The following is a 144,179-nucleotide window of genomic DNA, read 5'->3' on the forward strand; positions in this document are numbered from 1 at the left end:
CAAGGGTTAGGGATAGGGTTAGGGTTATGGTAAGTGCTAGAATTAGAACCAGTGATAGGCTAGTGTGAGAATTATTGTTAGGCTTAGGGCTAAGGTTAGGGTTAGGGTTAGAGATAGGGCTAAAATAGGGCTAGGGATTAGGTCTATGGTTATTTTTCAGCTTAAGCAAAGAATTAGAGTTAGATTTAGGATTTATTTTAGGGTAAGGGATGGTGTTATAGCTAGTTTTAGAGGTAGGGTGATGTTTAGAATAAGGGTTAGGTTTAGGGTTATGATTAAGGCTAGGTTTAGGCCTAGGATGAGGGCTAGGATTTGTTTTAGGGTTAGGGCTAGGATTAGAAGTATGGCTAATTTCAAGTCTAGAATTATGTTTAAAGATAATGTTAGGGTTAGGATTATGGGTACGTCTAATTTAAGGTTTAGGTTTAGGGTTAGGGTCAGGTTTAGGGCTAGGGGTATTATAAAGTTGAAGGTCTAGGTTAGGATTTGGAATAGGTTAAGACTTAAAGTTAGGGATTGAATTAGAATTAGGGTAAGGGTTTGGGTAATGATAGACTTAGAATTAGGATTCATGTTATGTTTAGGGAAAAGGATAGGGATAGGATTAGAGATTGGGTTAGGTTTTAGGCCTAAGGTTAGCTTTAGGGTTAGGGTCATTGTTGTGATATGTATAGGATTAGCTCTAGGGTTATGGTTATGATTAGGGCTAGGGCTAGGGTTAGGGTTAGGGTTAGGGTTAGGGTTAAAGCTTGTGTTAAGGCTCAAATTAGGGCTAGGATTTGGATGAAGTTAGTGCTAGGGTTAGGATTATGGCTAATATAAGTACAACAGTTATGATTAGGGCTAATTTTAGGATAAGATCAGGGCTAGGTTTAGTGTTAGGGTTAGTATAAGGATTAGGGTGATGTTTAGAGCTAGGATTAGTGTTAGTGTCAGAGTCAAGGTCAGGGTTAATTTTAGGGTTCTTCTTAAAACTCAAATTAGGGCTAGGTTTAGGGGTAGGTGTATGGTTAGGGTTTGGTTTAGTTCAAGGGTTAGCGATAGAGCTTATGGCTCGATTTTTGTTTTAGGGCTAGGGCTAAGGCTAGGATTAGGGCTAGTTTTAGGATTAGTGTTAGGGTTAGGGCTAGTGTTAGCTTTAGGCTTAGTCTTCGTGTTAGGGTTAGATTTAAAGATAGATTATGATCTAAAGTTAGCGCTTGGGCTATGGATATGGCAATGATTAGGACTAAGTTTAGGGCTAGGGTTAGGGTTATGGTAAGGGATAGGTTTAGAACTAGTGATAGGGCTAGTGTGAGAGTTAGATTTATTCTTAGGTCTAGAGTTATGGTTAGTTTAGGGATAGGGTGAAATTAGGGCTAAGATTAGGGCTAGGTTTAGTATCTGGGTTAGAGCTAGGATTAGGCTTAGGGTTGGGATTAATCTAGGTTTAGGGCTAGGATAAGGGCTCGGGTTTTTGTTAGGGTTAAGGCTAAGATTAGGGCTAGTTCTAATGTCAGTTGTGGGGTTATGTTGAGTAGAGGACAGTTTTAGAATTAGGTTTATGGCTAGGTCTAGTGTAAGGGTTAGGTTTAGGGTTAAGTGTCAGGTTTAGCGCTAGGGGAATTATTAGGGTCAGGGTCAGATTAGAGTTTGGTTGAGGTTAGGGTTTAGGGTTAGGGCTCAAATAAGCATTAGGTCAGGGTTAGGGTAATGATAGGCTTTTGTTTTGGGTTCAGGTTAGGTTTATGGTAATTGATATGTTTAGGTTTAGTGATAGGGTTAGTGCTAGGCCTAGGGTTAGCATTAGGGTAAGGGTAATTGTTAGGATAATGGATAGAGTTAGAGCTAAGTTTAGGGCTAGGGTTATGGTCAGGAATAGGCTTGAGTTAGGGTTGGGGTTAGGGTTAGAACTAGGGTTAGTGTTAAGTTTATGTTTAGCATAAAGTTGAGGTTTTGAGCTAGGGTTAGGGCTAGGGAGAGGGTTAGGTTTAGAGTTAGGTCTAGGGATAAGACTAGAGTATGGTTAGGGTTAGGGTTGGATTAGTTCTAGCATTATTATTAAGGGAAGTGGTAGGGTTAGAGTAATGGATATGTTTAGATGTAGGCATAGGGTTATTGTTAGTGTTAGACTGAGGTTTAAGTTTAATGTTAGGGCTATGGTTATGCTTAGGTTTGTGGTAAGGGTTAGGGTTTGAGCTAGAGTTAGGTCTAAGGTGAGTGTGAGGTTTAGGGTTAGGTCTAGTGTTAGGATTAGAGCTAGAATGAGGTCTAGGTTTTGGACTAGTAATTGGGTTATTTTTTGATTTAGGCTAAGGATTACGATTAGGACTATGGTTAGCTTTATGGATAGGGTTTGGCTTAAGATAAGGGATAAGGTTAGAGCTAGGCTTAGAGCTAGCATTAGGGTTAGGTTTAGGGCTAGGGCTATGGTTAGGGTTAGGGTTAAATCTAGTTTTAGAGCTCAGATTAGGCCTATTTTTGTTTTGGGGTTAGGGCTAGGGTTAGAACTATGGCTAATGTAATAACTAGGGTTATTATTAGGGTTAGAGTTTGGGCTAGGAATGGTGTTAGTATTTGCTTTATGGTTTGGGTGATATATAGAGCTAGAGTTAGTGTTTGAATATGAGTCAGGGTAAGGGTTAGTTTTAGTCCTAGGACTCGAATTTGAGCTAGGGTTATGGCTAGTTGTAGGGTTAGGTTTGGTTTAGGGTTAGGGTAATGGCTCAGGTTTTGTTTTTGTTTTTGTTTTTGTTTTTTTGGGGGTGGGGGCTAAGGCTAGTGTTAGGTCTAGTTTTATAATTAGCAATAGTGTTCAGCTAGTGTTAGGGTGAGGTTTAGGCTGAAGGTTAAGGTTAGATTTAGAGTTATGATTAGATCTAGGGTTAGGGCTAAGGTTAGGGCTAGTGTTAGGGTTATGGAAATGGACAGGTTCAGAAATAGAAATAGGGCTAGGGTGAGAGTTAGAGTTATTCTTAGGCTAGAGTTAGGGGTTTGCTTAGGGTTAGGGCTAAATTAAGGCTAGAGTAGCGCTAGGTTTATTGTTAGGGTTAGGCCCATGGTTAGGGCGAGAATTAGGGTTACTGTAGTGTTAGGGTTATGGTTAATTTTAGGGGAAGGGATGAGGTTATGGCTAGGTTCAGGGCTAGGTCGAGGGTTAAAATTAGGTATTGGAATAGGGTGAGTGTTCGGGTTAGGATTAAGGCTAGGTTTAGGGATAGGATGAGGGCTAGGTTTTCTGTTAGGGTTACAGCTAGGATTACTGCTAGGGCTAATATCAGGTCTATGGTTATGATTAGGAATAGTGTTAACTTTAGGTTTATGGCTAGGTCTAGTGGAAAGTTAGGTTTAGGATAAAGGTCAGGTTTAGATCTAGGTGTATTATTATGGTCAGAGTCCGGTTTAGGGTTTGGTTTATGATAAGGTTTAGGCTTAGGGCTCAAATTAGCATTAGGGTTAGGGTTAACGTAATGGATAGTGTTAGGTTTAGGGTTCAGGTTAGGTTTAGAATAATAGATAGTGTTAGTGATAGGATTAAGGTTAGGCCTAGGATTAGCATTTGGGTTAGGCTTATGTTTAGGGTTATGGATAGGGTTAGTGCTAATGTTAGGGCTTGTGTTAACATTAAGATTTTGGTTTGGTTTAAAGATAGGCCTAGAGTTAATGTTAGTGTTCGTTTTAGCAGAAGTGTTAGGGTTTGAGCTAGGGTTAGACCTAGGGTGAGGGTTATGGTCTATGGTTAGGATTAGGGTTAGGGTTATGGCTTGGGTTAGCATTAGGATTAGGGTTATGTTTAAGGTAATGGATAGAGTCTGTGCTAGGATTTATGCTATGGTTACAGTTAGGATTAGGGTTAGGTTGAGGGTTAGGTTAAGGGTTAGGGCTACTGTTATGTTTAGGGTAAGGATTACAGTTTGAGTATGGTTTGGGCCAGGGCCAAGTGTTAGGGTTAAGGTTAGTGCTAGGGATAGGGTTAGGGTTATGCTTAGGTCTAGGTTTAGGGCTAGGATTAGGGCTAGGTTGTGTGTGAGGTTTAGGGCTAGTATTAGGTGTATGGGAAATGTAAGAACTAGAAGTATGGTTATGGGTAGGTTTAGGGTTTTTCTAGTGATAGGGTTAGTTTTTTCGATTAGGATAAGGTTTAGAGCTAGGGTTTGTGTTAGGGTAAGTGTCTATGGTTAAGTCTAGGGTTATGGTAAGGGATAGATTTAGGTTTATGTTTGTGGTTAGGTCTAGTGTAAGGGTTATATTTAGGGTAAGAGTAAAGTTTAGAGCTGGATGTATTATTAAGGTCAGGATATGGCTTACTGTTTAGTTTAGGTTAAGGTTTAGGTTTAGGGCTTTAATAAGCGTTAGGGTTAGTGTTAGGGTTAGGGTAATGAATAGGCTTAGGATTAGGGTACAGGTTAGTTTTAGGGTAATGGATAGGTTTAGGGATTGTGATAGGGTTAGAGTTAAACCTAGGGTTAGCATTAGGGTTAGGATTATGGTTAGGGTAATGGATAGGATTAGAGCTAGGTTTAGGGCTAGGGTTATGGTTAGGATTAGGGATAGGGTTAGGGTAGTGTATAGAATTAGAGCTTGGTTAGGGCAATAATTAAGTTTAGGTTTAGGGCTAGTGTTAGGTTAGGGTTTGGGATAGGGCTAGGGTTATGTTTAGGGTAAATGTTAGGCTTTGAGCTAAGTTAGGTCTAAGGGGAGGGTTAGCGTTAGGGTTAGGGTTCGGGTTAATTTAGGGTTACACTTAGGGCTAGGTTTAAGCCTAGATTTAGGGCTAGGTTTTGTGTTAATTTAGGCCTAGGGTTAGGGACATGGATAGTTAATAGCTAGGGTTATGATTACGGCTAGTTTTAGTCTTAGGGTTATGGCTAGGTGTAGTGTTAGGATTAGGTTTTGAATTAGGGTGAGCTTTGGAGCTTGGCTTATGTTAGGGTAAGTGTCAGTGTTCAGATTAGAGGGAGTATTGGGGTTAGTGCAAGAATTATGACTAGGGTTTAGAAATAGGGTTGGTGTTTGTGTTATGTTAAGGGTGATTGTTAGGGCTAGGGCAAGGTTGTTGTTCAGGTCTAGGACTAGAGTTATGGCTAGATTTAGGATTAGGTTTAGGTCTAGGACTAGTGTTAGGTTTAGGTTTAGGTATAGGATTAACTGTAGGGCTAATATTACGGTTCAGATTCGGGTTAGGGTCAGGTTTAGACCTACAGTTAGTGTTAGGGTCAGTATAAGTTTCAGGGTTAGGATTAGGGTTTGGGTTATGGTTAGAGCTAGAATGAGGGCTAGGCTTAGGACTAGTAATAGGGTTAGAGTTTGGGTTAGGCTATGAATAAGGGTTATGACTATTGTTAGCATTAGGTTTAGGGTTTGCCTTAAGGTAACAAATAGGATAAGAACTAGGGTGAGGGCCAGGTTTAAGGATTGTCTTATGGCTAAGGTTAGTGTTAGGGTTAAAGCTAGGGTTAAAGCTAGGGTTAGCGCTCGGATTAGGGCCAGGTTTTGGGTTATGATAGGGCTAGTGTTAGGGCTACAGCTAATGTACAAACTAGGGTTATGATTAGGGCCAGTTTTTTGGTTAGTGTTATGGCTAGGTCAAGTGTTAGGGTTAGGGTTAGTGATAGCATTATGTTTAGAGATAGAATTAGGGTTAGGGTCAGGGTCAGTGTTGAGGTTAGATTTAGCTTTATGGTTAAAGCCAGAATTATCACTGGAGTTATGTCTAGGGTTAGGGTTAGTGTTTGGGTTAGGTTAAGGTTTATTATTAGGGCAAGAGCTAGGTTTTTGTTTAGGTCTAGCGCTAGAGATATGGCTAGATTTAGGATTAAGTTTAAGTTTAAAGCTAGTGTTAGTGTTAGGTTTAGGAATTAGTTTATTTCTAGTGCTAGTGTTAGGGTTCAGTATAGGGTTAGAGTCCGGTTTAGACCTATGGTTACCATCAGGGTCAGAATAAATGTCAGGTTTGAGTTATGGTCAGAGCTAGAATGAGGGCTAGGGTTAGGACTAGTAATAGGATTAGGGTTAGGCCTAGGGTTAGCTTTAGTGTTAGAGTTGGCTTAGAGTAAGGGATAGGGTTAGACCCAGGGTTAGGGATACATTTATTTTAGGGTTAGGGCTAGTGTTAGGATTAGGTTTAGGGTTAAAGCTTTGGTTAGTTTCAGATTAGGGCTAGGTTTTGGTTAGAGTTAGGGCTAGGTTAAGAGTCACGGGCAATGTTTGCAGTACAGTTACAATTTGGGATAGTTATGAGATCGGGATTAGGACTAGGTCTAGTGTTAGGGTTAGGTTTAACATTAGGGGGATGTTTAGAGCTAGGGATAGTATTAAGGTCAAAATTAAGGTCAGGGGTAGATTTAGGGTTAGGGTTGGGACTCGAATTAGGTCTAGGGTTAGGGCTAGGTGTAGGTTTAGGTTTTCTTTAGGTTACGCTTTAAAGTTAGGGCTGTGGCTCAGTTTTGTTGTAGGACTAGGGCTATGGTTAGAGCTAGTTTTAAGATTAGCATTAGGTTTAGGACTAGTGTTAGGGTTAGGTGTAGTCTTAGGTTTAGAGTTAGATTTAGAGTTAGGATTATATTTAGGGTTTGGTCTAGGGCTAAGGATATGGCTAGCATTAGTTCGGTTTATAGCTAGGATTAGGGTTATGATAAAATAGGGTTAGAACTAGGGATAGGGCTAGGGCGAGAGTGAGAGTTAGTCTTAGGGCTAGGCTGAGAGTTTTGTTAGGTATAAGGCTTAATTAGGCTAGGAATAAGGGTAGCTTTATGTTTATGTTTAGGCCTAGGTTTAGTTTTGGGCTTAGGGTTAGGTTTAGTGTAAATGATGGGGTTAGAGCTAGGTTTTGGGATAGGACAAAGGTTAGAACTGGGGTTAGGGCTAGGGTTTAGTTAGAGTTATGATTAAGACGAGGTTAAGGGCTAGGGTTTGTGTTTTGGTTAGGGCTAGGATTAGTGTTAGGGCAAATGTCAGTTCTAGGTTTATGGTTAGGGATAGTTTTAGGGTTAGGTTTCTGGTTATGTTTAGTGTAAGTGTTAGATTTAGGGTAAGGGTCAAATTTAGATCTAGGGGTATTATTAGTGTCAGGGTCATGTTTAGGGTTTTGTTTAGGTTAGGGATTAGGGTTAGGGCTCAAATTAGCACTAGGGTTTGGGTTAGGGTAATGATAGGGTTAGGTTCAGTGTTCAGGTTAGGTTTAGCCTAATGGATAGATTTATGGTTAGGCAATGGTTTAGAAATAGACCTAGGGTTAGCATTAGAATTAGGGCTATGTTTAGGGTAATTGATAGGGTTAGAGATAAGTTTAGGGCTAGGTTTATGGCTAGGTCTAGTATAAGGGTTAGGTTTAGGGGTAGGGTCAGGGTTAGAGCTAGGTATATTATTATGGAAAGTGACAGAGTTAGGGTTTGCCTTAGGTTAAGTTTAGGGTTAGGGCTAAAATTGGCATTAGGGTTAGGGTTAGGTTAATGATAGGATTAGATTTAGGGTCCAGGTTACGTTTTGGTTAACAAATAAGGTTATGGTTAGTGTTAAGGTTAAGATTAGGCCTAGGGTTACCATTAGGGCTATGGTTATGGTTAGGGTAGAGCTAGTGATAAGGCTAGGGTTATGGTTAGGATTCTGGATAGGGTTAGGGTAAGGTTTAGGGCAGGTTTTGGGTAAGGTTTAGGTTTAAAACTAGGGTTAAGTCTCAAATAAGGGCTAGGTTTTGGGTTTGGTTAGGGCTATGGTTAGGGCTATGGCTAATGTATGAACTAGTGTTACAATTAGTGCCAGTTTTAGGGACAGGGTTAGGGTGATGTTTAGAGCAAGGTTTATATTTAGGGTCAGTGTCAGGGTCAGGGTTAGTTTTAGTGTTAGTTTTTGGACTCAAATTAGGGCTAAAGTTAGTGCTAGGTGTAGGATTAGGTTTTGGTTTATGTTAAGGGTTATGATTAGGGCTATGGCTCAGTTTTGTTTTAGGGCTAGGGCTAGAGCTAGGGTTAATTCTACATTTTGGATTAGCATCAGCGTTATGACTAGTGTTAGCGTGAAGTTTAGGCTTAGGGTTAGGGTTAGATTTACAGTTAGGGTTGATCTAGGTTTAGGGCTCATGCTAGGGTTAGGGCTAGGGTTAGGGTTATGGTAAGGCATATGTTTAGAGTTAGGGATACGTCTATGGTGAGAATTAGAGTTATTGTTAGGAGTAGGAGTGTTAGGGTTAGGGCTAAAGTAGGCCTAGGATTAGGACTAGGGTTAGTGTTAGGGTTAAGCCTAGGGGTTGGGCTAGAGTTATGGTTAGCACTGGGGTTAGGGTTAAGTTTAGGGGAATGGGTGGGGTTATAGCTAATTTTAGGGCTAGGGTGAGGGTTAGAATTAGGATTAGGCCTAGGGTTATGATTTACTTTAGGATTAAGGCTAGGATAAGGGCTAGGATGAGGGGTAGGTTTTCTGACAGGGTTAGGGCTAGGATTCGGGCTAGGGATAATATCAAGTCTAGGGTTATTGGTAGGTATGTTTTTAGGGTTATGTTATGGCTAGATCTATTGTAAGGGTTAGCTTTAGGTTAAAGGTCAGCTTTAGAGCTATAGTTATTTATAGTGTCATGGTCAGGGTCAGGCTTAGAGTTTGGTTGACATTAAGGTTAAGGGGTAATGGCTCGAATTAGCGTTAGGGTTAGGTTTACATTTAAGGTAATGGAAGGGTTTACTTTAGGTTTTAGTTAAGGTTTAAGGTAATGGATGGGTTAGGTTTCAGTGATCAGGTTAGGGTTAGCACAAGGGTTAGGGTTATGTTTAGTGTAATGGATAGTTTTAGAGCTAGGGTTAGGGCTAGGTTATGGTTTGGATTAAGTCTAAGATTAGGTTAGGTTTAGGGATAGGGCTGGGTTTGATTTAGAGTAAGTGTTAGGGTTAGGGTAAGTTTTAGCTTAGGGTTAAGGTTATGGTTATGTTAGGATAAGGGTTAGTGTTTGAGCTAGGGTTAGGGCTAGTGTGAGAGTTAGGTTTAGGTTTAGTTCTAAGTTCAAGATTATGGTTAGAGATAGATTTAGTGTTAGGGATAGGGTTTCAATTAGAGTTAGGGTTAAGGTTAGGGTAATGGATAGGGTTAGAGCTAAAGTTTGGGCTAGGATTAAGGTTAGGAATAGGGCTAGGTTTAGGATTAGGATTTAGGATAGGGCTAGGGCTATGTTTAGTGTAAGGGTTAGGCTTTGAGATAGGCTTAGGTCTAAGGAGAGGGTTAGGATTAGAGTTAGAGTTTGGGTTAGGGCTAGGCTTAGGTTTATGCTTAGAGCTAAGTTTAGGCCTAGGATTAGCTCCAGGTTTTGTGTTAGGTTTAGGGCTAGAGTTAGGATTATTGGTAATGTAAAAGTTAGGGTTATGTTTAGGGCTAGTTTTAGGCTTAGGGTTATGGCAAGTTCTAGTGTTAGGTCTAGGTTTTGGGTTAGGGTTAGTGTCAGGTTTAAAGCTAGTTTAAGTGTTAGGATCAGGGTCAGTGTTAGGGATAGGGTTAGGTTTAGGGTTAGAGCCAGAATAATTAGGACTAGGGTTAGGTCTAGAGATAGGGTAAGTGTTTGGTTACAATTAAGTGTTATTGTTAGGGCTAGTGCTAGTATTTTATTTAGGTCTAGGGCTAGAGTTATAGCTATATTTAGGATTATCTTTGGGTCTAGGTATAGTGTTAGGCTTAGGTATAAGTACAGGTTTACCAGTAGATCTAGGCTTAGGTTTTGGTTTAGGTTTAGGGTCAGGTTTAGAACTAGGGTTACTTTTAGGGTCAGAAGAGGGTCAGGGTTAGGTAAGAGGTAGAATGAGGGCTAGGGTTAAGACTAGTAATATGGTTAGAGTTGAAGTTAGGCTAAGGATCAGGGTTAGGACTAGGGTTAGCATTTGGGTTAGAGTTTGGCTTAGGGTAAGGGATAGGGTTAAAGCTAGGGTTAGGGGTAGGGTTAGGGTTAGGTTAGGGCTAGTGTTAGGGTTAAGATTAGGGTTAAAGCTAGGTTTAGGTCTTGGATACAGTTTAGTATTTGTGTCAGGGTTAATGCTAGGGTCAGGAAAATGACTTATGTACAAACTAGGGTTATGATTAAGGCTAGTTTTAGTGTTACAGTTAAGGCTACGTCTAGTTTTAGGGTTAATTTAAGTTAGGGTGATGATTAGAGCTAGGATTAGTGTTAGGGTCAGTGTCAGGGTCAGAGTAATTTTTAGAGTTAGGGTTAGGTATAAGGTTTGGGTTTAGTATAGGTTAAGGTTTAGGGTTAGGGATATCCTTGGTTTTGTTTTATGGCTAGGGCCAGGGCTAGGGCAAGTTTTAGGATTAGCATTATGGTTAGGGGTAGTGTTAGGGTTAGGTTTGGCTTATGATTGAAGTTAAATTTAGAGTGAGGTTTAGATTTAGAGTTAGGTTTATCTCTAGAGTTAGGACTAGGGCTAAGGATAGAACTAGGGCTAGGGCTAGGGCAAGAGTTATAACTAGGGTTAGGGTTAGGATATGATTAAATTAGGGCTAGGATTAGCACTAGGCTTAGTATTAGTATTAGGCCTAGGGTTAGGGTGGGGGTTATGTTTAGGGTTATGGTTAGGTTTAGGTAAGGGATGGTGTTATAGGTAGGTTTATTGCTAGGGTGAGGGTTAGAATTAGTGTTAGGATTTCGGGTTATGATTCGGGATAGGATTAAGGCCAGGTTTAGGGCTAGGATGGAGGTTAGGGCTAATTTCAGGTCTAGGGTAGGGGTTAATGATAGTTTAAGGTTAGGTTTATGGCTACGCTTTGTGTAAGCATTAGGTTTAGGATTAGGGTCAAGTTTAGAGATAAGGGTATTATTAGAGTGATGGTCACGATTAGTGTTTTGGATAGGTTAAGGTTTAAAGTTAGGACTCAAATTAGCATTAAGGTTATGATCAGTGTAATGATAGGGTTAGGTTTAGGTTAGATTTCAGGTTAGATTTAGGGTAATGGATGGGGTGAAGATTAGGGATAGGGTTAGGTTTAGGCCTAGAGTTAGCATTAGGGTTAGGGTTATGGTTAGGGTAATGGATAGGGTTAGAGCTAGGGTTACAGCTAGGGTTATGGTTACAATTAGTGATAGGGTTAGAGTTAGGTTTAGGGTTAAAGCTCTGGTTAGGGCTCGGAATAGTTCTAGGATTTGGGTTACGTTAGGGCTAGGGTTAGGATTACGGCTAATGTAAGTACTAGGATTATGATTAGGGCTAATTTTAGTGTTAGGGGTTAGGACTAGGTCTAGTGTTAGGTTTAAGGTTAGGGTTAGGGTGATATTTAGACCTAGAGTTAGTGTTAAGGTCAGAGTCAGGGTGAGGGTTAGTTTTAGGTTTTGGCTTAAGAATCGAATTATTGCTAGGGTTAGAGCTAGGTGTAGGATTAGGGCTTGGTTTATGTTAAGGATTAGGGTTAAGTCTACAGCTCGGTTTTGTTTTAGAGCTAGGGATAGGGTTAGGGCTAGTTTTAGGATTAGCCTTAGGATTAGCGCTAGGGTTAGGTTTAGGTTTAGGCTTATTTCTAGGGTTATATTTAGAGTTAAGATTAGATCTAGGGTTATGGCCAGGGATATGAATAGGGCTAGGGTTAGACCTACCGTTTGAGTTAGGATTAGTCTTCCAGTAAAGTATAGGGTTAGAACTAGATATAGGGCTAGGGTGAGAGTTAGAGATAGTCTTTGGGTTAGAGTTAGGTTTAGGGTTAATGGGGGCTAATTTAGGGCTAAGATAAAGGCTAGGGTTAGTTTTAGTGTTAGGCCTAGGGTTAGGGTTAGGGTTATAATTAAGGTTATGTTCAGGGATAGAATAAGGACTAGGGTTTCTGCTAGGGTTATGGCTAGGATTATGGCTAGGGCTAAAGTCAGGTCTAAGGTTATGGTAAGGGATAGTTTTAGGGTTAGGTTTAAGTCTATGTCTAGTGTAAGGGTTAGGTATAGGGTAATAGTCAGGTTTAGAGCTAAGGGAATTATTAATGTCAGGGTCAGTGTTGGGCTTTGGTTTAGGTTTTAGTTTAGTGTTAGGGCTCGAATTAGCATTAGGGTTAGCATTCGGGTAATGATAATGTTAGGTTTAGGGTTCAGGTTAGGTTTAGGGTAATTGACATTTTGGGGGATAGTGATAGGGTTATGTTTAGGCCTAGGGTTAGCATTAGGGTAAGGGTAATGTTTAGGGTAATGGATACAGTTAGAGTTAAGTTTAGGGCTAGGGTTTTGAGTTAAGGTTAGGGTGAGGGTTAGAACTAGGGTTAGGTTTAGGGTTATGTTTAGCATAAGGGTTAGGTTCTGAGCTATGGTTAGGGCTAGGCTGGGAGTTAGTTTCAAGGTTAGGTCTAGGAATAGGATTACCATAGGTTTTGGGTGAGAGTTAGTGTTAGAATTAGACCTAGGATTAGTGGCAGGATCTGTATAAGGGTCAGGGTAAGGGTTAGAATTTGGGATACAGTTAGAGCTAGAATGAGAGCTAGGGTTAGGGGTATTAATAGATTGAGGGTTTTGGTTAGTCTAAGGATTAGGGATAGGTCTAGGGTTACCCTTAGGTTTAGGGCTTTCCTTAGGGTAAGTGATTGGTTTAGAGCTAGGTTTAGGGCTATGGTTAGGGTTTGAGTTAGGGTTAAATCTAGGATTAGGGCTCGGATTAAAGCTAGTTTTTGTGTTAGAGTTAGGGATAGGATTAGGGCCACAGCTAATGTAAGAACTAGGGTTAAAATTAGGTTAGTTTTAGTGTTATGGTTAGGTTTAGTGTTAGGGTTAGGTTTAAGTTTAGGCTGATATTTATAGCTAGGGTTTGTGTTAGGATAAGAGTCAGGTCAGGGTTCATTTTAGGGTTAGGAATAGGACTCAAATTATTGTGAAGGTTATTCTTAGCATTCAGTTTAAGGTGATAGTGGTGTTTAGAGCAAGGTTGAGTGTTAGCATATGAGTCAGGGTCAGTTTTAGTTTTAAAGTTAGTGTTAGAACTCGAATTAGGGCTAGGGATAGGTCTAGGTTTAGTGTTAGTGTTTGGTTTATGTTAATGTTTAGGGTTAGGGCTATTGCTTGGTTTTGGTTTAGTCCTAGGTTTAGGTTTAGGGATAGTGTAAGTGTTATGCTTAGGCTTAGGGTTAGGGTTAGATTTGGAGTTAGGGTTAGATCTAGTGTTAGGGCTGGGACTAAGGATAGGGCAAGAGTTAGGGCTAGGGATAGGGTTACAGTAAGGGATAGGGTTAGAACTAGGGATAGGTATAAGGCAAGAGTTAGAGTGAGTCTCAGGACTAGGGTTAGAGTTAGGGTTAGAGATAGGACTGAATTAGAGCTAGGATTAGGGCTAGGTTTATTGTTTGGCTTAAGCCTAGAGTTAGGGTTAGAGTTAAGTTTAGGGTAAAGATGGCATTATAGCTAGGTATAGAGGTAGGGTGAGGGTTAGAATTAGGGTTAGGGGTAGAGTAAGTGTTAGGGTTATGATTAAAACTAGATTTAGGGCTAGGATTGGCTCTAGGGCTAATTTCAGGTCCAGAATTATAGTTAAAGATATTTTTAGGGTTAGGATTATGGCTACATCTAGGGTAAGGGCTAGGTGTAGGGTTATGTTCAAGTTTAGAGCTAGGGGTTTTGTTAGGGTCAAGGTCAGGGTTAGGGTTTGGGATAGGTTATGGTTTAAAGTTAGGGCTCGAATTAGTGTTAGTGTTAGGGTTAGGGTAATGAGAGGGTTAGGTTTAGGTTCAGGTTATGTTCAGGGTAATAGATTGGGTTAAGATTAGGGATAGGTTTAGGTTCATGCCTAGGGTTAGCATTAGGCTTATGTTTATGGTTATGGTAATGGGTAGATTTAGAGATCAGTTTAGGGCTAGGTTTATGGTTATGAATAGGGCTAGGGTTAAAGCAAGGATTAGGGCTAGGTTTGGGGTTAAGTTAAGGATAGGGTTAGGGTTACAGCTAATGTAAGTACTAGGGTAATGTTTAGGGCTAGTGTTAGGTTTTTAGGGCTAGAGTTAGTGTTAGGTTTAGGGTTAGGGTTAGGGTGATGTATAGAACTAGTAGTGTTATGGTCAGATTCAGGTTCAGGGTTAGTTTAAGGGTTCAGCTTACAACTCATATTAGGGCTAGGGTTAGAGTTAGGTTTAAGGTTAGGGTTTGGTTTAGGTTAAGGGTTATTTTTCAGCTATACCTAGGTTTTGTTTTAGGGCTAGAACTATGATTAGGGCTATTTTTAGGATTAGAGTTATGGTTTGGGCTAGTGTTAGGGTTTGGCTTAGTCTTCACTTTAGGGTTCAATTTAGAGTTAGGTTTTATCTAAAGTTATTGCTAGGGTAAAGGATAGGGCAAGGGTTAGACTAGGGTTAGGGGTAGTATTAGGGTTATGGTAAGTGATAGAGTTAAAATGGGTGAAAGGTATAATATGAGAGTTAGAGTTAGTCTTAGAACTAGCGATAGGGATAGGGCTAAATTAAGGCTAAGATTAGGGCTACGTTTTGTGTCAGGGTTAGGCCTAGAGTTTGGGCTACGGTTATAATTAAGGCAATGTTTAGGGCTAGGATAAGGGCTAGGGTTTGTGTTAGGGTTAGGGCTAGAATTATGGCTAGGGCTAATGTCAGGTCTAGGGTTACAGTTAGGGATAGTTTTAGGGAAAGGTTTATGGCTAGGTCTATTGTAAGTGTTATGTATAGGGTAAGAGTCAGGTTTAGAGCTAGGAGAATTCTTAGGGCCAGGGTCAGTGTTAGGACTTGGTTTATGTTTGAGTTTAGGTTTATGGTTCGAATTAGAGTTAGGGTTAAGTTTAGGGTAAAGATGGGGTTAGGTTTAGGGTTCAGGTTAGGTTTAGGGTAATTGATAGTTTTGGGGATAGTGATAGGGTTAGAGATAGTCCTAGGGTTAGCATTATATAAGGGTTATGTTTTTGGTAATGAATACATTTAGAGTTAAGGTTAGAGCTAGGGTAATGGTTAGGATTAGGTCTTGGGTTAGGGTTAGGGTGAGGGTTAGGATTAAGGCTAGGTTTACCACTCAGATGAAGGTTTGTGTTAGGGCTAGGGCTAGAATTAACACTAGGGCTAATGTCAGGTCTAACATTATGGTTAAGTGTAGTTGTAGGATTTGGTTATGAATAGGTCTACTGTAAGGGTTAGATTTAGAGTAAAGGTCAGGTTTAGAGCTAGGTGGTCAGGATTAGGGATTGGTTTGGGTTAAGGTTTAGGGTTAAGTCTCAAATTAGCATTAGGGTTAGGGTAATGGATATGGTTAGGTTTAGGGTTCAGGTTAGGTTTAGGGTTTTGAATAGCTTTAGGGATAGTTATACAGTTAGCTTTAGTCCTATTGTTAACATTTGTGATAGGCTTACGTTTAGGTAAAAGAATTACAGCTAGGGTTAGAGCTACGTTTATGGTTAAGATTAGGGCTAGTGTTAAGGTTAGGGTTAGGGTTATGATTAGGCTTAGGGTTAGGGTTAGGTTTAGGGTAAGTTGCATGGTTGGAGCTAGATTTAGGGCTAGGGTGAGGGTTAGGGTTAGAGCAGGTCTAGGGTAAATGTTAGGGTTAGGGCTATGTTTAGCATTATGGTTAGGGTTAGAGTTTTTGGAATGGATAGAGTTAGAGCTAGGAATTGGGCAATGGTTACAGTTAAAATTAGGGTTAAAGTTAGGATTAAGGATAGGGTTAGGTTAATGCTTAGGGTTAGGCTTAGGGCTCAGTTTAGATGTACTGTTAGGGTTAGAGTTACTTTATTCAAATTTCTTTGATGCAATTCAGGATTCATATTTAACTAACCTTACTCTGTTTCTCAGGTTTAGGCCTTTTGGTTCAACTATTTGGTGTCAGGAACAGTTAGTATTTTCATTTTATCTCATTTTGACGTTTACAAGTAAATGTAAATGGACCTGCAAACCAAACAGGGTTTATGCTAGCTGCTTGAAGCTGCACACACACACCCTCAATTCTTTTGGGGGACACTGTGGTATGTTCCTTGTAAAGTAGGCCTAAGCTGAAGCATGAAAAGACAACTTTATCCAAGAGTCTTTTAGGAGAAAACAGGGAATATGAATGCACTGAAATTCCTCCTATAATTATTTTGTTAGATTTGTTAGATACTGAGTAGGATTCATTACTTAGCGTGCTCCACAAGGCTCTCCAAGTGTGGGACTTCTAGGATCAATGGTTCTCTAATCAGGTTAAGGTTAGTGTTAGCTTTAGGGTTAGGGCTAGGGTTAGATGTAGTGTTATGGTGAGAGTAAGCTTTGTACAAATTTCTTTGATACTTGGAAGGAGTCATCTTTTACCTAGCCTTAATATGCTCCTCAGGTTTGGGACTTCTCATTTCAATGGTTTGCTAACAGGGACACTCTGTATTTTAAGGTTTCACTTTATATTGACCCATATAGGTAAATGAAAATGGAGGTTGAAATCAAACCAGGTTGGTGCTAGATGCTTGAAACTTCAAACACTGAATCAGTTCTCTGTGGGACCTCTCTGGTTTGTTCCTTGTGAAAGTAGCCCTAAGATGAAGATGGCAAAACCAACTTTATACGAGAGCCCTTTAGCAGAAAACAGAGAAATATGCATGAACTGAAACACCACCTCAATTATTTGATTATATTTCCTTGATACTGCATAGGATTCATCTGATAGATTATCTCACTAGGCCCCCAAAGTTTGGGACTTCTAGGATTAACAGTTTTTCAAACAGGTTAGGGTTTGTGTTAAGGTTAGTGTTGGGGCTAGTGTTAGAGCTAGTATTAGGGTTAGAGTTAGTTTTGTTCAAATTTCTTTGATACTGGACAGGTTTCATTTTTCTCCTATCCTTACTATAATCCACATGTTTGGGCCTCCTAGGTTTCATGGTTCACTGTAAGGAACAGTTTGTCTTTTAAAGTTTCAGTTTATTTTCTCCTATACAGGTAAATGGAAATGGAGCTTCAAATCAAACAGCTTTGGAAATCAAACTCGCTGCTTGAAACTTCACACTCCATCAATTCTCTGCGAGCAATCTCTTGTTTGTTCTTGTGACAGTTCGTCTAAGTTGAAGCATGTAAAAACAACTTTATCCAATATTCCTTTAGGAGATAACAGGGAAATATGCATGTACTGATATACTCCATCAACTTTTGGGTCAGATTTCTTTGATATGGCACAGCATTCATCCCTTAGCTTGCCCCACTAGGCTGCCCAAGTTTGGAAATTCTATGGTCAAATGTTTCACAAATATGTTAGGGTTAGGGGAAGGGCTAGGGTTAGAGCTAGTGGTAGGTTTAGAGTTAGTTTTATTCAAAATTCTTTGATACTTGGCAGGATTTATCTTTTAGCTAGATTTACTCTGTTCCCCAGGTTTAGGCCTTCTCTGTTCACAGGTTTGCTGTCAGGAACAGTTTGTATTTTAAGATTCCACTTCATTTTGACCAATATGGGAAAGTTAATGGAGTTGAAAATCAAACAAGTTTGTGCTAGCTGCTTGAAACTTCACACACTCCATCAGTTTTCTCTAGGGACTCTGGTATGTTCCTTGTAAAAGTAGGCCTATGCTTTAGCATGCAAAAACAACTTAATCTATGATTCTTTTAGGAGAAAAAAGGAAAATATGCATGTACTGAAATACCTCCCATTATTATTTGGTCAGATTTGTTTGATGCTGTGTAGGATTCATCACTTAGCTTGCCCCACAAGGCTCCCCTAGTGTGGGAATTCTAGGATCAATGGTTATATATTCAGGTTAGAGTTAATGTTAGGTTTAGGGTTATGGATAGGGCTAGGGTTAGAGGTAATATTAGGGTGAGAGTTAGTTTTGTTCAAATTTCTTTGATATCGGCAGGAGTCATCTTTTATCTAGCCTTAGTATGCCCCCAAGTTATGTTCTTCTTAATTTAATGGTTCACTATCAAGAACACTCTGTATTTTAAGGTTTCACTTCATTTTGACACCTATGGGTAAGTGGAAATCAAACAGGCATACCTTCCCCTAAACCTAACCCTAAATCTAACAATAAAAATAGCCCTAATCCTAGGCCTAAGCCTAACACTACCCTAGACCTATTCCTAGCCCTAATTTAGCCCTAACCCTAACCCTAACTCTAGCCCTAAGACTAACTCTAACTCTTGCCATAGCCCTATTCCTAGTTCTACCACTATCCTTTACCATAACCCAAACACTAGCCCTAATCTTAGCTCTACCAGTTGTCATAGCCTTAACCCTAGAATTAACTATAACTGTAAATGTACTCCTAATCCTAAACTCACCCTATCAGTAACAATAACACTAACCCTAATCATAAAATACCCTTAACTTTAGCCTTAGCCCTAAAACAAAACTAAGCCATAGGACTAACCCTAACCCTTAACCTAAACCAAATACTAACCCTACATATAGCCCTAAGCCTAACCCAAACTCAAATCCTATCCCTAACCCTAAAATGAACCATGACCCTGACTCTGACACTAACACTAACCCAAGTTCAAAACATCACCCTAAGCCTAAACCTAATCCTAAAACTAGACTTAGTCCTAAATGTAACCCTAAAACTAGCCCTAATCATAACCTTAATTCTTACATTAGCCATATCCCTAAGAAGATCCCAAACATAACCCAAAACCTAGCCCTAATACAAGAACAATCCCTAGCTTTAACCCTAAATCGAACCCTAAACCTAGCCCTAACCTTACCCTAAACCTAACCCTAATTTTACTCCTTGCACTAAACCTAAACCTAACCCTAACCCGAGCCCTAACTCTAAGCATAACCCTAGACCTAAGCCTAGCTCTAACCCTATCCATTGTCCTAACCCTAACCCTAACCCTAATGCTAATCCTCAGCTTGACCCTAGCCCTATCCCTAACCCAAACTATCTATTACCCTAAACCTAACCTGAACCCTAACCCTAACCATATCATTACCCTAACTCTAAACTTAACCCTAATGCTAACTTGAGCCCTAATCCTAAACCTTAAACTAAACCAAACCCTAACTCTGACATGACCATAATAATACCCCTACCTCTAAACATGACTCTAACCCTCATCCTAACCCTTATATTATACCTAGCCAAAAAACTATCCCCAAAACTATCCATAACCATAACCCTATACCTGACATTAAACTATTACTAATGCTAATCTAACTCTAACACAATCACTAGTCCTAAACCTTGGCCTAAAACTAGCTTTAATCCTAACCTTACACTTAACCCTATCTCTAAACCTTAACCCTCACCCTAGCCCTAAACCTAGTTGTAAAATCATATCTTACCCTTACCCTAACCCTACCCCTAACACTAGCTCTAACCCTATCCCTAACTATGAGCAAAACCCTAACTCTAATGGTAATCCTAGACCTATCCCTAATCCTTAGGCTAATCAAAACCCTAACCCTATAAATAGTCCTAAGGCTAGCCCTCACTCTAGCTCTAAACCTAACCCAAACCCTACCCTAACCTGACCCTCATGCTGACCATAACATTAACTGTAGGTCTAAACCTGACCCTAATCCAAGACCAACCTCTAACACTATCCCTACCAGTAACCTTATACCTAAACCTGACCCTACCACTAGCCCTAGACCTAAACCTAATCCTAAATCTAGCCTTAACTCTAGACCTAGACATAAACAAAAACCTAGCCCTAGCCCTAACAATAACCCTTAACTTAACACAAAGACTAACGCTACCCTTAGACATAAACCTAGTCCTAATTCTGGCTTTAACCTTAACTCTAACTCTAGCCTGAACACTGACCCTGCATTTAACACTAAGCTATCTCTAAACCTGACCATAACTGAAAACTTAAATATAATACTAGACCTAGCCATAACCCTAACCCTAAAACTAGCCCTAATCATAATCCTAGCTCTTACATTACCCATAGCCCTAACTCTACGCCTTAACCTAACAAAACCCTAGAGCGAATCCTAGGCCTAAACCTAGCCCTAAGCATAACCCTAACCCTAAATTTACCCCTTGCCCTAGGCCAAAACCTCATTATAACATCATACTATACCCTAACCCTAATCCTAACTCTAGCCCTAAACCAAGGCCTAACCCTAATACTAACCCTAACTCTAATCCTGGCCCTAATTTAGCACTAACCCTAAACTTAATCATATCCCTAGCCCTAAGACTAACTCTAACTCTCGCCCTAGCCCTATCCCTAGTTCTAACCTTATCCCTTAACATAACCCAAAGCCTAGCCCTAACCACAGCCCAAACCTAGTCTAAAACTTAGCCCTAGCCCTACATCTAAATCTAACACTAAATCTAACCCTAAACCTAAACCTAAACCTCACCCTAAAACTAGCCCTAACCCTAATGCTAATTTGAAAACTAGCCCTAACCCTAGCCACAGCCCTCAAACCAAACTAAGCTGTAGTCCTAATCCTAACCCTTAACCTAAACCAAATCCTAACGCTACCCCTAGTCCTAACCCTATCCCTACAACTAATACTGACCCTGACTCTTACCCTAAAACTAACCCTAGCTCTACATATCACCTTAACACTAATGTAACCCAAACACTAGACCTAGCCCTAAACATAACCATAAATCTAGCCCAAATTGTAAAGCCAGTTCTTACATTAGCCATAGCCATAACACTAACCCTAATCTGAGCCCTAACCCTAGCTTTAACCCAAACCCTAAATATAACCCTAGCCCTAACCCTAACCAAAACCCTAACCCTAGCTCTAACCCTATCCCTTAGCTTAAGCCAAACCCTCACCCTAATGCTACCAGAGTTCTAACCCTAATCCTTAGCCTACCCCAAACCCTAACCCTATTACTAGTCCTAACCCTAGCCCTTATTCTATCTCTAACCATATCCCAAAGCCTAAGCCTATCCCTGACCCTTATTCTGAACCTAACACTAACCCTTGGACTAAGTTTGACCCTAACTCTAAACCAAACCCTAACACTAGCCCTACCGGTAAACCTATACCTAACCTATCCATAATACTAGCACTAGACCTAAACCTAATCCTAAATATAACCATAACTCTAGCCCTAGCCCTAACAATAACCATTAACCTAATGCAAAGACTAACCCTACACCTAGACCTAACCCTAGTTCTAATTCTGGCTCTAACCCTTACCCCAACGCTATCCTGAACACTGAACCTTATCCTAACACAAACCCTAGCTCTAAATCTTATCCTAACCACAAACCTAACCTTAACTATAGACCTATCCATAACCCTAACCCTAAAACTAGCCATAATCATGAACCAGGGTCTTTCATTACCCATAGCCCTAACGCTAGCCATAAATCTCACACAAAACCTAGCCCTAACCCTAGACATCAGCATAAAACTATCCTAAACCCTTGCCCAAACCCTAACCCTAACGCTTGTCCAGCCCTAATCCTAGCTCAAACTCTAACACTTACCCTAAACATAACTCTAGCCCTAACCCTAACATTAAACCTAGCCTTAATCTTAACTGTAACCATAGCCCAAATCTTAGATCTAACTTTTATCAACTACCTTAAACAGAACCCTGAACGTAATGTTAATCCTAGCCATAACCATAGTCCTAACCTTAAACCTCTCCTTAACCCTAACCCTAGCTCAACCCCTAACACTTACCCTAAACTAACCTTAACTCTAACACTAACCCTACGCCTAACCATAACTCTAGCCCTAATCCTAAGCTTAACCCAAGGTCTAACACTAGCACTAACCCTATCCATTATCCTAAACATAAGCCTAACCCAAATGCTCACCTTAGGCCAAACCCTAACAAATCCCTAACACTAACCCTATAAATTATTCTAAACCTAACCTGAATCTTAAACCTAACCATATCCCTTACTCTAACCCTAAAACTCACCCTAACTCTAACCATAAAACTAACCCTAATTGTAAAGCCAGTTCTTAACCCTAACGCTAATTTGAGTCCTACCCATAAACCTTAACCCAAACCAAATCCTAACCCAACTCTGAACCTAATAATACACCTAGTTCTAAACCTGAACCCTACACTAAACCTAACAATTACACTAGACCTAGCCATAAACCTAACCCTCACTCTACCCCTAACCATAACCCTAGACCTGACCTTAGCTCTAGCCCTAATCCTAGCCCTAACCCTAACACACCCTTGCACTCATCCTAGCCCTAAACCTAGCCTTAATTTATCCAAAATTTTCACCCTAGACTTATCCTAAATTTTAAAGCACATCTTAGCCATGAACCTAGCTATAACCCCATCAATTTCCCTAAAAGTAACTCCAAACCTAACAATAATACTAATCCTAACCCTAGTCCTAACCATAGACCTAACCCTAACACTGACCCAAACGCTAATCCTAGCCCTAATTTAGCCCTAATCCTAACCCTACACCTAACTCTAGCCCTAAGACAAATATCACCCTAGCCCTATTTCTATTTCTAACCCTATTCGTTACTGTAACCCTCAAACTAGCCCTAACCTTAGCCCTAACCCTAGCCATAGCCCTAACACTAGATATAAACATACTTCTAAATATACCCTAACCTTAAGCATAAACCTCACCATACCACTAGCCCTAAAACTATTGCTAATCCTAAAACTAGCCCTAACCATAGCCCTAGCCCTAAAACAAAACCAAGCCATTGCTCTAAACCTAAACCTTACCCTATAGCAAACCCTACCCCTATAACTAGCCATAACCCTAGCTATAATTCGAGTCCTAGGACTAAAACTAATCCTGATCCTGACTCTTATCCAAACACTAACCCTAGCTCTAAATATTACCCTAACCCTAAAGCTAATGCTAGCACCACTCCTAGCCCAACCCCTAACCCTAAAACTAATCCTAATCGTAAACCTAGTTCTTACATTGGCCATAGGCCTAACCCTAATACAAAAAAGCACTAATCCAAGCCCTAACACTAGATTTAGCCCAAACCCTAACCCTAATCCTAGCCCTAAACCTAATCCTAAACATAGACCTAACCGTAGCTCTAACCCTATCCCTTACCCTAAGCCAAACCCTATCCATAATGATAACCTTAGTCCTAATCATAATCCTTAGAAAAAACCAAACACTAACCCTATTACTAGTCCTAACCCTAGCTCTCATTGTACCTCTAACCCTAACCCAAAATCAAACTCTAAACTTCACCCATATTTTGACCCTAACATTAATTGTAGGTCGAAACCTGACCCTAACCTAAACTGAACCCTGAAACTAGCCCTACAAGTAAACTTATACCTAAACCTAACACTAACAATAGCCCTAAACCTAAACCTAATCTTAAATTTAGTGATAACTCCAGCCCTATACCTAAACAAAACTTAGTCCTATCCCTAACAGTAACCCTTAACCTAATCAAAACACTAACCCTACCCCTATAACTAACCTTGTCCTAATTCTGGCTTTCACCCAAATCCTAACTCTAACCTGAACCTGACCCTGACACTAACACTAAACCAAGCTCTAAACCTGAAAATAAACCAAAATCTAAACTTAACACTAGACCTAGCCATAACCCTTACCCTACAACTAGCTGTAATTAGAACCCTAAATCTTACATTACCCATAGTAATAACCCTAGGCCTAAACCTAACACAAAACCTAGCCCTAATCCAAGACCTAAACCTACCTTAAGAATAACCCTCACCCTAACCGTAGCTCTAAACTTAACCCTAATTCTCACCTTAGTCCTAACCCTAGCTCACAGCCTAACCCTTAGCCTAAACATAACCCTAGCCGTAGCCCTACCCATAACCCGAAACCTAGCCCTAATCCTAACCTTAACACTAGCTTTAATCCTAGCTCTAACTCTAGCCATTACCCTATCTCTAATGCTAAATGTAATGATAATCCTGGCCCTAACCCTAACCAAAACCCTAACACAAAACATAAACCTAACCCTAGACCTAACGCTAAACCTAACCATTGCTTTACCCTGACCCTAACTCAAAACCTAACCCTTACCATAGACCCAATAGTAAAACCAGCTTTAAAACTACAGTTAACCCTAAACCTAAGTTTAACCCAAAAGCTAATCTTACATCTAACCCAATCTATTATTCTAAACCTAACCCTAAACCTAATGAAAACCCTAGACCTAACCCTAAACCTAACCCTGACCATAACCATAACACTAACCCTAGACCCAACACTAAACCTAACCCTCACCCTAGGACTAACCAAGCTCAAAACTGAACTTTACCCTAAACCTAAACTTAAACTACCCTAAGCTAGGTTTACTAGCCCTAACCCAAACCCTATCCCTAACTCTAGCCCTAATCTTAACCATAAACTTAGCCCTAAACCTAGATCTAACCCTATACATTATCCTTAGGATAATCCTAATCCTAATGCTAACCTTAGGCCTAAGCCTAACCCTAATGCTATCCCGAAAACTTTCCATTACACTAAACGTACCCTGAATCCTAAACCTAACCCTATGCATTACCCTAACCCTAACCCTAATGCTCATTTGAGCCCTATCCCTAAACCTTAACCTAAAACAAACCTTAAACCTGATCCTAACCCTAAAAATACACCTAGGTCTAAACCTGACCCTTACACTAAGCCTAACATTTACACTAGAGCTAGACACAAACCTAACCCTAAATCTACCCCTAACTGTAACACTAGACCTGAAATTAGCCCTAGCCCTAATTCTAGACCTAACCCTTCAACAAGCACTAGCCCTCATCCTAGCCCCAAACCAAGCCTTAGTCATAACCTTAACCCTAAACCTATTCCTAACTCTAATTCTAACCCTCACCCTACTTCTAAACCTAGCTATAACAACATCCCTTACCTAAACAGAACCATAACCCTAGTCCCAATGCTAGGCCTAAGCTGAACACTAACCTTAGCTCTAATCCTAGCCCTATTTTAGCACTATCCCTAAAACTAACCATAACCCTAGCCCTAAGAATAAATCTAACCCTCACCCAAGACCTATCCCTATTTCTAAATGTATCCATTACTGTAACCCTAACCCTAGCCCTAACCCTTGCCTTATCCTTAGACCTAGCCCTAACCCTAGATCTAATGCTAACCCCAAATCTAAACCTAACTCTCTAAGCCTAAGCCTAACATTAACACTAGCATTAACCCTTATACAAATCATATAACTAGCACTAACCCTAAACCTAAGACTAAAACAAAACTGAGCAATACCCTAACACTAAACTTTAACTTAAACTAAACCCTATCAGTACACCTAGACCTAATCTAGCCCTAATTTGAGTCCTAACTCTAACCTTAAAACATACCCTGACCCTGAATCATATTTTAACACTCACCTGAGCTCTAAACACCATCCTAAAATTAAACAAAACTGAGCTGTAACCCTAGCCCTTATTTGAGTCTTAACCCTAACCCTGAAACTAACCCTGACCCTGACTCTGACCATTACCTAACCTTAAAACGAATTTAACCCAAAATCTAGCCCTAATCTGAGTCATTACCTGAGTTTAAACCTAATCCTAACCCTAACCCCATCCCTAATCATAACCATAACCCTAGCCCTAACCATAGCTCTAATCCTATCCATTGCCATAACCATAACCCTAGCCCTAACCATAGCTCTAATCCTATCCATTGCCATAACCATAACCATAACCCTAATGACGAACCTAGGCCGAAACCTAACCCTATCCCTAATCCTAAACTTATCCATTACCGTAAACCAAACTTAACTTAAACCCTAAGCCTTGCTCTATCATTACCCTAAAACTAACCCTAATGCTAATTCGAGCCACAATTTTAAACCTTAACCTATCCCAAACCCTAAACCAGACCCTGACCCTAAATAAATACCCCTAGATCGAAGCCTGACCCTAACCCTAAATCTAACCCTTACACTACAGGTAGCCAAATACCTAACACTAAAGGTATCTTTAACCAAAACCGTAGATCTGATATTAGCCCTAGCCTTAATCCTAGCCTTAACCCTAAAAAATCCCTAGCCCACCTTCTAACCTAAACCAAGACTTAATCATAACGTTAACCCTAACCATAAACCTATCCCTAATTCTAACCCTCACCCTATCTATAAACCTAGCTATAACGTGATCCTTTAGCCTAAACTTAACCCTAACCCTAACCCTAATGCTAGGCCTAAGCTGAACACTACACCTAGACCTAATTTTAGCCCTAATTTAAACCTATCCCTAATCCTAACCCTAACCTTAGCCCTAAGACTAACTCTAACACTCACACTAGCCCTATCCCTAGTTCTAACCCTCTACTTTACTGTACCGTAACCCTAGCTGTAAACCTAGACATAACCCTTGCCTAATCTTTATCCCTATTCCTAATCCTAGATCTAACCCTAACTCTAAATCTAACACTAACCCTAAGCCTAAGCCTAACATTAACACTAGCCCTAATCCTAACACTAATCATAAAACTAGCTCTAACCCTAACCTTAGCAGTAAAACAAAACCGAGCAATAGCCCTAACACTAAGCCTTAACTTAAACCAAACACTAGCACTACACCTCGACCTAACCCTAACCCTAATTCAAGTCCTAACCTTAATCTTAATACTAACCCTGACTCTGACTCATATCCTAACACTCACCCTAGCTGTAAACACCACCCTAACTTTAAACCAAACCCTTACAGCCTTATTTCGAGTCTTAACCCTAACCCTAAAACTAACCCTGACCCTATTAACCTAATATTAACACTCGCTCTAAATATCACCTTAACCTTAAACCTAATCCTAACATTAGAGGTTTAACCCCTAACCATAAACCAAAAATTAACCCTAATTGTAACCCTAGTTCTTACATTAGCTGTTGCTCTAACCCTAGCCCAAACCTAACACAAAACTAGCCACAATCCGAGCCCTAAACCTAGCTTTAACCCTAAACCTTGCCATAATCCAAGCCTTAACCCTAGCTCTAATCCTATCCCTTACCTTAAGCCAAACCCTAACCCTCATGTTAACCCCTAATCCTTAACCTAACACAAACCCTAACCCTATTACTAGTCCTAACCCTAGCCCTCATTCTAGCTCTAACCATAACCCAAACCCAAACCCTAACCCTGACCCTTATGCTGACCCTAACAATAATCGTAGGTCTAAACTTGAACCTAACCCTATTCTGAACCCTAACACTAGCCCTACTGGTAACCTTATACCTAAACCTAACCATAAAAATAAAACTAGCCCTAGACCTAAACCTAATCCTAAATCTAGCCATAACTTGAAAGCTAGACCTAAAGAAAAACCTAGACCTAGCCCTAACAATACCCTTAGCCTAAGCCAAACACTAACCCATCCACTAGACCTAACACTAGACCTAATTCTGGCTTTAACCCTAACCATAACCCTAACCTGAACACTGACTCTGACACTAACACTAACACTAGCATAAACATCACCCTAACCTTAAACCAGCCCTAAAACTATACCTAGCCCTAATATTAACCCTAAATCTAGCTTGAGTCAGTTCTGACTAAGTAGCTTTAGGGCCTTAACCTATCACAAAACCTAGCCCTAAACCTAGTCCTACCCTAGCTTTAACCGTAAAGCTAATCCTAACCCTAACCATAGTCTTAGCCCTAATTCTAAGCCTAACCCTAGACATAATTCTTAGCATAACCCTAGCCCTAACCCTAGCTCTAACCTATCCATTACCCTAATGATAACACTAAACCTTATGCTAACCCTAGGCCAAACCCTAATCCTATCCCTAACTCTAACCCTATCCATTACCCCCACCCTTAACCTGAACCCTAAACCTAAAACTATCGTCACCCTATCCTTAAAAATAATGGTAATTTGAGCCCTAAACCTAAACCTTACCCTAAACCTAATAATACCCCTATCTTTCAGTCTGACCCTAATCATAAACTTAAGCCTTACAAGAGACCTAGCTATAAACCTAATCCTAAAACGATCCCTAACTGTAACCCTAGGCCTGACATTAGGCCTAACTCTAATCCTAGACCTAACACTAACACAAACCTTAGCCCACATCCTAGCCATAAACCTCGCCTTAATCATAAAACTAACCCTAACCCTAACCCTAATTCTTTCCCTCACCTTAGCCCTAAAACTAGCTATAATCCCATCCCTTACCCTAAACCTGAACTTAACCCTAAACCTAACACTAACCCTAGCCCTAAACTTAAAACTAACCCTAACACTAATCCTTTTGCCCTAATCCCAGGCCTAATTTAGCCCTATCCCTAACCCTAACCATAACCCTTGCCCTAAGACTAACTCTAACTCTTGCCCTAGCCCTATGCCAAGTTTTAACCCTATCCCTTACAATCACCATAAACCTAGCCCTAAACTTAGCTCTAACCCAACCCATATTCTTAGCCCTAGCTCAAACCCTAGATCTAAACCTAACTCTAAATCTAACCTTATACCTAAGCCTAAACCTCACCCTACCCTAGCCCTAAAACAAAACCAAGTCATAGCCCTAACCCTAATTCTTAACTTAAACCACCCTAACCTTACACCTGGTCCTAACCCTATCTCTAATTCTAGACCTAACCCTAACCAGAAAACTAATCCAGACCCTAACTCTGACCCTAACACTAACCCTAGCTCTAAACATCATCGTAACCATAATCCTAATCCTAACATTAGACCTAGCACTTACCCTAACCCTATAACCAGCGCTAATAATAACCCTACTTCATACATTACCCATAGCCTTGACCCCAGCCCTACCCAAACCCAAAACCTAGCAGAATCCTAAACCTAGATTTAACCCTAAACTTAATTGTAACCCTAACCCAAACAAAAGTCCTAATCCTATTCATAAACCTAGCCCTAATCTTAGGTCTAACCCTATCCATTACCCTAATGATAACCCTAACCCTTATGCTAACCCTATGCCTAAACCTAACCCTATCTATTACACTGAACCACATCTAAACCCTAAACCTAACCCTGTCATTACCCTAGCCCTAAACCTAATGCTAATTCGAGCCCTAAACCTAAACCCTAACGTAACTCAAATCCTAACCTTGAACCTGACCCTAATAATAACCCTAGCTGTAAACCTGACCTTCCCCTAAACCTAACCCTTACACTGGAACAAGCCATAAACCTAACACTAAATCTATCCCTAACTGTAACCCTAGACCTGACATTAGCCCTACCCCTAAATCTAGCCCTAACCCTAACACAAACACTAGCCCTAAACCTAGCCTTAATCATAACCCTAACCCTAACCTAACCCTAACCCTAATACTAACCCTTGCCCTAGCCCTCAACCTAGATATAACCCATTCCCTTAACCTACACATAACCTTAACTCTAACTCTAACCCGAGGCCAAACCTAACACTAACCCTAGCCCTAATTTAGCCCTATCCCTAACCATAACCCTAACCCTAGCCCTAAGACTAACTCTAAATCTCACACTAGCCCTATCACAAGTTCTAACCCTATCCGTTACCATAACCCTAAACCTAGCCCTAACCCTAGTCGTAACCCTTGCCCCCTCCTTAGCCCTAGCCCTAAGCATAGATCAAAACCTAACTCTAAATCTAAACCTAACCCATGACCTAAGCCTAACTATTATAAATACATTTATATTTAGACTCTATGTCTACAGATGTTGGCTTCAATTATTATATAGAATATATTCATTGGTTTCATAAAAGGTATGCCATTTCTGGTGGTATATAGAGAACAGATGGTCAGGGGTTGGATGCTACATTAAGGGGAAAAGGAGTGAGGGTATGAGATTAATCTATCTTAGCAAATTGGAGGAGAACTGTAATGAATAGACAGGGGTAATTTATGGAAGAATGTATAAATTCAAATTCCTTTTATGTGTTCATAGTAAAAATTAAGAGGTTGAAAGTGGGATAGAGGGAGGGAGAAAAAGAAAGAGAAAAATAACAAGGAAAGAAAGAAAGAGGGAGAAAGAATATAAGAGAAAATAAAGGGAGGTAAGGTGGGGCCTATGCAATTCCTCTATATTTAACTATTCTGGTGATTCAGTTCTTTCTGTTTTGAGAGAGAGAGAGAGAGAGAGAGAATTTTTTAAAATATTTATTGTTTAGTTTCCAGAAGACACAATATCTTTATTTGTATGTGGTGCTGAGGATCGAACCCAGCACCAGATTCAGTTCTTAAAGTCCAATTTCATGCAAAGTTCTTGGTTTCACATATGTTGTGGTTGTGAGGACAAGAGAAGGAAGGGTAGAGGAGAATGGATGAGAAGAGTGAGAAAAGAAAAGTAAGAAAGAAAAAAAAGTATCTCAGAACTCTTTTCTTTTCTTGCAGTAGTTTGAGTTTTCTATTCCTAGCTAGAGTCTCTGTGCTCTGGGTGATGGAGGTAGCCAGTGTGAGAGGGTTTGAGCATCTACCGGTAGCCTCCCTATTCTTAGTCTCTGAGTTGGAAACCAGGTGCCTGTACAGTTGTTGTTCCACATTGATAGCTACACCCCACAAAAAGCTTGTGAGAAAAATCTTGAGTTATCATAGCGGGAGGTAGGGGAGCTAGAAACCAGGTACCTGAGCAGCCACAGAACTGAGCTGCTAGCCATGCCCAGTGATAGATGTTGAGTAAGGTTTTGAAAGATGTATTCCATCTGTTAACTGTGTAGGGTGTTTGGTGAATTAGGTGGTTCTGGGGTGACCTTGTGCCAAGTCCAGAGCTTGGTCTGGTGACCCCCAAGCAAAGCCTCTGTGTTCTGTGCTGCCTACTCTCTACACCGAGAGTGCCCTCCCAGCTGAGACTTCCCTCTGAGCCCAGAGCCCACTTGAGGCCGAGACTTCCTTCTGAGCCTTGAGCAAATGCACAGCAGAGACATCTCTCTGCACCAAGAGCAACCACATGTGCGAGCTTTCTGTCTGTGCTGAGAGCGCCCATGTGGCCCTAGTTTTCTTCAAATTTTTTATGATACTGGGAAGGATTCAACTTTTACTTAGCTTTACTATGTCACACAGGTTGGGCCTTGTTGGTTCAATGGTTCGCTGTCAGGAACAGTTTGTATTTTAAGGTTTCCCTTCATTATGGCTTATTGATGTGAATGAAAATTGAGCTGGAAATCAAACAGGGTTGATAGGAGGTGCTTGAAACTTCACACAATCAATTCTCAGTGGGCACTGTCTGGTTTCTTTCTTTTGAAGGTAGGCCAAAGATGAAGCATGCAAAAGCAACTGTATCTGAGAGCTTAAGGAGAAAATAGAGAAATATGTATGTACTGAAATAAGTCTCCCAAAGATTTGATCAGATTTCTTTGATACTGCACAGTATTCATCTTTTAGCTTTTCCCACTAGACTCCCCAAGTTTGGAACTTCTAGGATCATTGGTTCTCTATACAGGTAAGAGTTAGGGTTACAGTTAGGGTTAGGGTTAGGTTTAGAGCTGGTTTTAGAGTTAGAGTTATTTTTGTTCAAATTTCTTTGATACTGGGCTGGATTCATCTTTTCCCTAACCTTACTATGCTCGCCAGGTTTGGGCCTTCTGGATTCAGTGGTTCACTGTCAGGAACAGTTTTTTTTTAAGGTTTCATTTTATCTTGACTTATTTGGATAATTGGAAATGGAGCTGGATAACAAACAGAGTTGGTGTTAGCTGCTTGAAACTTCACACATTCAATCAGTTCTCTGTGGGCACTCTCTGCTTTGTTCCTTGTGAATGTAGCCCTATGCTGAAGCATGCAAAGCATAGGTTTAGGGGTAGGGTGATGTTTAGAGCTAGGTTTAGTGTTAGGGTCAGAGTCAGGGTCAGGGATAGTTTTAGGGTTAGGGTTAGGACTCGAATTAGGGCTTATGTTAGGGCTAGATGTAGGGTTAGGGTTTGGTTTAAGCTAAGGGTTAGGGTTAGGGCTATGGCTCGGTTTTGTTTTAGGGATAGGGCTAGTGTTAGGGCTGAATTTTGGATTAGTTTTAGGTTTAGGGCTAGTGTTAGGGTGAGGTTTAGGCTTAGGGTTATGTAAGATTTAGAGTTAGGGTTAGATCTAGGGCTAGGGTTAGGGCTAGGGCTAGGTTTATGATAAGGGATAGGGTTAGAATTAGCGATATGGCTAGGACGAGACTTAGAGTTAGACTTTAGGACTAGGCTTAGTGTTAGTGTTAGGGTTACAGCTAAATTAGGGTTAGGATTAGGGCTAGGATTAGTTTTATTTTTAGGCCTAGGGGTAGGGCTAGGGTTAGGTTTAGCATTGGGGTTAGGGTTAATTTTAGGGGAATGGGTGGGGATAGCTAGCTTTAGGGCTAGTGTTGGGGTTAGAATTAATATTAGGGCTAGGGTTAGTGTTTGGGTTAGGATTAAGGCAAGGTTTAGGGCTAAGGTTTCTGTTAGGGTTAAGGCTAGGGCTAGGGCTAGGGCTAATGTCAGGTCTAGGTTTATGGTTAGGGATAGTTTTAGGGTTAGGTTATGGTAGGTCTAGTGTAGGGCTAGGTGAGGGTCATGTTTAGAGCTGGGGTATTATTAGGATTAGGGTCAGGGATAGTTTTAGAGTTAGGATTAGGGCTATGTGTAGGGTTAAGGTTTGGTTTAGGTTATGAGTTAGTGTCAGGGATATGGCTTGGTTTTCTTTTATGGCTAGGGCTAGGGGTAGGTCAAGTTTTAGGATTAGCATTAATGTTAGGGCTAGTGTTAGGGTTTGGTTTAGGATTATGGCTATGGTTAAATTTAGAGTTAGGTTTAGATCTAGGGTTAGGGCTAGGGCTAAGGATAGAACTAGGGATAGGGATAGGGAAAGAGTTAGATTTAGTCTTAGGGCCATGGTTAGGGTTACAATAAGATTAAATTAGGGCTAGGATTAGCGTTAGGCTTAGTGATAGTGTTGGCCTAGGGTTAGGGCTAAAGTTAGGTTTAAGTTTAGGGTTAGACTTAGGTTTAGAGTTATGGTTGAGTTTAGGGTTATTGTTAAGTTTAGGGTAAGAGATGGGGTTTTAGTTAGGTTTAGGTCTAGGGTGAGGATTAACATTACGGTTAAAGCTCAGACTATGGTTTGGGTTAGGATTAAGGCGAGGTTTAGGGCTAGGATTAGGTCTAGGGCTAATTTCAAGTCCAAGATTACAGTTAAAATAGTTATGGGTTAGGTTTATGGCTATGTCTAGTGTAAGGGTTAGGTTTAGGGTTAGATTGAGTTTTAGAGCTAAGGGTATTATTAGGATCAGGGTTGCGATTAGTGATTGGGATAGGTTCAGTTTTAAATTGAGGGCTCGAATTAGCATAAGTTTAGGATTAGGGTAATGATAGAGTTAGGTTTAGGTTTCAGGTTAGATTTAGGGTAATGGATAGGGTTAGAATTAAGGTTAAGTTTAGGCCTAGGCTTAGCATTAGGGTAGGGTTATGGTTAGGGTAATGGATAGGGTCAGATCTAGGGTTAGGACTAGGGTTATGGTTATTATTAGTGTTAGGGTTAGGTTTAAGGTTAGGTTTAGGGTTAAAACTTGGGTTAAGGCTAGGTTTTGGGTTAATTTAGGGCTCGGGTTAGGGTTATTTCTAATGTAAGTACTAGGGTTACAATTAGGGCTAGTTTTAGGGTTAACGTTAGGGCTAGGTCTAGTGTTAGGTTTATGTTTAGGGTTAGGGTGATGTTTATAGCTAGGGTTAGTTTTAGGGTCAGAGTCAGTGTCAGAATTCATATTAGGTTTCGGCTTAAATCTCGAATTAGGGCTAGGGTTATGGCTAGGTGTAGGGTTAGGGTTTGGTTTAGGTTAAGGTTTAGGGTTGGGGCTATGGCTCGGTTTTGTATTAGGGCTAGGGCTAGAGTTAGGGCTAGGTTTAGGAGTAGCATTAGGGTTAGAGTAAGGGCTAGTGTAAGGTTTAGGTTTAGGCTTAGCTTAGGGTTAGATTTAGAGTTAGGGTTAGATCTAGGTTTAGGGCTAGGGCTAAGGAAAGGGCTAGGGTTAGTCCTAGGTTTAGTTCTGGTAAGGGATAGAGTTAAAATTAGTTTTATGCCTAGGGTGAGAATTAGACTTAGTCTTAGGGCTAGGACTAGGGTTAGGGTTAGGGATAGGGCTAAGTTAGGTCTGAGATTAGGGCTAGGGTTAGGGTTATGACTAAGGCTATGTTTAGGGCTAGGATAAGGGCTAGGGTTTGTGTTATGGTTAGGGGTAGGATTTTGTCTAGGGCTAATGTCAGGTCTAGGGTTATGGTTGGAGATACTTTTAGGGTTAGGTTGTTGGCTAGGTCTATTGTAAGAGTGAGGTTTAGGGTAGGGTCAGGTTTAGAGTTAGGGGAGTTATTAGGGTCAGAGTCAGATTTAGGGTTTGGTTTAGGTTTGAATTTAGGGTTAGAGATTGAATTAGCATAAAGGTTAGGTTTACAGTAATGATAGGGTTAGTTTTAGGGTTCAGGGTAGGTTTAGGGTAATTGATGGGTTTGGCTGTTAGTGATAGGGTTAGGGTTAGGCCTAGGGTTAGCATTAGGGTAAGGTTTAAGTTTAGAGTAATGGATACAGTTAGATTTAAGTTTAATGCTAGGGTTATGGCTAGGATTAGGTCTTGAGTTAGGTTTAGGCCTAGGGTTAGCATTAGGGTAAGGGTTATTGTTAGGGTAATGGATACAGTTAGAGATAAAATTAGAGATAGTGTTATGGTTAGGATTAGGTCTTGAGTTAGGGTTAAGGTGAGGTTTAGAACTAGGGTTATGGTTGGGATTATGTTTAGTGTAAGGGTTAGGTTCTGAGCTGTGATTAGGGCTAGAGCAAGGGTTAAGTTCAGTGTTAGGTCCAGGGATAGAATTACAGTAGGTTTAGAGTTAGGGTTAGGGTTAGGGCTAGGGTTATAGTTTTGGTTAGCATTAGGGTTAGGGTAATGTATACAGTGAGATATAGGTTTAGGGTTAGGGATAGAGTTATACTTAAGTTTAGGGTTAGGGTTAGGGCTGTGGTTATGTTTAGGTTTATGGTAAGGTTTAGGGTTTGAGCTATGGTTAGATTATAGTGAGTGTTAGGTTTAGGGTAAGTTTTGGGGTTATTTTTCTGTTTAGGTTAAGGCTTATGGTTAGTGTTAAGGATAGGGTTATCATTAGTTTTAGGTTTAGGGTTAGAGTAATGGGTATGTTTAGAGCTAGGGTTAGGGATAGGGTTAAGTTTAGGATTAGGGCTAGGGTTAGGGTTAGAGTTAGGAATAGTTTAAGGTTTATATTTATGGTAAGGGTTAGGCTTTGAGCTAGGGTTTGAACTAAGGTGAGGGTTAAATTTTGGTTAGGGCTAGGGTTAGGGATAAGGCTACACTTAGGGCTAGGTTAAGGCCTAGGATTAGCTCTATATTTTGTGTTAGGTTTAGGCCTAGGGTTAGGGCTGTGGGTAATGTAAGAGCTAGTGTTATGATTAGGGCTATTTTTAGGGTTAGGGTTATGGCTAGATCTAGTGTTAGTTTTAGATTTTTGGTTAGGTTCAGGTTTAGAGGTAGGTTTACCCTTAAAGTCAGGGTCAGTTTTCAGATTAGACTTAGAGTTAGGGTTACAACCAGAATCAGGACTAGGATTAGGTCCTGCAGTAAGTTTAGTGTTTGGTTTGGTGTAAGGATTATTGTTAGGGCTAGCACTAGGTTTTTGTTTAGATCTAGGGGTAGAGTTAAAGCTAGATTTAGAATTAGGTTTAGATCTAGAACTAATTTTAGGGTTAGGTTTAGGTATAAGATTACCAGTAGGGCCCGTGATAGGATTTGGTCTAGGGTGAGGGGTTGTTTTAGACCTAGGGTTAGTGTTAGGGTCATAATAAGGGTCAGATTTAGCGTTAGGGTTTGGGTTATAATTAGAGCTAGAATGAGGGCTAGGGTCAGGACTATTAATGGGATTAGGATTTTGTTTAGCCTAAGGATTAGGGATAGGTCTAGGGTTACCATTAGGGTTAGGGTTTCATTTAGGGTAAGGGATAGGGTTAGAGCTATGTTTAGGGCTAGAGTTAGTGTTAGGGTTAGGGTTAAAGTTAGGTTTAGAGCTCGAATTAGGGCTAGTTTTTGTGTTAGGGCTTGGGCTAGAGTGAGGTCAATGGCTAATGTAAGAAGTAGGGTTACAATTAGGCTCACTTTTAGGGTAAGAGTTAGGGTCTAGCGTTAGTGTTAGGTATAACGTTAGGGTAATATTTAGAGAGAGGTTAGTGTTAGGATATGAGTCAGGGTCAGGTATAGGATTAGGACTCAAATTAGGGTTAATGTTAGGTTTCGGTTTAAGCTTAGGAGGGTGTTTAGAGCTAGGGTACTAGGATATGAGTCAGGGTCAGAGTTAGTTGTAAGGTTAGGGTTAGAACTTGAATTAAGGCTATGGTTGGGTCTTGGTGTAGTGTTAGGGTTTGGTTTACATTAACTTTTAGAGTTAGGGCTATTTCTCAGTTTTGTTTTACTGCAAGGATTAGGGTTAGGGCTAGTTTTATGATTAGTGTTAGGGTTAGGGTTAGTGTTAGTGTTAGGCTTAGGCTTAGGTTTAGGGTTAGATTTAGAGTTAGGTTTAGATCTAGGATTAGGGCTAGGAATTGGGATAGGGCAAGGGTTAGGGCTAGGGTTAGGGTTATGGTAAGATACAGGGTTAGAACTAGGGATAGGACTAGTGTGAGAGAGTTAGTCTTAGGGCTAGGTTTGGGGTTAGGTTTAGGGATAGGGTTAAGCTTAGGATTAGGGCTAGGGTTAGGGTTAGATTTAGTTTTATGTTTATGGTAAGAGTTAGGCTTTGAATTAGGGTTAAGACTATGTCGAGGGTTAAGTTTGGGTTAGGGCTAGGGTTAGGGTTAGTGTTACACTTAGGGCTAGGGTAAGGCCTAGGATTAGCTCTAGGTTTTGTGTTAGGTTTAAGCCTAGTTTTAGGGCTGTGGGTAATGTAAGAGCTAGGGTTATGATTAGGACTAGTTTTAGGGTTAGGGTTATATCTAGGTCTAGTTTTAGGTTTATATTTTCATTTAGGGTCAGGTTTAGAGGTAGGTTTACCCTTAAAGTCAGGGTCAATGTTCGGATTAGAGTTAGAGTTAGTGTTACAGTCAGAATTAGGACTAGGATTAGGTCCTGGGGTAGGGTTAGTGTTTGGGTTATGGTAAGGATTATTGTTAGGGCTAGAACTATGCTTTTTTTTTTTTTTTTTTAGTCTAGGGCTAGAGTTTAGGCTAGATTTAGGATTAGGTTTAGGTGTAGAACTAGGTTTAGGGTTAGGTTTAGGTATAAGTTTACCAGTAGGACCAGTGTTAATGTTTATTCTAGGGTTTGGGTCAGGTTTAGACCTAGGATTATTGTTAGGGTCAGAATAAGGGTCAGGTTATCATTAGGGTTTGGGATAAATTTAGAGCTAGAATGAGGGCTAGGGTCAGGACTATTAATGGGGTTAGGATTTTGATTAGCCTAAGAATTAGGGATAGGTTTATGTTTACCATTAGGGTTAGGGTTTCACTTAGGTTAAGGAATAGGGTTAAAGCTAGGTTTAGGGCTAGAGTTATTGTTAGTGTTAGGGTTAAAGGTAGGTTTAGAGCTCTGATTAGGGCTCCTTTTGGTGTTAGAGTGAGGGCTATGGTTAGGACAATGGCTAATATAAGATCCTGGATTACATCTAGGGTTAGTTTTAGGGTTAGGTTAGGGGTATGTCTAGTGTTAGTGTTAGGTTTAAGGTTAGAGTGATATTTAGAGCTAGGTTTAGTTTTACAATATGAGTCAAGGTCAGGTATATGATTAGGACTTAAATTAGGGATAAGGTTACTGTTAGGTTTTGGTTTAAGTTTAGGAGGGTATTTAGAGCTAGTGTGAGTGTTAGGATATGAGTCAGGGTCAGAGTTAGTTTTAAGGTTAGGATTAGGATTCGAATTAAGGCTATGGTTATGTCTAGGTGTAGTGTTAGGGTTTGGTCTAAGTTAAGGTTTAGGGTTGGGGCTATTGCTCAGTTTAATTTTACTGCCAGGGTTAGGGTTAGGACTAGTTTTAAGATTAACATTAGGATTAGGGCTAATGTTAGTGTTAGTCTTAGTCTTAGGTTTAGGGTTAGATTTAGAGTTAGGGTTATGTCTAGGGTTAGGGCTAGGACTAAGGATAGGGCAAGGGTTAGGGCTAGGGTTAGGGTTATGGTAAGTATAGGGTTAGAACTAAGGATAAGGCTAGTGTGAGAATTAGAGTTAGTCTTAGGTCTAGGGTTAGGGTTAGGTTTAGGTATAAGGTTATCTGTAGGACCAGTGATAGGGTTTACTCTAGGGTTACAGTCAGGTTTAGACCTAGGGTTTATGTTAGAGTCAGAATAAGGGTCAGGATTAGTACTAGGGTTTGGGATAGGATTAAAGCTAGAATGACGTCTATGGTCAGGACTATTAATATGGCTAGGATTTCGGTTAGCCTAAGGATTAGGGATAGGTCTATGGTTACCATTAAGGTTAGGGTTTCACTTAGGTAAAGGATAGGTTTACATCTAGGGTTAGGGCTAGGTTTAGGGTTAGGGTTAAAGCTGGGTTTAGGGCTCAGATTAAAGCTAGTTTTGGTGTTAGAGTTAGGGAGGGTTAGGGCAATTGCAAAAATAAGTACCAGGGTTACAATTAGGGTTAGTTTTATGTTAGGGTTAGGGTAGGTCTAGTTTTAGGGTAAGGTTTGAGGTTAGGATTATAATTAGAGCTAGGGTTAGTGTTAGGTTATGAGTCAGGTTCAGGGTTAGGGTTAGCACTCAAATAAAGTCTAGGGGTACTGTTAGGTTTTGGTTTAAGGTTAGGATGGTGTTTAGAGCTAGGGTGAGTTTAAGATATTAGTCAGGGTCAGGGTTAGTTTTAAGGTTACTGTTAGGACTTGAATTAAGGCTAGGGTTTGGTCTAGGTGTAGTGTTAGTGTTTGGTTTAAGTTAAGGTTTAGGGTTAGGGCTATTGTTTGGTGTTGTTTTACTGATAGGGTTAGGGTTATGGCTTTTTTTTATAATTAGCATTAGGGTTAGGGTTAGGGTTAGTGTTAGTGTTAGGCTTAGGCTTAGGGTTAAGTTTAGATTTAGAGTTAGGGTTAGATCTAGGTTTAGGAATAGGACTAAGGATAGGGCTAGGGTTAGGTCTAGGGTTAGGGTTATGGTAAGAGGTAGGGCTTGAATTAGCAATAGGGCTAGTGTGAGAATTAGAGTTAGTCTTCGGGCTAAACTTAGGGTTAGGGTTAGTGATAGGGCTAGAATTAGGGCTAGGTTTATGGTTAGGTTTAGTGTTCAGCTTAAGCATAGAGTTAGGGTTAGATGTAGGATTAAGTTTAGGGTAAGGGATGGTGTTATAGCTAGGTTGAGAGGTAGGGTGATATTTAGAATTAAGGTTAGGGCTATAGTTGTGGTTAGGGTATTGATTAAGGTTAGGTTTAGGGCAATATAAGGGCTAGTGTTTGTTTTAAGGTTAGGCCTAAGATTAGAAGTATGGCTAATTTCAGGTCTAAAATTATGTTTAAAGATAGTTTTAGATTTGGATTATGGCTATATCTAGTGTAAGGTTTAGGTTAGTGTCAGGTTTAGGGATAGGCATTTTATTGAGGTCAAGGTCTGGGTTAGGGTTTGGGATAGGTTACGGCTTAAAGTTAGGGATATAATCAGCTATAGGGTTAGGGTTAGGGTAATGTTAGGCTTAATATTAGTATTCATGTTAGGTTTAGGGAAATTGATAGGGATAGGTTTAGAAATAGGGTTAGGTTTAGTCCTAGGGTTAGCATTAGGGTTAGGGTTAGGGTTATTATAATGGATAGAGTTAAAGCTAGGTTTAGGGCTAGGCTTATGATTATGATTAGGGCTAGGGTTAGAGTTAGGGTTAAGGTAAGGTTTAAAGCTTGGGTTAGTGCTCAGATTAGGGCTAGGTTTTGTGTTAAGTTAGTGTTAGGGTTAGGTTTATGGCTAATGTAAGTACCAGGGTTACATTTAGGGCTAATTTTAGGGTTGAGATTAGGGCTAGTTTTAGTGTAAGGGTTAGGTTTAGGGTTAGGGTGATGTTTAGAGCTAGGGTTAGTGTTAGTGTCAGAGTCAGAGTCAGGGTTAGTTTTAGGGTTTGGCTTAAAACTCAAATTAGGGCTAGTGTTAGGGGTAAGTGTAGGGTTAGGGTATGGTTTAATTTAAGGGTTAGTGTTAGAGCTATGGCTTGGTTTTGTTTTAGGGCTAGGGTTAGGGTTAGGGCTAGTTTTAGGATTAGTGTTAGGCTTAGGGCTAGTGTTAGGGTTAGGCTTAGGCTTCTGGTTAGGGTTAGATTTAGTTAGATTTTGATCTAAGGTTAGTGCTAGGGGTATGTATAAAGCAAGGTTTAGGACTAGGTTTAAGGCTAGGTTCAGGGTAATGGTAAGGTATTGGTTTAGAACTAGTGATAGGATAGTGTGAGAGTTAGAGTTAGTCTTCGGTCTAGGGTTAGGGTTAGGGATAGGGCAGAATTAGGGCTAAGATTAGGGCTAGGGTTAGTATTAGGGTTAGGGCTGGGGTGAGAGTTAGGGTTAGGATTAAGGCTAGGTTTAGGGCTAGGATAAGGACTGGGGGGTTTGTAAGGGTTAGCACTAGGATTAGGGCTAAGGCTAATGTCAGGTCTAGGGTTACGATTGAGGATAGTTTTAGGGTTATGTTTGTGGCTAGGTCTAATGTAACGGTTAAGTTAGTGTAAGGTTCCAGTTTAGAGCTATGGGAATTATTAGGGTCAGAGTCAGGGTTAGAGTTTGGTTGAGTTCAGGGTTTAGGGTTTAGTGTTAGGGCTTGAATTAGCATTAGGGTCAGGGTTAGGGTAATGATAGGATTATGTTTAGGGTTCAGGTTAGGTTTAGGGTAATTGATTTGGTTAAGGTTAGTGATAGGGTTAGTGTTAGGACTAAGGTTAGCATTAGGGTAGGGGTAATGATTAAGATAATGGATAGGGTTAGAGCTAAGGTTATGGCTAGGGTTATGGTTAGGAATAGGTCTTAATTTAGGGTTAGGGTTAGAACTAGGGTTAGTGTTAGTGTTATGTTTATCATAAGGGTTAGGTTTTGATCTGGGGTTATGCCTAGGGCGAGGGTTAGGTCTAGAATTAGGTCTAGGAATAAGATTACAGTACAGTTAGGGTTAGAGTTGGGATTATGGCTAGTGTCATCATTAGGGGTAGGGTTAGGGTTAGTGTAATGGATATGCCTAGATGTAGGTACAGGGTTATGGTTAGTGTTAGAGTGAGGTTTAGGTTTAGGGTTAGGGCTATGGTTATATTTAGGTTTATGGAAAGGGTTAGGGTTTGAGCTAGAGTTAGGTCTATTGTGAATGTGAGGTTTAGGGTTAGGTCTAGGGTTAGTTTTCTGGTTAGGTTTAGAGTTATGGCTAGGCCTAGGGTTATCAATAGGTTTAGGGTTAGGTGTAGGGTAATGGGTAGGTTTAGAGCTAGGTTTAGGGCTAGGGTTAAGTTTAGGATTAGGGCTAGTGTTATGGGTATATTTAGGGATAGGTGTAGGATTATGTTTAGTGTAAGTGTTAGGTTTTGAGCTAGGGTTAGGAATAATCGAGTGTTAGTTTAGGGTTAGGGTTAGGGTTACACTTAGGGCTAGGTTTAGACCTAGGATTAGCTCTAGGTTTTGTTCAGTTTAGGCCTAGGTTTAGGGCTGTGGGTAATGTAAGAGCTAGGGTAATGATTATGGCTAGTTTTAGGGTTAGGGTTATGGCTAGGTCTAGTGTTAGGTTTAGATGTTTGGTTAGGGTCAGGTTTAGAGGTAGGTTTACTGTTAAAGGCAGGGTCAGTGCTTGGGTTAGAGTTAGAGTTAGGGTTACAGCCAGAATTAGGACTAGGTTTAGGTCTAGGGGTATGGTTAGTGTTTGTGTTAGGTTAAGGTTTATTGTAAGGGCTTCGAGTAGGTTTATGTTCAGGTCTAGGGCTAGAGCTAAGGCTAGATTTAGGATTAGGTTTAGGTCTATGGCTAGTGTTAGGGTTTTGTCTAGGGTTAGTGTCAGGTTTAGACCTAGGATTATTGTTAGGGTCAGAATAAGGGTCCGGGTTAGAATTAGGGTTTGGGATAGGGTTAGAGCTAGAGTGATGGCTAGGTTTAGGACTATTAATAGGGTTAGTGTTTGGTTGGTCTAAAGATTAAGGATATGTCTAGGGTTACCATTAGGGTTAGGGTTTTGCTTACAATATGGGATAGGCTTAGAGCTAGGGTTAGGGCTAGAGTTATTATTAAGGTTAGGGTTAAATCTAGGTTTATGTCTCGGATTAGGGTTAGTTTTTGTGTTAGGGTTAGGTCTAGGGTTAGGGCAATGGCTAATGCAAGAACTGGGGTTACAATTAGAGTTAGGGTTAGGGGTAGGTCTAGTGTTATGGTTAGGTTTAATGTTAAGGTGGTATTTATAGCTAGGGATAGTGTTAAGATATGAGTCAGGGACAATGTTAGTTTTAGGGTTAGGGTTAGAACTCAAATAATGGCTAGGATTACTGTTAGAGTTCAGTTTAAGTTGAGGGCAGTGTTTAGAGCTAGGGTGATTATTAGGATATGGATTGGGTCAAGGTTAGTTTTAAAGTTAGGGTTAGGACTCAAACTAAGGCTACTGTAATTGTTAGGGTTCTGTTTAAGTTTAGGGTGGTGTTTAGAGCTAGAGTGAGTGTTAGGATATGAGTCAGGGTCAGAGATAGTTTAAGGTTAGGGTTATGAATCCAATTAGGGCTAGGGTTAGGTCTAGTTTTGTGTTAGGATTTAGATTAAGTTAAGGTTTAAGGTTAGGGCTATTGCTCAATATTTTTTTGTCTTTGGCTTAGGGTTAGGGCTAGGTATAAAATTAGTATTAGGGTTAGGTGTAATGTTAGTGTTAGGCTTATGCTTAGGCTTAGGTTAAGATTTCGAGTAAGGGTTAGATCTAAGGTTAAAGTTAGGTTTAGGGTAAAGGATAGGGTTAGGTTTAGGGTTAGGTTTAGGGTTCAGTGTAGTTTTAGGGTAATGGAGAGATTTAGGGTTTGTGATAGGGTTAGGGTTAGGCCTAGGGTTAGCATTAGGAATAGGGTTATCATACGGGTAATGTATAGGGTTAGAGCTAGGGTTATGGTTAGGATTAGAGCTAGAGCTAAGGTTAGGGTTTGGATGAGGGCTAGTAATCCTATCTTAGAGTAGGGTTATAATTAGGTTTAGGGTAAAAGTAAGGTTTGAACTAGGGTTAGTTCTAGGGTGAGGGTTAGGTTTAGTGTTAGGTCTAGGGTTAGGATTATAGTAATGGTTAGTTTTAGGTTTAGGGTTAGGACTAGGTTTTTCTTTAGAGTTAGGTTTAGGTTTAGGGTAATAGATTGGATTAGATGTAAGGTTAGCTTTAGGGTTTAGCTTTAGGTCTAGGTTTACTATTGGGTTTAGGGTAAGGGTTAGGTTTTGAGTTAGGGTGAGGGTTATGGCAATGATTAGGTTTAGGGTTAGGTCTATGGTTAGGTTTATGGTTTGGGTTAGAGTTTTGGTTAGGGTTAGGACTAGGTTTATCATTAGGTTTAGGGTTAGAGTTAGGGTAATTGTTAGGGTTAGGGCTGGGGTTAAGGTTAGGATTATGATTAGGGTTAGGGTTATTGTTAGTGATAGGGCTAGGGTTTTGTTTATGCTAAGGTTTAGGCTTTGAGCTAGGGTTAGGTCTAAGGTGAGGGTTAGGGTTAGGGTAGGTCTAGGGTTAGGGTTAGGGTTATGCTTAGGGTAGGTTTAGGCCTCTGATTAGGACTAGGTTTTGTGTTACGTTTAGGCCTAAGGTTAGTGCAATGGGTAATGTAAGATCTAGGGTTCTGGGCTGGGGATGTGGCTCAATCGGTAGCATGCTCGCCTGGCATGTGTGCGGCCCATGTTTAATCCTCAGCACCACATACAAACAAATATGTTGTGTCCGCCAAAAACTAAAAAATAAATATTAAATATCTCTCTCTCTCTCTCTCTCTCTTTAAAAAAAATCTAGGGTTCTAATTGCGGTAGTTTTAGGAATAGGGCTATGGCTAGGTCTAGTGTTAGGTTTATATTTTGGTTTAGGGTCGGTTTAGAGGTAGGTTTACCATTAAAGGCAGGGTCAGTGTTCAGATTAGAGTTAGAGTTAGGGTTACAACCAGAATTAGGACTAGGATTAGGTCCTGGGGTAGGGTAGTGTTTGTGTTAGTGTTAGGATTATTGTTAGGGCTAAGACTAGGTTTTTGCTTATGTCTAGGGGTACAGTTAAAGCTAGATTTAGGATTAGGTTTAGGTCTAGAGCTAATTTTAGGGTTAGGTTTAGGTTTAGGAATAGGTTTACCAGTAAGGCCAGTGTTAGGATTTGGTCTAGGGTGAGGATCAGGTTTAGACCTATAATTAGAGTTAGGTTCAGAATAAGGGTGAAAGTTAGGGTTAGGTTTTGGGTTAGGATTAAAGCTAGAAAGAGGACTAGGATTAGGACTGGTAATAGGGTTAGTGTTTGGTTTAGGCTAAGGATTATGATTAGGACTAGGATTAGCATTATGGATAGAGTTTGGCTTGGGAAAGGGATAGGGCTAGAGCTAGGGTTAGGGCTAGTGTTAGGTTAGGTTTAGGGCTAGGTTTAGGGTTACGTTTATATTTAAATCTAGTGTTAGGGGTTTGATTAGGGCTATTTTTTGTGTTAGGGTTAGAGCTAGGGTTAGGGCTATGACTAATGTAAGAACCAGGGTTATGATTAGGGTTAGTTTTAGGGTTAGGGTTTGGGAGAGGTCTAGTGTTAGCATTAGCTTTAGGGTTAGAATGATATTTAGAGCCAGGGTTAGTGTTTGGATATGAGTCTGGGTCATGGTTAGTTTTGGTCCTAGGACTCAAATTTGAGCTAGTGTTATGGCTAGTTGTAGGGTAAGGGTTTGATTTAGGTTAAGGTTTAGGGTTAGAGCAATGGCTCAGTTTTGTTTTATGACTAGGGCTAAGGTTAGAATTAGTTGTAGGATTAGCAATAGTGTTCAGCTAGTGGTGTGGTGAAGTTTAGGCTTAAGGTCAGGGTTAGATTTAGAGTTATAGTTGGATCTAGGGTTAGGGCTATGCCTGGAGTTAGGGCTAAGTTTAGGGCAAATGTTAGGGTTACGGTAATGGATAGGGTCAGAAATAGAAATAGGGATAGGTTGAGAGTTAGAGTCAATCTTAGGGCTAGGGTTAGGAGTTCACTTAGGGTTAGCACTAAATTATGGCTAGGATTAGTACTAGGTTTAGTGTTAGGGTTAGGCCTATGGTTAGGGCTATGCTTAGGGTTAATATTAGTTTTAGGTTTAGGGTTAGTTTTAGGAGAAAGGATGGGGTTATAGCTAGGTTCAGGGCTAGAGAGAGAGTTACAATTAGGGGTAGGGCTATGTTGAGGGCTTTGGTTAGGATTAAGGCAAGGTTTAGGGTTAGGATGAGGGCTAGGATTTGTGTTAAGGTTAGGCCTATATTAACTCTAGGGCTAATATGAGGTCTAGGGTTATTATGGTTAGGGATAGTTTCATGTTTAGGTTTACAGCTAGGTAGAGTGTAAGGATTAGTTTGAGGGATAGGGTCACTTTTAGAACTAGGGTATCGTTAGGGTCAGGATCAGGGTTAGGGTTTGTTTAGGTTAAGGTTTAGTGTTAGGGCTTAAATTAGTGCTAGGGTTAGGTTTAGGGTTAGGGTAATGAATATGGTTAGGTTTAGGGTTCAGATTAGGTTTAGGATAATGGATAGGGTTAGGGTCATAGATAGGGTTAGGGTTTGCATTAGGGTTAAGGTAATCGATAGGATTAGATGTAGGTTTATGGCTATGATTATGTTTAGGATTAAGGCTAGGTTTAGGATTAGGTTTAGGTTTAGGTTTAGGGTTAAAGATAATGTTAGGGCTCAGATTAGGGCTAATATTTAGATTAGGTTAGGGCTAGGGTTAGGGCTATGGCTAATGTAAGATCTAGCATTATGATTTGGGTTAAATTTAGGGTTAGTCTTTGGTCTAGGTCTAATATTGGCATTATCTTTAGAGTTAGTGTGATATTTATAGCTAGGGTTAGTGTTAGGATATAAATCAGGGTCAGGGTTAGTTTTATGCCTAGTACTCAAATTAGAGTAAGGAGGTTATGGCTAGGTGTAGGTTTATGGTTTAGGTTAAGGTGTAGGGTTAGGGCAATGGCTCAGTTTGGTTTTAAGGCTAAGGCTAGGGTTAGGGCTAGTTTTAGGATTAGTGATAGTGTTAGGTCTAGTGGTAGGGTGAGGTTCAGGCTTAGGGTTAGATTTAGAGTTATGGTTAGGTCTATGGATTGGTCTAGGGTTAGGATTAGGGCTAAGGTTAGGGCTTGTGTTAGGGTTATGGTAACTGATAATGTTAAAACTAGAAATAGGGCTAAGGCGAGTGTTAGAGTTAGTTTTAGGCCTAGGGTTAGGGGTAAGGTTAGGGCTAAATTAGGGATAGGATTAGCACTAGGGTTAGTGTTAGGATTAGGCCTATGGTTAGGGCTAGAGTTAGGGTTAGTTTAGGGTAAGGGTTAGGATTAGAGTTAAGTAAAAGGATGGGGTTATAGCTAGATTCAGAGCTAATGCAGGGTTAAAATCAGGGGTAGGGCTAATGTTAGGGTTCATGTTAGGATTAAGGCTGGGATGAGGGCAAGGATTTGTATTTGGGTTAGGGCTAGTTTTAAGGCTAGGTCTAATGTCAGGTCTAGGTATATAGTTAGGGTTAGTTTTGGGGTTAGGTTGTGGCTATGTCTAGTGTAAGGGTTAGGTTTAGGATAAAAGTCAGGTTTAGAGCTAGGTATATTATTAAGGTCAGAGTCTGGGTAGAGTTCGGTTTAGGTTAAGGTTTCGGGTTAAGGCTTGATTTAGTGTTAGGGTTAGGCTAATGGATAGGGTTAGGTTTAGGGTTCAAGTTAGGTTAGAGTAATGAAAAAGGTTAGTGTTATGGATAGGATTAACGTTAAGCCTAGGGTTAGCATTCAAGTTAGGCTTATCTTTAGAGTAATGGATAGGGTTAGAGCTAAGTTTAGGGCTAGGGTTAAGGTTAGGATTAGGGCTAGTATAGGGTTAGGCCTAGGGTTAATGTTAGGGTTAGATTTAGGGTAAGTGTCAGCATTAGAGCTAGGGTTAGGGATAGGGTAAGGTTTAGGGTTAGGGTTAGGTCTAGGGTTAAGTTAAGGTTACAATTAGGGTTAAATTTAGGGCTAGGATAATGACTAGGTATTGTGGGAGGTTTATGTCTAGCATTAGGGCTATGGGTAATGTAAGAGCTAGGATTATGTTTATGATTAGTTTTAGGGTTATGGTTATGGATAAGTCTAGTGTTAGGGTTAGGTTTTAGGTTAAGATAAGCTTTAGAGCTAGGGTTTGGGTTATGGTAAGGATCACTGTTTGGGTTAGAGTTAGGTTTAGGGTTAGGGCCAGAATTAGGACTAGCATTGGGTCTATGGATAGAGTTAGTCTTTGCATTAGTTTAAGGGTTATTGCTAGGGCTAGTGCTAGGTTTTTGTTTAGGGCTAGGGCTAGATTTATGACTCTATTAAGGATTAGATTTGGTCCACTGCTAGTGTTATAGTTAGGTTTAGGTATAGTTTTACCAGTAGGGGTACAGTTAGGGTTCCATTTAGGGTTGGCATCAGGTTTAGAACTAGGGTTAGTGTTAGGGTCAAAATAAGGGTCAAGGTAAGGGTTTGGGTTTGGGTTAGGGTTGGAGCTAGAATGAGGGCTAGGGTTAGGACTAGTAATAGAGTTAGGTTTTGGGGTAGGCTAAGGATTAGGGTTACACTAGGGAAGCATTAAGTTGAGGATTTGGCTTAGGGTAAGGGGTAGTTTTAGAGGTAGGGTTAGGGTTTGTGTTAGGGTTAGGTTTAGGGCTACGGTTAGGGTTAGGGTTTAAACTAGGGTTAAGGCTCAGATTAGGGCTCGGATTTGTGTTAGCATTAGGGCTATGGCTAACATAAGAACAAGGTTTGCAATTAGAGCTAGTTTAGGGTTAGCATTAGGACAATGTTTAGAGCTAGGGTTAGTGTTAGGGTCCAAGTCAGAGACAGAGTTATTTCTATGGTTAGGGTTAGGGCTCAAATTAAAGTCAGGTTTAGGTCTAGGTGTAGGGTTAGGGTTTGGTTTAGGTTAAGGGTTAGGGATCAGGTTATGGCTCGGTTTGTTTTAGGGCTAGGGTAGGGTTTGGGCTTTTTTCCAATTAGCATTTGGGTTAGAGCTAGTGTTAGGGTGAGGTTTACACTTAATGTTAGGGTTAGATCCATGTTTAGGGTTAAGGTGAAGGTTAGGACTAGGGTTGGGACTAGGGATAGAGCTAAGTTTGGGTTTATGGTAAGAAATAGGTTTAGAACAACGACTAGAGCTAGGACGAGAATGAGACTTAGTCTTAGGGCTAGGATTAGGTTTAGGGTTAGGCTAAATTAGGGCTAGGATTAGTGCTACGATTATTGTTAGGTTTAGGGCTAGTGTTAGGGCTAGCGATTTGTTTGTTCCTTGGGAAAGTAACCTTAAGATAAAGATGGCAAAAACAACTTTACCCGAGAGCAGAAAACAGAAATATGCATGAACTGAAATACCACCCCAATTATTTGGTCATATTTATTTGATACCGCATAGAATTAATCTCATAACTTACCCCACTAGGCTACCATGTTTGGGACTTCTAGAATCACCATTTTTAAAACAGATTAGAGTTTGTGTTAAGGTTAGCATTAGGGCTACTGTTAGAGCTAGTATTAGGGTTAGAGTTACTTTTTTTCAAATTTCTTTGATACTGGGCAGGATTCATTTTGCTCCCCTCCTTACTATACTCCACATGTTTGAACCTTCTAGGTTCAATGGTTCTCTGTAAGGAACAGTTTGTATTTTAAAGTTTCAGTTAATTTTGTCCTATACAGGTAAAAGGAAATGGAGCTGGAAATCAAACAGCTTTGGTGATAGCTGCTTGAAACTTCACATTCCATCAATTCTCTGTGAGCAATCTCTGGTTTGTTCTTGTGAAAGTAGGTGTAAGCTGAAGCATGTAAAAACAACTTTATCCAAGAATACTTTAGGAGATAACAGGGACATATGCATGTACTGGTATACTCCATCAATTATTTGGTGAGATTTCTTTGATACTGTACAGCATTCATCCCTTAGCTTGCCCTACTAGGCTGCCCAGGTTTGCAAATTCTACAGTCAAAGGTTTCAAAAAAAGTTAGAGTTAGGGGAATGGTTAGGGTTACAGCTAGTGTTAGGGTTAGAGTTAGTTTCATCAAAATTCTTTGATAATTGGCAGGATTTATATTTTATCTAAATTTACTCTGTTCCCCAGGTTTAGGCCTTCTCCGTTCACAGGTTTGCAGTAAGGAACAATTTGTATTTTAAGATTTCACTTCATTTTGACCTATATGGGAAAGTTAATAAAGCTGAAAAACAAACAATGTTTGTGCTGCTTGAAACTTCACACACTCCATCAGTTCTCTGTAGGAACTCTGGTATGTTCCTTGTGAAAGGAGGCCTAAGCTTAAGCATGCAAAAACAACTATATCCAAGGGCCCTTTAGGAAAAAAAAAAAACAGGGAAATATGCATGTACTGAAATACCTCCCATAATTATTTCATCAGATTTGTTTGATGCAGCGTAGGATTCATTACTTAGCTTGCTCCTCAAGGCTCACACATGCCTGACTTCTAGGATCAATGGTTCTCTAATCAGGTTAGGGTTAGGGTTAGGTTTAGGGTTAGGGCTAGGGCTAGGGTTAGAGGTAATGTTAGGGTGAGAGTTAGTTTTGTTCAAATTTCTTTGATACTGGGCAGGATTTATCTTTTAATCTAGCCTTAGTTTGCTCCCAAGTTTTGGACCTTCTCAAATCAATGGTTCGTTATCATGAACACTTTGTATTTTAAGGTCTCACTTCATTTTGAGCTATATGGGTAAATGGAAATGGAGGTGGATATCAAACAGGCATCCCTTCCCCTAAACTAACCCTAACCCTAGCCCTAAGACTAACTCTAACTCTCACCCTAGCCCTATTCCTAATTCTAACCCTATGCCTGACATAACCCAAACACTAGTCCTAAACTTATCCCTAACCCTACCCATAGCCCTAACCCTAGAATTAACCATAACTCTAAATCTACCCTTAAGCCTTAACTTACACTATCACTAGCAATAACACTGATGCTAATTGTAAAACTTCCCTTTACATTAGCCTTAGCCCTAAAACAAAACCGAGCCATACCACTAACCGTAAAGTTTAACCTAAACCAAATCCTTACTTGACATCTAGCCCTAAGCCTACCCCTAATTCGAGTCCTATCCCTAACCCTAAAAAGAACCCTGATCCTTACTCTGACCCTAACACTAACCGTAGTTCAAAACATCACCCTAAACCTAAACCTAATCCTAAAACTAGACTTAGTCCTAATGGTAACTCTAAAACTAGCCCTATTTGTAAACCTAGTTCTTACATTAGTTGTATCCCTAACACTAACCCTAACATAACCGAAAACCTAGCCCTAATCCTAGACCCAACCATACATTTAACCCTAACACTAACCCTAAATCTAGCCCTAAACTTTACCCAAAACCTAATCCTAACTTTAATCCTTGCATTAACTTTAAACCTAATCCTAAACCTAGCCCTAACCTTAACCATAATCCTAGCCCTAACCCTAGCTCTAACCCTATCCATTACCTTAACCCTAACCCTAATGCTAACCTCTGGCCCAACTCTAACACTATCCCTAACCCTAACCAATCTATTTCCATAAAAATAACCTGAACCCTAAACCTAACCGTATCCATTACCCTAACTATAACCTTAACCCTCATGCTAATTTGAGCCCTAAGCCTCAACCTTAACCTAAACCAAACCCTAACCACGACCCTGACCCTAATAATATCCCTACCTCTAAAGCTGACCCTAACCTTCATCCTAACCCTTACACTATACCTAGCCATAAACCTATCCCTAAAACTTTCCCTAACCATAACCCTAGACCTGATATTAAACCTAGTTCTAATGATAGCCCTAACACTAACACAAACTGTAGCCCTAATCCTAGGCCTAACACTAGCTTTAATCCTAACCCTAAACTTAACCCTAGCCATAACCCTAATTTTAACCCTCACCTTAGCCCTAAACCTAGCTGTAACATCACAACTTACCCTACCCTAATCCTAATGCTAATCCTAGACCTAAACCTAGGCCTAACCTTAACACTAACCCTAGCCCTAACCCAGCCCTAATTTAGCCCTAACCTTAGCTGTAACCCTAACTCTAGCCCTAAGACTAATTTTAACTTTCACCCTAGTTCTATTAATAGTTCTAAACCTATCACTTATCATAACCCAAAACCTAGCCCTAACCCTAGCCCAAACCCAAGACCTAACCTTCACACTAGCCCTAACCCTAGATCTAAACCTAACTCTAAATCTAACCCTAACCCTAAGCCTAAACCTCACCCTAACACTGGCCATAGCCCTAACGCTAATCCTAAAACTAGCCCTTACCTACCCTTAACACTAACCCTAGGCCAAACACTAACCCTATCGCAATCCCTAAACCTATCCATTACCCTAACTCTAACCCTAACCTTAATCTAACCATAGCTCAAACCCTAACCATTACCTTAAAAACTAATCCTAATCCTAACCCTAACCTAAACTGACATTTAACTTTATCCAATACCCTGAACCTAATGATAACCCTAGCCCTAACACTAACAGTAATCCAGACCCTAACTGTAACTCTAACATAGGCATAATCCTAAACCTAACCCTCGCCATAGTGCGAACTAACCCTAGCTGAAACCCTAAACCATACCCTAACCCTAATCCTAACCCAAACCCTATCCCTAAACCTAACCATAACCCTAACTCTAGGCCTAATAGTAACCATAACCCTAGGCCTAACCCTAGCTCTAACCCTATCCATTACTCTAATCATAATCCTTTCCCTAATGCTAACCCTAGGCCTAACCCTGACCCTATTGCTAACTCTAACTGTATCAATTACCCTAAACCTAACCTAAACCCTAAACCTAACAGTCTCATTACCTTAATCCTAACCTAATGCTAATCCAAGCCCTAACCCTAAATTCTAACCTAAACTAAACCCTAAACATGATCCGAACCCTAATAATACACCTATCCCTAAACCTGACCCTTACTCTAAACCTAACCCTTACACTAGACCTAGAAATAAACCTAACCCTAAATCTTTACCTAACCATAACCCTAGACCAGAAACTATCCCTAGTCCCAATTCTTGCCATAACCCTAAAAAAAACCTAGCCCTCAATCTAGCCCTAAACCTAGACTTATTAATAGCCAAAACCATAACCCTAGCCCTAACCATGATTCTAATTTTCTACCTAGCCCTAAACCTAGCAATAATCCCATCTTTTCCCCTAAACCTAACACTATCCCTAAACCTAAACCTAAGCCTAACACTAGGCCTAACCCTAACACAGACCCTAGACCTAATCCTAGTCCTAATTTAAAAAAAAATGGGCACTAATCAGAGACTTAACACTACTTTTAACCCTAACCATAACCCTAACCCTAGACATAACCCTTACCCTAAACCTAAGCCTAACCTCAAAACTTGCCTTAAATCAAAACATTACCCTAGCCCTAATCCTAACTCTAACCCTAGCCCTAACCCTAGTTGTAACACTGTCCATTACCCTAACCTTAACCATAACCTAATGCTAACTCTAGGATAACCCTAAACCTATTCCTAACCCTAAAAATATCTATTAACCTAAACCTAACCTGAACCCTAAACCTCACCATATCCATAAGCCTAACCCTAAACCTAAAGCAAATTTGAGCCCTAAACTTAATCATTAACCTAACCCAAACCAAAGCCCTGAATCTGACCCTAATAATATCCCTAGCTCTAAACCATACCCTAAACCGTAACCTAACACTTACACTATACCTAGCCATAAACATAACCTTAAATCTATCCCTAAATCTAACCCTAGACCTGACATCAGCCCAAGCCCTAATGCTAGCCCTGACCCTAACACAAACCCTAGCCCTAATACTAGCCATAAACAAAGCCCTAATCCTAACCCTAACCCTAACCTTAGCCCTAACGCTAATCCTAGCCCTGGTCCTAGCCCTAGCTCTACTCTTCTCCCTTACACTAAGTCAAACCTTCATTCTGTTTCTACCCTAGTCCTAACCCTAATCTTTAGTCTACCCCAAACCCTAACTCTATTACTAGTCCTAAGCCTAGCCCTCATTCTAGCTCTAAACTTAACCCAACTCTAACCCTAACCATGACCCTTATTCTGACTCTAACACTAAACCTTGATTTAAACCTGACCCTACTGTTAAACCGAAACCTAACACTAGCCCTACTGTTAAACCTATATCTACACTAACACTAGCCCTAGACCTAAATGTAATCTTAAATATAGCCATAAATCTAGCCCTCGACCTAACAATAACCCTTAACCTAACCCAAACACTAACTCACCCTAGACTTAACCCTAGTCCTAATTATGGCCATAACCCTAAAACTAACTCGAACACTGACCCTTAACCTAACACAAACCCTAACTCTAAATCTTATCCTAACCCCAAAACTACCCCTAACACTAGACTAACCATAAAACTAGCCATTACCATAACCATAGCTCTCAGATTACTCATAAACCTAACACTAGCCCTAAACTTCACACAAAACCTAGCCCTAATTGTAGCCCTAAACCTAACCCTAAGCATAACCCTAAACTTAAACCTAGCCCTAATCCTAACCCTAACATTCACCCTAGCCCTAACCCAAGCTCAAACCCTAAACCTTCCCCTAAACATAACCCTAGCCCAAACCCTAAATGTCACCCTAACCCTAGCTCTAACTCTATCCATCAACCTAACCATAAACCTAATCCTAATACTAACCCTAGCCCTAGCCCTAACCTTAACCCTACCCTAGCCCTGAATTTGACCTAACACTCACACTAGCCATAACCCTACCTTGATCCCTAACCCTTACCCTTAATGTAACCATAACACTAATCCAAGGCCTAACTCTAACCATAACCCTAGCCCTAATCCTAAACTTAACCCTAGCCCTAACACTAGATCGAACCCTTCCCATTACCCTAACCCTAAATCTAACCCTCATGATAAACCTACACCTAAACCTAAACCTACCCTAACCCTAAACATAAACCTAACCCTAAAACTAACCAGAAACCTAACCCTAAACCTAACCCTAACCCTATCTCAAATCCTAACACTTATCCTAAACCTAACCCTAAAACTAACCCTAACTCTAACCTGACACTTAACCCTATCAATTACCCTAACACTAATGTATACCTTAGCCGTAACTCTAACACTAACCATAACCATACCCCTAAACCTAACCCTAGCCCTAGAACTAATTCTAGCTCAAACCTTAAACTATACCTTATTCTAATCCTGACCCTAGCCCTAGCCCTAAACTTGACCCTAACCCTATGTCTAGCCCTAGTCCTAATCATAACCCTACCCCTAACCCTAGCTCTAACTCTATAAATTACCCTTAATGATAACCTTAACCCTAATGCTAACCTTCGGCCTAACCCTAAACCTATTGCAAAACCTAACCATATCCATTACCCTAAAGCTAACCTGAACCCTAATCCTAACCCCTATCCATTACCCTAACCCTAACTATAACCTTAATGTTAATTTGAGCCCTAAACCTAAACCTTAAACTAACGCAAACCTCAAACCTTAAACTGACCCTAATAATACAACTAGCTATAATATAATATTATAATAAAATAATATAATAATATTATTATAATTATTATATAATAGCTCTAAACCTGACCCTTTCTCTAAACCTAACCCTAAAACTATCCCTAAATGTAACCCCAGACTGTATATTTGCCCTAGCCCTAATTCTTGCCCTAAAACTAACACAAAACCTAGACCTAATTCTAACCTTAAACCTAGCCTTAATCCTAACCCAAACCATAGCCCTAGACCTAACCCTAATGCTAATAATAAAACTAGTCCTAACCCTAACCCTAGCACTAAAACAAAACCAAGCAAGAGGCCAAAACCTAAAACTTAACTTAAACAAAATTCGAACACTACACCTAGACCAAACCCTAGCCCTAATTCGAGTCCTAACTCTAACCTTAAAAATAACCCTGACTCTGACTCATATCCTAACACTCACCCTATCTCTACACAACCCTAAATTTAAACCAAACCCTAAGAGTAACCCTATCCCTAATTTGAGTCCTAAACCTAACCCTAAAACTAACCTTGACCATGACTCATATCCTAACACTAACCATAGCTATAAATAACACCCTGAATTTAACACTAGAATTACCCCTACCCCTAATCCTAAAACTAACCATAATTGTAACCCTTGTTCTTACATTAGCCATTTCCCTAAACTTAGCCTTAGCCCTAACACAAATCTAGCCCTAATCTGAGACCTAAACCTAGCTAAACCTAAACCTAACCCTAAACCTAACCCTAACAATAAAGCCTAAACTTAACCTCAAAGCCTAACCCTTACCCTAAACATAGACATAGCCCTAGCCCTAATTCTAACCTTAACCTTAGCCCTAACCCTATACTTAACCCTATCCCTAACCCTAGCACTAAACCTACCCATTACCCTAACCCTAACACTAAACTTATCGATAATCCTAGCCAGAACCCTAATGCTAACCCTAACCCCAACCAGAAAAATATCACTAGACATAAACCTAAATGTAACACTTGCCATAGCCCTAACCCTATTTCAAACCATAATCCTTACCATAAACCTAATCATAACCATAGCAAAACCCTAATCTTAAACCGAAATATAGCCCTAATCCTAATTCTATATCTAGAACCTAACATAATAACAACCTAATGTAATAATAACCTAACATAATAATAACCCTAACTCTAACCCTAACCCTACCATAATCCTATCCCTAACCTAACCCTAAACTTAACCCTTACACTAGCCGTAACCCTAGCTCAATACCTAACCCTTATGCTAAACATAACCCTAAAACTAACCCCAGTTCTAACACTAATCCTAACCCTAACTCAAGACTTATTCCTAACCATAACCTTTGCTCTAAACTTAGCTCTAACCCTATCTTTAAACCTAAACATAACTCTTATCCAAATGATAACCCTAGGCCTAACCCTAACCCTATCGCTAACCCAAACTCTATGAATTACCCTAAACCTAATCTGAACCCTAAACCAAATCTTATCATTACCCTAACCATAACCCTAATGCTAGTTTGAGCCCACAACCTAAATGCAAACCTAAACCAAACCCTAACCCTGACCCTAACCCAAATAATTCTCCTAGTTCTAAACTTGGCCTTACTCTAAACCTAACACTTAGACTAGACGTAGCCATAAAACTAACCCTAAATCTATCTTTAACCATAACGCTAGACCTGATGTTAGCCATAGCATTAATCCTAGCCCTAACACTAAAACAAACACTAGCCCTCATCCTAACCCTAATTCTATTCTTAATCATAAACTTAACACTAACCCTACCCCTAACCCTAACTCTAACCCCCATCCTACCTATAAAACTAGCTACAATGCCATCTCTTATCCTAAACTTAACTCTAACCCTAACCCTATCCTTAATGATAGGCCTAAGCTGAACACTAACCCTAGCCCCAATCCTACCCCTAATTTAACTAAAATCCTAACCCTAACCCTAGCCCTAGCCCTAAGACTAACTCTAATTTTCACACTAACCCTATCCCTAGATCTAAACAAATCCATTACTGTAACCCTAACCCTAGCCCTAACCTTGCCCTATCCTTAGTCCTAGACCTAACCCTAGATCTAATCCTAACTCTAAATATAACCCTAACACTAAGCCTAAGCCTAACACTAACACTAGCCCTAACCCTAATGCTAATCGTAAAAGTAGCCCTAACCCTAACAATAACCCTTAGCCTAACCGAAACACTAAACCTACTCCTAGACCTAAACCTAGTCCTAATTCTGGCTCTAAACCTAATTCTAACTCTAACCGGAACACTGACCCTGACTTTAACAGTAAATCTACCTCTAAACCTGACCCTAACCAAAAATATAAACCTAACAGTAGACTTAGCCATAACCCTAACCCTACAACTACCCCTATCATAACCCTAGCTCTTACATTATCCATAGCCCTATCCTTTTGCCTTACCTAACACAAAACCTAGAACAAATACTAGGCCTAAACCTAACCCTAAGGCTACCCCTAACCCTAACTCTAGCCCTAACCCTAATCCTAACCCTAGCCTTAGTCCCAAACCTAGCTTGAAGCCTAACCCTTACCCTAAATATAAACTTAGACTTATCCCTAACTCTAAAACTAACCCTACCCTTAATCCTAACCTTAATTCTAGCCTAAGCCTAGCTCTAAACCACCCATTACCCTAATGCTAATCCTAACCCTAGTGATAACCATAGCTGTAATCCTAACGCTACTCTTAACAAAAAAAAAAAAAAAAAAAAAAAAAAAAAAACTAATCCTGGTCCTAACCCTAAACCTAACACTCACCATAGCCCTAACACTAGCTCAAACCCTAACCCATACCATAATCCTAAACATAATCATAGCCTTAACCCTAAACCTAAAACTAATTCTAACCCTAACCCTACACCTAAACCTATATATAACCATATTCATTACCCTAACCCTAATCCTAATCCTAATGATAACCGTAAACATAACCCTAACCCTAACCCTAAGCCTACCATAATCCAATCCCTAGACCTAACACTGAACCTAACCCTTGACCTAGCCCTAGCCTTAACTAGCTCAAACCCTCACCCTTATCCTAAACATAACCCTAGCCCAAATACTAACCCTAACCCAAATCCTATCCCTAATTCTAACCGTACCATAGCCCAAACCCTAGCTCTAACTCTATTCATTACCCTAACCGTAACCCTAAACCTAATGCTAATCCTAGCCCTAACTCTTACCCAAACTCTATCCCTAGCCCTGATTCTAATCCAAAACCTCAACTTAGACCTAACCATTACTCAATCCCTAACCCTTACCCTCAACTTAACCATAAGACTTAACTTAAGCCTAAGCCTAACCCTAACCCTATCCCTAATACTAAACTGAACCCTAGCCTTAACCCTAGCTATAATCTCACTCATTACCCTAACACTAACCATAAACCTCATGATAACCATAGCCCTAACCCAAAACCTATTCTAATCCTAACCATTAACCTAACCCTAGACCTAACTTTAAACATAATCCTTGATGGCAAGAATTAAGTCCAAACCTTAGCTCAAAACCTAACTATACCCTAAATCTAACCCTAACCCTAGTCCTAAACCTAACACTAACCCTAACCCCACATCTAAACTTGTCCATTACCCTAAACCTAGGGATAACCCTAGACCTAACCCTAATACTAAACCTAACCCTAACCATAACCCTAACCATAGTCCTAAACCTAAACCTAACTCTAGACTTGCCACTAACCCTAGCTCAAACCCTAAAGTGTACCCTAAACCTAACCCTAATCCTAGCCTTAACCCTAACGCTAACCCTTAATCTAGCTGTAATCCTAACCATAACTCTGTCTCTAACACTTGATCTATCCCTATCAATTACCCTAACGATAACCATAACCCTAATGATAACCCTAGGCCTAACCCTAACCCTATCCATTATGCTAAACCTAATCTGAATTCTAAACTTAACCTGAAGCATAAACCTAACCCTATCCATTACCCTAATCCTAACTCTAACCATAACGCTAATTTGAGTACTAACCCTAAACCTTAACCTACACAAACCCCAAACCTGACCCTGACCATTTTAACACCCTTAGCTCGAAACCTGAAACTTACCCTAAACCTAACTCTGACACTGGACCTAGCCATAAACCTTACCCTAAAACTATCCCTAACCGTAAACCTAGACATGATATTAGCCATAGCCCTAATACTTGTCATAACCCTAACACAAACGCTAGCCCTTATCCTAGCCCTAAACCTAGCCTTGATCCTAACCTGTACCCTAAATTAGCCCTATCCCTAATTTTATCCCTTGCCCTATTTCTAAACCAAGCTATAACCCCATCCCTTCCCCTAAACCTAACCCTAACCCTAGTCCTAGAACTAAACCTACAACTAACCCTAGACCTGATCCTAGCCCTAATTTAGCCCTAACCCTAACCCTAACACTAGCACTAAGACTAACTCCAACTCTCACCCTAGCCCTATTCCTAGTCTAACCCCATCCCTTACCATAACCCCAACACTTGACCTAAGCTTAGCCCTAACCCGAGCCCTAGTCCTAACCTTAGATCTAAACATAACTCTAAATCTAACCCTAAACCTAACAGTAAGCCACAAACTAACATAAGCCCTAACACTAATGCTAATTCTAAAACTAGCCCTAACCTAGTTCTTGCCCTAAAACAAAAACAAGCCATAGCCCTAACCCTAAACTTTAACCTAAACCAAAACTTGACCCAACACCTGGCCCTAACCCTAGCCCTAATTCTAGAACTCTCCTAACCCTAAAACTAACCTTGACCCTGACTCTGACCCAGTAACTAACCCTACCTCTAACATCACCCTAAAAATAAACCTAAACCTAAAAATAGACATAGCCCTGAACCTAACACTAAAAGTAGCCCTAAACATAACCCTAGTTCTTACATTAGCTGTAGCCCTAAACCTAGCCCTAACCTAACCTAAAACATAGCCCTAATCCAAGCCCTACACCTCGTTTAACTCTAACCCTAATCCTGGCCCTAGTGCTAAACATTACCCTAAACCTAACCCTAACCCTAAACCTAACCCTAGCCTTAATCCTAACCATAAACCTAGACCTAACCCTAGCTCTAACCCTATCCATTAACCTAATCCTAAACCTAACCCTAATGCTAACTCTAGGATAACCCTAACCCTATCTCTAACCCTAAATGTATCCATTACCCTAAACCTAGCCTGAACCCTAAACCTAACCATATCCATTACACTAACCTTAGCCCTAAACCTAACGCTAATTAGAGCCCTAACCCTTAACCTTAACCTTAACCTGACCCAAACCATAACTGTTACTGAGAACATAATCATAACCCTATCTCTAAAACTGACTCTAACCCTCAACCTAATATTTACACTAGAACTAGTCATAAGCCTCACCCTAAAACTAACCTTAACCATAAACCTAGACCTGACATTAGCCCTAGCCCTAATCCTAGCCCTAACCCTAACAGAAAACCTAGCCCTAATCCTAGCACTTAACCTAGCCTAGTCCTAACACTAACCCTAACCCTAGCCCTAAAACTAGCCCTAGCCCTAGCACTAATCCTAGCTAATCCTAGTACTAATTTTGACCTAACCCTAACCCTAGCCCTAAGACTAACTCTAACTCTCACTGAAGTCATATCCCTAGTTTTAACCTGTCCTTTAAAATAACCCAAACCCTAGCCCTAAGCCTAGACCCAACCATAGCCCTACCCCTGACCCATATTCTGACCCTAACTCTAACCCTAGGTTTAAATCTGACCCTAACCCTAAACTGAAACCTAACATTAGCCCTACGGGTAACACATCCTAAACCTAACCCTAACAGCAGACCTAGAAATAAGCCTAATCCTAAATCTAGTCATAACTCTAGAACTAGCCCTAAACAAAAACCTAGCCCTAGGCCTAACAATAACCCTTAACCTAACTCAAACACTAACCCTACCCTAGACGTGAACCTAGCCCTAATTCTGGCCCTAACCTTAAACCTAACCCTACCCTGAACAATGACCCCTACCCTAACACAAACCTAGCTCTAAACTGTATGCTAACCCAAAATCTAGCCATAACCCTAACACTAGACCTAGCCATAATCCTAACCCTAGCTCTTTCACTACCCATAGACCTAATGAGACCCCTAAACCTCCACAAAACCTAGCCCTAATCCTAGCCCTAAGCCTAACCCTAAACTTAACCCTAGTCCTAACCCAAACCCTAACCCTCACTCTAGCCCTAACCCTAGGTCAAACACTAACCCTTAACATAAACATAACCCTAGCCCTAACACTAACCCTAATGCTAATCCTAGCCCTAATCCTTACCATAAACAAGACCAAACCCTAGCTCTAAATCTATCCATGACCCTAAATATAAACCTAACCCTAATGCTAATCCTAGTGCTAAACTTAACCCTAATCCTAAAGCTAGACCTGACACTAATCCTAACCCTCGCCCTGGCCCTAAACATAGGTCAAACTTTAACACTTACCCTAAACATAACCCTAACACTAACCCTAAGCCTAACCCTAACCCTAACCATAACCTTAACCCTAGACCTAATCCTAACCATAATCCTAGTCCTAAACCAATCCATTACCCTAAACATAAGCTTAACCCAAATGCTAACCCTAGGCCTAAACTTAAAACTATCACTAACACTAACTTTATCATAACCTAAACCTAACTAGAACATAAAACCTAACCCTATCAATTACTCTAAACCTAACCCTAACACTAACACTAGTGCTAATTCGAGCACTAAAACTAAACCATAACCCAAACAAAACTCTGAACAAGACACTGACTCTAATAATACACCTAGCTCTAAACCTGACCCTTACCCTAAACCTAACCCTTACACTAGACCTAAATATAAAACTAAGCATAACACTATCCCTAACCAAACCATAGACCTGACATTAGTACACTACCTAATTCTTGCCCTAAACTTAACACAAACCCTAGACATCATCCTAGCCCTAAACCTAGCCTTAATCCTAATCCGAACCCTAACCCATGACCAATCCCTAATTTCAACCCTCGCCTTAGTTCTGAACCTAGGTATAACCGCATCCCTTCCCCTAACCCTAACCCTAACCTAAACTATCACTAACTCTAACCCAACCCCTAACACTAGGCTTAACCATAACAGTAACCCTAGCTCTAATCCTAGCCCTAATTTATCACTAAATGTAACCCTTACTCTAACCCTAGCCCTAAAATTAACCCTAACTCTCGAGCTAGACCTATTTCTAGTACTAACCTTATCTGTTACCATAACCCTAATACTAGCCCTAACCTTAACCCTAACCCTAACCCTAACCCTAGATTTAACCATAATTCTAAATCTAACCCTTACCCTAAGCCTAAATCTCACCCTACCACTAGCCCTAACACTATCACTAATCCAAAAACTAGCCCTAACACAAGCACTAGACCTAAAACAAAACTGAGCCATAGCCCTAATGCTAATCCTAACCTAAATGCAGCTGTATACCTGACATTAACCCTAGCTCTAATTCTCGTTCTAACCTTAATGCAAAACCTAACCCTACATATACACTTAACCCTAGCTCTAATTCGAATGTTATCCCTAAACCTAAAACTGACACTGACTCTGGCTCTGACCCTATCACTTACCCTATCTCAAATCATCACCCTAAAATTAAACCTAATCATAACACTAGATCTAACCCTAACCCTAACCCTAAATCTAGACCTAATCGTAATTCTAGTTCTTACATTAGCCATAGCCCTACCTTAGCCATAACCTAATCTAAAACCTAGCCCTAATCTGAGCCCTAATCCTAGATCTAACCCTAACCCTAGTCCTAATCATAAAACCAGTTCTTACATTAGCCATAGCCCTAACCCTAACACAAAACCTAGCCCTAGTGTGACCCCTAACTCTAGCTTTAACCCTAGCACTAACCATAACCCTAACCCTAACCCTTACACTAAACCTAATCCTAACCCTAGCATTAATGCTAAACATAACCCTAGCCCTAACCCTAGCTGTAATCCTATCCATTACCTTAACCATAAACCTATCCCAAATGGTAACCCTAGGATAACCCTAACCCTATCCAAAACTCTAAAGCTATTACCTAAACCTAACCTGAACCCTAAACCTAACCATATCCATTACCCTAAAAAACCTATCCCTAATGCTAATTTGAGCCTTAAACCTAAACCTTAATCTAAAAAACCCTAACCCTTTTCCTGACCCTAATAATACCACTATCTAAAACTGAACATAGCTCTTAACCTAACCCTTACACTATACCTAACCATAAATTTAACCCTAAAACTATTCCTAACCATAACACTAGACCTGACTTTAGCCCTAGTCCTAATGCTAGACCTAACCCTAACAAAAACCATAGCCCTAATCCTGGCCATAAACTTAGCCATAATCATAAACCTAACCTGAACACTAGCCCTAACCCTAAATTGAACCTTCACCCTAGGCCTAAACCTAGCTATAACATCATACCATACCCTAACCCTAATCCTAAACCTAACCCTAAGCCATGGCCTAGCCCTAATACTAACCCTAGCTCTAATCCTATCCTTAATTTAGCCTTAATCCTAAACCTAATCATATCCCTAGCCCCATGACTAACTCTAACTCTCACCCTAGCCCTAGCCCTAGTTCTAAATTTATCCCTTTCTAAGCCAAAGCCTAGCCCTAACCCTAGCCCAAACCTAGCCCTAAATTTAGGCCTAGACATAAACCTAGATCTAACCCTGACTCTAAATCTAACCCTAAACCTACACCTAAACCTCACCCTGACACCAGCCCTAACCCTAATGCTAATTTGAAAACTTGCCCTAAGCCTAGCCATAGCCCTCAAACAAAACTGAGCCATAGCCCTAATCCTAACCCTTAACCTAAACCAAATCCTAATGCTATACCTAGCCCTAACCCTAACCCTACAACTAATATTGACCCTGACTCTGAACCTAAAACTAACCCTACCTCTAAATATCACCTTAACCTTAAACCTAACACAAACACTAGACCTAGCCCTAACCCTAACCCTAGTCCTAATCATAAAACCAGTTCTTACATTAGCCATAGCCCTAACCCTAACACAAAGCCTAGCCCTAGTCTGAGCCTTAACTCTAGCTTTAACCCTAGCCCTAACCATAACCCTAACCCTAGCTCTAAACTTATCCCTTATCTTAAGTCAAACCCTCACCCTAATGCTACCCTAGTTCTAAACCTAATCGTTAGCCTACCCCAAACCTTAACTCTATTACTAGTCCTAACCCTAGGTCTCATTCTATCTCTAACCCTAACCCAAAGCCTAAGCCTAACCCTGACCCTTATTCTGACCCTAACACTAACCCTAGGAATAAGCCTGACCCTAATACTAAACCTAACCCTAACACTAGCCCTACTGGAAAACCTATACCTAAACTAACTGGAACACTAGCACTAGACCTAAACTTAATCCTAAATATAGCCATAACTCTATCCCTAGCCCTAACAATAACCATTAACCTAACACAAAGACTAACCCTACACCTAGACCTAAACCTAGTTCTAATTCTGGCCCTAACACTAAATCCAATAATAACCTGAACACTGACACTTACCCTAACATAATCCCTAGCTCTAAATCTTATCCTAATACAAAACCTAACCCTAACACAGGATTTATGCATAACCCTAACGCTCAAACTAGCCATAACCATAAACCTTGCTCTTTCATTACCCATAGACCTAATGCTAGCCATAAACCTCACATAAAACATAGCCCTAAACCTAGCCCTAAGCATAACCCTAACATTAACCTAACCAAACCCTACCCTAACGCTTGCCATAGCCCTTACCCTAGCTCAAACTCTAACCCTTACCCTAAGCATAACCCTAGCCCTAAACCTAACCCTAATCCTAGCCCGAATCCTAACTGTAACCATAGCCCAAGTCCTAGATCTAACTTTATCCATTACTTTCAACATAACCCTGACCCTAATGTTAACCCTAACCCTAAGCATAACCATAGCCATGACTCTAACCCTAAATCTCATGCTAGCCCTAACCCTAGCTCAAACCCTAACACCCTAAACCTAACTGTAACACTAACCCTAAGCCTAACCCTAATCCTATCCCTAACCTAACCTTAACCCAATTTCTAACACTAGCACTAACCCTATCTATTACCCTAAACATAAGCCGAACCCAAATGTTAATATTAGGCCTAACTCTAATCCTATTGCTAACACTAATCCTATACATTACTCTAAAGCTAAACTGAACCCTAAACCTAACCCTATCCATTACTCTAACCTGAATCCTAACCCTAATGCTAATTCAAGCCCTAACTGTAAACCTTAACCCAAAACAACTCTAACCCAGACTCTGACCCTAATAATACACCTAGCTCTAAACCTGACCCCTACTCTAAACCTAACCCTTACATTAGACCTAAACCAAACCCTGAAACTATCCCTAATTGTAACCCTAGACCTGATATTAGACCTAGCCCTAATCTTAGCCCTAACCTTAACACTAAACATAGCCCTCATCCTATCCCTAAACCTAGCCTTAATCCTAACCAGAACCCTCACCCTAGCCCTATTCCTTATTTTAACCCTTTCCCTAGCCCTGAACCAAGCTATATAACCCCACCCTTTCCCTAAAACTAATCCTAACCCTAGCCCTAACCATAGGCCTAACCCTAACAATAATCCTAGCGCTAATCCTAGCCCTAATTTAGCCCTAAACTTAACCCTACCTCTAACCCCAGCCCTAAGACTAACTCTAACTCTCAACCCTACCCCTATTTCTATTTCTAACCCTATTCGTTACTGTAACCCTCACACTAGACCTAACCTTAGCCCTAACCCTAGCCATAGCCCTAACCATAGATCTAACCATTATGCGAAAATCTAACCCTAATCTTAAGCCTAAACCTCACCCTAACACTATCCCTAACACTATTGCTAATCCTAAACTAGCCATAACACGAGCCCTAGCCCTAAAAGAAAACCGAGCCTTTGCTCTAACCCTAAAAATACCATATACTAAACCCTACCACTATAACTAGCAATAACCCTAGCTCTAATTCGAGTCCTAGGCCTAAAATTAACCCTGACACAACTCTTATACAAACACTAACCCAAGCTCTATATATCACCCTAACTTTAAAGCTAACACTAACACAAGACCGAGCCAAAACCATAACCCTAAAACTAACCCTAATCGTAACACTAGTTCTTACATTGGAAATAGCCCTAACCCTAACACAAAAATAGCTCTAATCCGAGCCCTAACTAGATTTAACCCTAATCCTAACCCTAACCCTAGCCCTAATCCTAACCCTAAACATAGCCCTAACCCTAGCTCTAACCCTATCACTTGTGCTAAGCCAAAATGTACCCATAATGCTAAACCTAGTCCTAATCCTAATACTTAGCCTAAACCAAACACTAACCCTATTACTAGTCCTAACCCTATCGCTCGTTCTAGCTCTAACCCTAACCCAAAACCTAACTCTAAACTTCACCCTTATTCTGACCATAACACTAATTATAGGTCTAAATCTGATGCTAACCTTAAACCGAAACCTGAAACTAGCCCTGCAAGTAACTTATACCTAAACCTATCCGTAACACTAGTCCTAGACCTAAACCTCATCCTAAATCTAGTGATAACTCTAGCCCTAGACCTAAACAAAAACTTAGTCCTAGCCCTAAAAATAACCATAAACCCAAAACAAACACTAACCCTACCCCTAGACCTAACCCTAGTCCTAATTCTGTCTTTCACCCTAACCCTAACACTTACTTGAACACTGACCCTGACACTAACACTAAACCTAGCTCTAAAACTGACCCTAAACCAAAATCTAAATTTAACACTAGACCTAGCCATAGCCCTAACCCTAAAATGGGCCCTAATTAGAACCCTAGATCTTACATTAACAATAGCATTAACCCTTGGCCTAAACCTAACAAAAAACCTAGCCCTAATCCGAGGCCTAAACCTACCCTAAGCATAATCCTCACCCTAACCCTATCCCTAACCATAACCCTAACCCTTACCTTAGTCCTAACCCTAGCTCAAAGCCTAACCCTTAGCCTAAACATAACTTTAAAACTATCCCTAACCTTAAGCGTAACCCTAGCCCTAATCCTAACGTTAATTCTAGCCCTAAACCTAGCTCTAACCCTAGTCATTACCTTAACTCTAACACTAAACCTAATGATAACCCTAGCCCTAACCCTAACCAAAATCATAATAAAAATCATAAACCTAACCCTAGACCTAACCCTAAACCTAACCTTTGCTGCAGCCTTAACCCTAACTCAAACCCTAACCCTTACCCTAAACCCAACAGTAAACCTACCCTTAAAACTAAACTTAACCCTAAATCTAACCTTAACACTAAAGCTAACCTTACATCTAACCCAATATATTACCCTAAACCTAACCCGAACTCTAATGAAAACCCTAATCCTAAACCTAACCCTGACTATAACCATAACCCTAACCCTATACCTAACACTAAACCTAACCCTCACTCTAGGACTAAACCTAGCACAAAACCTAACCTAACCTTAACCCTACCCTAAGCTAGTGTTACTAGCCCTAACCCAAAACCTATGCTTAACTCTAGACCTAATCTTAACAATAATCTTAGACCTAACACTAGCTCTAACCCTATACATTATCCTTATGATAACACTAATCCTAATGCTAACCCTAGGCCTAACCCTAACCGTTTTGTTAACCTGAAACTTCTCCATTCCCCTATACCTACCCTGAACCCTAAACCTAACCCTATCCATTACTCTAACCCTAACCCTAATGCTCATTGAGCCCTATCTTTAAACATTAAGCTAAAACAAACCCTAACCCTGATCCTGACTCTACCCTAGCTCTAATCCTGACCCTTACCCTAAGCCTAACACTTACATTAGACCTAGACACAAACCTGACTCTAAATTTACCCCTAACTATAACATTAGACCTGACATAAGCCCTAGCCCTAATTCTAGAACTAAACATACAACATACCCTAAACCTAGCCTTAATCATATCCCTAACCCTATCCCTAGCCCTAGCCCTAATTCTAACCCTCACCCTACCTCTAAACCTAGCTATAACCCTTCCCTTACCCTAAAGATAACCCTTACCCTAAAGATAACCATAACCCTAGTCCTAATGCTAGGCCTAAACTGAACACTAAACCTAGCCCTAATCCTAGCCCTAATTTAGCCCTATCCTTAAAACTAAACATAACCCTAGCTCTAATACTAACTCTAACTCTCATTTTAGCCCTATCCCTATTCCTAAACCTATCCGTTACCATAATCCTAACTCTAGCCCTAACCCTTGCCCTATCCTTAGACCTAGCCCAAACTCTAGATCTAATCTAACTCCAAATCTAACCCTAACCCTAAGCATAACCTAACACTAACACTAGTCCTAACCCTAATGCTAATCATATAACTAGTGCTAACCCTAAACCTAGGACTAAAACCAAATTGAGCAAATCCCCTAACCCTAAACCTTACCTTAAACCAAACCATAACACTACACCTAGACCTAACCCTAGGCATAATTGGAGTCCTAACCCTAACCTTAAAACTTACCCTGACCCTGACTCCTATCCTAACAGTCACACTAGCTCTAAACACCATACTAAACTTAAATGAAACCCTAACAGTAACCCTAGCCCTAATTCATGTCATAACCCAAACTTTAAAACTAACCCTGACCCTAACTCATATCCTAACCGTCACCCTATCTCTAACCACCACCCTCATCTTAAACTGAACCCTAACAGTAACCCTAGCCCTTACTTAAGTCCTAACCCTATCCCTAAAACAAACTCTGATTCTTACTCATATCCTAATAATAACTCTAGCTCTACATATTACCCTAATCTTAAACCTAACACTTACACTACACCTACCCCTAACCCTAACCGTAAAACTAACCCTAAATGTAACCCTAGATTTTACAATAGCCATTTACTTAACCCTAACACGAAAACTAGCCCTAATCTGAGTCCAAAACCTAGATTTCACCCTAATCCTAATCCTAACCATAGCCCTAACCCTAGCTCTATGGCTATTACTTATCCTAAGCCAAACACTAACACTAATGGTAACCCTAGACCTATCCCTAATATTCAGGCTAATCAAAACCTTAACCCTTTTAATAGTCCTAAACCAAGCCTTCACTCTAGCTCTAACCCTATCCCAAACCCTAATTCTAACCCTGATCCTTATTCTGATCCTAACAGTAACCCTCGGTTTAAACCTGACCTAACTCTAGACCAAACCCTAACACTAGCCCTAGACCAAAACCTAATCCTAAATCTAGACTTAACTCTAGCCCTAGACCTAAACAAAAACTTAGCCTTAGCCCTAACAATACACCTGAATGAAACCCAAACACTAACCCTACCTCTAGACCTAAACCTAGTACTAATTCTGGCTGTAACCCTAACTCTAACTCTAACCCAAACACTGGCCCTGCCTTTATAGTAAACTTGTCTCTAAATTTGACCTTACCTGAAAATCTAAACCTACACTTTACCTAGCCATAACCCTAACCCTAAAACTAGCCCTAAATATAACCCTAGCTCTTATATTACCCATAACTCTAACCCTAGGCCTAAACCTAACACAAAACCTAGAGCTCATCCCAGGCCAAAACCTAGCCTTAAGCATAACCCTAACCCTAACCCTCACCCTAACCCTAACCTAACCCTCACCTTAGTCCTAATCCTAGCTCAAAGCCTAACCCTTACCCTAAACATAAACCTACATCTATCCCTAAAAATAACCATAACACAAGTCCTAATCCTAAACTTTACCCTAGCCCTAAACCTACCCTTTACCCCAAACCTAAACCTAACCCTATTGATAATCCCAGGCCTAACCTTAACACTATAACTAATTGGAAAAATAACCCTAGACCAAACCCTCAAACCCACACTCACCACAGTCTTAACCCTAACTCAAACCCTAACCTAATCATAAACCTAAACATAGCCATACCTCTAACCCTAAATTAAACCTCTATCTAACCCTAACTATAACTCTAAACCTACATCTAAACCTATCCATTACCCTAACCTTAACCCTACCCCTAATGATGACCTAGCCCTAATCCTAACCCTAACCCTAACCTTACTGTAATCTTATCCCTAGACTTAACCCTAAACCTAACCCTCACCCTAGGCATTACCGTAGCTCAAAACCTAACCCTTATGCTAAACATAACCCTGATGCTAGCCCTAGTTCTAACCCTAACCCTAACCGTAACTCAAGGCCTATTCCTAACCATAAACCTAGCCCTAAACTTAGCCCTAAACTATCCCTACTAACCCTAACCCTTACCCTAATGCAAACCCTAGACCTAATCCTAACTCTAACAATTAGCTAAACCTAACCTGAACCCTAAACAAAACCCTATCATTACCCTTACACACACCCAAATGCTAACTCAAGCCCTAACCCTAAACCCTAACTTTAACCAAACTCTAACTCTGACCCTGACACTAATAAATCCCCTAGCTCTAAAGCTGACCCTTCCCTTAAACCTAACAATTACACTGGACCTAGCCATAAACATAATCCTAAAACTATCCCCAACTGTAAGTCTAGACCTGACTTTAGCCCTAGCCCTAATCCTAGCCCTAAACTTAACACAAATCACAGGCCTTATCATAGCACTAAACATATGGTTACTCCTAACCTTAACCCTAACACTAACCCTAACCCTAACACTAACCTAGCCCTAATTTTAGCCCTAATTTAGCCCTATTCCTAACCCTAGCCCTTACTCTAGCTGTAAGACTAACTCTAACTCTCACCCTAGCCCCATCCCTTGTTCTAAACCAATCCCTTTCCAGAACATTAATACTAGCCCTAACCCTAGCCCTATCCTTAGCCCTAGCCCTAACCTAGATTTAACTTTAACTCTAAATCTGAAAATAACCCTAAGCTTAACTCTAACCCTAAGCCTAACTCTAAATCTAACTTTAACCCTAAGGCTAAACCTAAACCTAACACTAGCCCTAACCATAATTCTAATCCTAAAACTAGCCCTTACCCTAGCCTTAGCCCTAAAAAAACTGAACCATAGCCATAACCCTAACCCTTAACCTAAATCAAAACCCTAACACTAATTTGAGTTTTGATCCGAACCCTAAAACTAACACTGACCCTGACTCTGACCATAACACTAGCCCTAGCTCTGAACATAACCCTAACCCTAAACCTAAAACTAACAATAGATATAGCCCTAACCCTAACCCTAAATTTAGCCCTAAACATAACCCTGGTACTTACATTAGCCATAACCCTAACCCTAGAATTAACTTAACACAAAATCTAGCCCTAATCGGAGCTCTAACCCCAGGTTTAACCCTAATCCTAACCCTAACCCTAGCCCTAATTATAAACATAACCCTAGCCCTAACCCTATCCATTGCCATAAACTTAACCCTAACCCTAATGCTAAACCTAGTCCTAAACCTAACCCTATCCCTAATCCTAACCCTATCTATTACCCTAATTCAAACATAGAGCTTAAACCTCACCCTATCATTAACCTAACAATAGCCCTAATGCTAATTTGAGCCCTAATTTTAAAATGTAACATATCCAAATCCCTAAACCAGACTCTGACTGTAAAAATATTCCTAGCTTTAAACCTGACCCTAACCCTGAAACTAACCTTTACACTACATGTAGCCATAAACCTAACACTAAAACTATCTTTAACCATAACCCAAGACATGATAGTAGCCATAGCCCTAATCCTAGCCCTAAACTTAAAACAAACCCTAGCCCTCATCCTAGCCCTAAACCTAGCCATAATCATAACCCTAACCTTAACCATAACCCTAACCTAATTCTAACCCTTACCCTCCCACTAAACCTAGCTATAACACATTCCTTACCCTAAACTTACTCCTAACCCTAATCCTAATGCTAGACCTAAGCTGAACACTAACCCTAGACCTAATCCTAGCCTTAATTTAACCCTATCCCTAATTCTAATGCTAACCATAGCCCTAAGACTAACTCTAACTCTCATGCTAGCCCTATCCCCAGTTCTAACACTATCCCTTAAATTAACGCTAACCCTAGCCCTAAACCATAGCCATAAACCTAGCCATAACCCTTGCCTAATCCTTATTCCTAGTCCTAACCCTAGATCTAACTCTAACTCTAATACTAAACCTAAGCCTAAGCCTAACAATAACACTAGCAATAACCCTAACACTAATCATGAAACTAGCCCTAACCATAACCCTAGCAGTAAAACAAAACAAAACAAAACAAAACAAAACAAAACAACAACAACAACAAAAAAAACCGAGTAATAGCCCTAACACTAAACCTTAACTTAAACCAAACACTAGCACTACACCTAGACCTAACCCCAGACCTAATTTGAGTCCTAACCTTAACTTTAATACTAACCCTGACTTTGACTCATATCCTAACACTCACCCTAGCTCTAAACACCCCCTAACATTAAACGAAACCCTTACAGTAACCCTAGCCTTATTTCGAGTCCTAAACCTAACCCTGACCCTGACTATTAACAGAACACTATGGCTTGCTCTAAATATCACCCTAACCTTAAAACTAATTAACACTAGAGGTTTAACACCTAATCATAATCCAAAAATTTACCCTAATTGTAACCCTAGCTCTTACATTAGCCATTGCTCTAAACCTAGCCCTAATTTTAACACAAAAACTAGTCTTAAACCAAGCCCTAAACCTAGCTTTAACCCTAACCCTTGCCCTAACCCTAGCCCTAACCCTAGCTCTAACCCTATACCTTACCATAAGCCAATCCCTAACACTTAAGCTAACTCTAATCCTAAAGTAACACAAACCCTTACCCTTCTAGTCCTAACCCTAGCCCTCATTCTAGCTCTAACCATAAACCAAAACGTAACCCTAACCCTGATCCTTATTCTGACCCTAACACTTAATCATAGGTCTAAACCTGAACCTAACCCTAAACCAAACCCTAACAGTAGCCCTTCCATTAACCTTATACCTAAACCTAACACTAACCCTAGCCCAAGACCTATACCTAATCCTAAATCTAGCCATAACTCGAACCCTAGACCTAAAGAAAAATCTAGACATAGCCCTAACAATAACCATTAGCTTAAGCCAAACACTAACTCTTCCCCTAGACCTAACCCTAGACCTTTAATTCTAACCTTAACCCTAACCTGAAAACTGACCCTGACACTAACAGTAACCCTAGCTCTAAACACCGCCCCAACCCAAAACCTAACCCTAAAACTATACCTAGCCCTAATATTAACCCTAAAACTAGCCTGAATCATAACAAGTTCTTACATTAGCTGTAGCCCTAACCTATCGCAAAACCTAGCCCTAATCCAAAGCCTACCCTAGCTTTAACCCTAAAGCTAATCCTAATCTTATTATAGCCCTAACCCTAAAACTAAGCCTAACCTTAGACCTAATCCTTAGCATAACCCTAGCCCTAACCCTAGTTCTAACCTATCCATTACTCTAATGATAACCCTAACCATTATGCTAACACTAGGCCAAAACCTAATCCTATCCCTAACCCTAACCCTATCCATTACCCTACACTTAACCTGAACCCTAAACCTAAAACTATCATTACCTTATCCTTAACAATAATGCTAATTTGAGCCCTAAACCTAAACCTTAACCTGACCCTAACTCTAATAATACCCCTAGCTCTAAACCTGACCCTAACCATAAACCTAACCCTTAAAATAGACCTAACTATAAACCTAACCCTAAACTATACCTAACAGTAACCCTAGACTTGGCTTTTGCCCTAGCTCTAATCCTAGTCCTAACCCTAACACAAATCTTACCTCACATCCTAGCCATAAACTTCACCTTAATCATAAACCTAACCCTAACCCTAATTCTAACCCTCACCTTAGCCATAAAACTAACTATAACCCCAACCCTTACCCTAAACCTAACCTTAACCCTAAACCTAACACCAACCCTAGCCCTAACCCTAACCCTAACCCTTTCCCTAAGACTAACTCTAACTCTCGCCCCAGCCCTATACCGAGTTCTAACCCAATTCCTTACCATCACCCTAAACCTAGCCCTAAACTTAGCCCTAACCCTAGTCCTATCCTTAGCTCTAGCTCAAACCCTAGATCTAAACCTAACTCTAAATCTAACCCTAAACCTAAGCCTAAACCTCACACTAACACTAGCCCTAACTCTAACACTAATCCTAAAACAAGCCCTCACCCTACCCATAGTTCTAAAACAAAACCAAGTCATAGCCCTAACCCTAACCCTTAACCCAAACCAAACCCTAACCTTACACCTGGCCCTACACCTATCTCTAATTCTAGTCCTAAGTCTAATCTGAAAAGTAATTCAGACAAAAACTCTGACCCTAACACTAACTCTAGCTCTAAACATTGTCATAACCATAAACCTAACCCTAACACTAGACCTAGTCCTAACCCTAACCCTATAACTAGTGCTAATCATAACCCTACTTCATACATTACACTTAGACTTAACCCAAACCCTAACCTAACCCAAAACCTAGCCTTAGTCAGAGTACAAACCTAGCTTTAACCCTAAACATAAACTTAACCCTAACCCAAACAAAAGCCCTAATCCTGTACATGTCCCTAGCCCTAATCTTGGGTCTAACCCTTTCCATTACCCTAATAATAACCCTAACCCTTATGCTAAACATTAGACCTAATCTTAATCCTATCCATTACACTAAACCACATCTAAACCCTAAACCTAACCCTGTCATTAACCCTAACCCTAAACCTAATGCTAATTTGAGCCCTAAACCTTACCTCTAACCTAAACCAAACCCTATAATTTAACCTGACCCTAATAATAACCCTAGTGCTAAACTGACCCTTACTCTAAACCTAACCCTTACACTGGACCAAGCCATAAACCTAACACTAAATCTATCCCTAACTGTAACCCTAGACCTGGCATTAGCCCTAGCCCTAATACTAGCCCTAACCCTAACACAAACACTAGCCTTCATGCTAGCCCTAAGCCTAGCCTTAATCGTAACCCTAACCCTAACCCTAGCTCTAAACCTAATACTAACCCACACCCTAGCCCTCAATCTAGCTATAACCCACTCCCTTATCCTACATGTAACCCTAACTCTAACCCTTACCTGAGGTCTAAACCTAACCCTAACCCTAGCCCTAATTTAGCCCTATCCCTAACCATAACCATAGCCCTAGCCCTAAGACTAATTCTAACTCTCACAATAGCCATATCACTAGTTCTAACCCTATCTCTTACCATAACCCTAACACTAGCCATAACCCTAGTCCTAAGCCTTGCCCTATCCTTAGTCCTAGCCCTAACAATAGATCAAATCCTAACTCTAAATCTAACCCTCACCTGAAGCCTAAGATTAACCATTATAAATACATTTATATTTAGATTCTATGTCTACAGATGTTGGCTTCAATTATTATTTAGAATATAGTCATTATTTCATAAAAAGCATACCATTTCTGGTGGTATATAGAGAACTGATGGTCAGAAGTAGGATGCTATGATAAGGGGGAAAGGAGTGAGGGTATGAAATTAATCTATCTTAGCAAATTGGAGGAGAACTGTAATGAATAGACAGGGGTAATTTATGGAAGAATGTATAAATTCAAATTCCCTATCTGTATTCATAAAATTACTCTATGTATAAATAGTAAAAGTTAGGAGGTTGAAAGTGGGATAGAGGGAGCAAGAAAAAAGAAGAAACAAAACAAGGAAAGAAAGAAAGAGAGGGAGAATGAAAATTAGAGAAAATAATGTGGGGGGGAGGGTGAGGTGGGCTTATGCAATTCCTCTATATTATACTATTCTGGTGATTCAGTTCTTAAAGTCCAATTTCATGCAAAGTTCTTGGTTTCACATATGTTGAGATTGTGAGGGCCAGAGGGGGAAGGGTAGAGGAGAATAGATGAGAAGAGCGAGAATAGAAAAGTCTCTCAGAACTCTGTTTTCTTCCAGTAGGTGGAATTGTCTATGCCTAGCTTGAGTCTCTGTGCTAAGAGTGGTGGGTGTAGGCAGTTTGAGAGGGCTTGAGCTTCTACCTGGAGCCTCCCTATTCTTAGTCTCTGAGTTGGAAACCAGGTACCTGTACAGTTGCTGTTCCACATTGATAGCTATGCCCTTCAAAAGCCTGTCAGAAAAATCTTGAGTTATCACAGCTGGAGGTAGGGAAGTTAGAAACCGGGTACTTGAGGAGCCACAGAACTGAGCTGGTAGCCACAGCCACCAATAGATGGTGAGTAAGGTTTTCCAAGATGGATTCCATCTGTTACCTGTGTAGGGTGTTTGGTGAGGTGGGCGGTTCTGGGGTGACCTTTGGCTGTGTCCAGACCTTGGTCTGGTGACCCACAAGCAAAGCCTCTGTGTTCTGTGCTACCTACCCTCTGCACTGAGAGTGCCTGCACGGGCAGAGACTCCCATCTGAGCCTAGAGGGAACCTGCGGCCAAGACTTCCATCTTCGCCAAGAGCTCACGTGCGGCTGAGACTTCTGTCTGAGCTGAGAGCACATGCGCAGCCGAGACTTCCATCTGTGCAGAGAGCTCATGCACACCCGAGATTTCCGACTTCTGACTGAGCCGAGAGCAACCACACAGCTGAGCCTTCCATCTGCACAGAGAACTCCAGCGTCACCCTAGTTTTCTTCAAATTTCTATGATATTGGGCAAGATTAATCTTTTACTTAGCCTTACTATGCTCCACAAGTTTGGACCTTCTCGGTTCAATGGTTCGCTGTCAGGAACAGTTTGTATTTTAAGATTTTCCTTCATTATGGCTTATTGATGTGAATGAAAATTGAGCTAGAAATAAAACAGGGTTCATAGGAGGTGCTTGAAACTTCACAGATCAGTTCTCAATGGGCACTCTCTAGTTTCTTTCTTTTGAAGGTAGGCCAAAGCTGAAGCATGCAAAAGCAACTGTATCTGAGCCCTTAAGGAGAAAACAGAGAAATATGTATGTATTGAAATAAGTCTCCCAATGATTTGATCAGATTTCTTTGATACTGTGCAGTATTCATCTTTAACATTCCCCACTGGGCTCCCCAAGTTTGGGACATGTAGGATCAATGGTTTTCTATTCGGGTAAGGGTTAGGGTTATGGTTATGGTTAGGGTTAGGGTTAGGTTTAGAGGTAGTGTTAGAGGTTTTTTGTTCAAATTTCTTTGATGCTGGGCTGGATTCATCTTTTCCCTAGCCTTACTATTCTCCCCAGGTTTGGGCCTTTGGGTTCATTTGTTCGCTGTCAGGAACAGTTTGTATTGTAAGGTTTCACTTCATTTTGGCCTATATGAGTAAATGGAAATAGAGCTTGAAATCAAACAGAGTTGGTTTGAAAGTTTGCTTGAAACTTCACACACTCAATCAGTTTTCAGTGTGCATTTTCTGGTTTGTTTCTTGTGGAAGTAGCCCTATGCTGAAATAGAAAGAAATAGCTTCATCTGTGAGTGCTTTAGGAGAAATCTTCAATATTTTTTGGTCAAATTACTTTGAAACTGTACAGGCTTCATCCTTTACCTAGCCTTATTAGGATCCCCAGTTTGGGGCCTTTAAGTTCAATGGTTCGCTGTCAGGAACAGTTTGAATTTTTAGGTGTCCCTTCATTATGGCTTATAGGTGTGAATGACAATGAAGCTGGAAATCAAACAGGGTTGGTACTAGCTGCTTGATACATCACACGCTCAATTAGTTCTCTGTGAGCACTCTCTGCTTTCTTTTTATTGAATATTGGCCAAAGGAGAAGCATGCAAAAACAACTTTATCTGAGAACACTTTAGGACACAACAGGGAAACAAGCATGTAATGAACTACCTCCCACAATTATTTGGTCAGATTTCTTTGATACTGTGCATTTTTTATCTCTTAGTTTTCCCCACTAGGCTTCACAACTTTGGGACTTCTATGATCAAAGGTTATCTAAACTGGTTAGGGTTAAGGTTACAGTTAGGGTTAGGGCTAGGTTTAGACCTAGTGTTAGGTTTAGAGTTAGTTTTGTTCAAATTTTCTTTATACCTTGCAGAATTCATCTTTTACCTAGCCTCACTATGTTTTCCAGGTTTGGGCCTTCTCAGTTCAATGGTTCGCTGACAGTAACAGTTTGAGTTTTGAGGTTTCAGTTCATTTTGACCTATATGGTAAAGGGAAATGGAGCTTGAAATCAAAGCGTGTTGGTGCTAGCTGATTGAAACATCTCACACTCAATCAGTTCTCTGTGTGCACTCTCTGGTTTGTTCCTTGTAAATGTAACCCTAAGCTGAAGCATACAAAGCAACTTTATCTGAGAGTATTTTAGGGGAAAACAAGAAAATAGGCATGTACTGAAATATCTCCCCCAATTATTTGGTCAGATTTCTTAGATGCTGCACAGGATTCATCTATTAGCTTGCCCCAGTAAGCTCCCCATATTTGGGACATCTAGGATCAATGATTTTCTAAACAGGTTAGGGTTAGGTTTAGGATTAGGGTTAGGGCTAGCTTTAGAGATAGTGTTAGGGTTAGAGTTTGTTTGGTTCAAATTTCTTTGATACTGGGAAAGATTCATCTTTTACATAGCCTTATTATATGCCCCAGTTTTGGGCTTTCTTTGTTCATTGGTTCGCTGTCGGGAATAGTTTGTTTTTAATGTCTCACTTCATTTTGACCTATACGGGTAAATGCAAATGGAGCTAGAAATCAGAGGATTGGTGCTAGCTAGTTGAAACTTCACATACTCAATCAGTTGTCTTTGGGCTCTCTCTGGTTTCTTCCTTGTGAAAGTAGTTGTAAGATGAAGCATTCAAAACAAATTTATCCAAGATCACTTTAGGAGAAAACAGGACAATATGCATGTAGTGAAATACCTCCCCCAATTATTTGGTCAGATTTTTTTGATACTGTGCAGGATTCATCTGTAAGCTTGCACCACTAGTCTCCCCAAGTTTGAAACTTTTATGATCAAAGGTTCTCTTAACAGGTTAGGGTTACAGTTAGAGCTAGTGTTAGGGTTAGAGTTAGTTTTTTTTTTTTTCAAATTTTTTTGATATTGGGCAGGATTCATCTTTTTCCTCTTCTTAGTATACTCCCCATGTTTGGGCCTCATAGGTAAAAGGAGTTTCTCTCAGGAGTAGTTTTAATTTTCATGTTTCAATTCATTTTGCCTTATAGTGGTGAATGGAAATGGAGCTGGAAATCAAACAGGGTTTGTGCTAGCTGCTTGAAACGTCACCACTCAATCAGTTCTCAGTGTGCATTCTCTCATTTGTTTCTTGTGGAAGTAGCCCAAAGCTGAAGTAGAAAGAAACAGCTTTATCTGTGAGCACTTTAGGAGAAAGCTTCAACTTTTTTTTTGCTTGATTGCTTTGATACTCTATAGGATTCATCCTTTTCCTAGCCTTAGTAGGATCCCCAAATTTGGGCCTTCAAGGTTTGCCGGCTCACTGTCAGGAAAAGTTTGAATTTTTACGTTTCACTTTATTTTGGTCTATAGATGTGAATGAAAATGGAGCTGTAAATCAAACAGGGTTAGTACTAGCTGCATGAAACTTCACACACTCAATCAAATCTCTGTGAGTACTTTCTGGTTTGTTCCTTGTGAAAGTACCATAAACTGTAGCATGAAAAAATAATTTAACCAAGAGCACATTAGGAGAAAACAGGGTAATATGAATGTACTGAAATACCTCCCCCAATTGTTTGGTCAGATTTCTTTGATACTGCACAGGATTTATCTGTTAGCTTTCCCCACTAGGCTCCTTTATTTGGGGACTACTATGATCAACAGTTGTCTAAACAGGTTAGGTTAGGTTTAGCATTAGCTTAGGGCTAGGTTTCCAGCTAGTGTTTTGTTACATTCAGTTTTGTTCAAATTTCTTTGATACTGGGCAGGATTCAGCTTTCACATAGCCTTACTCTATTCACTAGGTTTGGGCCTCTTGGGTCAAGGGTTAGCTGTCTGGAACAGGTTGTATTTTAAGTTTTCACTTTATTTTGACCTGTGTGGGTAAATGGAAATGGAACTGCAAATCAAACAGGGTTGGTGTTTGCTATTTCAAACCTCACACCCTGAATCAGTTCTCTATGAGCATTCTCTGGTTTACTCTTTGTTAAGGTAGCCCTAAGCAGAAGCATGCAAAGCAACTTTATGTGAGAGCACTTTAGGATAAAACAGGGAAATATGTATGTGCTGAACTACCTCCCCCAATTATTTGGTAAGATTTCTTTGATACTGTGAAAGATTCATCTGTTAGCCTGCCCCACATGGCTCTACAAGTGTGGGTCTTCTAGGATCAAAGGGACTCTAAATAGGTTAAAGATAGTGTTAGGGTTAGTGTTAGGACTAGGTTTAGACCTAGTGTTAGGGTTAGAGTTAGTTTTGTTTTCAAATTTCTATGATACTGTGCAGGATTCATCTTTTTTCCTATTTTGGCTATACTCCAAATATTTGTGCCTCCTACAGAAAGATTTTGCTTTCAGGAACAGTTTCAATTTTCATGTTTCTCTTCTTTTTGCCCTATAGTAGTGAATGGAAATGAAGCTGGAAATCAAACAGTGTTTGGGCTAGCTGCTTGAATCATCACACACTCAATCAGTTCTCAGTGAGGATTCTCTGGTTTGTTTCCTGTGGAATTAGCCCTAAGCTGAAGTGGAAAGACACAGCTTTATCTCTGAGCACTTTAGGAGCAAGCAGAATACACATGTACTGAAAGAGCTTCGATTTTTTTTGGTTGGATTACTTTGATACTGTGCAGGATTCATCCTTGACTTAGCCTTAGTAGGTTCCCCAAGTTTGAGCCTTCAAAATTCAATGGTTTGCTTTCAGGAACAGTTTCTATTTTAAGGTTTCACTTCATTTTGACCTAAATGGATTTGGAGCTAGAAATCAAACAGGGTTGGTGATAGCTGCTTCAAACTGCACACACTCAATAAGTACTCTATGGGCACTCTCTGGTTTGTTCCTTGTGAATGTAGCTCTAAGCTGAAGCATGCAAAGCAAGTTTATCTGAGAGCACTCTAGCATTAGAGTTACAGTTATATTTATTAAAATTTATTTGATACTGGGCAGTATTCATCTTTTCCTTAACCTTTTTAAGTTCCCCAGTTTTGGACCTTCTCAGTTCAAGTGTTCCCTGTGAGGAACAGTGTACATTTTAAGGGTTCACTTCATTTTGATCTCTATGGGTAAATGGAAATGGAGCTCAAAATCAAACAGTGTTGCTGCTAGCTGCTTGAAACTTCACATACTCAATTAATTCCCTGTTGGTACTCTCTGACTTCTTCCTTGTGAAAGTATCCCAAAGCTGAAGCATGCAATAAAAATTTATCTGAGAGCACTTTAGGAGACAACAGGAAAATATGCATGTACTGAACTACCTCCCCCAGTCACTTGGTGAGATTTCTTTGATACTGCACAGGATTCATCGGTTAGCTTGCCCAACTAGTTTCCACAAGATTCGAACTTCTATGATCAAAGGTTCTCTAAACAGGTTAGGGTTAGTTTTGGGGTTATGGTTAGGGCTAGTGTTAGAGCCAGTGTTAGGGTAAGAGTTAGCTTTGTTCAAATTTCTTTGATATTGGGCAGGAGTCATCTTTTACCTAGCCTTACTATGTTCACCAGTTTTGGGCCTTCTTGGTTCAAGGTTCACTGTCAGGAACAGTTTGAGTTTTAAGGTTTCAATTCATTTGAACCTATACAGGTAAATGGAAATGGAGCTAGAAATCAAACAGGGTTTGTGCTAACTGCTTGAAACTTCACACACTCAATCTGTTCTCTGTGGTCACTCTGTTATTTCTTCCATGTGAAAGTAGCTCTAAGCACAAGCATGCAAAAACAACTTTATCAAAGAGCACTTTATGAGAAATCAGGAACATATGCATGTCCTGAACTACCTCACCCCCCAATTATTTGGTCAGATTTGTTTCATACTGCACAGAATTCATCTGCTAGCTTGCTGCACTGGGTTCCCCAAGTTTGGGACTTGTATGATCAAAGCTCTATAAACAGGATAGGTTTAGGTTTAGTGTTAGAATTAGGACTAGAGTTATAACTAGTGTTACAGTTAGAGTTATTTTTGTTCAAATTTCTTTCATACTGGGCAGGATTTCTCTTTTATCTAGCCTTATTATGTTCCCCAGTTTGGGGACTTCTAATTCCAATTGTTCACTGTCAGGAACAGTTTGTATTTTAAAGTTTCACTTCAAGTTGTCCTATATGGGTAAATGAAAATGGAGCTGGTAATCAAACAGGGTTGGTGCTAGCTGCTTGAAATTTCACACACTCAATCAGTTCTCTGTGGGTACTCTCTGGTTTCTTCCTAGTGAAAGTTTTCCAAAGCTATGGCAATTAAAAGAACATTATTAAAGAGCACTTTAGGAAAACATAGGGGAAATAGGCATGTACTGAAACACCTCCCCTAATTATTTTGTCAGATTATTTTTGATACTCGGCAGGATTCATCTGTTACTTTGCCCTACTAGGCACCCCAAGTTTGTGTCTTCTATGATCAAAGATTCTCTAAATAGGTTAGGGTTAGGGTTAGGTTTAGGTTTAGGGCTAGGGTTAGAATTAGTGTTGGGGTTAGAGTTAGTTTTGTTAAAATTTCTGTGATACCAGGCAGGATTCATCTTTTACCTAGCCTTACTATATTCCCCATGTTGGGCCTTTCAGTTCATGGTTCACTGTCAGGAACAGTTTGTGTTTTAAGGTTTCACTTCATCTTGACTTATATGTGTAATTGGAAATGGAGCTTGATAACAAACAGGGTTTGTGTTAGCTGCTTGAAACTTCACATACTCAATCAGTTCTCTGTGGGCACTCTCTGATTTGTTCCCTGTGAATGTAGCCCTATGCTGAAGCATGCAAAGCATAGGTTTCAGGTGAAGGCGATGTATAGGGCTAGGTTTAGTGTTAGGGTCAGAGTCAGGGTCAGGGCTAGTTTTAGCTTAGAGTTAGGACTCGAATTAGGGCTTAAGTTAGGGATAGATGTAGGGTTAGGGTTTTGTTTAAGCTAAGGGTTAGGGTTAGGGCTATGGCTCGGTTTTTTTTAGGGCTAGGGCTAGGGTTAGGGATAGATTTTGGAGTAGTGTTAGAATTAGAGCTGGTGTTAGAATGAGGTAAACCTCATTAGGATTAGGGTTAGGGTTAGATTTAGATTTAGGGTTAGATCTAGTACTAGGGTTAGTTCTAGGTTAGGATTCTGGAAGGGATAGGATTAGAACTAGGGATACAGCTGGGAAGAGAGTTAGTTTTAGACTTAGTACCAGGCTTAGGTTAGAGTTAGGGTTACAGCTAAATTAGGGCTAGGATTAGGGCTAGGGTTAGTGTTAGGTTTAGGCCTGGGGTAGGGCTAGGTTTAGGGTTAGCATTGGGGTCAAGGTTAAGTTTAGGAAAATGGGTAGTAGTATAGCTATCTTTAGGTCTAGGATGAGGGTTAGAATTAGGATTAGGGTTAGGGTTAATGTTCAGGGTAAGATTAAGGTAGGATTATAGCTAGAATTATGGCTAGGGTTTCTGTTAGGTTTAGGGCTAGGACTAGGACTAGGACTAATGTCAGGTCTATGGTTATGGTTAGGGATAGTTTTAAGATTAGGTTATGCCTAGTTCTAGTGTAATAGTTACGTTTAGTGTAAGGATCAGGTTTAGAGCTAGGGGTTTTATTAGGATTAGAGTCAGGGTTGGCATTTGGTTTAGGTTAAAGTTTACAGTTAAGGCTTGAGTTAGTGGTAGGTTTAGGATTAAGGTAATGGATATTGTTAGGTTTATATTTCAGTGAAGGTTTAGGGTAAAGAATGGGTTAGGATTATTGATGGGGTTAGGGTTAGCATTAGGGTTAGGGTTAGGGTTATGTTTAGTGTAATGGATAGGTTTAGAGCTCCGGTAATGGCTAGATAATGGTTTGGATTAAGCCTAGGATTAGGATTAGGTTTAAGGATAGGGCTAGGGTTTGGTTTAAGATAAGTATTAGGGTTAGGATAAGTGTTAGGGTTAGGGCTAGGGTTATGGTTAGGTTAGAGTAAAGGTTAGTGTTTGAGCTAGGGTTAGAGCTAGGGTGAGGTTTAGGCTTAAGTTTATGTCTAGGGTTATGTTTAAGGTTATGGTTTGGTTAAGGGTTAGGATTATGGCTAGGGTTTTAATTAGGGTAAGGGTTAAGTTTAGGGTAATGGATAATATTAGAGGAAGGGTTACAGTTAGGGTTAGGGTATGGGTTAGGGCTAGTATTAGGATTAATGTTTCAGCTAAGGTTAGGGCTATTGCAAAGGTTAGGTTTTGGGTTAGGTCTAGGGTTATATTTATGTTTAAGGTTAGGTTAAGTGTTAGGGATAGGGTTATAATTAGGGTTAGTGTAAGGGTAATGGATAGGGTTAGAGCTAAAGTTTGGGCTAGGATTAAATTTAGGATTAGAGCTAGAATTAGAGTTAGGGTTTAGGATGGGGCTAGTGTTGTTTAGCGAAAAGGTTTTTCTTGAGCTAGGGTTAGGTCTAAGGCATGGGTTAGGATTAGGGCTTTGACTAGGGTTAGGGTTATGCTTAGGACTAAGTTTAGGCCTAGGATTAGTGCTAAGTTTTATGTTAGGTTTAGGGCTAGGATTAGAACTATTGGTAATGTAAGAGCTAGGGTTATGTTTAGGGCTAGTTTTAGGGTTAGGATTATGGCTAGGTCTAGTTTTAGGTCTAGGTTTTGGGTTAGGGTCAGGTTTCAAGCTAGGTTTTGTGTTAGGTTAAGAGTCAGTTTTCAGGATAGGATTAGGGTTATAGCCAGTATTAGGACTAGGTTTAGGTCTAGGCATAGGGTTAGTGTTCGGTTTAGGTTAAGGGTTATTGTGAGGGCTATGGCTAGGTATTTGTTTAGGTCTAGGGCTAGAGTCATAGCTATTTTTAGGATTAGCTTTAGGTCTAGGGCTAGTGTTAGGGTTAAGTGTAGATATAGGGTTACCAGTAGGGCTAGTTTGGTTTAGGGATAGAGTCAGGTTTAGACCCAGGGTTAGTGTTAGGGTCAGAATAAGGGTTAGGATTAGGGTTAGAGCTAGAATGAGGGCTAGGGTTAGGACTAGTAATATGGTTAGAGTATAAGTTGGGCTAAGGATTAGAGTTAACACTAGGGTTAGCATGTGGGTTAGGGTTTGACTTTGGGTAAGGGAAAGTGTTAGAGCTAGGGTTAGGGCTAGGGTTAGGGTTAAGGCTAGTGAGAGGGTTATGAGTTGTGTTAAATCTAGGGTTAGGGCTTAGATTATGGGTAGGGTTTATGTTAGGGTTAGGGGTAGGCTTAGGACAATGACTAATGTATGAACTAGTGTTATGATTAGGGCTAGTTTTATGGTTAGGGTTAAAGCTAGGTCTAATGCTAGGCTTAATTTAAAGTTAGGGTAATATTTAGAGCTAGGATTAGTTTTAGGGTCAGTGCCAGGTTCAGGGTTAGCTTTAGAGTTAGGGTTAGGGCTAATTGTAGGGTTAGAGTTTGGTTTAGAATAAGGGTTAGTGTTAGTGCTATGGTTTGGTTTTGTTTTATGACTAGGGCTAGGGGTAATTCAAGTTTTAGGATTAGCATTATTGTTAGTGCTATGTTAGTATTTGGTTTAGGCTTATGGTTACAGTTAAATTTAGAGTTAGGTTTATATTTAGAGTTAGGATTAGGGCTAGGACTAAGGATAGAACTAGGGATAGGGCTAGGGCAAAGTTAGTCTTAGGGCTAAGGTTAGGGCTTGAATAGGACAAAATTAGGGCTAGGATTAGTGCTAGGCTTAGTGTTATTTTTAGGCCTATGGTGAGGGCGAAGGGTTAGGGTTAGGTTTAGGGTTACAGTTAGGTTTAGGGTAAGGGATGGGGTCATAGCTAGGTTTAGGGCTAGAGCAAGTGTTAGAATTAGGGTTAAAACTTGGGTTATGGTTTGGGTTAGGGCTAGAGCTAATTTCAAGTACAGCATTATGGTGAAAGATGGTTTTAGGGTTAAATTTATGGCTAAATCTAGTGTAATGGAGGTTTAAGGTTAGAGTCAGGTTTAGAGTTAAGGGTATTATTAGGGTCAGGGTCATTATTAGTGTTTGGGATAGGTTAAGGTTTTAAGTTAGGGCTCGAATTAGCAGTAGGGTTAAAATTAGAATAATGATAGGGTTAGGTTTAGGTTTCAGGTTATGTTTAGGGTAATGGATAGGGTTATGAGTAGGGATAGGTTTAGGTTTAAGCCTAGGGTTAGCATTAGGGTTAGGGATATGGTTAGGGTAATGGATCAGGTTAGAGCTAGATTTATGTTTAGGGTAATGGATAGGGTTAGAGCTAAGGTTATGGCTAGGGTTATGGTTATAATTAGTGCTAGTGTTAGGGTTAAGGTTAGAGTTAGGGTTAAAGCTAGGGTTAGGGCAGAGATTCGGGCTAGGTTTTGGGTTGAGGCTAGGGTTAGGGTTACATCTAATATAAGTATTAGGGTTATGAATAAGGCTAGTTGTATGGTTATTGTTAGGGATAAGTCTAGTATTAGATTTAGGGTTAGGGTTAGAGTGATGCTTAGAGCTAAGTTTAGGGTTAGGTGAGGTTCAAGTTTAGTTTTAGTTTTTGGCTTAAAACTCAAATTAGGGCTAAGGTTGTGTCCAGGTGTAGGTTTAAGGTTTGGTTTAGGTTAAGGGTCAGGGTTAGGGCTATGGCTTGGGCTAATGTTAGGTTTAGGTTTAGTCTTATGGTTAGGGTTAGATTTAGATTTAAGGTTAGATCTAGGGTTAGGGCTATGGCTAAGAAAAGGACTAGGGTTAGGCCTAGGGTTAGAGCTAGGTTTAGCGTTCCAGTAAGGGATAGGGTGAGAACTAGTTTTAGGGCAAGCGTGAGAGTTAGACTTAGTCTTAGGGCTAGGTTAGGATTAGGGTTAGGTTAACGGCTAAATTAGGGCTAAGATTAGGGCTAGGGTTAGTGTTAGGGTTAGGCCTAAGGTTAGAGTTAGGGTTAGGATTAAGGCTAGGTTTAGATCTTGGATTAGGGCAAGTGTTAATTTTAGAGTTAGGCCTTGGGTTAGGACTAAGTTTAGTGTTAGGGTTTGGATTAGAGTTAGGTTTAGGGTAAGGGATGAGATTATATCTAGTTTTAGGGATAGGGTGAGGGTTAGAATTAGGGTTAGGGTTGGGGTTAGGGTTATGATAAAGGCGAGGATTATATCTAGGATGTGGGTTAAAGTTTGTGTTAGGGTTAGGACTAGGATTAGAGTTAGGGCTAATATCAGGTCTAGGGTTAGCTTTAGGGACAGTTTTAGGGTTAGGTTTATATCTAGGTCTATTGTAAGGGTAAGGTTTATTTTTAGGGTAAGGTTTAGAGCTAGGGGTATTATTAGGACCAGGGTTAGGGTTTAGGTTAGATTATGGGTTATGGTTTATGTTTAGGGCTCGATTTAGCATTAGATTTAGTGATAGGTTAATGATACTTTTAGGTTTAGGGTTCAAGTTAGGTGTAGGGTAATGAATATGGTTAGGGATGGGCATAGGATTAGGGTTTGGCCTAGGGTTAGCATAAGGGTTAGAGTTATCCTTAGGGTAATGGATAGGGCTAGAGCTAGGGTTATGCTTAGGATTGGGTCTAAGGTTAGGCTTAGGCTTAGCGTTAGGGCTATGGTTAGCGTTAGGGTTAGATTTAGAGTTACGGCTTGGTTTTGTAATAGGTTAGGGCAATGGGTAAATTATAAACTTATTATGATTAGGGCTAGTTTTAGGGTTAATGTTAGGGCTAGGTGTAGTTTCAGGGTTAGGGTGATGTTTAGCGCTAGGGTTAGTGTTAGTGTCAGGATCAGTGTTCAGATTAGGATTATGGTTAGAATTAAAACCAGAATTAGGACTAGGGTTAGGTCTAGGGGAAGAGTTAGTGTTTGGCTTAGGCTAAGGGTTATTAATAGGGATAGGTCTAGGTTTTTCTTTAGGTCTAGGGCTAGAGTTATGGCTATATTTATGATTAGGTTTAGGTCTTGAGCTAGTGTTAGGGTTAGGTTTAGGTATAAGGTTACCGGGAGGGCTAGTGTTAGAGTTTGGTTTAGGGTTAGGTTCTGGTCTAGACCTATGATTAGTGTTAGGATCAGAATAAGGGTCAGGTTTAGGGTTAGGGTTTGGATTATGGTTAGAGCTAGAATGAGGGCTAGGGTTAAGACTAGTAATAGAATTAGGGTTTGGGTTAGGTTAAAAATTAGGGTTAGAATTAGGATTAGAATTAGTGTTAGGGTTTGGCTTAGGGTAAGGGATAGGGTTAGGGCTAGAGTTAGGGTTAAAGCTAGGTTTTTGAGCTAAGATTAGGGCTAGTTTTGGTGTTAGGATTAGAGCTAGAGTTAGAGTAATGGCTAATGTAAGAACTAGGGTTACAATTAGTGTTAGTTTTTGGGTTATGGTTAAGGGTTAGACCTCTAGTATTAGGATTATCTTTAAGGTTAGCATGATATTTAGAGCTAGTTTTAGTGTTAGATTAATAGTCAGGGTCAGGGTTAGTTTTAAGGTTAGGGTTAGTACTCAAATTATGGCTAAGGTTACTGTAATGTTTGGTTTAAGGTTAGGATTGTGTTTAGAGCTAGGGTGAGTGTTAAGATATGAGTCAGAGTCAGGGTTAGTATTAAGGTTAAGATTAGGACTCTAATTAAGGCTAGGGTTAGGTCTAGGTGTTGTATTAGGATTTGGTTTAAGTTAAGGTTTAGTATTAGGGCTATTTCTTGGTTTTGATTTACTGCTAGGGTCAGGGTTAGGGTTTTACGAGTTTTTTTTTAGGATTAGTGCTAGTGTTTATGTTAGGCTTAGGCTTAGGGTTACTGTTAGATTTAGAGTTAGGGATAGATCTATGGTTATGGCTAGGAATAAGTACAGGGCAAGGTTTATGGCTATGGTTAGAGCTAGGGTTAGGGTTACAGTAAGAGATAGGGTTAGAACTAGGGATAGGGCTAGTGTGAAAGTTAGAGTTAATCTTAGGGCTAGGGTTAGGGTTAGGGATAGGGTTAAATTAGGGCTAGAATTAGGGCTAGGGTTATTGTTCAGCTTAGGCCTAGCATTAAGTTTAGGGTTAGGGTTAAGTTTAGGGTTAGGGTTAAGTTTAGGGTAAGGATTGACATTATAGGTAGGTTTAGAGGTAGGGGGAGGGTTAGAATTAGGGTTAGGCCTATGGTTAGGGTTAGGGTTATGATTAAGGCTGGTTTTGGGGCTAGGATTAAGGCTAGGGTTTGTTTTAGGGTAGGGCTAGGATTAGAACTAGGACTAATATCAGGTCTAGGGTTATCGTTAAAGATAGTTTTAGGGTTAGGTTTATGGATACAGGTAGTGTAAGGGTTATGTTTAGTTTTAGTTCAGGTTTAGACCTAGGGGTATTATTAGGGTCAGAGCTTTGGTTAGGGTTTGGTATAGGTTATGGTTTAAATTTAGGGCTTGAATTAGCATTAATGTTAGGGTTAGGATAATGATAGATTGAGGTTTAGTGTTTAGGTTTGGTTTAGGGTAATGGATAGGGTTAGGATTAGGGATAGGGTTAGGTGTAGAACTAGGGTTAGCATTAGTGTTAGGGTTATAGTTATGGCGATAGATAGGGTTAGAGCTAGCATTAGTGCTAGAGTTATGGTTATGATTAGGGCTAGGGTTAGGGTTAGTGTTAGGATTAATGCTTGGGTTAGGGCTTTAATTAGGGCTAGGTTTTGTGTAAAGTTAGTGCAAGGGTTAGGGTTATGGCTAATGTAAGTACCAGGGTTACATTTAGGGCTAAATTTAGGTTTAGGGTTGGAGCTAGGTCTAGTGTTAGGTTTAGGCTTAGGGTTAGGGTGACGTTTAGAGGGAGGTTAAGTGTTATAGTCAGATTCAGGTCCAGGGTTAGTTTTAGGGTTCAGCTTAAAATTCGAATTAGGGCTAAGTTTAAGTTTAGGCTTAGGGTTTGGTTTAGGTTAAGGGTTAGGTTTAGGGCTATGTCTGGGTTTTGTTTTAGGGCAAGGGCTAGGATTAGGGCTACTTTTAGGATTAGCATTAGGGTTACAGCTAGTGTTAGGTTTAGGTTTAGGCTTAGGGTTAAAGTTAGATTTAGAGTTAGATTTAGATCTAGGTTAGGGCTAGGGCTAAGGATAGGGCTAGGGTTAGGGCTAGGATTATTGTTCCAGTAATGGTTAGGTTTAGAACTAGGGATGGGGCAAAGGTGAGAGTTAGAGTTAGTCTTAGGTCTAGGGTTAGGGCTAAGGTTAGGGATAGGCATAAATTAGGGATAAGATTAGGGCTAGGGTTAGTGTTAGGATTAGGCCTAAGGTTAGGGTTTGTGTTAGGGTTAAGCCTAGGATTAGGGCTAGTGCTAATGTCACGTCTAGGGTTACAGTTGGGGATAAATTTAGAATGTTTTATGGCTAGGTCTAGTGTAAGTGTTAGGTTTAGGGTAAGGGTCAAGTTTAGAGCTGGATGTATTATTAGGGTCAAAGTCCAGGTTAGGATTTACTTTAGGTTAAGGTTTAGGATTAGGGCTCAAATTAGCATTAGGGTTAGGGTTAAAGTAATGAATAGATTAGGTTTATGGTTCAGGTTAGGTATGTAGTAATGCATAGGGTTAGTTTTAGGATAGGCCTGGGGTTAGCATTCGGGATAGGCTTATGTGTAGAGTAATGGATAGAGTTAGTGCTAGTGTTAGGGATTGGGTTAAGGTTAGGATTAGGACTAGGGTTAGGGTTAGGCCTAGGGTTAGTGTTAGGATTAGGTTTAGGTTAAGTGTTTATGGTTAGGGCTGGGTCGGGGGTTTAGGGTTAGATTCAGGGCTATGGTTAGAATTAGGGTTAGAGTTAGGGCTAGGGTTAGCATTAGTGTTAGGGTTATATTTAAGGTAATGGATAGAATTTGAGGTAGAATTTGTGCTATGGTTACAGTTAGGATTAGGGCAAGGGTTAGGGTTAGATTTAAGGTTACATTTAAGGTAAGAGTTAGAGTTTGAGCTAAGATTAGGGCTAGGCAAGTGTGAGGGTTAGGGCTAGGGCTAGGGTTAGGGTTATGCTTACAGCTAGGTTTAGTGCTACATTTAGGGCTATGTTTTGGGAAATTTTTATGGCTAGTGTTAGGAGTATGGGTAATGTAAGAACTAGGATTATGGTTATGGCTAGTTTTAAGGTTAGGGTTATGGATAGGTCTAGTGTTAGGGGTATGTTTTGGGTTAGGATAAGGTTTTAGAGCTAGGGTTTGTGTTAGGGCAAGTGTCAGTGTTCAGGTTAGCATTGAATTTAGGGCTAGGAGCACAATTTTACTAGGGTTAGTTTTAGGGGTATTGTTAGTCATTGTGTTAGATTAATGGTTATTGTTAGTGTTAGAGCTAGGTTTTTGTTTAGGGCTAGGGCTAGAGTTATGGCTATGTTTAGGATTAAGTTTAGGTCTAGTGTTAATGTTATGGTTAGGTTTAGGTATAGGTTTACCGATAGGGCTAGTGTTAGTGTTTGGTTTAGGGTTAGGTTCAGGCTTAGACCTAGGGTCAGTGTTAGGGTCAGAATAAGGGTCAGGGATAGGCTTAGGGTTTGGGTTAGGGTTAGAGATAGAATGAAGCCTAGGATTAGGACTAGTAATAGAGTTAGGGTTTGGGGGAGGCTAAGGATTAGGGTTAGGACTAGGGTAGCATTAGGGTGAGGGTTTGGCTTAGGGTAAGAAATAGGTTTAGAGCTAGGGTTAGGGTTATGGTTAGCATTAGGGTTAAAGCTAGGGTTAAGGTTCAGATTAAGGTTAGATTTTGTGTCAGGGTTAAGGCTATTCCTAATGTAAGACCTGGCATTACGATTAGGGCTAGATTTGGTATTAGGGTTAGGGCTAGGTTTAATGTTCGTGTTAGGTTTAGGGTTAGGGTGATGTTTAGAGCTAGGGTTAGTTTTAGGATCAGAGTCAGGGTTATTATTAGTTGTACAGTTAGGTTTATGACTGGAATTAGGGCTAGGGTAAGGGCTAGGCATAGCGTTAGGGTTTGGTTTAGGTTAAGGTTTAGGATTAGAGCTGTAGCTCAGTTTTGCTTAAATGCTATGGCTATAGTTAGGGATAGTTTTCAAATTAGCATTAGGATTAGGGCTAGTGTTAGAGTGAGGTTTAGGTTTAAGTTTAGGGTTAGATTTAGAGTTAGGGTTAGATCTAGGTTTAGGGCTAGGGCTAAGTTTGGGGCTAGTGTTAGGGCTAGGCTTTGGGTGATGGTAAGGGATAACGTTAGATCTAGGGATAGGGCTAGGGCGAGAGTTAGAGTTAGTCTTATTTCTAGGGATATGATTAGGTTTAGGGTTAGGGATAAATTAGGTCTAGGATTAGAGCTAAGATTAGTATTAGGTGTAGGCCTTGGTTTAGGGCTAGGGTTAGAATTAGGGTTAGGGTATGGTATGATATTATAGCTAGGTTAAGGGCTAGGTTGAGGGTTCACTTTAGGGTTAGGCCTAGTGTTAGGGTTAGGGTTCGGATTAAGGCTAGGTTTAGGGCCAGGATTAGGGCTATGATTTTATTTGTTTGTTTGATTGTTTTGTTTGTTTTTGTTTTGTTTTAGCATAAGGGCTAACATTAGGGCTGGGTTTAGGGTTATGGTTAGGGATAGTTTCAGGGTTAGGTTTATGGCTATGTATAGTGTAAGGGTTAGGTTGAGTGTTAGGGTCAGTTTTAGTGATGGGATATTATTATGGTCAGTGTCATGGTTAGGGTTTGTTTAGGTTATAGTTTAGGGTTAGTTCTCAAATTAGGTTAGGATTATGTTTAGGGTTAGAAAAATGTATATGGTTAGGTTTAGGGTTCAGTTTAGGTTTAGGGTGAATTATAGTGTTAAGGTTATGGATAGAGTTAGGGTTATCCTAGGATTAGTATTAGGGTTAGCGTTAGGGTTAAGGTAATAGGATTAGAGCTAGAGTTAGGGCTAGGGTTATGGTTAGGATGAAAGATAGGGTTAGGATTAGGTTTAGAGTTAGGGTTAGGGTAAGGTAGGGTTAGGGTTAGGGTTAGGGCTAGGTTTTAGATTACGTTAGGGTTATGGTAGGGCTATGGCCGATATAAGAACTAGGGTTATGATTAGGACTAGTTTTAGGGTTAGGGTTAGGGCTAGGTCTAGTGTTAGGGTTAGGTTATGATTAGAGTGATGATTTGAAATAGGGTTAGTGTTAGGGTCAGAGTCAAGATCAGTGTTAGTTTAGGTTTAGGGATAACACTCGAAATAAGGATAAAGTTATGGGTAGGTGTAGGGTTAGGTTTTGTGCTACGGTTAGAGCAAGAATTATGGCTAGGTCTAATGTCAGTTCTGAGGTTACAGTTAGGTTAGTGTTATGGTTAGGGCTAGGGCTCAGTTTTGTTTTAGAACTACAGCTAGGTTTAGAACTAGTTTTAGGATTAGTGATAGTGTTAAGGCTAGTGGTAGGGTGAGGTTCAGGCTTAGGGTTATGGTTATATTTAGAGTTATGGTTAGATTAGTGTTAGGACTTGGGCTAGGTTTAGGGGTGAGGTTAGGGCTAGTGTTAGGGTTATGGTAAAAGAGTTAGTACTAGAAATAGATCTAGGTCAAGAGTTAGAGTTAGTCTTATGGGTAGGGTTAGAGTTAGGGTTACAATTAGCACTAAATTAGGGCTAGGATTAGAGCTAGGGTTGGGGTTAGGGTTAGGGGAAGGGATGTGGTTATACCTAGGTTCAGAACTAGGGCGAGGGGTGAAATTAGGGGTTGGGCCAGGGTTAGGGTTCAGGTTAGGATTAAGGGTAGGTTTAGGGCTAGTATGAGGGCTTGGGTTTGTGTTAGGTTTAGAGCAAGAATTAGGTCTATGGCTAATGTCAGTTAGGGTTACACTTAGGGATACTGTTAAGGTTAGGTTTATGTCTAGGTCTATTGTAGGGTTAGGTTTTGGGAAAGGGTCCGGTTTAGCTACATGTATTGTTAGTATGTATTATTTAGGGTTTTGTTTAGGTTATGGTTTAGGTTTAGGGCTTTATTTAGCATTAGGGTTAGGGATTGGGTTAGAGTAATTAATAAGGTTAGGTTTAGTGTTCAGGTTAGTTTTAGGAAATGAATAGGGTTAGTGTTAGAGATAGATTTAGAATTAGGCCTAGGGTTAGCATTTGGATTTGGCTTATGTTTAGGGTAATGGATAGGTTTAGGGCTAGGGTTATGGTTAGGACTAGGGCTAGGGTTAGGTTTAGGGTTAGGGTTGAGCCTAGGGTTGTTGCTCCCCCACGACAAGGGTACGTGGGAGACCAGCCTGTCCTCTCTGAAGCACCAGCTGTCAGAACTGCTCTCCGACAGAGGTAGTGAAGCACACTAGACCAGCTAGTGTCTCCTGGGCTGAGCGAGAGGGTAAATATCACGACCCGGCCTGACACCCAACTTGGCTCACACACTCACACAGAGTTGGGAGATGAGTCAACCATGAAGGTGCAATAATCTCAACTTTAGTGTACCAGGGACAAGGTTATATAGTGATAGGAAGGTGTAAGAAGAGACAGTAGCGAGAACCAATAAGGAACATTTATGTCACTATCACTAGGGGGCCTAGGCAGACTTCAGATTAAACCATTAGGCGAGACTAAGGTCAAAAACCCGCGTGCAAGCTAAAAGCCCACGAATGCCAATCCATCCAGGTCACATATACGGAAATGCTAACCCATGAGGCCATCTCAGCCAATACCCAGTAATGGCTGTGGTTCCAAGTGAGGTAAAATGTCCCAACATAGAGTTGGGGTTAGGGTTAGGGTTAGGGTATGTTTTAGAGTTTGAGCTATGATTAGGGCTAGGGCAATAGTTAGGGTTAGTATGACATTTAAGTTTAGGGTTAGGGTTAAGTTTAGAGCTAGGTTTAGCATTAGGGTTAGGGTTATGTTTAGGGTAATGGATAGAGTTAAAACTAGGGTTTGGCCTTGGTTATTGTTAGTATTAGGACTAGGGTTAGGGTTAGGGTTAGCCCTAGAGTTATATTTGGGTAAGGGTTAGTGTTTGAGCTAGGGTTAGGTTTAAGGCAAGGGTTAGGGTTAGGGTTAGGTCTAGGGTTAGTGTTAGAGTTAGCTTAGAGCTAGGTTTTGTGTGAGGTTTAGTGCTAACATTAGGGCTATAGGTAATGTAAGACCTATAGTTAGGGTTATGGCTAGGTCTAGTGTTAGGGTTATGGCTAGATTTTGGGTTAGCATAAAGTTTAGAGCTAGGATTTGTGTTACAGGAAGGTACAGTGTTTGGGTTAGGATTATGGCCAGAATTAGGACTAGGTTTAGGTCTAGAGGTAGAGGTAGTGTTTGGGTTAGGTAAAGGGTTATTGTGAGGGCTAAGGCTAGGATTTTGTTTAGGGCTAGTGCTAGAATTATGGCTAGATTTAGGATTATGTTTTTGTCTAGGTCGAGTGTTAGGGTCAGGTTTAGGTATAGGGTTACCCTTAGGGCTAGTGTTAGGGTTCAGTTTAGGGTTAGGTTGGGTCAGGTTTAATCCTAGAGTTAGAGTTAGGGTCAGAAAAAGGGTTAGGGCTAGGGTTAGGATTTGGGTTAGTGTTAGAGCTAGAATGAGGGCTAGGGTTAGGACTAGTAATAGAGTTATGGTTTGGGATAAGCTAAAAATTAGGGTTTGGACTAGGGTAGCATTAGGGTGGTGGTTTAGCTTAGTGTAAGGGATAGGTTTAGAGCTAGGGTAATGGCCAGTGTTAGGGTTAGGTATATGTCTAGGTTAAGGTTAGGGTTAGGTTTAAAGCTAGGTTTAGGTCTCAGATTAGAGCTAGCTTTTCTGTTAGCACAGGGATATTGATAATGTAAGAACTGGTGTTACAATTAGGGCTAGTTTTAGGGTTAGGGTTAGGGCTAGGTGTAGTGTTCAAGTTAAGTTTAGTGTTAGTGTGATGTTTAGAGCTAGGGTTATTGTTGAAGTCTGAGTCAGGGTCAGAGTAAGTTCTAGAGTTAGGGTTAGGACTCAAATTAGGACTAGGGTTAGGGCGAGGTATAAGCTTAGGTTTCAATTTAGGTTAAGGATTAGCATTAAGCCTATGACTCGGTATTGTTTGAGTGCTAGGGCTAGGGTTAAGGCTAGTTTTCCAATTAGCATTAGGGTTAGGGCTACTGTCAGGGTGAGGTTTAGGCTTAGGGTTAGGGTTCTATTTAAGGTTGGGGTTAGGTCTAGGTTTAGGGCTAGGGCGAAAGTAGAAATGGGGTTGGGGCTAGGGATTAGGTCTAGGGTTTGTGTTATTGTAAGGGATAGATTTAGAACTAGGGTTAGTGCTAGGGTGAGAGTTAGGGTTAGGGTTACAGTTAGGGTCAGGTTTAGGACTAAATTTTTGCTAGGATTAGTGCAGGGGTTAGTGTTAGGGCTAGGCCTCCGTTTAGGGCTAGGGTTAGGTCTAGGATTAGTGTAAGGTATGATGTTATAAGGTAAGGTTATGATGTTATAGCTAGGTTTAGGGTGAGGGTCAAAATAGTGTTAAGGCTAAGGTTAGGAAAAAGGCTAGGTTTAGGGCTAGGATTATGGCTAGGTTTAGGTCTAGGATTAGGGTTAGGTTTTGTGTTAGGGTTAGGGTTAGAATTAGTGCTAGGGCTAATGTCAGGTCTAGGTTTATGGTTAGGGTTAGTTTTAGGGTTAGGTTTATGGCTAGTTCTAGTGTAAGGTTTAGGTTGAGGGTTAGGGTCAGGTTAAGAGATAGGGTTATTATTAGGGTCACTGTCATGATTAAGGTTTGAGTTAGGTTAAGGTTTAGGATCAGGGCATTCATTAGTGTTAGGGTTAGGGTTAAGGTTAGGGTACTATTTATGGTTAGGTTTAGGTTTTAGGTTAGGTTTAGGGTAATGGATAAAGTTAGGGTTAGATATAGGGTTAGAGTTATCTTAGGGTTAGCATTAGGCTTAGGGTTATGGTTAGGGTGATGGATAGGGTTAGAGCTAGGGTTAGGGCTAGGATTATGGTTAGGATTAAGGCTAGGGTTAGGTTTAGGGTTAGGGCAAGTTTTAGTGTTAGATTTAGGTTTAGGGTAATGGTTAGATCTCTGGTTAGGGTTAGTGTTAAAACAAGGGATAGAGTCCAGACTAGTGCTAGGTTTTGTGTTAGGTTAGGGCTAGGATTAGGGCTACAGCTAATGTAAGAACTAGGATTATGATTAGGGTTAGGGTTAGGAGTAGTTGTAGTTTTAGGGTATAATTTTAGGGTGATCTGAGAGCTAGAGTTAGTACTAGGGTCAGAGTCAGGGCCAAGGTTAGTTGTAGGGTTAGGGTAGGACTGCAATTAGGGCTAGGGTTAGGGCTAAGTGTGGGTTAGGTTTTGGTTTAGATTAAGGGTTAGAGTTAGGGCTATGGCACGTTTTTTTTTTTTTTTTCCCCCTTAGGGCTAGGACTAGGTTAGGGCTGGTTTTAAGATTAGTGTTAGTGTTTGGGCTAGATTTAGTATGAGGTTTAGGCTTTGGGTGGGGTTAGATTTAGAGTTATGGTTAGATCTAGGTTTAGAGGTAGGCTAGGGTTAGGGCTAAGGGTAGAGCAAGTGTTAGTGTTATGGTAAGGGATAGGGTTAGAATTAGGAATAGGGCTAGGGTGACAGAGTTAGTATTAGTGCTAGTGTTAGGGTTAGGGTTAGGGCTAAATTAGGGCTAGGATCAGGTCTAGGATTAGTGTAAGGGTTAAATCTAGGGTTAGAGTTAGGGTTAGATTTAGGGGAAGGGATAGGATTATATCTAGGTTTAGATATAAGGCGAGGGACAAAATTAGGGATAGGGCTATAGTTAGGGTTTGGGTTAGGATCAAGGCTAGGTTTAGGGCTAGAATGAGGGCTAGCATTTGTGTTAGGGTTATGGCAAGAATTAGGGCTAGGGCTAATATCAGGTCTAGGGTTATGGTTAGGGATAGTTTTAGGGTAAGGATTATGGCTAGGTATATATTCAGAGTTAGGTTTAGGGTAAGGTTAAGGTTTAGACCTAGAGGTATTATAATAGATCAGGTTTTGGGTTTGGATTAGGTTGAGGTTTACAGTAAATGATCAAATTAGCATTAGGGTTAGAGTTAGGGTTAGTGTATGTGATAAGGTTAGGTTTAGGCTTCAGGTTAGGTTTAGGGTTCATGTTAGGTTTAGGTTAATGGATAGGGTTAGGTTTAGGCCTAGGGTTAGCATTAGGTTTATGGTTATTGTTAGGGCAATTGATCGATTTAGAGCTATGGTTAGTTCTAGGATTATGTTTAGGATTAGGGCTAGAGTTAGGGTTAGGGTTCTGGTTAAGGCTAGGGTTAGGGTTAAGTTTAGGATATTGGTTAGGGTTTAAGCTAGGGTTAGTGCTAAGGCTAGAGTTAGATTTAGGGTTAGGTCAAGGGTTAGGGTTAGTATTAGGGTTAGGGCTAGAATTAGGGTTAGTGTTAGGCTTAGGGATTTCTTACCATTAGGTAAAGGGTAAGGCTCATGGATTTATTAAGTGTTACGGCTAGGTTGAGGGTTCAGTTAGAATCAGACCTAGGGATAGAGGTAGATTTAGGGTTAGAGCTAATAGAGTTAGCATTATGTTTAGTGTTATGGTTAGGATTAGATCTAGGGTTAGGCTAGGACTAAGGATAGGGCAAGTATTAGGGCGAGGCTTGGGGCTAGGTTTAGAGTTACGGTAAGGGATAGGGTTAGAACTAGGAATAGGGCTAGTGTGAGAGTTAGAGTTTGTCTTAGGGCTAGGATTAGGGTTAGGGTTTGGATAAGGGTTAAATTAGGGCCAGGATTAGGGCTAGGGTTAGTGTTCAGTTTAGGTCTAGCAATAGGGTTATGGTTAGGGTTATGTTTAGGATAAGGGATGGTGTTATAGCTAGGTTTTGAGGTAGGGTTAGGGTTAGAGTAGGGCAAGGGCTAGGGGTAGTGTTAGGGTTATGATTAAGGCTAGGTTTAGGGCTAGGATGAGGGCTAATGTTTTTTTTTAGGTTTAGGCTAGGATTAGGGCTCGGGCTAATATCAGGTCTAGGGTTATGGTTAAAGATAATTTTAGGGTTAGGTTTATGTCTACATCTAGTGTAAGTGTTAGGCTTAGGGTAAGGGTCAGGTTTAGAGCTAGGGGAAATTTTAAGGATAGGGTCAAGGTTAAGGTTTGGTTCAGGTTAGGATTTAGGTTTAGGGCTTGAATTAGCATTAGGGTTAGAGTGATAGGGTTTGGTTTAGGGTTCAGGCTAGGTTTAGGGTAAGTGATAGGGTTAGCATTAGCAATAGGGTTAGGGTTAGGCTTAAGGTTAGCATTAGGGAAAGGGTTATGGTTGTGGTAGTGGGTCGGATTTGAGCTTAGGTTAGAACTAGGGTTAAGGTTAGGAAGAGGTCTTGAGTTATGGTTAGGGTTAAGTTTAGAACTAGGTTTAGGTTTAGGGTGATGGTTAGTGTAAGGGTTAAGTTTTGAGCTAAGGTTATGGCTAGGGAGAGGGTTAGTTTTAGGGTTAGGTCTAGGGATAGGATTATGGTAGAGTTACTTTAGGGTTAGTGTTAGGGCTAGGGTTATCATTAAGGTTAGGTTTAGGGTTAGGGTAATGTATAAGGTTAGATATAGGGTTAGGGTTAGTGTTAGATTTTGGTTTAGGGTTAGGATTAGGGCTATGGTTATGTTTAGGTTTCTGGTTATGTTTAGGATTTCATTTAGGGTTAGGGCTATGCTAAATGTTAAATTTAGGATTATGTCTAGGGTCAGTTTTCTGGTTAGGGTTAGGTTTAGAGTTAGGGTTTTGCTAATATCATCAATAAGTTTAGGATTAGGGTAATGGGTAGGTTTAGAGCTAGTTTTAAGACTATGGTTGAGTTTAGGATTAGGGCCAGGGTTAGGGTTAGAGTCTGTGATATGTCTAGGTTTATGTTTATTGTAAGGTTTAAGCTTTGAGCTAGGGTTAGGACTAAGGTGAGGACTAGGTTTATGTTAGGGCTAGGGTTAGGTGAGGGCTAGGGTTAGGGTTAGTGTAATGCTTAGGGCTAGGTTTAGGCCTCGGATTAGTTCTGTGTTTAGTGTTAGGTTTAGGCCTAGAGTTAGGGCTATGGGTAATGTAAGAGCCAGATTTATTATTAGGGCTTGTTTTAGTGTTAGAGTGATGGATGTGTCTAGAATTAGGTTTAGGTTTTGATTAGTGTCAGGATTAGAGGTACGTTTAGTGTTAAAGGCAGGGTCAGTGTTCAGGTTACAGTTAAAGTTCAGGTTAAAGCCAGATTTAGGACTAGGTTTTGGTCTAGGGGTGGGGTTAGTGTTTGATTAGGTTAAGGGTTATTGTTAGGGTTATAGCTAGGTTTTTCTTTAGGTCTAGAGCTAGAGTTAAGGCTAGATTTAGAATTAGGTTTAGATCTAGGGCTAATGGTAGGGTATGGTTTAGGTATAAGGTTACCAGTAGGGCTAGTGTTAGGGTTTGGTTTAGGGTTAGGGTCAGGTTGAGACCTCGGGATTGTATTATGGTCAGAATGAGGGTCAGGGTTAGTGTTAGGGTTTGGGATAGGGTTAGAGCTAGAATGAGATCTAGGGTTAGGACTATTAATAGGGTTATTATTTGGTTAGCCTAAGGATTAGGGATAGGTCTAGGGTTACCATTAGGGTTACGGTTTTGCTTAGGGTAAGGGATATGATTAGAGATAGGTTTAGGGCTAGGGTTAGGGTTATGTTTAGGGTTAAAGCTAGGTTTAGGCTCAGATTAGGGCTAGTTTTTGTGTGGAGTTTAAGATTAGGGTTAGGGTAGTGACTAATATAAGAACTAGGGTCACAATTAGGATTAGTTTTAGGGTTAGGGTTAGGGGTAGGTCAGTGTTAGGGTTAGGTTTAATGTTAGATTGATATTTATAGCTAGAGTTAGTGTTAGAATATGAGTCAGGTCAGGGTTAGTTTTAGGGTTAGGGTTAGGACTCGAATTAGGGCTAGGGTTACTGTTAGGGTTTGGTTTTAGTTTAGGGTGCTGTTTAGAGCTAGGGTGAGTGTTAGGATATGAGACAGGGTCAGGGATATTTTTAAGGTTAGGATTAGGTCTTGAATTAGGGTTAGGGTTAGTTCTAGGTGTAGTGCTATTGTTTGGTTTAAGTTAAAGTTTAGTATTAGGCCTGTTGTTCTGTTTTGTTTTAGTGCTATGGTTAGGGTTAGGGCTAGTTTTATGATTAGCTTTAGGGTTAGGGCTTGGGTTAAGTTTTGGGATAGGATTAATGCTAGGTTTAATGCTAGGATTAGGGCTGGGTTTTGTGTTAGGTTTAGGGAAAAATTAGGGCTAGGCCTAATGTCAGGTCTAGGTTTACAGTTAGGGATAGTCTTAGGTTTAGGTTTATGGCTAGGTCAAATTTAAGTGTAACTGTTAGGGAAAGGTCAGGTTTGGAGCTAGGGGTATTATTAGTGGAAGGGTCAGGCTTTGGGTTTGGGTTCGGTTAAGGTTTAGGTTTAGAGATCAAATTAGCATTAAGGTAAGAATTAGGGTAAAGGTAATGGATAGGGTTAGGTTTAGGTTTCTGATTAGGTTTAGGGTAATGGATATGGTTTTGATTTGTGATAGGTTTAGGGTAATGGATATGGTTTTGGTTTGTGATAGGTTTAGGGTTAGGCCTAGGGTTAGCATTAGTGTTATGGTTATTTTTAAGGTAAATTATAGGGTTAGACCTAGGGTTAGGGCTAGGGTTAAGTTAGGATTAGGGCTAGAGTTAGTGTTAGGGTCAGGGTTAGGGTGAGGGTTAGAGTTAGTATTAGGTTTCGGGTATGGTTTAGGGTTTGAGCTAGGTTTAGTGCTAGGGCTAAGGTTAATTTACTCTTTGGCCTAGGTTTATGGTCATGGTTATGCTAATATTAGTGTTAGGGTTATGGCTAGAGTTACCATTAGAGTTAGGGTAATAGGTTTAGATGTCAGGTTAAGTTAGCGTTAGGTTTAGGTTAGCTTTAGGATTAGGTTTAGGGTAAGGATTAGGGTTTGAGCTAGCTTAGGGTTAGGTTTAGGGTTAGGTTTACTGTTAGTTCCAGGGTTAGGTTTATGTTTAGGGTTAGGGTAGGTTTATCTTTAGGTCTAGTGTTATCATTAGGGTTAAGGTTAGGGTTAGGTAATGAATGGGTAGGGATTGAGCTAGGGTTAGGGCTTAGGTTAATCTTAGGATTAGGGCTAGGGTTAGGGTTAGGGTTAGGCCTTCATATATTTTGGGGGTTAGGTTATTTTTAAGGGTTAGGGATTGAGCTAGTATTAGGGCTAGGACAAGGGTTAGGGTTGCAGTCAGGGATATAGGGTTAGTGTTAGGATTAGGGCTACAGTTAGCATTAGGTTTAGGGTTATGGTTAGGATAATTGATAGAGTTAGAGCTATGGTTATGGGATATGGTTATGGTTAGGATTAGGGCTAGGGTTAGGGTGAGATTTGGGGTTTGGTTTAGGTTTATGTTTAGGGTAAGGTTAAGGGTTTTATCTAGGTATAGGGCTAGGATGAGGGTTAGGGAGAGGATTAGGGCTAGGTATGTGGTTAGAGTTTTGCTTAGGGTTAGGTTTAGGGCTACAATTAGGGCTAGGTCTAGTGTGATGTTTAGGGCTAGTGTTAGGTGTATTAGTAATTTAAGAGCTAGAGTTATGGTTATGGCTAGATTTAGGGTTCATGTAGTGTTAGGGTTAGTTTTTGGGTTAGGATAAGGTTTAGAGGTCGGGTTATTTTTAGGGTAAGTGTTGAAGTTCAGGTTAGGATTAGGTTTAGGGTTAGGTCCAGAATGAGAACTAGGGTTAGGTCTAGGTGTAGGGTTAGTGCTTGGGTTAGGTTAAGGGTTGTTGTTAGGGCTAGGGCTAGGGTTATGGCTATATTTAGGATTAGGTTTAGGTCTAGGGCTAGAGTTAGTGTTAGGTTTAAGTATAGGGTTATTGGTAGGGCTAGTGTTAAGTTTCAAATAAGGGTTAGGGTCAGGTTTAAACCTAGCTATAGTGTTAGAGTCAGAATAAGGGTCAGGGTCAGGGTTAGTGTTTGGGTTAATTTTAGAGCTAGAATGAGGGCTAGGGTCAGGACTAGTAATAAAGTTAGGGCTTGGAGTAGGCTTACAATTAGGGTTAGAACTAGGGTAGCAATAGGGTGAGGGTTTGGCTTAGGGTAAGGGATAGTGTTAGAGCTGGTGTTAGGACTAGAAATAGGGTTAGGGTTAGGGTTAAAGCTAGGGTCAGGCCTTGTATTAGGGCTAGGTTTTGTGTTAGGTTTAGGGCTATGGCTAATGTAAGAACTGGCATTATGATTAGGGCTAGTTTTAGGGTTAGGTTTAGGGCGAGTTCTAGTGTTAGGATTAGGTTTTTGGATAGGGTGATGTGTAGATCTAGGGTCAGTTTTTGGGTCAGAGTCAGGGTTAGTATTAGTTCTAAGGTTAGGGTTAGTACTTGAATTAGGGCTAGGGTTAGGGCTAGGTGTAGGGTCAGGGTTTGGTTTAGGTTAAGGGTTAGGGTCAGTGCTATTGCTTGGTTTTGCTTGAGGGCTAGGCCTAGGGTGGGAGCTATTTTTCAAATTAGCGTTAGGTTTAGAGCTAGTGTTAGGGTATGGTTTAGACTTGTGTTTAGGGTTAGATTTAGAATTAGAGTTAAATCTAGGTTACTGCTAGGGTTAGTGCTAGGGTTTGGGTTATCATAAGCGGTAGGGTTAGAACTAGGGATGGAGCAAGGGAGAGAGTTAGAGTTAGTCTTAGGGTTATGGTTTGGTAGGGTTAGGGTTAGGGCTTTAATAGGGCTAGGATTTGAGCTAGGGTTAGTATTAAGGCTAAGCCTAGATTTAGGGCTAGTGTTAGGGTTATGATTATGGTTAGGCATGGTTATAGCTAGGCTTAGAATTAGGGTGAGGGTTAAAATTAGGGTAGGGCTAATGTTAGGTTAGGGTTAGGATTAAGGCTATTTTGGGGCTAGGATTAGTTCTAGGGTTTGTGTTAGGATTAGAGCTTCATGTGCTAAGGCTAATGTCAGGTCTAGGATTATGGTTAGAGATAGTTTTAGGGTTAGGATTATGGCTAGGTATAGTGTAAGTTTAAGGTTAAGGTTTAAAGTAAGGTTTAGAGCTAGGGGTATTATTAGGATAAGGTACAGGGTTCCAGGTTGGATTAGGTTAATGTTTATGGTTAGGGCTCAAATTAGCATTAGGGTTAGAATTAGGATTAGGTCTATGGATATGGTTAACTTTAGGGTTCAAGTTAGTTTTAATGTAATGGAGAGGTTTAGGGTTAGGAATAGGGTTAGGGTTAGCATTAGGTTAGGGTTAGGGTTAGAGTAAGGGTAATGGATAGGATTAGAGCTAGGGTTAGGGCTAGGGTTATGGTTAGGATTAGGGCTAGGGTCAGGGTTATTTTTGGGTTATTGCAAGGGATAGGGTTAGCGTTAGATTTGAGGTAAGTGTTGGGGCTAGGGTTACGGTTATTGTTAATGTTAAAGCTAGTGTTAGGGCTCTGATTAAGATAGGTTTTGGATTAGGTTAGCATTAGGGTTAGGGCTACAGCTAATGTAAGAACTAGAGTTATGATTAGAGCTAGTTTTAGTGTTAGTGTTAGGTCTAGGTCTAGTGTCATGGTTTGGTTTAGGTTTGGGGTGATGTTTAGAGCTAGGGTTAGTGTAGGGTCAGAGTCAGGGTCATGGTTAGTTTTAGGGTTAGGGATAAAATTTGAATAAGAGCTAGGTTTAGGGCTATGTGTAGGCTTAGGGTTTGGTTTAGGTTAAAGGTTAGGGTTAGGTCTATAGTTCTGTTTTGTTGTAGGGCTTGGGCTAGGTTAGGGTTAGTTTTAGTATTTGTATTAGTGTTACAGCGTGTGTTAGTGAGAGACTAGGTAAACATTTAGAGTTAGAGTTAGATGTAGGATTAGGGCTAGAGCTTGGGTTAGAGCTAAGGTTAGGGCAAGTTTTAGGGCTATGGTAAGGGTTGGGGTTAGAACTAGGAATAGGACTAGGGTGAGAGTTAGAGTTAGTCTTAGGGCTAGAGTTAGGTTAGGTTTCAGGCTAAATTAGGGGTAGGATTAGGTCAAGGGTTTGTGTTAGGGTTAGGCCTAATTTTAGGCTTAGGGATAGGGTTAGGTTTATGGGAAGGGATGGGATTATAGCTAGTTTTAGGGCTAGGTCAAAGGTTAGAATTACAGTTAGGGCTTGGATTATGTTTTCGGTTAGTAATAAGGCTAGGTTTAGGGCTACATGAGGGCTAGGGTTGTTTTAGGGTTATGGCAAGAATTAGGGCTAGGGCTAGTGTCAGGTCTAGTGTTATAGTTAGGGATAGACTGAGGGTTAGATTTATGGTTAGGTCTTAGGGTAAGGGTTAGGTTTAGGGTAAGAGTCAGGTTTAGAGCTAGGGTTATTATTAGGGTTAGATTCAGGTTTCAGATTTGGTTTAGGTTAGGGTTTAGGGTTAGGGCTCAAATTAGCATTAGGGTTAGGGATATGGTAATGATATGGTTAGGTTTCGGGTTCAGATTAGGTGTAGGTTAATTGATAGAGTTAGAGTTAGTGGAAGATTTAGGTTGAGGCCTAGGATTAGCATTAGGGTAAGGGTTATGTTTAGGGTAATGGATATGGTCAGAACTAGGGTTAGGGCTAGGGTTATGGTTAGTATTAGGGCTAGAGTTAGGTTTAAGGTTAGGGTTTGGCCTAGGGATAGCTTTAGGTTTAGGTTTAGGGTACAGTTTAGGGTTTGAGCTAGGGTTAGCACTAGGGCGAATGTTAGGTTTAGGGTTATGTCAAGATTATAGATATGGTTAGGGTCAAGGTTAGTGTTAGAATTAGGACTAGGGTTATCATTAGGTTTATGGTATTGGATAGGGTTTGATGTCAGGTTAGGGTTAAGGTTATAATTAGGTTTCAACTTAGGTTAGTGTTAGTGATACGGTAACGATTAGGGTTTGAGCTACGGTTAGGTCTATGGCAAAGTGTAGATTCATGGCTATGTCTAGGGTTAGAGTTAAAATAGATTTAGGTTTTGGGCTAGGGTTATCATCAGGATTAGGTTAGGGTTAGGGTAATGGATAGGGTTAGAGCTAGGGTTATGGCTAGGGTTAAGGTTAGGATTAGAGCTACGGTTAATGTTAGGGTTAGGTTTAGGCCAAGGGTTAGTGTTAGGGTTAGGTTAGGTTTAAGTGTTAGGGATTGACCTAGGATTTGCACTAGGACGAGGTTTAGGGTTAGAGTCAGGGTAAGGGTTAGGGCTAGGGTTAGCATTAGGGTTAGGGTTATGTTTAGGGTAATGGGTAGAGTTAGAAGTAGGGTTTGGTTTTGGTTATGGCTAGTTTTAGCGTTAGTGATATGGCTAGGTCTAGTTTAGGGTTAGGTTTTAGGTTAGGAAAAGGTTTCAAGCTAGAGTTTGTGTTAGGGTAAGGGTCAGTGTTCTGGTTAAGGTTAGGTTTATAATTAGGTCCAGCATTAGGACTAGGGTTAGGTTTAGGGGTAGGGTTAGTGTTCTGGTTAGGTTAAGGGTTATTGTTAGGGTTAGGGCTAGGTTTTTGTTTAGGGCTAGGGCTAGAGTTATTGCTAGTTGAAGGATTAGGTGTAGGTGTAGGTCTAGTGTTAGAGTTAGGTATAGGTATAGGGTTACAGGTAGCGTCAACGTTATGGGTTGGTTTAGGGATAGGGTCAGGTCTAAACATACAGTAGTGCTAGGGTCAGAATAAGGGTCAGGGTTAGTGTTAGAGTTTCGGATAGGGATAGAGCTAGATTGAGGGCTAGTGTTAGGACTAGTAATAGAGTTAGGGTTTGAGTTAGGCTAAGAATTAGGTTTAGGACTTGGATAGCTTTAGGGTTAGAGTTTGGCTTAGGGTAAGGGATAGGGTTAGCACTAGGGTTAGGGCTAGGGCGAGGGCTAGGCATAGGGTTAGGGTTAGGGCTAGATTTAGAGTTAAAGCTAGCATTAGGGCTTGGATTAGGCCTAGGTTTTTTGTTAGCTTTAGGTTTACAGCTAATGTAAGAACTAGGGTTAAAACTAGGGCTAGTTTTAGGGTTATTGTTATGTCTAGGTTTAGTATTAGGTTAGGTTTAGGGTTAGGGTTATGTTTAGGGTAATGGATAGGTTAGTTTTAGGGAATGTGTTATGGTTAGGCCGAGGATTAGCATTAGGGTTAGTGTTCAGGTTAGTGTAATGGATAGGGTTAGAGCTAGGGTTAGGGTTAGGATTATGATTAGGGTTAGAGCTAGGGGTAGGGTTAGGTTTAGGATTAGTGTAAGGATTAAAGTTAGGGTTAGGTTTAGGTTAAGGGTTAGAGTTACATTTAGGGTTAGAGATAGGGTTAAATCTAGGGTTTGGGTTCAGATTAGGGCTAGGTTTTGGGTTTCATTAGGGCAAGTGTTAGGGATATGGCTAATGTAAGAACTAGGGTTATGATTAGGGCTAATTTTAGTGTTACATTAGGGCTAACTCTAGTTTTAGGGTTAGGTTTAAGTTTACAGAGATGTTTTGAGCTAGGGTTAGTGTTAGGTTTAGAGTCAGGGTCAGGGTTAGATTAGGTTAGAAATAGGACTCGAATTAGTGGTAGGCTTAGGGCTAGATGTCCGGTAAGGATTTGGATTAGGTTAAGGTTTAGGGTTAGTGCTATAGCTCGGTTATGTTTTAGGGCTAAGGCTAAAGTTAAGGGTAGTTTTATGATTAATGTTAGTGATATTGCTAGTGATAAGGTGAGTTTAGACTTAGGGGTCCATTTAGAGTGATGGTTAATTCTAGGTTTAGGGCTATGGCTAGGGTTAAGGCTAAAGTTATGTCTAGTGTTTGGGTTATGTGTAAGGGATAGGGTGAGAACTCGAAATAGGGCTAGGCGAGAGTTAGATTTAGTCTTAAGGCTAGGGTTAGGGCTAATCTAGGCCTAGGAATAGGTCTAGGATTAGTGTTAATGTTAGACCTAATGTTAGGGCTATGTTTAGGGTTAGGTTTAGGGAAAGAGATGGGATTATAGCTAGGTTTAGGGCTAGGGCAATGATTAGAATTAGGTTTAGGAATAAGGTTAGGATTGGGTTAGGATTAAGGCTAGATTTGGTGTTAGGATGAGGGCTAGTTTTTGTTAGGGTTAGGGCAATTTTAGGGATAGGGATAATGTCAGGTTTAGGGTTAAGGCTATGGATAGTTATAGGCTTAGGTTCATGGCTAGGTCTTGTATAAGGGTTAGGTTTAGGGTAAAAATTAGTTTTAGAATTAGGTGTTTTTAGGGTCAGTGTCAGGTTTTGGTTATGGGTTAGGTTAAGTTTTAGGACTCAAATTAGCATTAGGGTTAGAGTTAGGTTTAGGATAATGGAAAGGTTTAGGTTTAGGATTCAGGTTAAGATTTAGGGTTAGGTCTAAGATTTATGGTTAGGGTTAGTGATAGGGTTAGGGTTAGGCTTAGGGTTAGTATTTGGGTTATGGTCATTATTAGGGTAATGGAAAGTGTTTGAACTAGCATTAGGGCTAGGGTTTTGGTTAGGATTAGGGCTAGGGTTTTGGTTAGGATTAGGGCTAGAGTTATGGTTCGGGTTAGGGCTAGGGATAGGGTTAGGTTTTGGTTAGGCTTAGGGTACAGATTAGGTTTTGAGCTAGGGTTAGTGCTAGGGTGAGAATCAGGTTTAGTGTTATGTCGAGGGTTAGATTTACGGTTAAGGTTAGGGTTAGTGTTAGGGTTAGGGCTAAGGTTACCTTTAGAGTTAGGTAAATGAACAGGGTTAGATGTCGAGTTAGGGTTAGGGGTAGTTTTAAGTTTAGGGTTAGTGTTAGGGTTAATGCTAAGGTTATCTTTGGAGTTAGGTTAATGGGTAGGGTTGGATTTTGGGTTAGGGGTAGGAGTAGTTTAGGTTTAGGGTTAGAGTTAGTGTTAGGGCTAAGGTTATACTTAGATTTAGGGAAATGGATAGGGTCAGATGTCAGGTTAGGGTTAAGGGTAGTTTTAGGTTTATGGTTAGTGTTAGGGTTTGGGCTAGGGTTGGGGTTAGAGTGTAGTTTAGAGTTTGATCTAGGCTTAGGGCCCTGATGAGGGTTAGGTTTAGAATTAGGTCTAGGATTAGGTGTACAGTTAGGGTTAGAGATAGCGTTATCATTAGGTTTAGGGTAAGGTTTATGGTAATGGATAATTTTAGAGACAGTATTAGGACTAGTATTAACATTATGATTAGGGCTAGGCTTAGCTTTAGGTTTAGGGATAGGGATAGGATTATATTTAGGGTTAGGGTTAGGGTTTTATCTAGGGTTAGGTCTAAGGTGTGGGTTAGGGTTAGCATGAGGGATAGGGTTAGGGTTAGTGTTATGCTTAGGGGTAGGTTTAGGCCTAGGGTTAGGGCTAGGTTTTGTGTTAGATTTAGAGCTAGGGTAAGTGCTATGGATATGTAAGGGCTATGCTTATGGTTGGGGTTATGGTTAGGTCTAGTGTTAGGCTTAGGTTTTGGTTAGGGTCAGTTTTAAAGCTAAGGTTAGTGTTAGTGTCAGGATCTGTGTTTGGATTAGGGTCAAGGTTAAATTTAGAGCCTAAGTTAGGATTGGTTAGGTCTAGAGGTAAGGTTAGTGTTTGGGTTAGGTTAATGGTTATCATTAGGGCTGGGGCTAAGTTTTTGTTTAGGTCTTGGTTGAGAGATATGGCTATATTTAGGATTAGGTTTATATCTAGGGCTAGTGTTAGGGTTAGGTTTAGGTAAAGTTTTATGGGTAGGGCCAGTGTTAGGGTTTGGTTTATGATTACGGTCAGAATAAGGGTCAGGGTTGGGGTTAGTGTTTGGGTTATGGTTATAACTAGAATGATGGCTAGGGTTAGGACTAGTTATAGAGTTAGGTTTTGTATTAGGCTAAGGATTAGGGTTAGGACTAGGTTTAGTATTAGGGTTAGGGTTTGGCTTAGTGTAAGGGATAGGATTAGTGCCAGGTTTAGGTTTAGGGTTAGGGCTAGTGTTAGGGTTAGGTTTAGGTATAGATTACTTGCTAGTGTTAGTGTTAGGGTTCAATTTAGGGTTAGATTACAGTTAGGGTTAGAATAAGTGTCAGGTTTGGGTTATGGTTAGTGCTAGAATGAGGGCTAGGGTTAGGAGTAGTAATATGATTAGGGTTTGGGTTAAACTAAGGATTAGGGTTAAGAATAGTGTTAGTATTAGGTTTAGGGTTAACTTAGGGTATGGTATAGGGTTAGAGCTAGGGTTAGGGCTATGTTTAGGGTTAGGGTTAAGGCTAGTGTTAGGGTTAGATTTAGGGTTAAAGCTTGGTTTAGGTCTCGGTTTATGGCTAGGTTTTGGTTAGAGTTAGGGCTAGGTTTAAAGTTACAGACAATATATGGACTAGTGTTATGATTTGAGCTAGTTATGGGATTAGGGTTAGGACTAGGTCTATTGTTAGGGTTAGGTTTAGGGTTAGGGTGATGTTTAGAGCTAGGGTTAGTGTAAGGGTCAATTTCAAGGTCAGGGTAAGTTTTAGAGTTAGGTTTGGGACCTGAATTGGGGCTAGAGTTAGGGCTAGGTGTAGGTTTAAGCTTTGGTTAAGGTTAAGGGTTAGGGTTAGGGCTATGGCTCGGTTTTGATTTAGGGCTAGGGCTAGGGCTAGGGTTAGGGCTAGATTTTGGGTTATCATCAGGGTTAGAGCTAGTGTTAGGGTGAGGTTTAGGCTTAGGGTTAGGGTTAGATTTAGAGTTAGGTTTAGATCTAGTGTTAGGGCTAGGGCTAGAGTTATGGCTAGGGGTAGGGTATGTAAGGATTATGATTAAAACTAGGGTTTTAAAGGCTAGGGTGAGAATTAGAGTTAGAGGTTTAGTGTTAGGATTAGGTTTAGGGCTAAATTAGTGCTAGGATTAGGGGTAGGGTTAGTGTTAGCATTAGGCCTAGGGTTTGGGCTAGGGTTAGCATTAACATTGGGGTTAGGGTTATGTTTAGGGAATGGGTGGGGTTATAGCTAGGTTTAGGTGTAGGGTTAGTGTTAGAGTTAGGCCCAGGTTTGGGCTAGGGTTAGGGTTAACATTGGGGTTAGGGTTATGTTTAGGGGAATGGGTAGGGTTATAGCTAGGTTTAGGGCTAGGGTGAGGGTTAAAATTAGGATTTGGCCTAGGGTTCTGGTTCATTTAGGATTAAGGCTAGGATTAGGGCTAGGATGAGGGGTAGGTCTTTTGATAGGGTTAGGGCTAGGACTCAGGCTAGGTCTAATATCAGGTTATGGTTAAGGATAGTTTTAGGGTTAGGTTATGGCTAGGTCTAGTGTAAGGGTTAGTTTTAGGTTAAAGGTCAGCTTTAGAGCTAGGGTTATTGTTAGGATTAGGGTCAGGGTTAGCATTTGGTTTAGTTTAAGGTTTAGGGTTAGGGCTCAAATTAGCATTAGAGTTAGGTTTAGAGTTAGGGTAATGGATAGGGTTTAGTTTAGGTTTCAGTTAAGGTTTAGGGTAATAGATGGGTTAGATATAGCGAACGGGTTAGGGTAAGCATTAGGGTTAGGGTTATGTTCAGTGTAATGGATAGGTTTAGAGCTAATGTTAGGGCTAGGTTATGGTTTGGATTAAGTCTAGGATTAGGGTTACATTTAGGGATAGGGCTAGGGTTCAGTTTAGGATAAGTGTTAGGGTTAGTGTAAGTGTTAGGTTTAGGGTTGGGTTATGGTTAGGTTAGGGTAAGGTTTAGTGTTTGAGCTAGGGTTAGGGCTAGAGTGAGTGTTAGGTTTAGGTTTACGTCTAGGTTTACATTTATGGTTAGAGGTAGGAATAGTGTTAGAGATAGGTTTTTAATTAGGGTTAGTGTTAGGGCTAAGGTAATGTATATGGTTAGAGCTAATGTTTGGGCTAGGGTTAATGTTAGGATTAGGGCTAGGGTTAGGGTTAGTGTTTAGGGTAGGGCTAGGGTTATGTTTAGTATAAGGGTTAGGCTTTGAGCTAGGGTTAGGTCTAAGGTGAGGGTTAGGTTTACGGTTAGGGTTAGGGCTAGGATTAGGCTTAGGTTTATGATTAGATCTAAGTTTAGGCCTAGGATTAGGGCTAGGTTTTATGTTAGGTTTAGGGTTATGGCTAGTACTATGGGTAATATAAGAGCTAGGGTTGTGTTGAGGACTAGTTTAGGGTTAAGGTTATGTCTAGGTCTAGTTTAAATCTAGGTTTAGTGTTAGAATAAGGTTTAAATCAGTGTTATTCAAATGTAAAGCTAGGTTTAGTGTTAGAATCAAGGTCAGTGTTTGGGATAGGATTAGGGTTAGGGTTAGAGCCAGATTTAGGACTAAGTTTAGGTCTAGGGATAGGGTAAGTGTTTGGTTTAGGTTAAGGGTTATTGTTAGGGCTAGTGCTAGGTTTTTGTTTAGGTCTAGGGCTAGAGTTGTAGGTATATTTAGGATTATCTTTGGGTCTAGGTCTAGTGTCAGGATTAAATATAGGTATAAGGTTACTGGTAGGTCTAGTGTTAGGGTTTGGTTTAGGTAAAGGGTCAGCTTTAGAACTAGGGTTATTGTTGGGATCAGATGAGAGTCAAGGTTAGGATTAGAGCTAGAATGAGGGCTAGGGTTAAGACTAGTAATGCAGTTAGAGTTTAAGTTAGGCTAAGGATTAGGGTTAGGACTATGGTTAGCATTTGGTTTAGGGTTTGGCTTAGGGTAAGTGTTAGGTTAGAGCTAGGGTTAAAGTTAGGGTTAGGGCTAGTGTTAGAGTTAAGATTAGGGTTAAAGCTAGGGTTAGAGCTTGGAATAGGGGTAGGATTTGTGTTAGAGTTAGGGCTAGGTTTAGGACAACTACTAATGTACTAACAAGGGTTATGATTAAGGCTAGTTTCAATATTAGGGTTAAGGCTAGATCTAGTGTTAGAGTTAATTTTATGTTAGGGTGATGTTTAGAGATAGGATTAGTGTTAATGTCAGCTTCAGGGTCAGGGTTAATTTTAGAGTTAGGATTAGGGCTAGGTGTAGGGTTAGGGTTTGGTTTAGGTTAAGGGTTAGGGTTGGGGTTATGGATTGATTTTGTTTTATGTCTAGGTCTAGGAATAGGGCAAGTTTTAGGATTAGTGTTATGGTTAGGGGTAGTGTTAGGGTTTAGTTTAGCCTTATGTTTACAGTTAAATTAAGAACTAGGTCTAGATTTAGAATTAGGTTTAGATATAGGGTCACGGTCACAGCTAAGTTTTGGGTTAGGTTAAGGTTAAGGGTTAGGGCTCTTATTAGAATTAGGGTTAGGGTTACGGTTAGGGTATTGGATATGGTTAGGTTTAGGGTTCAGGTTAGGTTTAGGGTAATGGATAAAGTTAGGGTTAGAGATAGGGTTAGGGCTAACCTAGGGTTAGCATTAGGGTTAGGGTTATGATTAGGGAATGAATATGGTTAGAGCTAGGGTTAGGCCTAGGATTATGGTTAGGATTAAGGCTAGGGTGAGGTTTAGGTTTAGGGCAAGTTTTAGTGTTAGGTTAGATTTAGGGTAATGGTTAGGGCCAGGGTTAGGGTTAGGGTTAAAACAAAGCATAGAGCTCAAATTGGGGCTAGGTTTTGGGTTAGGCTAGGGCTAGGATTAGGGCGAACACTAATGTAAGAATAGGGTTATGATTAGGGCTACTTTTAGGGTTAGGGTTAGGGCTAGGTCTACTTTTAAGGTTAGGTATATTTTTAGGGTGATCTGAGAGCTAGAGTTAGTGTTAGGGTGAGAGTCAGTGTCAAGGTTAGTTTTAGGGTTAGAGCATGACTGGAATTAGGGCTAGGGTTAGGGATAGGTGTAGGGTTAGGTTTTGGTTTAGGTTAAGGGTTACAATTAGGGCTGTGGCTCAGTTTTGATTAGGGCTAGGATTAGCTTAGGGCTAGATTTAGGATTAGCGCTAGTGTTAGGGCTAGTTTCAGTGGAAGGTTTACACTTAGGGTTAGGGTTAGATTTAGAGTTATGGTTAGATCTAGGGTTAGTAATAGGGCTAAGTTTAGGGCTAAGGTTAGAGCAAGTGTTAAGGTTGTGGTAAGGGATAGGGTTAGAACTAGAAATAGAGCTAGGGAGAAAGAGTTAGTCTTAGTGCTAGTGATAGGGTTAGGGTTAGGGCTAAATTAGAGCTAGGATCAGATCTAGGATTAGTGTGAGGGTTAAGTCTAGGATTAGGGTTAGGGTTAGATTTAGGGGAAGGGATGGGGTTATATCTAGGTTCAGATATAGGGCAAGGGATAAAATTAGGAATAGGGCTAGAGTTAGGGTTAGGATCAAGGCTAGGTTTAGGGCTAGGATGAGGGCTAGCATTTGTGTTAGGTTTATGGCAAGAATTAGGGCTAGGGCTAATATCAGGTCTAGGGTTATGGTTAGGGGTAGTTTTCAGGTAAGGTTTATGGCTACATCTAGTGTCAGAGTTAAGTTTAGAGTAAGGTTCAGGTATAGATCTAGGGGTATTATAATGGTCAGGGTCAGGTTTTGGGTTAGGTTGAGGTTTAGGGTTAGGGCTCACATTACCACTAGGGTTACAGTTAAGGTTATGGTAATAGATAGGTTTAGTTTTAGGCTTCAGGTTAGGTTTAGGGTTAAGGTTAGGTTAAGGTTTAAAAATAGGGTTAGGGTTAGGCCTATGGTTAGCATTAGGTTTATTGTTACCATTAGGGTAATTGATAGTGTTAGAGCTAGGGTTAGGGCTAGGGTTATGTTTAGGATTAGGGTAGAGTTAGGGTTAGGGTTAGGGTTAGGGTAAAATCTAGGCTTAGGGTTAGGATTAAGTTTAGGGTACTGGTTAGAGTTTGAGTTAGGATTAATGCTAAGTCTAGGGTTAGATTTAGGGTTAGGTCTAGGGATAGTGTTAGTATTAGGGTTAGGGCTAGTGTTATCATAAGGGCTAGGGTAATGAACAGGTTTAGATGTTGGATTAGGGTTATGGTTAGTGTTAGGTTTAGGTTCAGAAAAACAGTTAGTGTAAGGTTTAGTGTAACGTTTAGGGTTTTGAGTTAGGGTTAGGACTACAGCAAGGGTTAGGTTTACGGTTAGGTCTAGGGTTAGGTATATGGCTATTAGAGTATTTTAGGGTTAGGGTTAGGGTTTGTGCTAGAGTTATAGCTAGGGCTAGAATGAGGGTTAGGTTCAGTGTTAGGTCTAGGAATAGGATTATGGTAGGTTTAGGGTTAGGGCTAGGGTTATAATTCGGGTTAGGATAAAAGTTAAGGTAATGGATATGTTAAATGTAGGTTTGAGTTTATAGTTAGGATTAGGGTTAGATTTAGTTTTAGGGTTAAGTTTAAGGTATGGTTAGGTTTAGGGTTATGGTATGTGTTAGGGTTTGAGCTAGGGTTAGGGCTATGTTGAGTGTTAGGTTTACAGTTAGGTCTAGGGTTAGTTTTTTTTTTTTTTTGTTAGGGTTATGGTTACGGTTGGGGTTATGGATAGAATTATCAATAGGGTTAGGGTTAGAGTAATGTGTAGGTTTAGAGCTATGTTTAGGGATAAGGTTAAGTTTAGGGTTAGGGCTAGGGTTAGTGTTAGATTTAGGGATAGGTCTAAGTATATATTTAGGGTAAGGATTTGGCATTGAGTAAGGTTTAGAATAAGGCTAGGGTTGGGGTTGAATCAAGTCTAGAGTTAGGGTTAGGGTTACGCTTAGGGCTAGGTTTCAACCTAGGATTCGCTCTAGGTTTTGTGTTAGATTAAGGCGTAGGGTTAGGGCTATGGGTAATGTAAGAGCTAGGATTATTATTAGGGCTATTTGTAGGGTTAGCATTATGGATAAGTCTAGTGTTAGTGTTAGGTTTTCGGTTAGTTTCACGTTTAGAAATAGCTTAGTGTTAAATGCAGGGTCAGTGTTCAGGTTAGAGTTAGAGTTAAGGTTAAAGCCAGAATTAGGACTAGGTTTATGTCTAGGGGTAGGGTTAGACTTTGTGTTAGGTTAAGGGTTATTATTATGGCTAGGGCTAGGTTTTTGTTTAGACCTAGGGCTAAAGTTAAGGCTAGATTTAGGATTAGGTTTAGGTCTAGGGCTAGGAGTAGGGTCAGGTTTAGATATAAGGTCACTGGTAGGGATAGTTTTAGGATTTCATCTTGGGTTAGGGTCAGGTTAAACCTAAGGTTAGTGTTATGATCAGAATAAGGTTCAGGGTTAGGGTTAGGGTTTGGGATAGGGTTAGAGCTAGAATGAGGTCTAGGGTTAGGACTATTAATAGGGTTAGGGTTTTGATTAGGCTAAGGATTAGGGATAGGTCTAGGGTTACCATTAGGATTAAGGTTTTGCTTATGATTAGGGATAGGGTTAGAACTTGTGTTAGGGGTAGGGTTATGCATAGGGTAAGGTATGATGTTACAGCTAGGTTTAGAGCTAAAGGGTTAAAATTATGGTTAGGAATAGGGTTAAGTGTAGGGTTAGGATTAAAGCTAGTGTTAGGCCTAGTGTTAGGGCTAGGGATTGTGTTAAAGTTAGGGCTAGCATTAGGGCTAGGGCTAATGTCGGGTATAGGGTCAAGGTTAGGGATACTTTTAGGGATAGATTTATGGCTAGGTATAGTATAAGGGCTAGGATGAGGGTTAGGGTCACCATTAGAGGTAGGGGTATTATTATGGTCAGGGTCAGAATTAGAGTTTGGTTTAGGTTAAGGTTTAGGATTAGAGCTCAAGTTAGAATTAGGGTTAAGGTTAGAGTTAGGGTAATGATATGATTAGGTTTAGGGTTCACGTTATGTTTATGGTAATGGATAGGTTAGGGTTATGGATAGTGCTAGGGTCAGGCTGAAGGTTAGCATTAGGTTTAGGGTTAGGGTTAGGGTAATGAATAGCGTTAGAGCTAGGGTTAGGGCTAGGGTTATGATTAAGGTTAGGGCTAGGTTTAGGGTTAAGTGCAGGGTTAGTGCAAGGATTAAAGGTAGGGTTAGGTTTAGGGTAAGGATTAGGGCTAGGTTTAGGATTAGAGTTAGGGTTAAAGCTAGGGTTGTGTCTTGGATTATGGCTAGGTTTTGGGTTACCTTAGGGCTCTTGTTAGGGATACGGATAATGTAAGAACTAGGGTACAATTAGGTCTAGTTTTAAGGTTATTTTGGGCTAAGTCTAGTTTTCTAATTAGGTTTAGATTTAGGGTGATGTTTTGAACTAGGGTTAATGGTAATATCAGAGTCAGGGTCAGGGTTAGTTTTAGGGTTATGGATAGGTCTCAAATTTGGGTATGCTTAGGGCTAAATGTAGGGTTAGGATTTGTTTTAAGTTAAGGGTTAGGGTTAGTACTATGGCTCATTTTTGTTTTAGGGCTAAGGCTAAATTTAAGGGTAGTTTTATGATTAGTGTTAGTGTTATTGCTAATGTTACGGTGAGTTTAGGCTTAGGGGTACATTTAGAGTTATGGTTAATTCTAGGATTAGGGCTATGGCCAGTGTTAGAGCTAAGGTTAGGGCTAGTGTTTGGATTATGGTAAGGGATAGGGTTAGAACTAGGAATAGAGCTAGGGCAAGAGTTAGAGGTAGTATTAGGGCTAGGGTTAGGGTTAGGGCTAAATTAAGGCTAGGAATAGGTCTAGAATTAGTGTTAGGCTTAGGCCTAGGATTAGGGATACATTTAATGTTAGGTTTACTGTTAGGTTTGGGGAAGGGATGTCTTTTGTTTGATTTCCACCTCCATTTCCATTTACCCATATAGGTCAAAATGAAATGAAAACTTCAAATACAAAGTATTCATGATAGCGAACCATTTAATTGAGAAGAGCATACCTTGGGAGCATATTAAGACTAGATAAAAGATGACTCCTTCCCAGTATCAAAGAAATTTGAACAAAACTAACTTTCATCCTAACATTACCTCTAATCCTAGCCCTAGCCCTAACCCTAAACCTAACCCTAACCCTAATGTGATTAGAAAACCAGTGATCCTAGTATTCCCACACGTGTGGAGCCTTGTGGGGCAAGCTAAGTGATGAATCCTACTCAGCATCAAACAAATATGACAAAATATAATGGGAGGTATTTCAGTTCATGCATATTTCCCTGTTTTCTCCTAAAGGGCTCTCAGATAAAGTTGTTTTTGCATGCTTAAGCTTAGGCTTACTTTCACAAGGAACATATCAGAGTCCCTACAGAGAACTGATGGAGTGTGTGAAGTTTCGAGAAGCTAGCACAAACCCTATTTGATTTTTAGCTTCATTAACTTACCCGTATAGGTCAAAATGAAGTGAAATCTTAAAATACAAACTGTTCCTTACAGCAAACATGTGAACTGAGAAGGCCTAAACCTGGGGAACAGAGTAAATCTAGCTAAAAGATGAATCCTGCCAAGTATCAAAGAATTTTGAATTAAACTAACTCTAACCCTAAAACTAGCTCTAACCCTAGCCCTTCCAAAACCCTAACTTTTTAAATGGGACCTTTGACCTTAGAAGTTCCAAATGTGGGCAGCCTAGTAGGGCAAGCTAAGGGATGAATGCTGCACAGTATCAAAGAAATCTGACCAAATAGTTGATGGAGTATTTCAGTACATGCATATTTGCCTGTTTTTTCCTAAAGGACTCTCAGATTAAAGTTGTTTTTACATGCTTCAGCTTAGGCCTACTTTCACAAGAACACACCAGAGATTTCCCACAGAAAATTGATGGAGTGTGAAGTTTCAAGCAACTAGCACCAAAACTGTTTGATTTCCAGCTCCATTTCAATTTACCATAATAGGACAAAGTGAACTGAAACTTTAAAAATAAAATATTCCTTACAGTGAACCATTGAACCTAGGAAAACCAAACGTGGGAAATATAGTAAGGATAGGAAAAACTTAATCCTGCCCAGTATCAAAGATATTTGAACAAAACTAACTCTAACCCTAATACTAGCCCTAACACTAGCCCTAACACTAACCTTAAGACAAACACTAACTTGTCTAAAAAAACTATTGATCCTAGAAGTATCAAACTTGGGGGGCCTAGTGGGCAAAGCTATCAGATGAATCCTATGCAGTGTCAAAGAAATATGACCAAATAATTGAGGTGGTATTTCAGTTCATGCATATTTCACTGTTTTTTGCTAAAGTGTTCTTGAGTAAAGTTGTTTTTTGCCATCTTCATTTTAGGGCTACTTTCACAAGGAACAAATCAGAGAGTGCCCTCAGAGAACTAATTCAGTGTTTGAAGTTTTAAGCAGCTAGCACCAACCTGGTTTGATTTCAACCTCCACTTTCACTTAACTCTATAGGTCAATATGAAGTGAAACCTTAAAATACAGAGTTCTCCCTGATAGTGAACCATTGAAATGAGAAGGCCCAAACCTAGGGAGCATATTAAGGCTAGGTAAATGATGACTCCTTCCAAGTATCAAAGAAATTTGAACAAAACTAACTCTTACCCTAACACTACATCTAACCCTATCCCTAACCCTAAACCTAACACTAACCCTAACTGGATTAGAGAACCATTGATCCTAGAAGTCCCACACTTGGAGAGCTTTGTGGGGCAAGCTAAATGATAAATCCTATGCAGTATCAAACAAATCCATCAAAATAATTATGGGAGGAATTTCAGTGCATGCATATTTCCCTGCTTTCTCCTAAGGGGTTCTCAGATAAAGTTGTTTTTGCATGCTTCAGCTTAGGCCTACACTCACAAGGAATATAACACAGTGTCCTCACAGAGAATTGAGGGTATATGTGTAGTTTCAAGCAGCTAGCATAAACCCTGTTTGATTTCCATGTCTATTTCCATTTACTCATAATAGTCAAAATGAGATAAAATGAAAATACTAACTGTTCCTGAATCCAAACATTTGAGACAAAAGGCCTAAACCTGGGGAACAGAGTAAGGTTCGTTAAAGATGAATCCTATATTGTATCAAAGAAATTTGAATAAAGTAACTCTAACCCTAACACTACCGCTAAACCTAGCCCTAATCCTAACCCTAAACATTAACATAGTCCTATACCTAACCATAACTTTAACCCTAATTTTAACTGTAACCATTGTCCAAACCCTAGTTCTAACTTTATCCATTACCATAACCCTAATCCTAACTTTAATGCTAACCATAGCCCTAACCTTAACCTTTACCCTAGACCTGCTCTAACCCTAACCCTGCCCTAGCCCTAAACCTAACTCAACCTTAACCTAACCCTAACCCTAACCCTAACCCTCCCCTAGCCCTAAAACAAAACCGAGCCATAACCATAACCATAACCCTTAACCTAAGCCAAACTCTAAATTTACACCTAGATCTAAATCTAGCCCCAATTTGAGTCCTAACCCAAAACCTAGAAATAACTCTAACCCTGATTTTGACCCTAAGACAAATCCTATCTCTAGACATCACCCTAACACTAACCCTAAAACTAGCTCTAATTGGAAACCTAGTTCTTACATTAGCTGTAGCCCTAATGTGAACACAAATCCTATCCCTAATTTGAGTCCTAACCCTAGGTTTAACCCTAACCCTAACCACAACCCTAGCCCTAAGCTTAACCCTACCTCTAACCCTATTCTTTCCCTAACCCAAAGCCTCACCCTAATGCTACCCTAGTCCTAACTCTAATCCTTAGCCTACCCCAAAACCCTAATTCTATTACTAGTTCTAACCCTATCCCTCATTCTACCTCTAACCCTAACCCAAACCCTAACCCTAACCCTGACATTATTCTGACCCTAACACTAACCCTAGGTCTAAACCTGACCCTAAACCTAAACCAAACTCTAACAGTATCCCTACCGGTAAAACTATACCTAAACCTAACCCTAACATTAGCACTAGACCAAACCTAATCCTAAATAGAGTCATAAATCTAGCCCTAGCCCTAAACAAAAACCCAACAATAGCCCTAACAATAACCCTTAACCTAACGCAAAGACTAACCCTATCCCTACAACCAACCATAGTCCTAATTCTGGCCCTAAACCTAAACCTTACCCTAACCTGAACAATGACCCTTACCCTAACACAAACCCTAGCTCTAAACCTTATCCTAACCCAAAACCTAACCTTAAACTAGACTGATCCCTAATGCTAACCCTAAAACTAGCCATAATCATAACCCTTGGTCTTACATTACCCATAGCCCTAATGCTAGCCATAAACTTTACACAAAACCTAGCCATTATCCTAGCCCTAAACCTAGTCCTAATTGTAACCCTAAAAGTAACCCTAGACCTAACAAAAAGTCTAAGCATCACCCTAGCCCTAAGGCTAGCTAAAACTTTAACACTTATCCTAAACCTAACCCTAACACTAACCCTAGGCCTAACCCTAACCCTAGCCCTTACCTTAACCTTAACCCTAGCCCTAATCTTAGCTCTAACCCTATCCATTACCCTAAAGATAAACCTAACATAAATGCTAACCCTAGGCCTAATGCTAACACTATCCCTAACATTAACCTTTTCCATTACTCTAAACCTAATCTGAACCCTAAACCTAACCCTATTCATTACCCTAACCCTAACATAACACTAACACTAATTCAAGCCTTAACCCTAAACCTTAACCTAAACCAAACCATACCCGGACCCTGACAACCCCCCCCCAAAAAAAAAAATCCTAGCTCTAAACCTGACCCTTATTCTAAACCTAACCCTTACACTAGACATAGCCACAACCTAACCCTAAAACTTACCCTAACCATAAACCTAGACCTGACATTAGCCCTAGCCCTAATACTAGCCCTAAACCTAACACAAATCCTAGCCCTCATTCTTGCCCTAAACCTAGCCTTAATCCTAACCTGAACCCTAACCCTAGCCCTAGCCCTAATTTTAACCTTCGCCCTATCCCTGAATCTAGCTATAACCCCATCCTTTCCCCTAACTCTAACCCTAACCATTGCCCTAACACTAAACCTAATTCTAGGCCTAAACATAGGCCATAATCTAACACTAACCCTAGCGCTAATCCTAGCCTAATTTAGCCCTAACCCTATCCCTACCACTAACCCTATGCCTAAAACTAACTCTAACTCTTGCCCTAGCCCTATTTCTAGTTCTAACCCTATCAGTTACCATAATCCTAACAAAAGTCCTAACCTTAGACCTTATCCTAGCCCTATACCTATTCCTAGATCTACCCATAACTCTAAATCTAACCCTAAACCTAAGCCTAAACCTCAACCTACTACTAGACCTAACACTATCACTAAAACTAAAACTAGCCCTAACCCTAGCTTTAGCCCTAAAATAAAACAGAGCCACTGCCCAAACCATTAACCTTAACCTAAAACAAACCCTAACTCTACACCTAGCCATAAACTCCTTGGTCTAATTTGAGTCCTAGGCCTAAAACTAACCTTGACCCTGACTTATATCCTAACACTAACCCTAGCTCTAAATATCACATTAACCCTAAAGATAATGCTAAACTAGACCTAGACCAAAAATTAACCCTAAAACTAACCCTAATCATAACCCTAATTCTTACATTACACATAGCCATAATCCTAGGCCTAAACCTAAGGGAAAAACTAGCCCTAATCTGAGGCCTAAGCCTAGATGTAACCCTAACCCTAACCTAGACCTAGCCCTAACCCTAGCTCTAACTCTATAACTTACCCCAAGACAAACCCTATCCGAATGCTAACCTTAGTCCTAATCTTAATCCTTAGCCTAACCCAAACCCTAACCCTATTACTAGCACTAACCTTATCCCTCATTCTAGCTCTAACCTTAACCAAAATCCTAAGTCTAACACAAACCCTTGGTATAAACCTGACCCTAACCCTAAACTGAACACTAAAACTAGCCCTACCAGTAAACTTATACCTAATCCTAATCCTAACACTAGCCCTCGTCCTAAAACTAATCCTAAATCTAGCCATAACTCTAGACGTAGAACTAAAAAAAACTTAACCCTACCCCTAACCATAACTGTTAACCTAAAGCAAACATTAATCATACCTCTAGACCTAAACCTAGTTCTAATTCTGGTTTCACCATAACCCTAACTCTAAACTGAAACTGCCCCTACATAAAAACTAAACCTAGCTCTAAACCTGACCCTAATCCCAAAACATAAACCTAACACTATACCTAGCCATAAACCTAACACTAAAACTAGCCCTAATCAATACGTTAGATCTTACCCTGGGCCTAAACCTAACATAAAACCTAGCCCTAATCCTAGGCCTAAACCTACCCTAAGCATAACCATAACCCTAAATGTATCCCTGACCCTAACCCTCACCTTACTCCTAATTCTAGCTCAAAGCCTAACCCTTAGCCTAAACCTAATCTTATACGTATCCCTAACCATAAACCAAACTCTAGCCCTAATTCTAACCTTAACCATAGCACTAACCCTAACTCTAACACTAGCCATTACCTTAACCCTATCTCTAACCCTAATGATAACCCTAGCCCTAAACCTAACCCTATTTTTAACCCTAATCATAAACATAAACCTAGACCTAACCCTAAACTTAACCCTTGTCATAACCTTAACCCTAACTCAAACCCTAAGTTTTACCCTAAACCCAACACTATATCTAGGACTAAACCTAAAGTTAATCCTAAACCTAACCTTAATCCTAACCCTAAATATCTAACCTAAACAACTAAACTAAACATCTAACCAACCCTAAACCTAACCCTAAACCTAATAAAAACCATAGCCCTAACCCTAACCATAATCATAACCATAACCCTAGACCTAACATTAAACCTAACACTCGCTCTAGTCCTAACCCTAGCTTAAACCCTAAACCTTACCCTAACCCTAACCCTACCCCTAGTCCTAACTGTAACCCTAACTCTAACTTTAGTCCTAACTCTAACCCTAAAACTAAACCTAACCAAATCCTAGCCTTAATTTAGCCCTATTCCTAACCCTAAACCTAACCATAGAATTAAGACAAAATATAACTTTCACACAAGATCTATCCCTAGTTCTAACCCTATTCATTACCATAACACTAAACCTAGCCCTAACGCTAGTCACAGATCTTGCCCTATCCTTAGCCCTTGCACTACCCCAGATGGAAACCTAACTCTAAATCTAAACCTAACCTGATCCCTAAGCCTAACCCTGTAATGAGCCCTAACCCTAAAGCTAATCCTAAAACTAGCCCTAACCTTAGCCCTAGCCCTATAACAAATTCAAGCCATACCACTAACCCAAACCCTTAACCTAAACCAATACCCTTACCCTACTCCTAGCCTAACCCCCTAGACCTAACTCGAGTCCTAACCCTAACCCTAAACCTAACCATGACCCTGACTCTTATGCTAACACTAACCCTAGCTCTAAACATCACACCACACCATAAACCTAACCCTAACACTAGACCTAGCCCTAAACCTAACCCTAAAACTAATCCTAATCATAACCCTAGTCCTTACATTAGCCATAACACTAACACTAGCCCTAACCCTAATACATAACTAGCCTTAATCTTAGCCCTAACCTGAGCTTTATCCCTAAACATAAGCTAACCTTAGCTCTAAACTTAGTCTAACCCTAGTTCTATTTCTATCTTTTACACTAAGCCAAAACCCTCATCCTAAACCTCACACTACAATAGCCCGAACCCTAATGCTAATCCTAAAACTAGCCCTAACCTTACTCCTAGCCCTAAAACAAAACCAAGTCATAGTCCTAACCCTAACCCTTAATCTAAACCAAACCCTAACCCTACACTTAGCCCTAACCCTACCCTAATTCTAGTCCTAACCCTAACCCGAAAACTAACACTGACCCTGACTCTGAGCCTAACACTAACCCCAGCTCTAACCTTAGGTCTACGTAACCGTAAACCTAACCCTAACACTAAATCTAGCCATAAACCTAACCCTATAACTAGCACTAATCATGACCCTACTTCATACATTAGCCATAGTCTTAACCCTAGCACTAACCTAACCAAAACCTCGCCTTAATCCGAGTGATAAAACTAGATTTAAAGCTAAACTTAAACCTAACCCTAAGCCAAACACTAGCCCTAATCCTATACATAACCCTAGACCTAACCTTAGGTCTAACCCTATCCATTACCTTAACAATAACCCTAACCCTTATGCTGAACCTAGGCCTAACACTAACCCTATCAATTACACTAAACCAAACCTGATCCTAAACCTAACCCTGTCATTACCCTAAACCTAAATCTAACACTAATTAGAGCCCTTCACTTAAACCCTAATTTTATCCAAATACTAACCCTGACTCTGACCCTAAAAAACTCTACATCTAAGCCTGACCCTTACCAAAAACCTAACCTTACACTGTGCAAGCCATAAACCTAACACTAAATCTATCCCTAACTGTAACCTGACATTAGCCCTAGCCCTAATACTATCCATAAACCCTAATCCTCATCCTAGCCCTAAACCTACCCTTAATGATAACCCTAGCCCTAACTCTAATACTAACCCTCACCCTAAACCTAAACCTAGCTATGACCACATCCCTTACCCTAAACAAAACCCTAATTCTAACCCTAACCATAGTCATAAACCCTGCATTATTCTTACCCCTAGCACTAACCCTAGATTGAAACCTAACTCTAAATCTAACCCTAACTCAATGCCTAAGCCGAACCATAAAACTAGCTCTAATCCTAATGCTAATCCTAAAACTAGCCCTAATCCTAGGCCTAACACTAACCCTAGCCGTAATTTAGCCCTATTCCTAAACCCTAAACCTAGCCCTAAGACTTACTCTAATTCTTATACTACCTTATCACTTGTTCTAACCATATTCCTTACTGTAAACCTAACCTTAGCCCTAAACCTAGTACTAACCCTTGCCCTATCCTTAGTGCTAGCACTAAACTTATAAAAACCTAACTCTAAATCTAGCCCTAACCCAAAGCTTAGCCTAACCCTAACACTAGCCCAAACCATAACACTAATCCTAAAACTAGCCCTAACCCTAGCCCTAGATCTAATACAACAAAGCCATAGCTCTAACACTAACCCTTAACCTAAACCAAACCCTAAACCTACACCTAGCCCTAACCATAGCCCTAATTCGAGTTGCAAGCTAAACCCTAAAACTGAGCCTAAACCTGACACTGACCCCTAACACTACTCGCTCTAAACATTACCCTAAACCTAATCCTAACACTAACCCTAGCCCTAAAACTAGCCCTAATCATCATCCTAGTACTTACATATGGTTATAGCTGTAACCATAACCCTAGCCCTAACTTAACCCAAAACCTAGCCCCTAATCTGAGCCCTAACCCTAGCTTTAACCTTAACCTAACTGTAGCCCTAATCATAACCATAACCCTAGTCCTAAACTGATCTCTAACTCTATCAATTACCATAACCATAACCATAACCCTAATGCTAACCCTAGGCATAAACCTAACCCTATCCTTAATCCTAACTCTATCCATTGCTCTAAACTTAACCTGGACCCTAAACCTGACCCTGTCATTATCCTAACCCTAACCCTAACACTAATTTGAGCCCTAACCTTAAACCCTAACCTATCCCAACCTTAAATCAGACCTTGAACCTAATAATATCCCTAGCTCTAAACTTGACTTTAACACTAAATTTAACACTTACCCTAGAGGAAGCCAAAATGCTAACCTAACACTATCTTTAACCATAATTCTGGACCTGAAATTAGCCCTAGAACTAATCCTAGCCCTAACCCTAAAACAAATGCTAGCCATCAGCCCTAAATCTAGACTTAATCATAACCCTAACCCTAGCCCTAACCCTTGCCCTATTTTAGTCTTAGCCCTAACCCTATATCTAAACATAACTCTAAATCTAACCCTAACCCTAAGCCTAAGCCTAACACTAACATTAACCCTAACCCTAACACTAATCTCAAAAAAATAGCACCAACCCTAACCCTAGCAGTAAAACAAAACCAAGAAATAGCCCTATCCCTAAACCTTAACTTAAACTAAACCCTAACACTACATTTAGACCTAACGTGAACTAAATTTGAGTCCTAACATTAACCTTAAAACTAACCCGGACCCTGACTCATATCCTAAACTCACCCCAGCTCTAAACGCCATCCTAACCTTAAACCAAAATCTAACAATAATCCTAATCCTTATTTGAGTCCTAACCCTAACCCTGACCCTCACTCATATTGTAACATTATCCCTAGCTTTAGATATCACCCTAACCTTAAACCTAAACCTAACACTAGACCTACCCCTAAACATAACCATAAAACTAATCCTAATTGTAACCCTAGTTCTTACATTATCGATTGCCCTAACCCTAGCCCTCACCCTAACACAAATCTAGCCCTAATCTGATCCATAAAACTAGCTTTAACCTACCCTAATCCTAACTCTAGCCCTAACCCTAACTCTAACCTACCATTTACCTAAGTGAAACCCTAACCCTAATGGTAATCCTAGACCTACACCTAACACCTTAGCCCTCATTCTAGCCCTAAACCTAGCCTTAATCATAACTCTAATGAAACCCTAGCCCTAACTCTAATTCTAAACTTTGCCCTAGACCTAAACCTAGCTCTAACCCCATCGCTTACACTAAACCTAGCCCTTATATACGCATAGCACTAACCTAGCTCTAACCCTAACACAAAATCTAGCCTTAATCCTAGGCCTAAACCTAGCCCTAAGCATAACCCTAAACCTAACCCTATCCCTCACGCTAATCCTAACCCTCACCTTAGACCTAACCATATATAAAACACTAACCCTAACCCTAAACATAACCCAGCCCTGTCCCTAAACCTAACGCTAACCCTAGCCCTAATCATAATGTTAAAATTAGCACTAATACTATCTCTAAAATTATCCAATACCATAAACTTAACCCTAAACCTAATGATAACCCAGCTCTATTTCTAACTGTAAACCTAATCCTAGACCTAACCCTAACCTAACCCTCATCATAGCCCTAACCCTAGATCAAACCCTAAACTATACTCAAACCCTAACCCTAGCCCAAACTCTAACACTAATCCTAAACCTAAAACTACCCCTAACCCTACCTGACATCTAATCCTATCCATTAACCTAATTCTTAAGTTCACCTTAGCCCTAACCCTAACTCTAACCTAACCTCAACTGTAAATATAACCCTAGACATAACACTAAACCTAACTCTCACCCTAGCACTAACCCTAGTTCAAAACCTAGCCCATACCCTAAACCTAACCCAAACACTAACCCTAGCCCTAGCCCTAACCCTAACCCTAACTCTAGCCCTAATCCTAATCAAAATGCTAGCCCTAACCCTAGCTCTAATGCTATCCATTACCCTAACAATAACCATTACCCCAAATGCTAATTCTAGGCCTAACCCTAACCCTGTAAACCCTATCCATACCCATTATCCTAATCTTAACCTGAATCCTAAACCTACCCATTACCCTAAACCTAACTCTAACCCTAATGCTAATTTGATCCCTAACTCTAAAACTTAACCTAACATATAACCGAATCCTGATGCTGACCTTAAAATACACCTAATTCTAACCTGATCCTTACCCTAAACCTAACCCTTATACAAGACCTAGCCATGAAACTAACCCTATAACTACCCTTAGCCGTAACTCTAAACATGATATTATCCCTATCCCTAAAATTTGCCCTAACCCTAACAAAAACCCTAGCCCTCATCCTAACACCAAATCTAATCTTAATCCTAACCCAATACTAACTCTATCCCTAAACCTAATTCTAATCATCGCCTTAGCCCTAAACCTAGCTATAACCCCATCTCTTTCCCTAAACCTAACCCCTAAACCTAACCCTAAACATAGCCCTAACATTAGGCCTAACCCTAACCCTAATCCTAGACTTATTCCTTGCCTAGTTTAGCCCTAACCCTAACACTAACCTAGCCTTAAGACTAAATCTAACTCTTGCCTAGCCCCTATTTCTAGTTCTAACCCTATCCCTTACCATTGCCACAGTCTGGCTGGGCAAAATAATCAGGGGGAGAGGGCCAAGGAACTTGTGAAGATTGATACAGCTGGGAGCGGGAGCCACTTTATTACGAGACAGAGATGTATATATTCATAACTGAATACACAGCTTAACTTAATTAACTTAAACTAGATACAGCAGTCAACCAATAAGAAATCCTCATCATCTTAATGGTTACACACAGCTTAACTTAATTGACATAATCTAGACACAGCAGTCGGTCATTAAGGAATCACTATCATCTTAATGTCTCCCTGGTGTTGGCTCAGAAACCACTCCTCCTAGCATACTGCCAGGCGCCATTTTAACTTGGTTGTGGTCCTCATCAACTCCCCTTTTGTTTAATTTAAATAAGTATGTGGCTTAGGGACTGTGCCTGTTTTAGGTTGTCAATACTACATATGGTCCTTACCCGTCATTGGATGGTCTGACCTCAAATCGTCAGACTCCTGTCTTAGGTTGGTACCATTGTAATTGGATCTTACCCATCTTTGACTACTGGCCCAACACACTCAGACATACTTGTGGATAATGACCATAGTGGTTTTTACACAAAACCATAAATAATCTGCTACAAGCAGAAGGGGAGGATACAAAATGTCATGGTACCAATCCACCATTACAATTTGTTGTCTCAATTGAAATCACAGTCCAGGTAAGTTCACAGTCCAGGTAAATTCACAGTCCAGGTAAATCACAGTCCAGGTAAGTTCACAGTCCAGGTAATTAAATCACAGTAAGGTAAATTCTGCAGGCAGCTAGCTTAAGCTGTAGCAGCAGAAACAGCATCATCTCTGAAGTCTCAAAGGTTTTCAGCAACACTGGAAATCCCTCCACCCTTGTCCTCACCTTGCACTGGGACAAAGGCAGGAACTCTGGCAATGATGACTAAAGAAAATCCTGTTAGTATTCCAGCAGGCACTTAGAAAACAACCCTCTGAACAATTTAGTACATTATCTCAAGGTTTTTACATTTGAAATAGGCCTTAATGGTGCTCATTATTCAATAGCCTCAGGATGTGGGAGAACCATTGTAGTGATTGACATTGGAAATGATCAAACTTCAGGGCCAGGCGCCTTCTTCACCAGCTGTAGCATACCAAGGCAGCCCCAGAAGACTCTGGGGAGTGTCCCGGACTCAAACTGCCACCAGGCACAGGGAGCAAGAGCATGTGAGACCGTGCCTCCTGGTCAGGTCTGGGTTTGGACTCCAGGCAATGGCGTCCTGCACCCCAGGCAGAGGGCGGGAAAAGCCGGTGGCAAACAGGAAGCCTACATGTGTAGGTTAGGAATATCTGTAGGCCTTAAACTAAAAGCTTCTGTCTCTGGCAGCTCCTCTTGATAGTCTCTTTTTATAGTTATCAGGCGTTTCTGTCTGAGAATCCTTCCTTGTAGCCTCCAGTCTTACTTATTTTGGGAGGCTAACATAAAGTGTATACCTTAAATAATAATAATAATAATAATAATTATTATTATTATTATTATTATTATTATTATCATCATCATCATCATCATCATCATCATTATTTAAAATGCCCAGGAATGGCTGTATTTTGGTTTTAACTGTCTTTGCTAAGTGTTTAAGATGAAGCAGTCAAACTGACTTTTGTTTCTATCTATTGTTAACAGTCAGCTGAGCTTTTATGGGAGTCATTCCTGGGGAAACTTCTCAGTTCTGCTAGTGCCATTTGCGCTAGGATGGGTCTAGTCTTGCTTGACCATGTGGCTTCCCTCAGAAGCATCAGGGATGTCTCCCTTCTCTGATGACTCTCCTCTTCATAGCAAATGCACTGACTGGCTTTTCTGTTCTCCAGTGGTCTCATTAGTCTCCCTGATCGGAAGATTATGTGGCCCAGAGTTGCAAAGCTCTTTAGAGAGGTCCCCTGTTCCCTGGATTCAGACTGACTCAGAGGGCAAGAGCCAAATATTGGTTTTTCTGGCCCTTTTAATTTGACTTTAATTTTAAAACTTAATCTTAAACATCCAGCAAATAAATTTTAACAGCCTTATATTAAGAGTACTGGGCTTTAATGTCTATAACTTTATAATTATTCATCTTTTTATTAATTGGGATCTGTATTATCCTATCTGTCTTGTAGGTGATGGCTTATTATCTTAAATTAACCCATGTTGTGTTCTTAAAGCAACACTTCTGTAAAACACTAACAGGGAATCTTTAGATCACTTATAAGGAAATTACAAAATAAAATTAACAAGATTAAAAACATTTAGTTCGTGCAATAGCTACCCTGAATTTTTGGCTGAGTTATACATTATATCCCCTGTTTGAGATCCTAGTAATCTTGACAGAAAAAAAACAACTTTTGAACATAACTTTAAATGAACTAAAATCTGGCCTATGGCTTTCGTAGTCATTCTCACATGTAGTAAGATGGGACACAGAGCCTTATCTCAGGTAAGGCAGGGCTCTTTATAAATCTTAGGTGTTTTAGTTCTAAAGCTGACCTTTGTTTTTTTAAATATCATTTTACAAAGTTTACATAAATTGTTTGAGGTCACATGAACATTAGCTAACAAAATATGATATCACATTTAAAACATGAATTAAAGAAAGGCTGAAAGTTTTTAACCTTTACATAGATTAGGCTCTCATTAACTTAAAAATACATTTAAATTGTTCCCCAATGTGAAAAGTAACATAAAACTTTACATATATTATTGATAACAGGTAAATAAATCCCCAATATATTTTTTACCATACAACTTCAGTACACCAGCTTGATATAATACTCTTTTAAAGTTTCTACCTTACAGATTTGTATACCTGGAAGATATGAGCACATTAATAGCATCACAATTACATTGATGTTTCTACATTAACCAAGTTTAGCTTTTAAAGAAATGGCAGTGCAGTGCTCTAAAATAACAGTTCTTATTTAACCAGTTGTTTAATTTTTATGGTTGCTTGCTCTAGAAAAAAATAAAACTTAATAAACACAATGTTATGGGTAAATTTATGTTTTAAGAATTTTTTGTCTCTTTAACACATGACTGATTTTTACAATCTTATACAGACCTTAGTACAAATTTATACAGACCTTAGTAAATCAATCAGATATCTAACAAAAGTACTCATGAATGAGTAATCCCATATCAAATTTACTTTACTTATTTTATCAAAATATTAGACAAGTGTATTGAACAGTGCTAGCCATTTTTTTGTTGTTGTTGAAGGAAAAGTCCTAGAACCAAGGCATATTAGACATTGTATAAACATTAATATTTTATGAGTTTTTTCTTGAACACCTAGGAAAACTTGTAAGCTTAAATTTAAAAACATTTATTTTTATCTGTTTATCCAATTTAAATTGAACCATTTAAATCACATTAATTAAAGATCTTTGGATCCATTTTTTAAAAATTTGTTTTTATGAGTGCTCCTTATATATGTTAATTTGTATATCATATATATGATATACGGACATAGTATATATAGACATACAACACATAACAAAAGTGTGCACACATAACAATAGTAAAGGCCTTAGTAGCTTTTCGCAGGTGAAATCTCCATTGCAATGTTTCAAAAACTCCACAGTTGGTCAAAGATAGAACTGATCAGAAAAACATTAACCTAGGTCTGTAGGATCAAAATCATGAGCTCAAAAAAATACAGAATATAAGGAAAAAACAAGAGTCCTAGAAAAAATGACTGGCCAGTAATTAGTAAATACCATAGGATTTACTTTTTTTTTTCTTTAGGCCTCAGATCAGACTCCTACTGAGCTTGCATGCTTCTTTCATTTGCATTTCAACATAAGTCCTGGCTGATGTCTGAAGGAGCAGGGAAAAACTGCTATTCTGAGCAGACACCTCAGGCCTAAGGCATTTTAACCATAAGTCATAATTTTCAGGTTCGGATGTTGAAAATTATGATACAAATTTAAGATACAATTCACAAAATTTTATATCTTTACATCTTGTTTTGTCAAGAGATACCATACTATGATTTACTACCTTGTCCAAATTAATGCACTGGTACACACAGTGACATTTTCCCAGGCTACTTAACTCAAAATTGGTGAAAAAAGACTGAATGATTGGGAAGTTACTTGCCAACTTGGAAGTAGAGTTCTTTAGTTTTCCATCCTAAGTATTTAAGTTCTCTGGCATAAATTATCTGAAATCATAAACTAAACAATTAACTAAACCCAACTTTTAACTGCAAGATTGTGCAATGCTTCAAAAACCCATTCAGATACCAGATTGTTACAATAAAACATCATCTTTTAGACATTCACAAGAAACAATTTATAATATCAACACACTATTGCACATGTCTTAAAGGACCAGAAACAAAGACACAAGAGAGACAGAAAGAAAGGAGTTCCAGACTATGGCTGACAGAAACCTTTAAAACAGAGCAGATAAGAGGAAAATCTCCTACACCAGTGGCACCGTAGATGTCCCCACAAGGGGACCAGATGTTTTCACAAAGGGGCAACCTGAAATGTAAAATCAAGGGTCTCAATGGTGACTTTACTGCATTTAGTGTCCTTTTTTCTTTTTCTCTTTTTTTAAAGAAGACAGAGGTGGTATAATCCTTACAGTGCAGGGAAGGAAGGAGGGAATTCCCCAAAGCAACAGGGCTTCTGCAGCTGCTGGGAGTCCCTCAGTCCCTCCTTTTACTTACAGGATTAGCTCCTCTGGTTCGGTCCCACCCCAGGCACACTCCATCTCCTAACATTTCAGTAGTCAGTTCTCAAAAATTCTGAGGGGGGGGGGTATCAAAATTTGTAACTGAAAGTTCGGTTCCTGACCTTAGAGCCAATTAATGCAGATTTAATAATGAGGACAGGGTTTTGAGAAAAAGAAAAAGGGAGTTTTATTGCTTTGCTAACAAAGGAGAAACACAGGGGACTCTGCCCAAAGGTTGTGACTCTCTTGGTCTGGGGGGACAAGGGGTTTTAAGGGAGTCTCACTTGTTAACCTGGGAGATACTCAGTTCTTAGATCCCCAGCAGGCATTGCCCTCTGCAGTGGATGTGCTCCAGCAGCCAGCTAGGGGCTTCTCTCATCCTGCTTAACAAAGGGGGGTAAAGTTCATCACAGTTCTTTAAAACACAGTCCAAAAGGATGTCAGGCTTACTTGCTTTATTACCCATTTTCACGTCCAATATCCTTAAGTTTTTTAACCACATAAATCACACAACAAAATGCACAAAAACAAACAAACAAAAAACATATAGAACACAGAACAAAACACAAGAAAACAGAAACCCAGCGCCGAAACAGAAAAACAGAGGAGCAATGCAACGTCTTGCTAAAGCTCTGGGGTAGGAGTGTGTGCGTGCCTGTAGGCACCTCTCTACCCTTCCAGAGGAATTCCCTACAGAACAGAACAGAAGACAGAACGATTTCTCATTACAGTCTAGACAGGAGTATATGTGAGCCTCGCCAGGCCACCTCTCTGTCATCAGAAGAGATCTCCCTTAACCGGATATCAGATGTTATAAAGGCGCCACTTACCTGTGGAGGCCTCCTCCACCAGGTGCTTGCTGATAGTTTTAGTGTGGCAGTTCACTGCAGTGCTCCGGGGACCGAAGGCTCACTCCGAGGCCTTGGAACGTCTCAAGTTGCGCACCCCCTAGAGTGGCTCTCCAGCCCGGAGCCCTGGAGTGAAGGCTGGCTTCAGAATTTCCAGCAGTCTGGTCTTGTGATCTGGTCGGGCAGGGTCATCTCACTGGGGCCTCCAAAATGTTAGACCAGGGTGCAAGAAAAGACCACTGACTCCAATTAAAATCAAATTAAAGCAAGCTTATTATTTCGACCTTCCGGGCTGCCTCTCCCTCCCAAAACAGCGAGAACAAGATAGCACCCCACCTTTCCTACAGCCCAGCTTTATAGCCCAGAAAGTTACACAAAAGGGGGGTTACAGATAACAGAACTCTGACAAGCATCACACTAATGGTAGTTTACATTTTTTTTTTTTTTTTTTTTGCTGGCCCCAACATCAGAATTTATGAGGACCATTAGAGCCTCAGAGAGGGTTGTTGTCTGGCCAGGGAAGGCCAATATTTATGGGGTGTCACTAAGTTTCAGAGAGGGCTGCTATCTGGTCAGAGAGCCAGGCATGGGTGAGTTCAAGGCATGGGCAGGCATTCCAAGCAGGTTCAGAATTTGCAGTAATTTATAGTAAAGCCGAAATTATCTTTTCATGGTTTTGTGGCGAGATGCCCAATTTTAAGAAAAGATCAGGTTGGGTCTATCAGAATCTCTATCATCTTAATGGATCACTGGCATTGGCTCAGAAAACACTCCTCCTAGCATACTGCCAGAAGCCATCTTAATGTGGTTGTGGTCCTCATCAATCATAACCTTAGCCTTAGCCCTAAAACATAACCAAGATACAGCACTAACCCTAATCCTTAACTTAAATCAAATCCTAACCCTACATCTAGCCCTAAGCCTGTTCCTAATTCTGTCCTATCCCTAACCTAAAACTAACCCTGACCTTGACTCTGAACCTAACACTAACCCTAGCTCAAAATATCACTCTGAACTTAAAACTAACCCTAAAACTAGACTTAGCCCTAACTGAACCCTAAAATTAGCCCCTAATAATAACCCTAGTTCTTACATTAGCCATATCCCTAACACTGGACCTAACGAAACCCAAAACCTAGACCCAATCTGACCCCAAACCCTAGCTTTAACCCTATCTCTAACCCTAAATGTAGCTCTAACCCTTACCCTAAACCTAACCCTAATTTTAATCCTTACACTAACCCTAAACCTAACCCTAAACCTAGCCCTAACCTTAACCAAAACCCTAGCCCTAAACCTAGCTCTAACCCTATCCAATACCCTAACACAAACCCTAACCCTAATGCTAATCCTCAGCCTAACTCTAACACATTTCCTAACCCTAACCTATACATTATCCTAAACATAAACCTAACCCTAAACCTAACCTAATACTAGACCTAGACATAACCAATAACCCTAAAACTAGCCCTGATTGTAACCCTAGTTCTTATAATAGCTGTAGACCTAAAGCTAACACAAAACTTAGCCCTAATCCAAGCCCTAATGCTAGCTTTAACTCTAACCCTAGCCCTAACCCTAACCCTCACCCTAAGCCTAGCCCTAATAATAGAACTAAACCTATCCCTAACCCTAAGCCAAACTCTAACCCTAAAGCTACCTAGGTTTAAACCTAATCCTTAGCCTAACCCAAACCCTAACTCTATTACTATTCCTAACACAAGCCCTCAATCTAGCTCTATCCCTATCCAAAACCCTAAATCTAATCCTGTCCCTTATTCTGACCCTAATACTAACCACAGGTCTAAACCTGACACTAACCCTAAAATGACCCCTAACATTGGAGGTACCTGTAACCCTATAACTATATCTAACCGTAACATTAGACCTAGATCTACACCTAATCCTTCACCTAGCAATAACTCTAGCCCTAGCCCTAAACAAAAACCTAGACCTAACCCTAACAATAACCCTTAACCTAACCCAAACACTAACCCTACCCCTAGATCTAACCCTAGTCCTAATGCTGGACCTAATCATAAACCTAACCCTAACCAGAATACTGACTCTTACCCTAACACAAACCCTAGCTCGAAACCTTTCCTAACCAAAAACCTAACCATAAACTAGACCTATCCATATCACTAATACTAAAACTAGCCATAACCATAGGCCAAACCCTACCTATAACTCTATCCATTACCCTAACCATAACCCTAACCCTAATGCTAACCCTAGCCCTAACCCTAACCCTGACTATAACCCTAAACCTCATCCTAGTGCAAATCCTAGCTCAATCCCTAACACTTAAATATAACCTAAACCTAACACTAACCATTGGCTTAAACCTAACCCTAACCTTAACCCTAGCCCTAATCCTAACCTTAACCCTAGCTATAACTCTAGCTCTAACCCTACTCATTACCCTAACACTAACCCCAATGATAACCCTAGCCCTAACCCTAAATCTACCCTAACCCTAACCCTAGAAATAGCCATAAACCTAAACCTTGTCATAGACCTAACACTAGCTCAAACCCTAACCATTACCCTAAACCTAAACCTACACCTATCTGTAACACTAACCTTAAGCCGAAACCTAATCTTAAACTTAACCCTAACCCAACATCAAACCCTATCCAATACCCTAAACCTAATGATAACCCTAGCCCTAATCCTAACACTAACCATGACCCTAACCTTGACCCTAACAGTAAATGTAACCTAGGCCTAACCATAAATTTAACATTCGCCCTAGTGCTAACCCTAGCTCAAACCCTAAACCGTACCCTAAACATAAACCTAACCCTATCCCTTGACCTAACCCTAACCCTACCCTAACTCAAGCCCTACTACTAACCATAACCCTTGCCCTAACCCTAGTTCTAACTCTCTCCATTTCCCTAAACATAACCCTTACCCTAATCTAACCCTAGGCCTAAACCTAATCCTTTCAGAAACTCTAACCCTCTCAATTACCCTACACCATACCTGAACACCAAACCTAACCCTATTATATCATATCCCTAACACTAATGCTAATTTGAGCCCTAATCCTAAACCCTAACCTAAACCAAATCCGAAACCTGATTCTAACCCTAATAATACCCCCAGCTCTAAACCTGACCCTTACTATAAACCTAACCATTACCCTAGACCCCGCCATAAATCTAACCCTCAATCTATCCCTAACACTAACCCTAGACCTGACACTATCCCTAGCTCTAATTCTTGCCATAACCCTAAAACAAACCCTAGCCTTCATTCTAGCCCTTAACCTAGCCTTATTACTAACTCAAAACATAATCCTAGCCCTAACCATAATTCTAACTTTTGACTTAGCCCTAACACTAACTATAAACCCATCACTTCCCCTAAACCTAACCCTATCCATAAACCTAAACCTAAGCCTAAAACTAGGCCTAATCCTAGCACAAACCCTAGACATAATAATAGCCCTAATTTAGCCTTAAACCTAACCTAACCCTAGCTCTAAGACTTATTCTAACTCTCGCCCTAGTCCTTTCCTTTGTTCTAACCCCAACCCTTACAATAACCCTAAAACTTGCCCTAACCTTAGCCCTAACCCAAGTCCTAGCCCTAATTCTACATCTAACCCTTACTCTAAATGTAACCCTAAACTTAATCCTAAATCTCTCACTAACATAAAGTGTAACACTAATGCTAATCCTAAAACTAGCCCTAACCTAGCCCAAGCCTTACAACAAAACAGAGCCATAGCCCTAACCCTAACATTTAACCTAAATCAAACCTTAAGCCTACAACTAGCCCTAAACCTAGCTCTAATTCGAGTCCTATCCCTAACCCTAAAACTAACCCTGACCCTTACTCTGACCCTACACTAACTTTAGCTCTAAACATCACCCAAAACCTAAACCGAACTCAAACACCAGACCTAGCCCTAACCCTAACCCTAAAACTAGCCCTAATCGTAACCCTAGTTCTTATATTAGCTGTAGCCCTAACCCTAGCACTAATACCTGTAGCCCTAACCCAAAACTTATCCTAATCAGAGCCCTAACACTAGCTTTAACACTACCAATAACCGTAACCCTAGATCTAACACTTACCCTAAATCTAATGCTAAATTTAGCCCTTGAAATAACCTAACCCTAATCCTAACAAAAAAGCCTAGCCCTAAACCTAGGTCTAATCCTATCATTACATTATTCCTAACCCTAACCTAATGCTAACCCTTGGATAACTAAAACTAACCTGAACCCTAAACCTAACCATGTCCATAAACCTAATTCTAACCCTAACCCTAATGCTAAGTTGAGCCCTAACTTTAACATTAACCTAATCCAACCTGGAACCCTGTACCTTACCCTAATAATGTCCCTAGCTCTAAACCTTAACTAACCCTTACACTATACCTAGCCATAATCCTAAACCTAAAACTATCTCTAACCATAATCCTAGACCTGACATTAGCCCTAGCACTAATGAAACCCTAACCCTAACACAAACCCTAGCCCTAATCCTACCCCTAAAGTTATCTTTAGCCCTAACCCTAATTTTAACCTTTGCCCTAGTTCTACACCTAGAGATAACATCATGCCTAACCATAACCCTAAACCTAGTCCTAAACCTAGGCTTAGCCATAATGCTAACCCTAGCTCTAATCCTAGCCCAAATAAAGCCCTAACCCTAACCCTACCAAACCCTAACCCTAAGACTAACTCTAACTCTTGCCCTAGCCCTAGCCCTATCCCTAGTTCTAACCCTATGCCTTAGGATAACCCAAACCCTGGCCAGAACCTAGATTTAACCCTAAATCTAAATCTAACCCTAAACATAAGCCTAAACCATACCATAACTCTAGCTCTAAACCTAATGCTAATCTGAAAACTAGCCCTAACCCTAACCCTAGCCCTCAAACAAAACCGATCCATAGCAGTGACTCTAACACTTAAGCAAAACCATAGCCTCACCCTACACCTAGCCCTAACCCTAGCCCTAATTCAATAACTAACCCTAACCTTAGAACTAATACTAACCCTGACTCTGACCCTAACACTTACCCTAGCTCTAAACATCACCCTATCCCTAAACCTAATCCTAACACTAGACCTCGCCCTAAACCTAACCCTAAAACTAGCCCTAATTGTAATGCCAGTTCTTACATTAGTCATAGCCCTAAACCTAACACAAAACCTAGCCCTAATCCAAGGCCTAACCCTAGCTGTAACCCTAACCCTAAGCCTGGCCCTAACCCTAATCCTATTTCTAGTCCTAACCCTAGCTCCAACCCTATACCTTACCCTCAGCCAAACTCTCACCCTATTGCTACCCTAGTCCTAACCCTAATCTGAAGCCTACCGCAGAACCTAACTTTATTAATAGTCCTATCCCTAGCCCTAATTCTAGTTCTAAACCTAAACCAAACCCTAACCATAACCCTGACCCTTTTTCTGACTCTAGCACTAAAGCTAGGTTTAAACCTGACCCTAAACCTTATCGAAAAACTAACACTAGCCCTACCAGTAACACTATAACTAAACTTAACACTAACACTAGCCCTAGATCTAAACCTAATTCGAAATATAGCCATAACCCTAGCCCTAGCCCTAACAATAACCCTTAACCTAAACCAAACACTAACCCTACCCCTATACCTAACCCTAATCCACATTCTGGACCTAACCCTAAACCTAATCCTAACCTGAACCCTGACACTTACCCTAACAAAAACCCTAGCTCTAAACAATATCCTAATGCAAAAACTAACCCTAACACTAGATGAAACCTAAATCTAGCCATAACCATAACTCTAGCTGTTAAATTACTAATACACCTAACACTAGCCCTAAACCACACACAAAACGTAGCACTAAACCTAAACCCTAAGCAAAACTCTAACCCTAAACCTAGCCCTAAACCTAACCCTAACCCTCGTCCTAGTTCTAACCCTAGCTCAAACCCTTAACCTTACTGTAAACATAACCCTAGCCCAAACCCAAAACCTCACCCTAATCCTAGCCCTAATCCTAACTGTAATCATAGCACAAACCCTAGCTCTAACTCTATCCATTACCTTAACCTTAACCCTAAACCTAATGCTAACCCTAACCTTAACCCTAATCCTAACCCTACCCTAGCCCTGACTGTAACCCTAACCCTCACTCCAGCCCTAATCCTAGCTCAATAGCTAACCCTTAAACTTAAGCTAACCCTAACTCTAACAGAAGGCCTAACCCTAACTCTAACCCTAGCCCTAATCCTAACCTGAACCCTAGCCTTAACCCTAGCTCAAACCCTACCCATTACCCTAACCCTAAACTTAACCCTAATGATAACACTAGACCTAAAGCTAAACTTAACCTAAACATAAACATAAACCTAACCCTAGAACTAACAGTGAACCTAATCCTAATCCTAACCCTAAGCTAGCTCATACAGTAACCTTAACCCTAAACATAACCCTAATGCTAACCTAAACTTATCCCTAACTCGAACCTGACATCTAAATGTATTACCTTAACCCTAATGATAACCCTAGCCCTAACCCTAACAGTAACCATAACCATAACCCTAGCACTAACCTTACCCTAGTACTAACCCTAGCTCAAACCTTAAATCATTCCCGAAACCTAATCCTAACTCTAACCCTCGCCCTAACCCTGACACTAACCCTAACTCTAGCCCTAATACTAACCATATCCCTAGCCCTAACCCTAGGTCTAACCCTATAAATTACACTAACGATACCATAACACTAATGCTAACCCTAGGTCTAACCCTAAACCTATCACAAACCAAAACCTTATCCATTGCTCTAAACCTAACCTGAACCCTAATCCTAACCCTGTCCATTACCCTAACCCTATCTCTAACGTTAATGCTAATTTGAGCCCTAAACCTAAACCTTATCCTAACCCAAACCCGAAGCCTGACCATGACCCTAATAATATGCCTAGCTCTAAACCAGACCCTTTCCCTAAACATAACACTTAAATTTGACCTAGCCATAAACCTAACCCTAAGACTATCCCTAACTGTAAACCTAGACCTGACATTAGCCCTAACCTTAACTGTTGCCCTAAACCTAACACAAAACCTAGCCCTAATCCTAGTGTTAAACCCAGGCTTAAATCTAAACCAAACCATAACCCTAGCCCTAACCCTAAAGCTAATCGTAAAACTAGCCCTAACTCTAACCACAGCACTAAAACAAAACTGAGCAACAGGCCTATCACTAAATCTTAACTTAAACCAAACACTAGCACTACACCTAAAACTAACGCTAGCCCTAATTCAAGTCCTAATCCATCTTAATAATAACCCTGACCCTGACTCATATCCTAACACTCACCCTAGCTCTAAACAGCACACTAAATTTAAACCAAACCCTAACAGTAACCCTAGCCCTAATTAGAGTCCTAACCCTAACTGTAAAACTAACCCTTACCTGACTCATATTCTAACACTATCTCTAGCTATAAATATCAATCTAACTTTAAACCTAACCCCAAAACTGACCTACCTCTAACCCTAACCCTAAACTAACCCTAATTGTAACCTTAGTTCTTATGTTTGTCATTGCCCTAACCCTAGCCTTAAACCTCACACAAAAACTAGCCCTAACCTGAGCCTTAAACCTAGCTTTAACCCTAACCCTAACCCTAACCTGCCGCAGTCTGGCTGGGCACAATCAGAAGCCACTTGTCAAAAGAAACTAACTTTATTTTTAGAACCACACACGCCAAACAAAACAGCCTCTCAGGAAAAATCCTCAGAGCCTCAACTGCCACCACCAGCTTTCCACAAGCCTGTCTCTCCCCACACAAGCTTCTTTCCACTTCCCACAATCCTCCTGCTCTTGAGGCCGATTGGCTGGGTCACGTGGGCAGAGCCAAAAAGTCCCCCAATGAGCAGCTCCGTGGTCTGAAAGGGCAGGGAAACAGTCCAATGAGCATCACCGCAGAGGAGCCAATCAGCTAGATGTTGCTGGGGCCGAGGAGCCAATCAGCTAGATGTTGCTGGGGCCGCTGTGAGCCAATCATCACCCGGCAGCTGGATTGCTGGCAGCTGGAAGTTTGCTGGGGCCCCTTCGGCTGTGGCTCTCAACATCTCCCCCTCTCTGTTTAAACAACAAGCATGTGGCTTAGGGACCGTGTCTGTTAGGCAGTCCAATTCAACATATGGTCCTTACCCGTCATCGGATGAACTGACCTCTAGGCGTCAGCCTCCTGTCTTAGGTTGGTACCACTGCAATTGGATCATACCCGTCACTGACTACCGGTCCAGCATACAGCTATACTTGTGGATAGGCCTTTGCACCAGTGGGGGGGTGAGGTTCTTTGCCTCACCTCTGTTGGCCCCCAAATTTTAGACCATCACTAGTAGAGGAGGATGCAAAATGCCATGACATTAAGCCAATTGAGGGCTCCTTTGAAAAATTGTACCACCGGTGACATCATCAGCAAAAATACCCCAACACTACCACAAGTCGCTGCACCAACAGATAGTTCACAATGCATACAGGTGAGCTCACAATGTGTCCAGGCAAGTTCTGCAAGCAGTTCAGTGATGGCTATTGTAGAAGCTGTAGATTGGTTTTATCTTTGACTTCACCAGCACTGGGATGAAGATAGGAATTCTGGCAATAATGGCTAAAGAAAAAATTATGTAACATTACAGAAAGCACTAAAAGAAAACAATTTTCTTAACAATTTACATTGTCTTCACCGGCACTGGGATGAAGATAGGAATTCTGGCAATAATGGCTAAAGAAAAAATTATGTAACATTACAGAAGGCACTAAAAGAAAACAATTTTCTTAACAATTTACATTATCTTTAAGAGAATTATTAAATATAATGAAAAGGAAAGGTGAAAGTAAACAAACAGATCTGTTAACCTTCTTTTTTGTTTACATATTAAAACAATCCTCAACAGTTGTTTACCCAATTTAAATTAAACCATATAAATCACATGAAAAAAAAATATTTGGATCCATTTTATCATGAGCGCTCATCATATATGATATATGGACATACGTACATTCAAACATATAACACAAAACACAAGTGTGCACACATAATATAATACATACAACACATAACATTATAGTAAAGGCCTTATAACTTTTTACAGGTGAAATCTCCATTGCAATGTTTAAAAACTCTATAGTCAAAAAATAGAACTGATCAGCAAAACATTAACCTAGGTCTGTATGAGCTCAAAAAACAAAATAGAACTTCATGATATGGCAAAGGGCAATAATAAAATAGATATTGAAAAAAGCATCCTGGTTCTGTTGCAGATGTAAGAATAGCCAAACTGGAGTTTTGGATATCAGTTGTTATGGATTTGAGCCAAATCATCTTCTTTTTGGTCTGTAGAAATCGCTTTAGTTAATCTTTCTGGAATCCAAATCGGCTGCTGTTCTCCCTGTGGAAACACATAAACAGACCCCCGACTCCAGACAATCACTGGGTCAGGACCTTGGTTAATCTCTCTGGAATCCAAATCGGCTGCTGTTCTCCCTGTGGAAACACACAAACAGACCCCCGACTCCAGACAATTACTGGGTCAGAACCTTTCCATTGTCCTGTTAGAATATCCTTCCAAAGTACCTTGGGCTTATGCACATTTTTTGGACACATATGCCTTTCCGCAGCACTAAGTCCTGTTGAATCCAAATTTAAAAAGTTTAGAGTAAAAAGGGTTATTTTAAGTTTATCTTTGGGGAATATATACCCCTTCCCAATTCCTTCTTTTTGCTTTAATAAGTACATTTTAATAGTTTGATGAGCTCTTTCAACTATGCCTTGTCCCTGTGGATTGTATTGGGATTCCTGTTATATGAGTAATGCCAAATGTTGAGCAAAATTGTTTAAAAGAGGTAGAAGTATAACCAGAGGCATTATCTGTTTTTAACTGTTTTGGAACGCCCACAGTGGCAAAATTTTGTAAGCAGTGAGCTATAACATCTTTAGTTTTTTCTCCGGCATGAAGGGAGCCCATCAAAAATCCAGAAGAAGTATCAACTGTAACATGCAAATATTTTAATTTTCCAAATTCTGGCAAGTGTGTGACGTCCATCTGCCAAATATGGTTAGGTATCAATCCTCTAGGATTGACTCCAAGATTAACTTGTGGTAAAAAGGTCACACAATTTTGACATTGTTTTATATTTGTCTAGCTTGTTCCTTAGTTATTTTAAAACGCTTTTGTAAAGTATTAGCATTGACATGGAACTTTTTATGAAAATTTGTAGCTTCTTCTAGTGTAGAGAAAATATGTATGTCATGTGTAGTTTTATCTGCTAAATCATTGCCCAAACTAAGGGCTCCAGGCAATCCTGTATGTGCCCTGATATGTCCTATAAAGAATGGATCTTTTATGTCCCAGATTAGACTTTCTATAGTGGAAAGCAAAGAGAAAACAGTAGAAGAAGGGGAAATCCTACCAGCATCTTCAAGAGATACTATAGAATTAACTACATACTGACTATCAGAAAATAAATTAAATACAGAATCTTTAAACATCACAAAAGCTTGTAAAACTTCATTAAGCTCTACCTTTTGAGCTGATTGTTTGGGTACTAAAAATGTAAAAGTTTGATCAGGGGTAACTACTGCTGCTGTACCATTATTTGACCCATCAGTGAATATATTTGGAGCATTCATGATAGGTGTTTTTCTTGTCATTTTTGGAAAAATTACAGGATGCAATGACCAAAAAGACAAATAAAGGATTAGATGTTAAGTGGTTATCAAATGAAACATTAGATTTGCACATGATTATTGCCCAAGTATTTAACTCATTAGCTAACTCATCAATTTGATTCAT

Source organism: Marmota flaviventris, chromosome 2 (genome assembly GCF_047511675.1).
Source record: "Marmota flaviventris isolate mMarFla1 chromosome 2, mMarFla1.hap1, whole genome shotgun sequence".
Taxonomy (NCBI): Eukaryota; Metazoa; Chordata; class Mammalia; order Rodentia; family Sciuridae; genus Marmota; species Marmota flaviventris.